The following is a 144,179-nucleotide window of genomic DNA, read 5'->3' as shown; positions in this document are numbered from 1 at the left end:
TACTTGAGAGGACCAAGAGTAAGGCCAAAGAAATCATATTTCATTGTTCAGAAGACTGCTTATTGGTGCTTCTTTTCCTTTAAAAAAAAAGTTGCTAGAATCATGTTTTCAGCTCTGACTGCACCAGAATTCTACATTAGCAAGTGCAAGTGATGATTATTCCTGTAATAAGTAATTTAGCAAAAATTTTTGCTTCAGCTAAAATAGATATGTGCTTGCTTGCTATGGCTTCTGCTAAAATAGGAATGTGTTTGTTATGCGGTTGGGAAATGGATAGTGTTAGATAAGATATCAGATGGAAGCAACAGTGGGAAGTACCGAACCATTGCAAAACAAGGGGTGGTGTGGTTAGCGAAGATAACCGCAGAGGTGTCAATCATGTAAAGAATGGAGAAGCCACAAGAAGTACATGGTGATGAAGACTTCGAGCCTTCCTCTGACGACCACCAGGAAGACCCCTGAGGAAACATCTGCGCCGTTTGGTGGGGGGAGGCATGTTCGGGGGTGGGTTGTGTTCCAAGAACTCATTGATCGTGTAAATCATTTTACAAGAAAAACCATGAATATGTATGAGTAATGAGAAATAAAAACAAGCATTTGTAAGAAGAGAACGAGCCACGGGTGGAGAAATCCCCTGTGTAGCTCCCAGCGCTGTAATAAATATTCTTTGCTCCACAGACTTTGTCCCTGACTAAAATTTGATACAGTGAGCACATTTCTCACATTCCTGATTCAGCAGAGCACTCAGGCACAGCTTAACTTCAGTTCTTAAAGCAGTTGAATTTAATAACACCTAACTAAATTCAGTAAGTAAATAATTTTTTTGAAATGTGTCTTTGTATGATGTACAAAGTGCATCCCAAATTATGTTTTTGTGGACTTAAGAAGTATAAATTTAGATGTTTAGAATTTAGATATTTAGACTTTAGAATATCCACAAAATATCATTCAGCTGTTTACAGTAAGTGACCTAAATGCTAGTCATTGCTTGCTCTTGCAATTACTTGTAGCTAGGGCTTTGTTATTCTAAAAACTAAAAGCTAAAATGAAATTGCTTTTAAGGTAAACAAACTCCTGATGCCCTGGTTAGAATATTCAGATCCAACTTTTTATAGGAACTGTTAGTTTTCTTTATTTTTTTGTAAATTAAGATGTGATAAACTAGTAGGAAAATGTCTGACAATTAAACAAATGTGATCTTGCATCGTGGTTTTGCCCCAGCTGGCAACAAAGAACCACGTGGCTGCTCTCTCACTCTCCCCCGCCTGCCCGCCCACCCCCACTCCTCCTGGCGGGGTGGGGCAGAGAACCTGAAGCAAAAGGCAAAACTCTTGGGTTGGGATAAAGACAGTTTAACAGAACAGCAAAGGAAGAGCAAAACAACAACAATAATTCTGATAAAGGAATATACAAAACCAATTAATATGCAACTTTAACCGCTCACTGACTGGAACCCGAAATACCTAGCCCTCTCTCGAGCTGTGATTTCTCAGCAGTGCTGAGATCCCTAATTCCATTTTGCTGGGCAATGTGTACCTAAAAAAAAATGCAGTCCTGACAGGAGATATAATAAAGACACTCTGTGTCTTTTGCTGTGCAGTTCAAGGTCGTTACTCTGATCTTTTTATTTTTTAAACCTTGAAAGCATAACATTTTGAACTGAATGATGATTATATGGGCAAAGTGTCACAACATGCATATGTTATATTTGCAAGGTGCCTCATCTAGGAATAATCCTCTACATTTTTCCTCCAGTGCCAGGACACCATACCGCACAAGCAATGTACTATATCTTTTGCTGGGCTCCCTTCATTCTTTTGTTTAACAAAAACTGGTTTCCATCATTTGCAAGGTAAACTATAAACTCTCTACTAATGCTTTCTGACACAATACTGAAAAGCGAGCTGCAATATTTCAACAGAGGGCTCTTGCTTTGTACATTTGTATCAGAGAATCCCAAAGCACTAATGGTATCTTTACAAGGAGGAAAAAAAGTAGTAGCTGACAACTCAAAGACATACCCTATCTGAATAGTGTTATTGTGAAGAGAATAGACTTGTGAACAAAAGATGGAAATTACAGACACAGGAATCAGATATCACAGAAAAAGAATGGCAAATAGAATATGGGGCAAAAAACTCAAAGCCTGAGTGACAGCTGGGACAAGATGGGATTTCCATACATTTTCTAAACATTGCGTCTGTGTTTCCTTCAAAAAAATGTTAAAGAACAGTGAGTGTTCTATAGATAGGAAATGTGTGTGTGTAAGTAGGAAGGGGATGGATTGTATTTACCCTTTTCTCACTGTGATTGGTTCTATTTAAAAGTATGTGAATATTTGGGGATGTAAATGTATATTAGCATGAAACTGAATAGTTTCAAGTTAAGCATAGCAGATTTTTTGGGGGGAAGGAGGGAGCAAGAGGAAGTAAAAGCAAATGTGTGTGTAAATAGGTTGAGGTCTTGCAAACTGATGACATAACAACTGTTGTCTGATACTATAGTCCAATATAGGTGCTTTGAATCATGTTTTCATCTGTTGCTGTTCTCAGGGTTTAGTTGCTTGAAATGATACTCTCTTGGAGCAGAGACAGAAATGTTTTGGGGAGGCTGACACTGAGTTGCTATTCATTTGACAATGCCTTCTAGGTCGGTCATCTCTGAAAGAGCAGTATGTTTTGCACAGGATATTTTGATTTTTAAATCTCTCAGTTGCTCTTAATTATTATTAATTTGGACTATTTATTCAGATTTATACTATATCACAGTCAAGTGATGACTGGCAGGTTATGAAAGTTGAGGAAACAGGGAGATGAACAAGAACTATATGAGCAGAATATACAGGATGTGTACCCAATTAACTGGTATGTAATGATAATGGGGAAAAAAAGCAGAATAGGGAGAGTGATGAAAGGAAAAAGTTGAGGAAGGCTGTCTCATTTCATTATATCGTTCCTCTATTTTCAGAGCTGCTCTGAAAATATTTTCCCTATTTATTTTTTTTATTTCTCTCTCTTCTTAGCTATTTGCAAAATTTGCAGTTTTATTTATCTTGTAATACATCTGGAGCGATATTATACATGGAACATGTTATATAAAAAAAGATATGCTTTTTTAGTATATATATTTAGATATACTTTTTAGAGCTACTGAACAACTTTTTGAGATACTGAACAACTTTTTTGCCTCAGTCTTCACTGGCAAGGGCTCTAACCACACTGCCCAAGTCGTGGAAGGCAAAAACAGGGGCTCTGTGAATGAAGAACTGCCCATAGTAGGAGAAGATCAGGTTTGAGACCACCTAAGGAAACTGAAGGTGCATAAGTCCATGGGACCTGACGAAATCCATCCACGGGTCCTGAGGGAGCTGGCGGATGAAGTTGCTAAGCCGCTTTCCATCATATTTGGGAAATCGTGGCAATCTGGCGAAGTTCCCGCTGACTGGAAAAAGGGGAACATAACCCCGATATTCAAAAAAGGAAAAAAGGAAGACCCAGGGAACTATAGGCCAGTCAGCCTCACCTCTGTGCTCGGCAAGATCATGGAGCAGATCCTCCTGGAATCTCTGCTAAGGCACATGGAAAATAAGGAGGTGATTTGAGACAGCCAGCATGGCTTCACCAAGGGCAAATCATGCCGGGCAAATCATGCCTGACAAATTTGGTGGCCTTTTACCAAAAGCTCTGCCACAGACTTGGTGGACAAGGGCAGAGCAACAGACGTCATCTACCTGGACTTATGCAAAGCATTTGACACTGTCCCGCACGACATCCTGGTCTCAAAATTGAAAAGTCATGGATTTGATGGATGGACGACTCGGTGGATAAGGAACTGGCTGGATGACCGCACTCAAAGGGTTGATGCCAATGGCTCAATGTCCAAGTGGCGGCCAGTGATGAGTGGTGTTCCTCAGGGGTCGGTACTGGGACCAGTGCTATTTAACATCTTTGTCGGAGACATGGACAGTGGGATAGAGTGCACCCTCAGCAAGTTTGCCGACAACACCAAGCTCGGTGGCATGGTCGACACGCTGGAGGGAAGGGATGCCATCCAGAGGGACCTAGACAGGCTTGAGAAGTGGGCTCGTGCAAACCTCATGAAGTTCAACCAGGCGAAGTGCAGGGTCCTGCACCTGGGACATGGCAATTCCAGGCACAAATACAGGTTGGGTGGAGAATGGCTGGAGGGCAGCCCTAAGGAGAAGGACTTGGGGGTGTTGGTGGATGAGAAGCTCAATATGAGCCGGCAATGTGCACTGCCAGCCCAGAAAGCCAACTGCATCCTGGGCTGCATCAAGAGAAGTGTGGCCAGCAGGTCACGGGAGGTGATTCTCCCCCTCTACTCTGCTCTTGTGAGACCCTACCTGGAATACTGTGTCCAGCTCTGGAGTCCTCAACACAGGAAGGACATGGACCTGTTGGAAGGGGTCCAGCGGAGGGCCAAGAAGATGATCAGAGGTCTGGAGCACCTCCCCTATGAAGACAGGCTGAGAGAGTTGGGGTTGTTCAGCCTGGAGAAGAGAAGGCTCCAGGGAGACCTCATAGCAGCCTTCCAATAGCTGAAGGGAGCCTACAGGAGAGCCAGAGAGGGGCTCTTTGTCAGGAGATGTAGTGACAGGACAAGGGGTAATGGTTTTAAATTGGAAGACGGGAGATTTAGATTAGATATTAGGAGGAAATTCTTTACTGTGAGGGTGGTGAAGCACTGGAACAGGTTGCCCAGGGAGGTTGTGGATGCCCCATCCCTGGAAGTGTTTAAGGCCAGGCTGGATGGGGCTTTGAGCCACCTGGTCTAGTGGGAGGTGTCCCTGCCCATGGCAGGGGGTTGGAACTCGATGATCTTTAAGGTCCCTTTCAACTCTAACCATTCTATGATTCTATGATTTGCACTTCTTAAACAGAGCTATGCCCAAGTCTGCAGTTTCAAGAAAAATCTTCACAATTATGTTAATCACCAAATGGACCATAGGTGGGTCTAAGAGCATTGTAGAATTTTTATACTAGCTAGGGGCAGCTAACTACTATGAAGTACCATAAGCAAAAATTTACAACCAGTTGTTACTCTTCTCTCCTAAGGAAACTGAGCTTTTGCCAGTTAAATTAAAAGTATTTAGTTGTTTTCTTAGTAATTGCAACTGCAACATGATGGACAGCAAGAGGTCATTTGTCCGACAAGGGTGGATGAATCCCTGAAAAGGTCATACTTACTAAAGCTCTGAACATACTCTTCTGAGGGACAGATATGGAAAACATTAGCTCTGCCAGTCACTGTGTGTTGTGGAAGACAGCAGCCATATTTTTTGTTGATTTTGTTTTGCTGATGTAAGATCAGCTGCCCAAATCCTTAGCTCTCATGAGTACCTCACCCATAAGAAAAACATGCTTAGAAGGGAGCTTGAAAATGAGTTGGTGGATCACAATAAGAGGTCCAACACATACAGTTTAGGGAATCTTGACCAAAAAGAGAAAAGTGTCTATGGAATTGAAGCAGCAGCCAAATGAAGGTTGTCAGATTACAAGTTTAGATGTAGGCACCTATCATATGCCACAGAATCTTTATTTTAGGCATTTTTATTTATATCTGGCTCTGCATGGATTGTCAAGGTCATATATAGCCATATATAGATTTGAGGTCAGAATTCCAATCAAGTGCCTTACCCACAAGATTATCTTTATGCTTAGACACTAGAGACATCTTTTGAAAAGTTTGATCTGTAGTTAAGATTGCAAACAGATTTCCTGTCTTCTACAGTAAACATTTCGAAGAGAGACAGCTTTTGGTTTGAGGTTACACGAGAATCTAGCACTCAACAGCTGCCCTTCAGAAGTGGAGCATAAGGCTGTAATAATACATTTAATATGGGTTTTCTCCTGTTCTCCCCATCTTAGGCTGGAAAGAGAATTTAATTCCATCAGAGACAGATAAAATAGAGGTTTCATATTATTTAACCTGCTTTCCTCATTTGAGGTTCCTTAGCACTTCAGTGCTCATATGACTCTAAGAACACGCTGAAAACCAGTTGAAAAACATACTTGTTTGAGGCCCTCAGTTCAGCATTAAACAATTGCAAAACTAACTAGTCATTTTGTAATTAAAGACACATTTAAATCACATCAGGACACCAGCCTTGGCATCTTAGCTTCAGCATCAAGCAGGTTTCAGTAAGACATTGTTTATATTCAGAAACCTGCTTTTAGCATGCACCATAATATCAGAGCGTCTCTGCATTTCTAGTCTCAAAGCTAAGCTAATCTTCATACTGCTCCTTTATCACTCAAACACAATCCAATGTGTTTTAAAGATCTATCTCGCTTCCATTCTCTCTGGCTCCCCTGTATCATGAGTATCTTAACCTTTTGCTTTACTGGAATAGTGGCAGAGAAAACATCCCAAACAATATGTAATGGAAATGTCAGCAGATATATTTACAATGTTTTCTAAAAACACATCTTGCAAAATTGGATGCTGCTTTCTTTTTATCTATAAATTTTATAAAAAGTTAAAGAGCTTGAAGCTGATGACTTGTTGCTTTTATTCAGTAGGCTAACTGAATCTCCCAAGTATCTTTTTGGAGTAAAAAAGAATAGTCGATCACTAAACAACAGAAAATGAAAAAAAACATTTTTGTCAGAAATAGAATTTCTTTTATTTGTTTCTGTGAATAAAGTGAACAGATAATGATACTCTGAATCTGCATATAGAGGATTGACACTGCAGGGGTGCAGGTGTAGAAGTGTATGGGGTCTGAGCTTAAAGAAAAGAAAACTGAGTAATACATTACTTATAAGACTTACTTGGTGACTTACATAGCAACCAGTTCTGGAAAAAAGGTAAACAAGGCTATTTCTTGGCACTTGGCCTTGCAAGTAGAGTTCAAAACCTGAATAAAGGATGTGAGTTCTCTAAAAATTAAGGGGAAAAAATTGGGGTGCAGTGGGATTCTTGATGGCCTGCACATCAGTCTGGTGAAGCCCAAGCTGACTCAAGGAAGAGGTGTCCCAGATCCCATTGGTCCCCTGGACATAGATATATATCCTCTGCTTTCAATGTGTGTATGAGAGTAGGGTTCACAGGGCAGAACCAGTGCCTTATAGATAGAGTCAGAGTTTGGCTAAGTGCTTTATACCCCAAATGCCATTGACTTTGCGTCTACTTTTTCTTTTAAAACCCAGCCAGGGAAGAAAATAGCCCCACCTTTCATATAATAATCTGAGGGCATTTACCATCCTCTAGCTCCTAAGAAAGTGCCTTAACCATCAGTTTAGAAGGTATGTAGGAAGTGGTAATTGTCCCACCTCTCACCATGAGGATTCCTACTGTAAAGCCAAAGGACAAAATTAGTGTGGCTAGAGACAAAGAAAGCAAGTGGAAACTGGTATCCATTTCAAGGATGAGGATGTGTTCAGGGACAGAAAGAGTCCTAGGTTCTGCTCCTTGGTTCCAGGACATTCTTTGCATTAAAAAGCAGCTTGATGTAGGCATAAATAGCAGCTATAAATTGGCCCAAGTTGGACATATCTTCATAGGGAGAATGACAGAATGAAATTCAAACTTCTTGCCAACTTTCAAACCCCTTCTTCAAAGCATAGCAGCGCTAGAGTTGCTCAAAGTAAGCTGTTGTAACGTCTTTTTAAGACAGCATAATTTTACTGAGGAATGTTGTCTGAAAAAATTTCTTTTTCACTAATGACAGTTTGACTTCTTCTTTACTAAATCTAATGAAAGGTAATTTGCATTTTGATTTAAAAAATTAGGAGAAAAAGATGTTCTCAAACAAAACTTTTGGATGGCATACAGGGATGAAAACTCTTTTCATTTCTCTTCTCTGTTGAGTTCAAGATAAATATCCTGAAATTTGACGTTAATTTTTCTATAAAAAGCTTCCAGAAGAACCTACAATTATACTGGCAAGTAGGACTAGAAGATACAAGGAAAATATAATAAGAGTGGAGGAGAACAACATGGATACTGAAGAGGGAAAGTTTTGCCTTTATGACAAAACTATGAATAATGAGATTTAATTGATGCACAGTACCTGTGTGATATGATGTACCTGTGTTTCCAAAAAGAAGGACTTTTTTGGTCTGACCATGTATGGCTGTATCTTTGCTCTTGTGTTATTTTATTCCGTCTTGACATTTCTGTTTCTTTGATGAAATCAATATGGAATCATTGCTGGAGTTTTGAGTCCTGTGACTTGTGTTTTCTTACTAAACATAAGAACAACCATGGGCACTGTCCCGGTTTGAAGTAAAACCGAACCAATTTTCTGTTCTGTAACTTTACATCCTAGCTAGGCCTCCTCTAACTCTCTGAAATTAACGGCATATTGTGGATAAAACTGCTCGTTCTCAGAGTGATAAGCCCAATGTTTGTGCTCCATGCTAAGGAATGGTATGCAGGGAGGCCCTTGCTTATACTTATTGATGGCTTGGGCCGGGGCCGGGGCTGGTTCTGTTTGTGTCTGCACTGAGACTCTCGCTGGGGCAGCAACGGTCTGCGTCCCTGCTGTGACTGTCGCCGGGGCTGGGGAAGTAACTGTTTGCGTCCCTGCTGTGACTCTCGCTGGGGCTGGAGGGACAACTGTTTGTGTCCCTGCTGTGGCTGTCGCTGGGGCTGGAGGGGCAACGGTTTGCGTCCCTGCTGTGACTGTCACCGGGGCTGGGGAAGTAACTGTTTGTGTCTCTGTTGTTTGAGTAGCGAGGTTGCCTGTCACACAATGCTCATTCTGATACTCCTCAAGTCTAATAAGATCTAACGCCTGCAGCACATTCAGTGTCATAAGTATCAAAATCAGGCCCACATGACAGAGACAATCATAACAATCATTCTCTGTCCAGCCCGTAGGTTTTCCACCCCTTAGTTCAATTGGTAACATTTTAAAATAATCATGAACAGGCAAAGTAAACTTTCCCCAGGCAAAATCAAAAGTATAATTAGCGGCAGAATCTATTATACGATGCCCGAAACATGAAGATACCCTACCAAATGCAAATCTCAGATTATACACCTGAGCACCAGCCCACACCAACATAGCACGCCTATACCACCGCATCCAAACACAGAACAAATATAAACCTACCTCAATACAACAAGTCAATATGTCCAACCAGTTAAGCACGGCTAAATCAATCAACTTCATAAAAAAGTCCCTAAAAATATCATATACCATATCCTGTAGGTACAACATGGTGACTGTCACCGGGGCTGGGGAAGGGCCATCTGCCGGTCCGGTTTTGGTAAATTCAGCCGAAACCACGACAGGCACACTCACGAGCTGTACAGGGTGCATTTCACAGATGTACTGCATCCTGAGCACTCCTGTCCTAAGGCAGAGAGGCAAAAACCTAAGGGGCTTTTTAGTACTGACCTCAAGTAATTAGCTGCTCATAACTATGATAGATGTTTCTGGTTTTTCTGTATTATATAATATTGGCTGTAATCTTCAGAAAATGGCCTGTTACTACAGACAGGCTTACTAGTTATTTCCAGATATTTAAAAAATGATACCTGGGATCTGTAGGATTGCTTTAGATTATTATAGATGCAGTTAGCTCTCTGTTAAACACTCAGGCTTGGTGAAAGTTAAAATAAAGTAAACATGTCACATGTTAGAGTAAACTAACTAGACGCTTGCCTATAGGGGTTTATATGAAAACCCAGCCAATTTAGCTTGACTCTTACTATCTGGATCTCAAGAAGCAAACCTATTAACTAAACTGTTAGAGCAAGAATAGGAGTGGGTAGATAGGAGTCTGTAGAGAGTAAGGTTGGAGGGCAGAGAGAGGAGAATCTTAGTTTATATGAATTTTTGCTCTGGATAGTGTCGTGGTTTAGGCCAAATTGGCCTATTACAGGAGACAGATGCTCTCCCCCCACCTCTCACTCCCAGGAGAAGAGATAAAGAGATTTACAAGTTTAGAAGGAACTAAACTACTTTAATGAAATATTAATAAAATAATGAAAATAAAATAATGAAATATATACAATATACACAAAACCATGTCAAGCTCCCAGGATGACATCACCAACAGGCACTGGGGAAGTCCCAGACTGGACTCAGCGATGGATGGGAACTGGATTCAGGAGCACACAGATCAGGATCAAAGGCAGATGAACAGACAGAGTCCTCTCTGGACATCGGCCATCGCAGGAAGAGAGCTGACCCTTTGATCCCTCAGCTTTTATAGTGAGCATGGGGCAGATGGGATGGAATACCCCAGTTGGTCAGGTTTGGGTCACCTGTCCTGTCTGCTCCTCCCCACAGGTGGGACCCCTCTACGTTTTTCCATTTCTGACCCTCTAAGGGGGCAAATAACGAAATTAGTTGACCTTGGTTGTTATAGCAATAAGTATAAGCAAGAGCCTCTCTGCATACCATTCCTTGGCACGAAGTACAAGCAAAAACTTGAACAGTTTTCTCCACAATATGCTGTTAATTTCAGAGAGTTAGAAGAGGCCTAGCTAAGAAGTACAATTACAGAACAGAAAGTTGGTTCTATTTTACCTCAAACTGGGACAGATAGGGATTATCAGTCTGGGTTAATATTTATCTGCAGTGGTTGGATGCGTTCCATGCTTGAGCAAACTAGGGACATATGGTCTCACTGAAACTAGTATAAAGTGAGGTCATATAGCTGGTCAAAACCCATCTTACCTATCATTCACTGACTACATGAATGCATATAGGGAATGGGAAAGGACTGGTTTGGGCAAATGCAGGAAACAAGATGGGGACACAGATGCAAGTGAATATTCATTTATAAAAGAGGCAAATGTCATTCCAAAAAGTTATTAAAAGCATATCACTTGTTAGAATGAAGATGTGTTTATTTCATGCTATCTGGTATTGGTGAGCACTTCTAGGGGAGGGGACACGTTTTCTGAAAGACACAGAAATTGCAGATAACTTATCATAAATAATATGGACGATAAGCAGTTTAGAAAACATGACCTCCAAAGCAAGCATGAAAGAATGTAGATTGTTTCATTTGGAAAAGAGAAGAATGAAGAAGGGATATGATAACAGGCTTCAAATGCATGAAAGGTTATTACAAAGAAGATGGTGATCAAGTGTTTTCATCCCTGCAGAAGATAGAACCCAAATTAGTTAGATTAATTTGTAGCAAGGCCAATTTATATTAGATATTAGGAAAAACTTTCACATCAAAAGGACAGTTCAACACCCAAGCAGGCAACTTGAGGATGCAGCAGAATTTTCATTAATAGTACAGACACAGGTATACCATGTGATGCCATACCCAGGTTAATGCCAGGGGAGCTGGCTGGGGGAGGGAGCAGGAAGTCCCTGCTTGGGAGCAGGCTGGGGGTTTCCCTGGTCCCACTGGTGAGTGGTGGTACATTAATTGTGTTTTGTACATCCCTCTATCAGTATTATTGTTGTTGTTTTCCTCTTCCCTTTCCTGTCCTGTTAAACTGCCTTTGTCTGTAACCATGAGTTTTGCTGAGTGGTTCTTTGTTGCTGGCTGTGGCTAAACTACGAAAGTGGTTTTACTGGATAAGCTGCCAAATTTTGTGACTCATTAATGATTCATAAACAACAAAACCAACATGGATTTTCTTATTTGTTATGTTTCTACAGCAAGCCATTGTCTTAATGATTAGACGAATAATTTTCAGCCAATTTGCAAATTCAATGGAAACGGAGATGTGAATAGAAAATTAGGCATATTGATGATAAATTTGTTTTTCTTAATCCTTTGGATTCTTTGTGAACTATCTACACAGAGTACATTCAAAATTATTGAAGTAAATCAGAGTCCTTATATGTAGCATACAAAATTGTAATTATCAAAAAGGTATGTGGGATAACTTAGGGGTATATAAGCCAGCCAGCAGGTTTTGTGAACCAGAGAATGAAAGCATAGTAATAGCTAATAGGCCTCAAAGGAAATTTAGACCTTATGAAGTAAATTAGATTTGCTTTAATAGGATGAGTTTGATAGATAAAAGTAATTGTATAGATATACTACTTTTTATAAACTTTCCATTTAGCATCATATCATATTGCAGTTACAAAAGTCAACATTATGAATTAGCAGTAAAACACGTTAAATGATATACCAATTGACAAAAACTAGCAATCAGAGAAACTGAATAGAGGGTTTACACAGGAGTTTCAGAAGTGAGCATGTTAGGCCTGATACTATTCAGGATTTTAATTAATGACCTGGAAATAAACATACACTTCCTACATAGCCGTACAAACTAAGTTCGTAAAAAAGCATTCTGTGGCAGAAGATGGACTAGTCTCATCCTCAGACTTATAAATAGAGGCGATAAAACTAGAAAGTTTTGTTTTGCTTCTGCATAGTAGGATACTGTAGACAGTATAGATGCTGCCACACAAAAAAGTGCCTTAAATATTATCAGAGGAAGAGTGATGTGCCTTACACTCAGTAACTGAAAGAATTCTGTCTATTCAGAAATGTTGAGAGTGACTTGATTCTTGTCCTTCACAGAGAGTAAAACACTGGCTATTACTGCCTTTTAGCTCCAGTGGAAAAAAGGTAGAATTGAAACAAAGATTCTCATTAAAGCCAGACAAACACAAATTTTAAATAAAGTACGTAACTGGGACAAAACTGGACTCTCTCTTCAGGTACTCCTGTCAAGACAAGATCATTTTTAAGAGGATATGCTTTAGTGAAACACAAATTGCACTGTAGTCAGGTACAAAATGCTCGAGCTAAATATAACTATGACTAAGAAATTTGTGAAGATGAAGTGATATTCCCTTCTTAGGGAGAAGATGGGTAAACGTGGTGCTTAGGAAAATGGTTTAGTGATGTTTTTTGTCAGTGTTAGGTTGATGGTTGGACTTGATCTGAAAAGTCCCTTCCAACCTAGACAATCCTATGATTCTATGATTCTAGTTTCATGCTCTTTGGGTACATGGGAGAAAGATGAACAAGATAATTGTCTTGTTTGCAAGAGCAATTACTGAAAAATTATATATCTGAATATGTGTGTAAAACTATTGGTCAAATAATTACTCATGATCGAAGGCACAACAGTCATGGGAATGTGGAAGCTGTGGCTCATTAAACAGTGTCAAGTGTTTGCAGTGAATGATTAGATCATTTCCTGTACTGATGGAGTTCTCTTGGTCACTGTAGACAGTATGCTAATGTACAGATAATTGCACCAACACAAGTCTGCCAGCCCACTGTGCAGCCAGCTTCCTGCATTTTTTACTTCATGTTTTTTCCTCTTGTGTCTTGATCTCATTTGTTTTTTCTGATCTTTTATCTCCTCTTGCTTATATTGGTCTTTGTAGGAAGCAATATTTAGAGCAGAGTGGAGTCCTTATATGAACATCACACATGACTACATCAGCTCTATTTGCCCTTTTTCCACTGTGCAAACTACTTCCATTCTTGCTTTATGTTGCCATTCTTCCAAAGAGTGAAGTATGATGTTGTGTTAGCTTGATGATCTTTAAGGGTCCTTCTAACCCAAACCATTCTATGATTCTATAACAGCTGCCAAAGTGAAAAACTTCTTCCCTAATGGATTTTTTTAAAGCATGTTCAATGATAGAGATCTGGTTTACCATGCATGCTCAACCGTCTTGATGTTCTCATGTAGAAGTGCCTGGGTTGCAGATTGCTGCATTGTCCCACAGTCAATGCTGTGGCTCCATACAGTATCGGCTATATGCATTTGCAGGGAAGAATAAGAGAGAAAGTGTATCTTGTTCAGTTCTTCCTAGGTGGCAAGAAATCTGTTGTGGATTTCATGCTCAATAAAAAAAAAGACAGGAAACAGCACAAGATTTCTATGTATTGCAATAGTACTGCCAGCTGTCCTGTTTAATTAGGGCCATCCTTGTTACATCAAGTTAAGAAAATCCTCCATATTTACATAAAACACAATAATGTTACCAGTAAAGTGTTTACAACACAGACTGAAACAAGCAAAAATCACATTTAATTTAATAATTAGAACCAAATAGCAACTTGCTTCTAGGACTGGATTTGAAGAAAGTTTTAATTTCTCCCTCAGGCTAAGGCACTGCTCTAAACTTAACTTGAATCTGTTCTGTGATGTTCTGCAAAGTTAATTTAACTCATTCTTCCCAATACTCCATATTTCCACTTCTGTATTTCCTGGTTTAGACACATTTAAATTCTTCTGTTGCTTTTGTGATATGATGCCTATACTTGCCTAGGAGCTTCTTACAGTGATCCTCTATGCAGAAAACTCCTTATAACACCTTACTTTCTAAGTAAAGAATAAGGCTCTAATTTTGCTCTACAATACTGTTATCATCCCTTTTATTCTCATTGTGGGAAAGTAATGGAAGATTGGCAAGGAGGATTTTAAATATGCTCAAGTGACTCGCACCTGGGGTGCTGGAAAACACATATATCACACTAATTGTTGTTTAGTCTCATAAGCTTGTGAGCAGAACATCCACACTTAGATAATGTAAGTCTGTGATGGACTCAGGGACACCTTATCTTGCTGCTTGAGATTCCTGCCCTGTTGTGGAAGAAGATCAAAGCACAAGGGGAAGAACTATGCCTGCTGGAACCCTTGAAATACCAGCTGAAGGAGGGAGTTGGCCCCCCTTCGCTTCTGCACACTCTGGCTAACAGGAACTCTCGCTGACTCCGCGGTACCTGCATCCCCTGCTTGCGTGCTTCCACCCGGATGTCACTTCGGAGACTCTCCAATTTGTGAGGTATCAAGATTAAACTCATTCTGTTCCTTTATCTGTGGTTTCTTGGTTGTTCCTGCGTCCTGCCTGCATCAGCTCACACACTTATGTAATATAGCTCTGAGCTAGCTATTTGTTTAAAGAAGAAGTAACTAGAGGTAAAACATTTTCAATAAAAGTTTCATGTGTGGCTCTAGATCCATCCACCCTCTCATTCCTGCAGCTCTTAGTCAACACAGTTGATCATGACACTTGTGAACAACACTGAGCATTTATGTTGGTCATTACAGTACATTGGCAAGGTTCATTTTATGCTCCTCTAAAATATATGTAGTATTTTCTTCCAAAACACAACTGTATTTGCATGATTACTGTGTTTTTCTCAGTAACTTTGTTTTCTAAGTTAAAATAACGAAGTCCTGTTTAAAGACTGTATTTCAAACAGGTAAATATAAATTTATTTCTAATTCCTTCCTGATCTTATTGAGAAAGATGTGCCTTGTTCTGAGATCACATACTTTATGTCCTATTGCTGTTTGGCTCGGATGCCAACTGTGCTGAATCCCTTCATTATAAATATTAAGGACACAGCTACTAAAATCATTCTTCTATCACAAGGCTTAACATCCTTTTATTTTCTTTCTATCTTTGACCACCCTTAAAGAAGAGGTCTCTGTTGAAGCTTTCTCTGATATGCCTTATATGATTTAGTGGTCTCATGATACTAGCTGTGTTTGTTGCCTCTGCCTTCAGTATGTCTGGAAGGTTTTTATTTGTTCCTTCCATTGGACTGAGGAAAAAAATCCTCCACATGAAAATCTGTATATTTTTTACTTAATTTTCTTATAAATCGTTCCTTGAAGTCCACCTTTTCAGTAAGGACAACAACCCTATCCTTCCTGAAATGGATTAGAGATATGCATAATGATACTTTCATGATAAAACTCTCATCTATTTATTGTTCTCTGTCATATTCCACCATTTCAGACAAGAGAGGTGTAATCATACTAGAGTAGCAACATGTCTTCTCTCTTACCTTTTATTGTTTGGTACCTAAAACAATGGAGCTTTGATAACAGCAGTAGCTGTAGCTAGCAATTGTACTTTTGCTATGAAAAGTAAACCGATAGCTGCCAAATGTATAGAGAAATGGGAACACCTGCCTTAATGACTTGGAAGTACAAGGTTTTGTCATCTAGATTTGTAAGAGCTGTGAACTTTAGAGATGGACATTATCTTTGAAGGATGCTGATTAAGCTAACTTCCTACCTAAGTTATAGAAAGTAAGAACAGGGGATAACATCAGTGTTCCCATGGGGTGAAAAAAAAATGAAAACAACATAGCGAGTTTGGTGGGAAACTGCCAGTGGTATAAGTCTGTGTGCATGTGTGTGGTATTTAAGACTACAGGGTATAAATACTGTTACATGTTATATACATTACTGTAGAATTAATTTAAGAAAATGGAGTTTGGGATGAATAACATACTATATATTTTATGATATATACATATCTTGTTAGAGCTACAATTAACTGGAAGAATAATTTTACCCTCTTCTCCATGTATTTTAATTATGCTGAATCCTTGCCACACTTTCAGAGTCTAAGCAGTAACAGAATAGTAATGAACATTGTATATTTTCCCTCCTCCGTAGAACAGTCCTCCTTTTCAGAGGACTTTGCATAAAATGGCAACACAAAGTGTGAGAAGAAGAAAGTGTGAGTGGCTGAGCTGTTCCCAGTATAAATAGAGGGCTCTATATAACGCAGGGTCAGTCTGTCATTTGATCAACTGCCACACTTATTTTAAAAATGAACAAAAAAAAACCCAAACATGAAATGAGCATTATAAATTATTAAGGTGCCAACAGATCAAAGACTTGTATTAAATAGGACAAATTTATTTGCTGGTTAATTTATAGTGCTGTTAGTGATAGCTGAAATAAGTAAAGGTTCTTGGACAGTATCCACAAGTCAACTGATATTGGAACATAGCACATTTTGAGGAGGAGTGGGTTAATGGAGAGGTTTATTCACTGTGGCATTATTCTTTCAAGGACCACTGAAAAATATAGCAATTATCTATGAAATTTATCTGTTGCTTTAACAACAAGCTACTAAACGTCAAAAGGAGGTAGATATTGATCTTTGCATATCTTAACTGTCTGGGTCAGTCTCATTTCCTGCAATCAGTGTGCAATGGAAGCTTGAGTCAGACCCAGATTGCATCTCTCTTCAATGGTTAGCAAAAAGGGACCAAATATAATCTTGCTGACATTTCCTGGACAAGTTTGTGCTCTGCTGAAAAAACTTGCACTTGAGCTGCTTTTAGTCAGTCTAATTTCTTTTAGTTAGAAAGATTTTAGCTACTTATGTTTCCTTCCTGTTCAGTACTGCAACGCGCTTACATAAAGTAACTGGGGGGGAATGGATGGCACTGGATCCTTCTTGGGTTTTTTTATGGGGTATTTACATGTTACTGGCTTGAGCCTGTTGGTAATAATTGAAAGTTATGACTGCAGCTGATTGTCTGGTGTTTTCTATAGATTCAGTTGATGATTCATAGAATCATAGAAAATATTGCTATAAAGGACCTTGGAATCTCTTCCAAGGCTAGTCCATTCTCCTGTCTGTGGCAGAATCAACAACCTGATTCAGCCATTCCTGATGGCTATTACAATCAACAGCCATTCCTGATGGCTATTACATGCCACTGAAACTCTGAAAGTAAGTTGTACAATCTTCCTAAACAATTTAATTCAGAGCCCTTAGTATTTAGGTTTTTCCAGATATTTAAACTTAGGTTTCCCTTACTTCAGTTTGATAATTTTGTTCTTTAACTATGTGGTGAAAATAGGAAGCCTTTCCTATTTGCAGAATCCTTTTACATACATATATATTTCAGGATAGTTACTGTGGCTTCTCTCAAGCATTGAGCATTCCTCAACATAACCAAATAGCCCAACTGGACAGGTATCAAAATCAACACTAAAAGTTTTGGCTGATCTCAACATATTCAAAGAACTAATCTGATGGTTCTGTAAATAGAACAGCTTACTCAGTAGCAGGTGTTCTACCTCAAAGTCAGATGAGGCCAGATTTACAGGGTGGTATGGGAATGCTGTCATATGATGGTCACAAGCATTGTGGCATTTGAGAAGAGCTCAGGCTCTAGGATTATCAATCCAGGATTATTTTGCAGAATTTGTTACTGGTTACCTCTTTCATTGCAGTTTGATTTAGTAGTTTAATATAAACATTTTGGGCAGAAATGTTCAAGTATTTCTAACATAGCACCATAGTATCTTGATTTTCTTGGACATAGATATTACATGCAGAGTGGAAGCTGAGGGTCTGGCTTTCTGGGGTATGTTGTATGTACCATGTCTATGTTTCACAAGTGACTTACGTATATGCTTTCAGTCTGAACGGAGCTGGGCGTGCCCAGCTACTGCAGTATTGCTTATGTGTTGATCTGCATAAGAACGGTGGCTGGGTGGGCATTTTTTTGGAAGTCTGCAAGCAAAAATGGAATTACTGACATGCTAAATAAAGTATGAGAAGAGGAATATTGTGCCAGACTAAAAACTATCCTCTAAAATAATGGTCCCAAAAAATGAACCGACGGGGAAGAAGACCAGCCTGGCTAAATAGAGAGCTTTGGCTGGACCTCAGGAATAAAAGGAAAGTTTACAACCTCTGGAAAAGGGGGTTGGTAACTTATGAGCAATACCAAGATGTAGTGAAGCTATGCAGGGGGAAAATTAGAAGGGCCAAAGCTCAAGCAGAACTGAACTTGGCCACCACGGTTAAAGATAACAAGAAGAGGTTCTTTCAATATATCAATAGAAAAAGGAAGACTAGGGAAAATGAAGGTCCACTGATGAATGAGGTGGGTGCCTTAGTGGTGGAAGACAAAGAGAAGGCGGAGTTACTGAATGCCTTCTTTGCTTCGGTATTCACTGCTAAAACTGTCCCTCATGAATCCCAGACCCTGGAGACAAGGGGGAAGGTCTGGAGAGAGGAAGATTTTCCCTCTTGTCCTGGTCTGAAGTAAAACCGAACCAATTTTCTGTTCTGTAATTTTACATGTTAGCTAGGCCTCTTCTAACTGTCTGAAATTAACGGTATATTGTGGAGAAAACTGCTTGTTCTCAGAATGATAAGACCAATGTTTGTGCTCCATGCCAAGGAATGGTATGCAGAGAGGCCCTTGCTTATACTTATTGCTATAACAACCAAGGTCAGCCAATTTTGTTATTTGCCCCCTTAGAGGGTCGGAAACGGAAAAACGTAGAGGGGTCACATCTGTGGGGAGGAGTGAACAAGACAGGTGATCCAAACCTGACCAACTGGGGTATTCCATCCCATCTGCCCCATGCTCACTATAAAAGCTGAGGGATCAAAGGGTCATCTTTTTTTTCTTCGATGGCCGACGTCCAGAGAGGACTCTGTCTGTTCATCTGCCTTTGATCCCGATCCGTGTGTTCCTGACTCCAGAGCTGGAATCCAGTTCCCATCCATCACTGAGTCCAGTCTGGGACTTCCCCAGTGCCTGCCGGTGACGTGGCTGTCATCCTGGGAGCTTGACACGGTTTTGTATATATTATATCTATTTCATTATTTTCTTCTTTTTTTTTTTTAATTTTAATATTAGTTCTTCATTAAAGTAGTTTAGTTCATTCTAAACTTCTAAATCTCCTTATCTCTTTCTCTCCTCTCTTTTGGAGGGGGGAGAGGGGGGGAGAAGAGCCATCTGTCAGTCTGCTTTTGGTAACTTTGGCCGAAACCACTACACCTCTGTAGAGGAGGACTGGGTTAGAGACCACTTGGCCAAACTAGACATCCATAAATCCATGGACCCTGACGGGATGCACCCACGAGTGCTGAGAGAACTGGCAGATGTTATTGCTGGGCCATTCTCCATCATCTCTGAAAGGTCATAGAGAACAGGGAGAGGTGCCTGAGGACTGGAGAAAGGCCAATATCACTCCAGTCTACAAAAAGGGCAAGAAGGAGGACCCAGGGAACTACAGGCTGGTTAGTCTCACCTCCGTCCCTGGGAAGGTAATGGAGTGACTTGTTCTAGATGTCATCTCCAAACACGTTGAAGAACAGGAAGTTATTGGAAGTGGGCAACATGGGTTTACCAAGGGTAAATCATGTTTGACCAATCTGATAGCCTTCTATGATGTTATAACTGGATGGCTGGATGAGGGGAGAGCAGCAGATGTCATCTACCTTGACTTCAGCAAGGCTTTTGACACAGTCTCCCATAACATCCTCATTAGGAAATTAAGGAAGTGTGGGCTAGATGAGGGGGCAGTGAGGTGGATTGAGAGCTGGCTGTGTGACAGAACTCAGAGGGTAATGATTAATGGAGCAGAGTCTAGCTGGAGGCCTGTAACCAGTGGTGTCCCCCAGGGGTCAATACTTGGTCCAGTCCTGTTCAAGATATTCATCAGTGACCTGGACGAGGGGACAGAGTGTATCCTCAGCAAGTTTGCTGATGATACCAAACTGGGAGGGCTGGCTGACACGCCAGAGGGCTGTGCTGCCGTCCAGCGTGACCTGGACAGGCTGGAGAGCTGGGCAGAGAAGAACCTAATGAGGTTCAACAAGGGCAAGTGTAGGGTCCTGCACCTGGGGAAGAAGAATGTTAGGCACCAATATAGGTTAGGGGTGGACCTGCTGGAAAGCACTTCTGAGGAGAAGGATCTGGGGGTCCTGGTGGATAGTAAACTATCCATGAGCCAGCAATGTGCCCTTGTCGCCAAGAGGGCCAATGGAATCCTGGGCTGCATAGGGAAGAGTGTGGCCAGTAGGTCGAGGGAGGTCATTCTCCCCCCTTTACTCTGCACTGGTGAGGCCACAACTGGAATACTGCGTCTAGTTCTGGGCTCCCTAGTTCAAGAGTGACAGGGAACTACTGGAGAGAGTAGGGCAACAAAGATGATTGAGGGATTAGAGCATCTCCCTTATGAAGAAAGGCTGAGAGAGCTGGGACTCTTTGGCCTGGAGAAGAAAAGGCTGAGGGGAGACCTTATCAATGCTTATAAGTTTCTAAAGGGTGGGTTGAAGGAGAATGGAGCCAGACTCTTTTCAGTGGTTGCCAGTGAGAGGACGAGGGGCAACGGGCACAAGTTGGAACATAGGAAGTTCCATTCAAATATGCGGAAAAGCTTCTTTACGGTGAGGGTGACAGAGCCCTGGAACAGGCTGCCCAGGGAGGTTGTGGAGTCCCCTTCTCTGGAGATTTTCAAGACCCGCCTGGATGCAGTCCTGAGTAATGTGCTCTAGGCAATCCTGCTTCAGCAGGGGAGTTGGACTAGATTATCTCTAGAGGTCCCTTCCAGCTCTGACAATTCCATGATTCTGTGATTCTGTGAAAATGTTTTGTTTCCAACAATGAACATAAAAGTGTGGCAAAAGAGAAGAATGGAGTAATTTTATAGTATGCCCTTAAAGTACACTTTGAAAGTCCAGCACTGGGAAGCTAAAGTACTTCCTGGGCCAAAACCTGGTGTCTTGTATTAATGATTCTCAGTGGACAAGCTGAGACAACTGTCCGAAGCTCGCTGAAGTCTTTTTTGGCAAAATAGATGGCAAGTATGGGGAAAATCTGATATATGTAAGGCTTAACCCTGAGCAGAATACCTGTTGCCTAAGTGCTGAGGTGTAGTCTGCTCTTACATCTGGTCCTACATGTCACAGACAGTTTTCAGCAATGGTTGTGCTTGCAGTGTTCCACCTGATATTTTTCACTTGATTTCTCCCCCAAAGTGAATTTTAATCTTACGTACTTGGTATACATAGGACTTGATGTTAGAACCTCATGCTGTATTGCATTTCAAGTGCAATGAGGAAAAACTTTATGTGTGTCAGGACTCAGACAAGAAGTCCAGGGAAAATGTTACAAGAGTGAAAGGGAAGAAACACATTAATGCCACAGGTGACTTGAACTTTGTTGTTGTTACTTTCTGACTCTGAATAGAATTTGCCTCCCATTCTACATCTGTGCATGTAATCGGAGTCAAGTTTGTTGTGACTTTGATGTGGAGAATGATTAAGATATTAGAGCAGTCAGAGGATCAAAGGGGATAGTTGACTTCCTCAGTCTGGAGGCCCAGGCATTCATTTATAACTTGATGGCGGCTTTCAGTATGAATATAGGCTGAACCTTGCTGCAGGATATTGTATGGAAGAACTTTAACTGTCCTGACACTGCACCTTCCCATTGCACTTCCCAATTACCATAGAAATGTAATAATTACAGCTATCAGCAAGACTTTTCTCTCACACTATATCATTCACCTCAGAGCATTTAATAAGCAATTGGTTAAAAAAATGAATGTATTAAATCTTATCCATCTCTGTCAGATAAAGGATAAAGTACTCATTTAATAGGATAAGCAGAGCCTTATCTCTTCTAAAGCTCGAATCTTTTAACTTACTCTATATTTAAGTGACCATAAACTGTATACTATATCAATAGCACTCGGTAAGTCAAATTGGCTGACTGTAAGGAAGAGAGAGGCTGACCCTTCTTTTACAAGATTGCTGATATCTCTGTTCTATTGCATCACTGAAATAAGATCCAGTCAAAGACCAGCATAGGTCATATATTGGCTACTGATTAAGAACAGCACTGAAAACTGTAAATAGCAATAATGATATCATATCCTTTCCTTCCATTCCCCTTTCCTTGAGTGAATCATGGAAAGAAAAAGAAGGAGCAAAATAAATTTTCATTTGCAATGTATCTTGAGCATGGTGGTTGTTACAAAAGCCAAGCTATCCTCTCAATGCATATTTAACTTTTGAACCTAATTTTCATGTTTACTATTGAGTATATGGGTAGTTTTTGGGGAGCCAAGGGTTATCAAAACACTACAGCAACATTGGATCTTTGTGTCATGTGCTGCATAGAACCAGAAATGAGAGCCTTATGTTTGTGGCCTTAATGACAGCATACTGCAGACATCAGTCATGCAAACTCCTTCAGTGAAGCTTTTATGAATCTTTTTGTTTGGGGGCATCACTATATGTAAAAGAAGGAAGGAATTACCATAACTGGACAAGAAATATGCTGCACATGCTAGTGATTCTGTGATTCTGTGATAAGAGTAAACTGAAAACTATATTTTTTTCAAAAAGATTAAATGAATAGTGTGTTTTTTGAGCTGGGGAAAAAAGCAACCACATTTTCACATTTTTAGTGCAAAATTTAAAATGCCTCACGTGAATACTTATGCTGTGATTTTTATTTACACCCAATACTCTCATTTCTTGTTGTGATTTGTTAGAAATATTACCTGAAAGGTCCCAGCCTATTGGCCCTAACATCTAGAAAGTGCTTAGGAGAATAAATTCTGCCCCACAATCTAATTTAGGAGAGTAAATAATGATACCTGGTACTTCAAAAGAGGAGCTGTCTTCCTGCATTAGTTTCAAGATCGCTCCTTGAAGCAGTTATGGCTGATTGTGTGAACAGAGACAATCAGTTTCAGCAGGGACACGAATAACAAATTAGTGCTCATACACTGGTATTATTGTATTACTAAGGTTTACTAACCTTTAGTGGACTTTATAACCTGAAATGTCTTGAATGAAGTCTTATATAAAATTTAACTATTTTTCTAAAGTTATCTAAATTTACTTTAAAAATGTAAATACATGTTCTTTTTCGTAACCCCCTTCATTCTTTAATCAAATGTGCTTGCTTTAAATTCATTGCTTTTTTCACTGCATAAACTAGGTGGATCTGGATACTTACAGGGAGAATCTAAAGCATTTGGTTGTTATTAGCATGGAGATAGCTGACTCACACATACAAAAAATTAAAGAAACCTACAAATTTTTAAGTGATGCTTTGTTTGTTTATTTATTTGCTTTTGTTTTGTTTTGGGGCTATACAGCACCAAACCACATCCATAGTACAACAGATCTTTCCCTTTTTATTTTTGTGCAGTACCATTTCAGGTTAATAAAACAAACAAGGGGCAATATTCTTAATCTATATTCCCCACATTTTATTATTTTTATTTCAATATAACATACTATACATTGTTGCTCAGTGATTTTTTGTTTCCCTTTTCTTTTTTAAATCCCTCCCCCTGTTTCCTTTTGCTCGGGAGTCTGTTATGCTGAAGGTGACAGAAAACAGAGTTTATGGTTGAGGATCTGTGATACGCTAGATAGTGTCTGCAGTTTGTTCCCATCACAGTGGGTATTACAATATCCCAGTCATGCAGGAATCATTGATTCCTTCAAGGATTTTTATTTTTTTTAATTTCACTGCTATTCATGTCACAAATGGCTTCTGACTCACTTTGGAAAAGTGATATTTCCTGGGTTTGGCCTCTGAGCAGCATGGTGTTTTGAGTACTATGGTAATGTTTATGCATTTTTTCCCCTGATCAACTCATATAAGTAATGTTGCCAAAAGAGATCTTCATTTGTACCCTAAATGTTCTTTAAGTGGTCATCCAATACTGCATTTGTCCAATCTGACTGTGGTGGTCCATTATGTCGTCAGTTTTAATTATTGATTACAAATTTTAAACAACAGAAACTCACTTTTATCGTGGCAGTTAAGTTTTGCTGTGACCTCCACTAACATTTAAAATCTGAAATTCTTATTTCCCTTTCTAGAAAAATCTCATTTGTGAAGAAGCAAGCTGGAGATAAAGTACTATGAAATATAATGTTAGCCATCAGTTTTAAAACAGTTGAGTTTATTTAAGGACAGGAAATACAATCTGACCATTTTGTATTTTATGGGAAAGCTGTTATTTTTTGCTTTTTTTAAAAAACAGCTAATATATAAATAACAGACTAAGATTGAAGTGCTGATTATACATTGACTTAAATAAGTTATGGAAGATTCCAACACCACCTGCCTTTATAGAGGTTAAGCATTCTCAAAAAGACACATTAGGCAAGGCTCTCCTTTGTACCAAAATACAGTTTCCAAACAATAAAAATAAAACCTTTTTCACTACAAGAAATATTGAAGATAAAACTGCAGCATCAATATAATCTCACACTTAAAGTATCTGGAACAAAATAATATTATACTACTTTTCTTTCTTACTACAGACACTACAAAGGCTTATTTATTTATTTAGTGAAATACAATGTGAAGACAGTGGTACAAATTGTTTGATGTACTGTTTTCTATTTATCTGCTCTAACAAAATGAATTTCAATATGGTTACATTGGTGAGCTATCCAGAGCTCTCTAATTTTAAAGCAAAGCATAAAACAAACTTTATGTACCTTTAATTGAACAGACTTCATATTACGCTTAACTTTGTTACACTGCAGTTGCTCAAGTTAAGCCATGGGACTAGTAACACTTCATAAAAATGTGCTGGATATTATGTATTTTGAGCCTTCAGTTACTATGATGGATATGAAAGGCATGCTAAAGCTGGATACCAGCACGGCTTTTTGGTTAGCTCTCATATATAATATACATGTGAGTAATAATCTCTGATAAATGCCCAAACATGATTTTGGATTTCCTATCCCTCTGTCCTTAGGTATTGCTCCCACTATATGCCTATGATTCTACAAGCTGGTAACAAGGGTAAATATGCTGAATGGGCATATTAACTGAATAAGTGCAGAACTGTGTTGCCTTCTTATTTACCTTTTAGAGGTCAAATTTTACAGTGGGGAATTACACACTGTTTAATTTTAATGTTTGCAGTCTCAGTGGCTGTCCACACCTAGGTTCCAGCCCAAAGCTTGCTGCAGAATATCACACTGATTGCAATACATTAGATCTCAGTTCCAAACTGAAGTCAAAGTCAGATGAATATACACACAAATGTATTAACACCCAAGTACAGATGTGGCCCCTTCTCTCAATTTCAAAATAGCAGAAAGACCCCTGCAACAAAGTATTTCTTGAAGTTTTTTCTTGAGTGCTGATAAGTAAAAAAAACCTCTCCTACATAGACACCAGACACCCAATACCATAAATCTGAGCACTGCTTGTTTGGTCTTTTTGCTTAAGTGCAAGATAGTTTAGGAAAAAAATGGATTATACACATTAAATTCTGCCTTTAAAGCCTTGTCTAATACCTATTCTCAGAGTACTTCTGAGGTTTTGACATTTTAACCTAGCAACCTCTGTGTGAAGTACTGAGAAAAAGGGAAAATAACAAAGTAGTAAATAAGGAAAGCATTTCAAATCAAAAAGATATTTAACAACCTATTAAATAAATAACTTAGAAATAAAAAGGAATTAAGTTAGAACATACAAGTAAACCATAGTATTCATTTTGTTAGAACAGTTTTACACTACTTTGCTTATATCCCTTAATCCTATCCATTCTTTCACAAAGCTTCTCCAGAAATGTCATTATTTGTGTATGTGATCCAAGTGCTTCCAGTAAATGCTAGTGTGTCTAACTGTTCATTGGATCATTAGGCTTGAATGAGCAATTAAGATCTTTGATATGACTTAGTATTCTATAAATAACTTTCCCTATGAAGGTCATTCAACAGATTGCCTCAAGTCCCTTAAATTCTGCCACAGAGATTAAAAAAAATTGTTCACACTGGCAATAACTTCCATCCCATTTGATCCAGCTTTTATCTTGATTATAAGATATGATCCCAAACTAAATAAAAGTATTTCACGTGCCAGCAATGAGTACAAAACCTTCAAAGACTCCCCCTGCTCTCTTTACAAACAAGCAGATGTCTGCACTGTTTCCTTGCATTTACTTTTCAAGAAGATTACCAAATATTCTTGACGTAAGAGCCTTTGATTCATCTGCATTGATAAAATAGTTCCTTCATCTATGGCATTACTACCATTGGAAGAAAGTGAGCTGAAGTGCTTTTCCTTCTTGTTTTCTGTCCTCTCTTTGTGGCTCCCCTTCCATTCAGGGCCACAAACATTTGCCTTGCATTGTGCTTCCAATTTAAGGATGCATATGTGTTATATCCATTTTCTTCTATTCTTTCCTTCAATTTGCAATCACTGTTAAACTCCTTCTGTTAAAAGAAGAAAATAAATGCACAAATTCAGAATAAACATAATCTTTCAGAGATGCAGCATACTGAAGGTAAATAATTTCTAAAAATGTTCTGGAAGATTTGAGTGTTCTGTATGTGATGCCCTTTTAGGATCCTACAGTGTGTTTTAAAGAAAAGTTTAACTGTGTCCATATCATTTAAAGCAACATCAGTTAGATTGCAAAAAATGAAAACAACAAAAGACATAATCAGCTATTCAGTGCATAATTATTGCAGTAAAATGATATAATTCACTCAGAGCCAAAATGAAACTTCCCTGTGTTGGAATATGGCAACAATATTAAATCAAATTCTCAGTCATTAACTCAAAGTATGAGGTAGCAATCTTGGAATCATTCATCATATTTCAGTTCTAACAAATATAACCCTTAAATATTTTGAACCAGGTTATTGATATCATATGTTAAACAAATATGCATGGCATAGGCCTACTTCTTATCTAAAGTAAGATCCTTTACACCAGATTGGCCATGAAAAAGGGCGTTTTTTGGATGTGTGCAAATCACTGTTATACTGCTGTTACAATGGATGAGGCCTGTTTACTTTGCTGACCTGAAGAGGGGCTTAGCCTAAAAAAGAATAAGTAAACTAAGTAAACTTGAAAGTAATATTGTGTAGGGTACCAGAGATGAAGGTTTTATATTTTAAAAGGAGAAATTGTTGTCAATTTTTTTAGAAAGTATAAAAAAATACAATAATGTGGAAGCATGTGGGGGAAGACTATTTTTTCTATAATGTTAAATGCACTTTTATGCAGATCTTCTTCTCTATAATGAAGCCAAGAATGCTTTGTTTTCACAAATAAGTAATTCCTACATATAAAAAATCACACAAGTTACTTATATTCCATTTAGAAAGCTTTTGAAAGTAGGACATTTACAACATACTTAAATAACAGCCAAAAATTAGCATTTTGTTTTCTGCTTTTCTGAAAACAAGGTGCTATTACGCATCTCAGAGTATGATATACTAACTACATGTGGTATTTTTAATGTGTCTGTGAACAAGATGAGAAATATGTCTGAATAATAAAAGAATTTTCATGGTACAGATAAGAGTTTCAGGGATGTTTTATCTTTTATGATGATCAAAATCCTTAGAAATTCGGCTAATAAAGATATAAAGTACTAATAAAATGAAAAATAAGAATATTTTAAGGAATATATTTTCCATTCCTATTAATTTAAATTAGAATTTTTAAACTAGTTAATGCTCAGTACTTCAATACAGTAAGAATTTTCAGGTGTCTAATCAATGTTTTACTTAGTTGCTGCTAAGACTATAGAACACATGCTTATGTTTTCCTAACAGAATTGCACATATTCAAACTCAATTTGGCTCCCAAAATGCACTTCAAATTTGGGATTAGTAGTCAGTTGAATAATGATTGTTCGGGAAGACACTGTCAAGCAAAGACTCTGCAAAATGACCCTTGATACTGCCTGTATTCACAAAGCTACATACAGATCATTTAAATTTACTTGCTGTAATATGCCACCTCCTGCTTCAAGGTATTTAGAAGGCAGGTTAGCATCAATCACAGTTCTAAATTGCAGTAATTTCTCCTATCTGCCAGCACCTTATTTTCTTAAAGTAACCAAATAGTGAGTCTTCCTTTGTTCTCTTGTTCAAACCAAAGTCAGTCAAATGGCAAACCATTTGATAAACATAGAAACACTCTGTCTTGACTTGCTTTCCCAAATGCAGAATTGTACTCAGATACAAACTTTTATCTGTATTCTTAGATAATACAGAGAGAAGAGATGATGTGATGGGGTTAAGAAGTCTTATTGGCAGGAGTCTGAGTGTTAGCCCAGGACTGCTTTGCTCATTTCAAACAAATATCAGTATAACCCTGAACTGATGTCTATTGTGCACATGCTTAAGAGTGTTTTTACAATTTTTTTTTGGTTCTGTTTTTCATTTCTGCCACAAGCTGCCACACTGTAGCAATATGAATCTCACTGCAAGTCTTGGGAAGATGGGGAAAATAACAACAGAAGCATTCCTGAAATCTCTGATGCATTATGGAATAGGTTTTGATAAGTAATTATGTTGTGATTTTATGATGTGAATATTGAAAAATTATCTCAGCTTGAATTAAAAAAAAAAAAGGCTTTCCTCATTCATATCATCCTGTCAACACTATTTCTAATAACACTGTGAATTACTGAATCTTATGGCAGCATTTACCACTTAGAGTACATGAAAGCTGCTTTGCCGCCTTCTGTGTGTGTATAGAGTTGGAATGAACTCTCATCACACCAGCCGTGGCTAACAACTTTGGTAGGAAAACTTATCTCAGGCTTTGGGATGGATCATCACAAACAACTAAGTTAAACACCGTTCACTGAGTCATGTGAATTACCTATGGTGATTTATATTAACAACTTCACATATGTTCAGAAGCATATTCATGATCAATGAATGGAGCTTAACTGACAAATAGTAACTGTCAGCAACTCAGTATACCCTTATACCTCTCAATGGTGCAGGACTGAGCACTGATCATCCTGTATTTCTGACCAGTGTAATTTTAGAAATTAAAATTCACATTTATAGGAGCTTAAGAAAAATTTCTCTGTTGTGATCTTTTCTTAATGTGATTCTTTGATACTGCCCAGGAGTTTAGAAGGTCAGAAGTGGAAGAGGGAAAGGCTGTGGATGTTGTTTACCTGGACCTGGACTTTAGTAAGGCCTTGATACAGTGTCCCACAGTATCCTCCTGCAGAACCTGGCTGCCCATGGCTTGGATGGGAGTACTCTCCGCTGGGTTAAAAACTGGCTGGAGGGCCAGGCCCAGAGAGTGGTGGTGAATGGAGTTAAATCCAGTTGGCGGCCAGTCATGAGTGGTGTCCCCCAGTGCTCGGTATTGGGGCCAGTTCTCTTTGACATCTTTATCAATGATCTGGACAAGGGGATTGAGTGCACCCTCAGTAAGTTTGCAGATGACACCAAGTTGGGTGGGAGTGTCGACCTGCTGGAGGGTAGAAAGGTTTTGCAGAGAGATCTGGACAGGCTGGATCGATGGGCCAAGGCCAATGGGATGATGTTCAACAAGGCCAAGTGCCAGGTCCTGCACTTGGGTCACAACAACCCCATGCAGCGCTACAGGCTTGGGGAAGAGTGGTTGGAAAGCTGCCCAGCAGAAAAGGACCTGGGGGTGTTGGTCGACTGTTGGCTGAACATGAGCCAGCAGTGTGCCCAGGTGGCCAAGAAGGCCAACAGCATCTTGGCCTGTATCAGGAACAGTGTGGTGAGTAGGACTCGCGAGGTGATCGTCCCCCTGTACTCAGCACTGGTGAGGCCCCACCTTGAGTACTGTGTCCAGTTTTGGGCCCCTTACCACAAAAAAGACATTGAGGTGCTGGAGCGGGTCCAGAGAAGGGCAACGAAGCTGGTGAGGGGTCTGGAGAGTAAGTCTTATGAGGAAAGACTGAGGGAGCTGGGATTGTTTAGCCGAGAGAAAAGGAGGCTGAGGGGAGACCTTATTGCTCTCTACAACTATCTGAAAGGAGGTTGTAGAGAAGCGGGGATTGGTCTCTTCTCCCAAGTCACAGGTGATAGGACAAGAGGAAATGGCCTCACGCTGCACCAGAGGAGGTTCAGATTGGATATTAGGAAAAATTTTTACACTGAAAGGGTTATTAAGCATTGGAACAGGCTGCCCAGGGAAGTGGTTGAGGCACCATCCGTGGAGGTATTTAAAAGATGGGTTGACATAGTGCTTAGAGACATGGTTTAGTGATGGTTTTTATCAGTCAGGTTGATAGTTGGACTAGATGATCTTAAAGGTCCCTTCCAACCTAGACAATTCTATGATTCTATGATTCTAAGTAACCTTATGAACCAGGAGTGACTAGCCACAGTGCAGATGAGAGAGGACGGTTTATATAGTTTGTATGAATGGGTGTCCTGGTTTGAGGTAAAACAACCAATTTTCTGTTCAGTAATTTTACTTTGCAGTTAAGTCTCTTCTAACTAACTGAACCCTCTGAAAATCTCTGAAATTAAAAGCATATTGTGCAGAAACTGTTTGCTCTCAGAGTGATAAGACCTATGTTTGTAGTTTATGCCAAGGAATGGTATGCAGAGAGGCCCTTGCTTATACTTATTGCTATAACAACCAAGGTCAGCCAATTTCGTTATTTGCCCCATTGGAGGGTCGGAAATGGAAATGCGTAGAGGGATCCCACCTTCAGGGAGGAGTGGACAGGACAGGTGACCCAAACCTGACCAACAGGGGTATTCCATCCCATCTGCCCCATGCTCAGTATAAAAGCTGAGGGATCAAAGGGTCAGCCCTCTTTTCTTCAATGGCTGGCATCTGAGGAGGACCCTGTCTGTTCATCTGCCTTTGATCCCGATCCATGTGTTCCTGACTCCAGAGCTGGAATCCAGTTCCCATCTGTCGCTGAGTCTAGTCTGGGACCTTCCCAGTGCCTGCTGGTGACGTGATCATCATCCTGGGAGCTTGATACGGTTTTGTATATATTGTATATATTTCATTATTTTATTTTCATTATTTTATTAATATTTCATTAAAATACTTTAGTTTCTTCTGAACTCATAAATCTCTTTATCTCTCCTCCTCTTCTCCTGGGAGCGAGAGGTGCGGGGAGAGCATCTGTTGTTCGTCTCAGTGACCAGTCCAGCCCAAACCTCGACAATGGGGTTTAAGGAAGCATTTCTACAGGATTCACATCCTTCCCTAAAAAAAGAGGGCTAAATTACTTCAGCCCCCTTGAATCTCAGTTCATTCTGCTGGTGGTCTCAGACTGGCATTACTTCATCATTTTCAGCAGGGGTAGGCTTAGCTACATTGCATTGAGGATAAACCCAGCCCCAGTACCTATCTGTGAAGTGCTCTCCTTAAAGCCTATGGATGTTCTAAATACTGAGCAATCTGAAGATTGGTTCATAACCTTTACAGATGACTTGAATAAGTTTACATTTATGTGGGCTCAAACTCACGGGAACTGGCAAAAAGCTGCAAACCAAACTAGATGCAATACCAGAACAATATTTGGATAGTTACTGGGTTTTGTTCAGTTTTTTGTTTCATTTTGTGTTTTTTTTTTTACTGAAAGTATCAGTAACCCCAAACTTACACAAATACAAATAGAGTATATATGGACAGTTTTCAAATTATATTCAAATTTTGCTCAGTCAAATCTTATCTTCCTGCTGATATATGTCTGTCTCTCTGTACTGCCCATAATCTTATGTATTAATTAATACAATCAACTTAAAGCTGACTACTCTAGAAATCTTCTTGGCAGTTGTAGTTTGATAATTTGGTGTGTCTCTTCTATCAGCTGATTTTAGATACACTTTATTCCCCCAGAATTACTGATAAATGTGGCTGTACTGCAGAAAAAAAAAGGAAAAAAATAACCTTAAAGATTGCAGTAAGCATGATAAATCCCCCAACAGATGTTTTGGTATGATATGAGCCTAAAAACACCAGGGAGCTTGTGGAGAGAGGGGCTGCTGGTTTACCACAGGATGAAATTTTGATGAACAGCTCATTTCAGCTCTAATTAGTAGTAATACAGAGTCAAGTGGGGTTTTCAGTAGGTAAGAGGGAACTATGCTGACTACTGCAATCCATTTGGTAGGTAAAAAAATACTTACAGAGCCGTAGACTTTTCCTTTCTTGTTCATGGCTAAATAATAGTTGCTCTTAATGGACTTAACTGCCACAACTCCGATTTCTACAGAAGTTATCTCCAATATACCTAAAAAATAAAAATTGAGCTATTTAATCACTTCATTAGAGCATTTTCTCACTATAGAAAAGACCAATAAATCTGAAAAATACTAACTTTCTAATATTCAAAACCAACTGACCAACAAACTTTAGCAACGTTCTTCAAATCACTGCAAGAATATACACATTGTTTCAATTAACATGTTTCCTTCTCTAACTCTGCATTTTAAATCCCATAAATACTGAAACAGCTCCATTATCCTTAGCATAGATTTTATTAAAATTTATCAGAAGATACATCTGAACCACAGCATTAAATTAAATCTATAGCATATGTCAATAGAATGTTAGATTTACCCCAATCTTCAAAAACAGTGGTAAACTATTTATTCCTTGTAGGACAGTTAGATAAACTAAATCCCTTGGCTGCACTGAGCTGATAAAATTCATTTTTGGCAAGTGTGTTGACATTTTGGGATATAGTAAGACTAACCCTAACAGCCACATTATCTTTGTCTTTCAGATATTGGAAACATTTTACTGTGTTTGTAATAAATATGATTAAGTTTTTCTCTTTAAAACAAACTCTTTCTGGGATATTGGATGGCTCGAGGGGCCAGTAATAGGAGACAGAGCTTTTTATCTCTATATTTTCTGCCCAAGAGCATACTGATTTGGGAGTAATAGAAGTTACTACAACTTACATAATGACTTTAGAGATCCCTTTTCAGCTATTACTAGAGTAACTGGATGGCTATGTTGTTTGGGCATCGTGTCTTAATATAGGAGAAATAAAGCTCCAACCAAATGTCTTCTAAATGATTTATCCAGGTAGTATGCCTGGCTCAAACCTTTCTTCTGATTTTTAAAGTAGTAGTAGTCAGAACAATAGTCCATCTAACTCAGTGGTCACAACAGGTCTACCACTGAGGAAATTACAGGAAGGGCAAAATTGTTGAGAAATTTTAAAGAAAAACAGCCTAGACCAAGCCAACAAATAATGTGACAAATAGATCAGCTGGAAAAACATTGATAAGTTGCCAATTGCTTATAAAAAAAAAGGAATCTGCAATAATTTCCTCTTAAATCTGTTCTATGCTTTTTGTCTGAGCAGAGAAGTACTGGAAAATCCATATGTTTTTTCATTTACATACAAATTCCTTATGGTAACCACACACCAACTGAAGCCAACAGTGTAAATTGGTATTCAGTGCTTTTTCTGGAAATGCTGATTTTCTGTCCCTGAAAACTGAATGCAGTCTGTTCAGACTGTGGAACCATGTGGACTTTAGTGTGCAGTGAGGTGAGGAGGAAGTTTTTTCACTGATTTTTTTTTTTTCTAATGGCTGCTTTATATACAATGCAAAAACCATTCCGTATGGCCGTTGTACTGGTCTATGCAACTCAGGATTAACAGAGGAGTTGAGGGTGTTACTTCTTCTGTGATTAAAAGTAGAGGCTTTGATGGTAACTGGGCAGTGGCTGTGAATCAAGGATGACAAAGTAATAACTGATTTTTATTGAGAAGCAAACTGATGACATAGTTTATGTGCATGAAAAAGAGAACATCAAACTAAGCAATTTAACATGAAAGACCTCCTTTTATTGTCAAGAAAGAAGTGGCTTTTCTGGATGCATTTTTAAATATATAAATATAGATTTTTTTAATATATAAAAATTACATACATTTTGATATGAAGATATATAAATTCTAGTGCAATTACCAGAGGCTTTGTATTTACTTATCAAGAAGCATTAGGTTGGCCACAGCTACAAGGTCTAGAGTCTTTGCATATGAGAAAGACTTCAGTGAGAACTGCAATATAAACAATAGGTCTAGGATCTAGTAAAGCCCTTCAGAAAATGGGCCATATTAAACCAGAGATAATAATAATAATAATAGTTTCTTGTCCAAACCTATAATGAGCTGAAAGAGGAGGATTATTTTAATTTCTTTGTGAGTGTTTCACAATACAAATGCAAATATAAATATTGATAGGCACAAATGATCATGTATCATTAAAAAAACCCCCACAATTATAAAGCCTTCTGCTGTAAGGTTTTTATGGTAAGATTCTTAATTGTAGCATGAAAAATCAGCATTGCTAAGGATGGAGTTGCACATATAAACTAAAAATACTTCACATGTGCTGTGACAGATCTGAATATCCACTGAGTTTCTTACAGCTGTGTGAGAACAATTCTGTGCTAATTGCCACTCAGGCTTGAAACCCAATGGACTTGAACAGAGTGAAGACATAGTTACATATGACACTGCAAGTCTGCTACCTGTGAGGGGGTAAGAACAACAGTTCCCAAAATCAGCTCACTCCATCATCAGTGGTATCCAACTTAGTAGCGGCAAAGGCCCCTCTGATATCTGGAGCTACCTAACTACTGCCAAGCAGAAAAAGATATGGCCAGTTAGATGAATAAAAACTCCAAACATAACTTCCAGTAGTTACTTATGTGTAATGTTAGCTTGAGAATTAGCACAAGGTGCTTAAGTGGAAATAAGAGGAGCTATAACTTAGGGGACCTCTGTAATCTAGGAAGACCCAGAAAATGCGAGGGAAGAGTCAGTTAAGACCTACGACCTACTTTTAAGGCTGTCTGCTGTTGCAAAGGAGCCATATATCATTTTCCATATGTAAAATGAAGAGAATTACATTCTCTAATCTCAAGAAAAGTTGTGAGGGCTCCTTAATTAGGTCTTGATAGCCAGCTCATATATACCAGTGTCATGCCATTGATACAAGCAGATCAGTGAGTCCATACCAGTCAAGGCTTATTACTCTTAAAATGTTGCTCATTTTCACAGCAAAGAAAAGCCAAAGTTGCTTTCTTGATTTTCTGCAAGAGCATTAATATAGAGCAGTGGTCTTTAATATTTCTCTCCCATGGGTCATCCCCTAAAGTATTTGTGCTCAAAATCAAACACAGTTGAGTGTCTTAAGTTATATAGATGACAAGCTATTAGAGGGTAAGAATGTGGTGTGAACACTGCTAAAATGCCCACTTCTTTTTACACAAGTGACATGGTTTTTTTGTATTTTCCATGCCAAAGAAGTCAATTGCTGTAACCAAACTGTGAAACCAGTAAAACTAGGCTGGGTCCATTTCTAACAACAGCAGTAACAAAAAAAAAGAAGAAAAAGATACTGCATAACTTGTGCCATTATTAATTTTTTTTTATGTTGTAATGGATTGAACCGAGTTATATTTTGTCATATTATCCTTGTAACAATAACACCATGTTAGACCATTTCAATTGAAGTCTGAAATAAAAAAGGCATTTCAAATACTACTTTATATGTTTCTTGTATCTGATTTTATACCATTGCTTGGGCTCAGGCATTTCTATGGCTTAAAACTTTTCACTCCAAGAAAATGTGTAAAGTAAATAATTTCCATGGTATAATTTCACTTCTAATTAGGCTTGATAATAAGCACTACAAAAACTTAATATTCTTGGGGGGAAAATTCTCATTAGTAGTTAATTGCTTCTGGTTCCATGCTCTTTAGGAATGGGGAAATGAAAATATAACAATAAAAAAAAAAAAGAAAGAAAAGGAAAGTCTGTTGCCTCCATTATGGTTTTAAAACAGATAGCACACTATTATTTTACAGCCATAACTCTGTAAACTTCAACAATTGCAACTAATCCACTTTGACCACATCCACTTTAAAAGCATGGTTTTCAATACCCAAATCATTTCCAACTCATTATAATTAGAAACATTTTAAATATCAACTTGATATGTGCCCTGTAGCTATGCATGTGCTCTCTTTACAGGTCCCAAAGGCTAGAAACATATTTCCAATAGAACCCAAATATATTTAACTTAGACTGTATTTTTATAGTTTATAAAAGTGATCATTATATAAATGATAAAGCAACAGAAAGCTGACTGCCTGACTTGCTCCACACAGAGGGACTGTAAAAAATAAAAGTAAAAAATTGCTCTTACATGATTCTGTACACTATTTCCAAATGTCCTATGTTCTTATAAAAATGTTGGTAATATGAAGCAAAAAAAATTACAAAATATTCTAGAACTTGTGTGAAATTATGTCAAACAGTTTGTTAGGAAACAGACAACTTGACAGAGCATCATATATATTATCAAGGCAGTACTGCAATGGATCCAAACATACCCTGCAATGAGAACCAATGGATTCTGGGACCAAATTCAACTTCTTTGCAGTATGAGGCAGTGACCTTTTTTTGTGTAGCTGTGTCATTTGTGTAATAAGTTCTTAAAATGCACTCTAAACATTTGCAACCCTAGTTGCAGTCCTCTTAATGTAGAGGAACAGGGCCACCTTGCATCTTCCTCCCCCATTCTGAGCCTTCCCCTTTCAGAGATGATCCCGTATACGTGGCAATCCACAGGGAGACCCTCCCTCGCTTCCTTTTTCTTCTGTCTGTAGAAACACCACAGATGAAGAGTGAGTTCAGCTGGATGGAATGTGATGATGACTGAAAGCTTCCGAAACTTTTGAGTTTTCCAAATCGTGACAAGAAGCTGCTGGGCCTGTAACCAGAGAGGGGGGAACTTGGTAATGTTCCTCTAACCTGAGTTTTCAGAACTTGGTTTACTCACCCTCTAGGGAGCTTCTCTGAAGGGGTTCCTTTGACTGGCATTGGCTTGGGTCAAACAAAGTTGGTGATAAGACATAACATTAAAAAGTTGCTAGTTCAAAAAGCTGCTCTTAATAGGTGGCTTGAGGCAGTGAAAAGATTAGTTGGATGTAGTTTTGAAAAAGAAGAGCGAAGTGCCACTGACTATTTCCATTCTGTTTCACCATTTATACCTGTGAAAAGCAAGTTGAAAACATCCCCAAATCAGAAGTTATACTGTTATTCCTATCTTTTATCTGTTTTGCATAAGAATTACTGACAACAGAAAGAAGATGGGGTAGAAGATGAAAGAAACCTAGGAAAGTGAAGATGGGCTAAGCAAGACTTGCCTTTGGAAGCATTTTCAATGAAGCAAAGTAGTTCAACTAAAATGTAATCTTATGGACTTTGCAATTGTCTTTGGAAGGCAGCTTAAGATACAAATCTCACAACCCACAATGGCACAGTTACAGGCAGAAATCTCAAATAAGAACCAACCTGAACCATAACCTGAGCTTTGACTTAAAACTAGAAGTTTGAAGTTAAAATCAGTTCAGTGTTTTTTATTATTATTTAATATTTGCTAAGATCTCCACCCTTCCTCCTCTGTCAGAAGTGAAAGTACTGAAAGACCACAAAGCAAGCTGCTAATGTGTCATATTTAGATCAACTATAGCCAAAATGTGAATGTTCCATGAGCTTTCCAGTCCAATTCCCACATCTGATGTATTTGAATAAGCCTCAGATAAGTATTCAAACTTGTGGAAGGCTGTGGAAACAGGATCTTAGCACAATATCAGCAAAAGATGTGAAATCTCCATGGTGCATAAAGACCATATAAAAGACTAATTATTAGAGCCCTTTCTCAGACCCACAAAAGGATTAAAGGAAAATAAGCTGCTTCTCCTTTCCTTATCTACTGCTTTTTATGACTTTAATTTCAGAGCAGAGCAAGGACCGCTCAGCCAACACTCCTCTGTAGACTAAGTAAATGGAAGGGTGGCAGCAATAGGGTACATGGGAAGAGAGAATCTCATTAGTCATGTAATAGTGAGAGCAAAGGAGGAGTACAAGTTTAAAGTCCTCCAAAGAAGGAGTTTAAGTTTAGCTACAAGAATGGCAGGAATCAATTTATGCTAGTATACATCTTGACATGTAACAGAAACAATTAATTCAGGATCACAGTTAGTCTGCATTTTCCCCTCGTCAGTGAAGAGAGATAGGCAACTCCAAAGAACAGTTCTGAACACCACCACTCCCTCCGTTAAATGTCCAAAGTTAGATGGGTTAAACTTAAGCAAAGGAAATGCAAGAAGTGACTTTGCGGACACATCTATACTGTCAGTTACGATGAGTTCAGATCTGCCCTCACCTTGTCCATCATTTTCATCACTTACATGCAAGCATGTAATCAGATTTAGCCAAAGTGCTGGAACTATCTTCTGGGAGGAAAGATAAACACATTTGCTTCCTTCACATGGATTTAATTCATGCTGTGATGGCTATAGGTAGAGCCAATTGTTAATGTTAATGAGAGCTCAGATTTCTTAAGCTCCATGCTTTGAGCCAAGACAGGAAGAGGTTACAGCCTCTTAGGTGAATGTTGGGTCTGAAGATCTCAGTGTGCTTGACTCCAACATTGCAAGATTTGATAATTTGTAGATTAGACACAGACAGTGTTAGAATTCATTATCTGAACTGTTTCTGGGATAGAGGAGTTATAACTCATGACTCAAACTGACCAAGGAATGGTAGCAATTCACATGCCAAGAGAAAAAAAGGAAAACAAAATACCCCCACCCTCACCTAGTATATATGGTTAAATGCAGGGATGCAGATCTGATTTGTTAGCTCTCTTGACAAAGATGGCTTAAGGAATATTAGCCTTCCATTCCCCTAGATACTTTTTCCTTCCTCTGTGCTGAAGTTCACCAATCCTTCAAATACAACTGCTTGTGGAGCAGCACTATAAACAAAATCATTGGAATGATCTGGCTTGGAAATAACTCTCAACAGAAAACAAATCAACCTAAAACCCTAAGGCTAAACAATCCAAGTTTTTGCAATCATTCCTATTAGTATGCATTTTCTAGACCTATTGCTCTCTTTCCAGTCTCTTTGCAATTGGCTAAGTTTTTTGAAGTAAAGTGCCCAAGAATGGACCTATGGTCTTCTAAAGTCTGATGGTTACTGACTTGAGCAGAAAGATTACTTCATGTGTTTATAAGGAAACCTGGATTCTAATCTAAATCCTAATTGAAACCTGGCAGTCCATATGTTTCCATTTAGTAGACAGGACCAGGCACTCAGGATTTCTGCCAAATCTTAAATTTCTAGGTCGTCACAGAAATACATAGGACAGTTGAAAGCTTATAAGACTAGTATAGCTCAGTAAATTTTCTCAGGGGTGTACAGAGCTGCCTATTTCAACCCATATGGAATCCCGAGTTATCTTTTGCATTCATAATAACTATGTTCACTGCCAGCATTTTACCATTTTTTATAAGTTTCAATGTGAGTAAGAGAAAAATGGAAGAAACTGGATGGAGATCATAGAATCATAGAATGGTTTAGGTTGGGAGGGACCTTAAAAACCATTGAGTTCCAAACCCCCTGCCATGAGCAGGGATACCTACCACTAGACCAGGCTGCTCAAAGCCCCATCCAGCCTGGTCTTGAACACTTCCAGGGATGGAGCACCCACAACTTCCCTGGGCAACCTGTTCCAGTGCCTCACCACCCTCACAGTAAAGAATTTCTTCCTAATATCTCATCTAAATCTACCCTCTTCCAGTTTGAAGCCTGTGGGAGACTGGCTAGCTGAGAAGGGTCGCATAGACATGATCCAGCTGGCCGAGCAAGAACTTGAGAAACATCGGATTCAGCCCCCGTAACTGCTGAGCTGGCAAGGACACCCTGTCCTTGACTGTAATTGTTGTATGATAACAGGGAGATTGCAACTGCTCAGGCATGGGAAAAGAGGATGAAAGTAACTGTAAAGAAGGAACTAAGGGCGGGGTTGAAGTTTGGAGGACAGGCCAATCAGAAAGATGTATTGCAGAATATGTATTAGCTAATTATAACGAAGCATAAAAGACGGCTGTACTATTCAATAAACGAAGCTTGCTGATCACTCATATTGAGTGTCCCTGTCTTCCCTCCATCGCGACAAATGGCGCCCGAACAGGGACCCTAGAGAGGGCTGAACCTGCGATCCACGAGTCGACGGAGCCTGGGTACCGGTCCTGAAAGCAGCGCAGGAGGCGAAAGGGATTAAGGGATTGATCCCCGCGCCCGGGAGCACCTATAGAGGGTCCCGCCGGCCACGCGCTGCCGAGGTCTGCAAAGGCTGCAACAGCGCTGATGAAGGTATGAATAGACAAGCGGCGTACGATTTGCTCAAATGCTTTTTAGAAAAGCGGAGCGTTCAGGGTATAGATTGTAAAAGGGAGTTGCCTGGGTTATTAGTGTATGGAGTAGCGAGAGGTTGCTTTGATAATCCAGATACGGTTTTTGAACACGAGGAATGGAGTAAATATGGGGATAAATTGCTTGATGAAGTTATATGCGATAATAAATCAGCCAAAAAGTTGATAAAGCCGTGGCGGGCAGTCGCTAACGCCCCGTTGCAACACCGAGCTGAGAAAAAAAAAAAAAAAAAAAAAAAAAAAAAGCCATTCACTCAAAAAAAAAAAAAAAAGAGAAAAAAAAAAAAAGGGAATCCCTTCATATATGGGTATTAAGCAAGGAAGAGAGGAGCCATTTGGTTTGTTTATCGATCGAGTAGCAAACGCCATACAGGCAGCCAGGGTGCCCGATTATCTCAAAGGCACTATACTAAAGCAGTGTGCTATACAAAATAGTAATCCGGCCACGCGTAACATCTTGGCTACATTGCCAGGGACATGGACCATCGAGGAAGGACTAGAAAGAATGGCACAGGTACCGGTGGGGCCACAGGCAATGTTAGTTGAGGCAGTAAAGGAGCTAGGGAATAGTTTAAAGGAACACGCGCAGGCTACGCAGAGTCAGGTTTTAGCAGCCCTTGCTCCTTTGCAAACCTCTGCTGGGCGGTCAAATGCCCGCGGCCCACCTCGTTTGCGGTGCTTCCGTTGCAGCGTCGCCGGACACATGAGGCGGGACTGCAATGCCAACTCCGTGTGGTGCAAGAACTGTCGATCAGACACTCACAACAAAGCTGCCTGTCGTCGAGCTGGATCGGGAAACGGACGACCCAGCGGGAAAAGCCGCCCCGCGCCGACACAAAAAGCGGCTGCCTACCCAGCAGCGCACAACCCCTTCCTCTCCGGCCAGCCACAAGCGGAAGCCTTGGAACGGATCCTGCAATGCCAGTGCAGCTTACTGAGCAACAAAGACAAAAGCTGCAACAAATAGCTTCTATGGTAACTACGCGTTCCACGCATCGGCGTGTTGAAGGTCTGCCCATTGACTTGACTGTTTTATGTGGTGAGCAGTATCTTATGTCAGCCTTAACTCAGCAAAAAATAAAAACGGGGGAGAAGCAGGGGTCCACCACTATCGTATTGGAATGGATAGCCCCTCCGCTACAACCACGGCGGACAATACAGGAAAAAATTGCCACGCTAGCAGATCTGATCAGGAAGGGTCGCTGCCGAATCCTACAGGTGGATGGCACCCCGCCAAGCACAATATGGGTGCCAATAAAGCAAATTGACCTGGAATGGTACTTGCAGAATTCCAAGGAGCACGATTGTATGAAAGCGAGGAGCAAAAGACCATAGCAAGGGTGCGCTGGAAGATCACCAGGGAGGTTAACAGAATCCTTGGGCAACAACAATCACAAATCTTGACCAGAGTGTGCGGGGATGGCATTAAGGTCCCCCGCCTGTGGATGGTCAGTCCCCTGGATTGGGGGGAGTTGTGTCATCATTTTGCTACTATGCCTCCTCGCCAACGGACCCCACGGCAACGCAGGCGGCGTCGCTGCCGTCAGCCTCCACGAAGTTCAACCAACTAAAAACATGTGGGTCACGTGGGCCAACCAAACAGGGCAGACCTCCTTTTGTCTGTCCCTCGCCTCGGCTACTGATCCCTTTCGAACCTGTTTGTTTGGCGCGCCTATAGGAGACCCTGAGCATCTAGCCACTGTAATGAAAGGGTTCTTTACAGGCAACTGTACTAACCAAGACAAGGTGTCTGAAACTGCATCATGCAGAATTAATAGCCTTAATGTTACACTAGGCCCCTGCTATCTGGGCCAACTAACACTGTTTGCTCCAGATATACATACCCTCAGATATCATACTAGAAGTAGATGATCTCTTTCTACCCTAGGTTCTGATTGTAATGACAATGTGGAGTTGTGGGGGACAGCAACTAACGTAGTCGCCTCTATCATCCCCGCTGTTGGGACCGCACATGCTTTAGCTAACATAAAGAAGCTTGCTTGTTGGGCAGTTAAGCAATCTAATGTAACCACGCAAATAATTATGGAATTAAGGAAGGTCTTTGTTGGGTTGGTATCATTATACTGATTTTGATAGCAGTACGTGCAATACTGGGATGTGTAGTTAAGAAAGTTGAACAAGTCACCGAAAAGGTATTACTTGCCCAAAATAAAAACGGGGGAATTGTGGGAGACTGGCTAGCTGAGAAGGGTCGCGTAGACATGATCCAGCTGGCCGAGCAAGAACTTGAGAAACATCGGATTCAGCCCCCGTAACTGCTGAGCTGGCAAGGACACCCTGTCCTTGACTGTAATTGTTGTATGATAACAGGGAGATTGCAACTGCTCAGGCATGGGAAAAGAGGATGAAAGTAACTGTAAAGAAGGAACTAAGGGCGGGGTTGAAGTTTGGAGGACAGGCCAATCAGAAAGATGTATTGCAGAATATGTATTAGCTAATTATAACGAAGCATAAAAGACGGCTGTACTATTCAATAAACGAAGCTTGCTGATCACTCATATTGAGTGACTCTGTCTTCCCTCCGTCGCGACAGAAGCTATTACCCCTCGTCCTATCAGTACATGCCCTTGTAAAAAGTCCCTCTCCAGCTTTCTTGTAGGTGCCCTTCACATACTGGAAAGCTGCTATAATGTCTCCCTGGAGCCTTCTCTTCTCCAGGCTGAACAGCACCAACTCTCTCAGCCTGTCTTCATAGGAGAGGAGTACCATCCCTATGATCATTTTTGTGGCCCTCCGCTGGACCCGTTCCAACAGGTCCATGTCCTTCTTATGTTGGGGGCTCCAAAGCTGGACACAGTATTCCAGGTGGGGTCTCATGAGAGCAGAGTAGAGGGGGAGAATCACCTCCCATGACCTGCTGGCCACATGCCTTTTGATGCAGCCCAGGATATGGTTGGCTTTCTGGGCTGTGAGTGCACATTGCTGGCTCATGTTGAGCTTCTCATCCACCAACACCCCCAAGTCCTTCTCCTCAGGGCTGCTCTCAATCCATTCTCCGCCCAGTCTGTATTTGTGCTTGGGATTGCCCCGACCAATGTGCAAGATCTTGCACAGGCCCACCTCTCAAGCCTGTCCAGGTCCCCTCTGGATAGCATCCCTTCCCTCCAGCATGTCGACTACTCTATACAGCTTGGTGTCATTCACAAACTTGCTGAGGGTGCACTTGATCCTAACATCCATGTCGCCAGCAAAGATGTTAAATAGTATCGGTTCCAGTACCGATTCCTGAGGAACACTACTCATCACTGCTTGCCACTTGGACATCCAGCCGCTGACCGCAATTCTTTAAGTGTGGCCATCCAGCCGGTTCTTTATCCACCGAGTGGTCCATCGGTCAAATCCATGTCTCTCCAATTTAGAGACAAGGATGTCGTGTGGGACAGTGTCAAATGCTTTGCATAAGTCCAGGTAGATGACGTCTGTTGCTCTTCCCTTATTCACCAGCGCTGTAACGGTGACATAGAAGGCTACCAAATCTGTCAAGAATTATTTACCCTTAGTGAAGCCATGTTGGCTGTCTCCCATCGCCTCCTTATTTTCCATGTGCCTTAGCAGAGATTCCAGGAGGATCTGTACCATGATCTTGCCGAGCACAGAGGTGAGACTGACCGGCCTATGGTTCCCTGAATCTTCCTTTTTTCCCTTTTAAATAATGGGTGTTACATTACCCCTTTCCCAGTCACTGGGACCTCGATTTCTCAAAGTTAAGGCTGTTCCATTTATTGCCCATCCTAACACACAAGGAATAATATATAGGCAGTGGCACTGCAGAAGAAACAAACACATGGTGACTGCCAAGAGAAGTAGCTGTCAATCACCTGCAATCTTGAGAAAGGCAGGTCTTCATGTCTCGGGCAGTCAGCTGCTGCTCAGTCAGAAGCTCCTAGCAGATACAGTACATATATTCACAAATGGGGCACAAATTATAATTAAATGGAGTCAATCACTACTTAGGCACTGACAGGTATGATCAGAAAGAACCGAGTCTGGGTGCTAAAGCAGTCAGAGTATGTACAAACAGGTGAAAAAAGGTATACCTATGAGACATTGTAAGACTTATATTGGGTTTGTGTGGCAAGGTGTCCTGGTTTGAGGTAAAACAGGACCAACTTACTGTTCTGTAATTTTACTTCTTAGCTAAGCTTCTTCTAGCTCTGAAAATAACAGCATATTGGGCAGAAAACTTTGTTCCCAGAGTGATAAGACCTGTGTTTATAGTCAATGCCAAGGAATGGTATGCAGAGAGGCCCTTGCTTATACTTATTGCTATAACAACCAAGGTCAACTAATTTCATTATTTGCCCCATTGGAGGGTCAGAAATGAAAAACTGTAGACGGGTCCCACTTGCAGGGAGGAGCGGACAGGACAGGTGACCCAAAACTGGCCAACAGGGGTATTCCATCCCATCTGCCCCATGCTCAGTATAAAAGCTGAGGGATCAAAGGTTAGCTCTCTTTTCTTCGGTGGCCAACGTCTGAAGAGGACCCTTGCGGCAATGATTGATCAGGACGCAATTGTATGCAATATGCAGAAGCAGAAGCAGCAGCAGAAGCACAAGCACCACACTTTATTCACATACACAAAGCTATATATATAGAGCTAGTTTCTGAGCTGTTTTGCCAAACAGGGTGAGCACTCTCATTCTCATGGAATGCGACTGTTTTCAGTCACATCTCTCTACACACACTCCTCCAAGTGGTTTTCCAGCCTGACCTTCACAGACACACACAATGTTTTTTTTTTCCCTGTCCAGCCAGCTCGAAACAATCTTATTCTTAAAGCAATATAGTCTTATTTCTGATCAAGCTTTGCTTGATCTGCGACATGCTCAGAAGGGCTCCAAAATCACTTAATTGATCTTCCAGATGTTCTGCATGGCCCCAACAATGCATGGGGTCCCATGGGCACCAGTGGGTCCCTGCCCAGGTGGGGACAGGCTGGGCTGGCTCTGAGGCTGGTTTCTCACTCTCCTCCTCCTGGCCAGGTCGTGTGGCCCCAACAGACCCTGTCTGTTCATCTGCCTTTGATCCCGATCCGTGTGTTCCTGACTCCAGAGCTGGAATCCAGTTCTCATCCGTTGCTGAGTCCAGTCTGGGACTTCCCCAGTGCCTGCCAGTGACGTCATCCTGGGAGCTTGATACAGTTTTGTATATATGGTATCTATTTCATTATTTTCTTTTTATTTTATTATTAATATTTCATTAAAGTAGTTTAGTTTCTTCTAAACTTGTAAATTGCTTCATCTCTCCTCCTTTTCTCCTGGGGGTGAGAGGTGGGGGGAGAGCATCTGTCGTCCTACAATTGTCTAATCTTGCCTAAACCATGACACAAGGTTTTGGTAGTGGAGCAGCTACAGGGGTGGCTCCTGTGAAAAGTTTCCCCTATGTCCGATAGAGCCAATGCCAGCCAGCTCCAAGACAGACTTGGCCCTGGCCAAAGCTGAGCCAATCAGTGATGGTGGTAGCGCCTCTGTGATAAGAAGGGGGGGAAAAAAAGTGCTGTGCAACAGCAGCTGAAGGAGAGGAGTGAGAATGTGTGAGAGAAACAGCTATGCAGACACCAAGGTCAGTGAAGAAGGAGCAAGTGGAGGTGCTCCAGGCACTGGAGCAGATTCCCCTGCAGCCCATGGTGACAACCATGGTGAGGCAGGCTGTCCCCCTGCAGCCCGTGGAGGTTAATGGTGGAGCAGATATCCACGTGCATTCCATGGAGGACCCCACACTGGAGCAGGTGGATGTGCCCGAAGGAGGCTGTGACCCTGTGGAAAGCCCGTGCTGGAGCAGGTTTGCTGACAGGACTTGTGACCCAGTGGGGGACCTATGGTGGAGCATTCTGTTCCTGAAGGACTGCATCTTGTGGAAATGACACGTGTAAAGGACTCACGCTGGAGCAGTTCGTGAAGAACTGCAGCCCATAGGAAGGACCCATGTTGGAGAAGTTCATGGAGGACTGTCTCCCATGTGTAGAACCCCACACTGGAACAGGGAAAGAGTGAGAGGAAGAAGGAGCAGCAGAGACAACGTGTGATGAACTGACCACAACCCCCATTCCCTGTCCCCCTGCACTGCTCAGGGGGAGGAGGTAGAGAAATTGTGAGTAAAGTTGAGCCCGGGAAGAAGGGAAGGGGGGGGGGGGGAAGGTGTTTTAAGATTTGGTTTTATTTCTCATTACCCTACTCTGATTTTGATTGGCAATAAATTAAATTAATTTCCCCAAGTCGAGGCTGTTTTGCCTGGTACAGTAATTGCTGAGTAATCTCCCTATCCTTATCTTGACCCATGAGCCTTTCATCATATTTTTCTCCCCCTGTCCAGTCGAGGAAAGGGAGTGATAGAGCAGCTTGGTGGGCACCTGATGTCCAGACAAGGTCAACCCATCACACTCAGTGTGCTGCAGACAGCCTCTGCTACTTGTCTCTCAACAATCTTTATCCAAATGACAGTTTTGTTGCCTCCTACTGAGACTGTCTGACACATACTGTAGCTGTTGTTCTAGCTAAGGCTGCTCAGCTGCACATCAAAAGGACACAACAGTTTCACTCAATAGTTATGTTTAATTTTGGGCCTCATTTGTTCTTATGATGGATCTCAACTGGACTCCCTATTATGTAAGACAACAGGACTGGAAAAAATGTGGTCTCTCATTTGCTAGTCTCAAATACTTATCTTCTTGTGGAAGGTAGGAGTCAGAGGGAAACTCACTGCATAACAGTATCACAAAACTTGGGAATGTGCATTGAAATGCCTGTGGCAGGTTTGAAGAACCCACAACAATTTATTGATGTTTAGACAATTATTCTATCACCTGATGACCCCTCCCCCTCCTCACCCGGGAAGGGGAATCGGGGTAAAGCAAGGAAACGCGAGGGTTGGAATATAAACAGATTTAATAGAATAAGACTAGATAATTAACATTCATAACACTAAAGAACCAATATTGATCCTGATACCAATATAAAATATGCAAGGATTATACTCAGACAATTATATCAGTAGGAAGCTGTGCACTCCCAGCAGTGGACAGCAAATGTCAGACACTGTGAGCGCTACGGCTTCGTGAAGAAGGGAAGTCCTCAGGGGTCCGGCACCAGGACAAGAAGTTCTTGGGATCACAGCCATCATAGAAGAGAGAGACTCCTCAGCAAACTTTCTCATTTATATTGAATGTGACATTCATGGTATAAAATAATCCTGTTGGCCAGCTTGGGTCAAGTGCCCATGTCTCGCTCCTCCTCATACCCGCACCTGGCTAGCTCAAAAACAGAGACCTTGAAACCCGCATACCATAGCTGGCTATAAAGTAAATATTTTCACAAATTCAGACGCTAGAGCCTTCTAAAAATGCAGTTTTCTGAAGCATTAGAAGAGACCTTACTGAAAAGTAAAATTACTGAAAGAAATTAATCCTGTGTCGCTCAAACCAGGACAGGCAGGTAGGATCCTCTCCTAAATCCGTATGGGCACAATGACCTAGTTTTGGGGTAAAACAGAAAAATCACAAAGTTCTGCAGGCTCCTCTTTAAGGGACCATAGCTAGGTACAGTTCCTAGCAGTATCATGGTACTGCTATGTTTCTCTGGGAAAAAAAGGATGTTTTAGTGTTTTCCCTGCAAATCAGAAACTTGCCAAATACACTAATTCACCACTTCAATTAGTTGTTGGTTCTAATGGTTTATGTCTGTCTGCCTCACACAGGAAAAAGGAATCCATAGTTTTTTAAAATATGGGTTCCACATGTTTATAATGCAAGCTACCCCTGGATAGCTCTTTTTCACATAATTTTCTTAGGTGGCAGTTACTCATCAACCCTTTCAGCAGTTTTTTTTTTTTCTACAATGCCACAAATATTCCTAATACTGCTTGATCACAATAATCACTTTTTTTAAGGAAACTTCATAATGACTGTGGGGACAGAATTAATATATGAGAAGTGTAGATTAGGGCAGCTGCATGGTATGGGTGGTCAGTATTGAGAAAATGACTGCAAACAGTATTTCAGTATATCTTAAAATTCCTAACAGTTCTTTGTCCCTTGTAGCTTTTTTTCTCCCCAAATTCTTTTCTTGAATGACCTGGATGTGGTCAAATAAAAGGCAGGTCTCTGATTCTAATGTTCTCATTTACATAGTTTGGGTCAATGTTGTGTATGATTTAAGATGACCAGTCATGGGTTATGAGTAGCTCATAACCCTGGAGGGTGCTTTGCAAACAAACTACTGTCTAAACTTTTTCAGACTAACATTTATTGAAAGAGACAATTAATATTGGCACTTGTTATTAGACAATCTTGGAGTAAATAAAGAGACAAAGTGAATGGACTAAGAAATTAATTGCAAGTTGTTACTGTATAAGACATTAAAGCCAATAGTTTAGCAGCTGAAAAGAACTAGATGACCTCTTATCACCAGTTCATTTCTTTGCCCATTCATTTTTTGTTTTTCTTGACATAAATAATTTTGTGTACTTAATTAATCCTAAATTACAACTAATCAGACACCATTCAATAACTGCATGTATTATTCTTGTTATAAAGCAATGTGATCAGCTTCTCATTTTTAATGTTAGATTTGTACTTTGTCTTACATATTCTGTACGCTTCCTTCAACATCAAAGGTATGGTGAAACATTAAAGCAAGTAACAAGGTCTGTACTCTAGCACAGATGTAAACTATTGCCCACTATAGTGCAAGCACGTGATATATATCTTTCACAGTGTTTTCATCTTTAATACTTGACTGTCTCCTAACCTGGCTGGACCTGGTATCTTCAGTCTCCTAGTACAAACAGTTTTTTTTAATATCTGATGAGCAGTGATAAGTGCTATCATCTTAAACATTCATTCAAGACCTCATCAAAAAGCAGGATGACAAAATCATCAATCTTGCACAGAAACTTAAAAGGCTGATCTGCAGAGCACAATCACTTCACATCCTTCTGCTTTCATTATCTTCAAGTCTCCTTCTATATTGTTTCCCATCTTTCCTGCTGACATCCTCAGACAGCAGCTAACAAGCGTGTTTTGCACTCAGGATTATGTGATCTAATTGCACGTGCTTGCACCTCATATCTTGTCCTTTTATACAAACTCTGTTTCCCTAACCTGAGTTGCTGAAGTCTTTTTGGTTTTCCTTTCCTTGAAATATGTAAGTCTTTTGAACAAATACTCACAAAACTATGCTTGGGACAGTTATTGGACAGTATGATACAGAAGGTTTGATACATTCTTTCCACCTTTTCTATTCAATTTTCTGTATTTAAATTGGGGTTTCTGCTTACTGGAGTCGAACAGCATAAAATCCCAATCAACTTCAGTCAATCACTCAACTGACAGTGACTGATTTCTACTGTGATCCCAGCAGAATCCTTGTCAGGGGACATGTAGAGGGCAGTCAAAGAACCTCCCATCTTCTCTACGTACTTTTATGTCGGGCTCACAGATACCTTTGCTTACACTACTGTCTAACATTGCAAAGACTACCTGGCCCCTAGGCTAGTTGGTGAAAACTGGCTAACAATTACATTCACACCTTCTAGAGTTGTCTGGTGCATCTGTGAGAGTGCTTGGTTCAATTTTCCTGATTGTTACCTCTAGAGAATTTACCTGTAGCCCTCAGATATATCTGTGGTTTTTCTGTTCTGAGTGTCTGACATTGTGAAGATGGTGTGGCAGCCCACCAGTGTGCTGTTTGTAGTCTCATGCCAAGGTCATGTAGACATCCTCTTGCAGGGCCTAGCATGAGAGTGTATAAATCCAAAGGAAAAAAGCCTGGCTCTGTCTTGTCCATATTCCCCCTCAGGAGTGGTCCCTGCAGTGAACTATGCTGAAGAAATAGTTCATGCCAAAAAAAAGCTAAGAGTGAACTAGCATATGTGCAGTGCAAAGGGTCAAGAGTGCTGGATCCAAAAGCCACCTGGGGAGCTAAGTTTTTTGACAGTGTAGACCTAGCCTTAGACGGCTATGGAGACAAGCAGTTGAAGAACAGAGCTGCCATATTTTTGTCTGGGATTTTGCGTGTGGAGACAGACACTTCTGAGAAATGTCAGAGCTATGGTGCATGTGCTGCTTGTACAGCCTGTGCACAGACAATAAATATAAAATTTGCTATGTACAGTGTCTTATTGCCTGTGCATGAACCAACTCCACAATTATATTTCAGGAAGCATCAACTTTTCTATACACATGCTGTGTAGCTGATGCATAGATAATAATAAATAAATTAGTAAGGGGTTAAAAATACGGAATAAAAGAAATCAGGTTTCCCAGGAAAGTAATCAGCAAAGTCCTGACGTTGTCTGTGCTCAATTAATGATCTGCAGTAATGGGTAAATACTGCCATGACAAACCCTGCTGATTATACTAAACTATTAAGAATGGTAAATCTGAAAGGGAACTAGGAGTAACTGCAGAAGAATCTCAGAATCCAAGCTGACAAGGTGTGATTTGGGCAATAAAATACCAGATTTAATTCAATGTAGATGAATGTTGCAAAGTGATGCATACAGGGAAGAGTAATGTTAGGTTTATAAACGTGGAATGTGTTACAGAATGGCTTATGGCCCAGCTATCACTTCTCAGTCTTATAATAAATAACAAAAGAAAAATTAGCAATGTACAGGAAAGGAGTAGGGAATGTTTAGGAAATAGAAAATATAGCAATAAAGTTTAAATCCATCTGTGCTTGCATATGTTCTTCTCCTCTTCAGGCTACTGCTACTGTCAGAAACAGGAAACCAGACTGACCTTTAGTCTGAAGAGGTGGGGTTGCCCTTGAATTTCTTACATATACATCCCCTCATATAGGGAAATGGAATAAAGCAGATAAACAGCCAACAAAGATTTATGAAGAGCAAATTCTGTCAAATCTAATTTCGTTTTATGACAACGTAACAGGTCATATAATGAAAAGAGCTATGCAGTTAGGATTTGACACCGTCACATTACATTATCATAAATACACTGGGTTCATATAAAACTGTATTTTAAGCAGGATGAAAAACAGTCTAGAAAACCATATTTAGAGACTCATTCTCAATGATTCACTGACAAAATGAAATGAAGTATTGAGGAAAAGCAAATACAGGCTGGAAAAGAATGAGATATCCATTTTGCAGAAAAGCCTCTGGGTCCACAACCTGGGCTTGAGTGAATGACATGAAAAGCAAACATCTTCCTAACATGTCTAAACATGAATATAGTGTATGAAACACAAAAGAAAATCTTTCCACTTCAACCAGCGCTTGGAAGGCCTCATCTAGGCTCTATGCTCGTTTTAAGATATGTCTAAAGAAGAGCAACTAGCATGGCCATAGGTCTAGAAAATATGGTTTGCAATAGAAAATTAAATAAATTAATCCTGTTTATCTTAATAAGAGGATATTTGGGAAGAGAAAGCATATCAGTAACTTTCAAATACTTAAAAAATATCTGGAAAGAGGAGGAGAATATTCCATGCAAGAGGCAACAGAAATGGACTCAACAGCACGGAAGAGTAAGAGAGGATATAAAGAAAAAAATTTAATAAGGGTGGTAAAAACTCTCTGTATTCATTGAAGATGCTTTGGAGTGTGTGCAGTCTTCAAGAGCAGGTGATAAAAGTGTCTGGCAAAGTTGATAATAGGTATCATCCATATGTACATTGTGGGACAAGGGGATGCACCACATGATCTCTTGAGATTTCTTCCAGCCCTATAAAGCTGTGTTTCCACATACAAGAAGTCAGTCAAATGTTTTTGAAAATGTTGGAGTTCCTGTGCCAGATTTTTCGTTACCCAGTCAGAACTACTGTCTGATATTTCTGATCAATGCACTGGAATTCCAAAAGAAATGCAAAGAATTGTAGAGGAATGGCTGAGTGAAAAGGTACACGACTTGATTGCAATGAGCAACCCAGTCTTTGATAGGGATGAAAGCCCGGAGGAGGCTGTGAACTCTCCTTGAGAAACAGAAGTATGAAGAAGTAGCTACATGATAAACAAAAGATAAGCGGTACTGCCTCTGGGAGACAGAGAAACATCTGCTGCGCGTGGACAAGAGGTCTGCACTAATTGTGTGAGCGCTCTAGGCGCGTGAACAGAGACTGTAAGCCAATCGTATAGCTGTCGCTAGCGCGTGCTCTGCTTGTCTGTCTTTATATACTCTGTGTGAACTTGAATAAAGGGAGAACGATCATACTCATATTGAGACTCATCGTTACTCCGGGTCCGTCTCCCACTCTGACGACATCTGGTAGCAGAGGATGCACAGAGATCCATAGCTCAGCGGGACTGAGCTCTCCGAGTCTGCAGTAAGCAGCTAGAGGAGGGGAGTGGGAAACCATGGCTGGGAGAAGTGCTGCTCGGGCGCAAAGGCGGGAGCAGACAAGGGTGCGAGGTGGCCTCTCGCCTCCCAGGCGCAGTGATGCAAGTAGAAGCTGCGGCCATGCTACTCGCTGGAATCCTCTCTAAGAGAGGGAATGAAGTACCAGCGAAACTGTTGATAAAGTTAATTAAATTAGGACAGCGATGGCGTCATTTTTCTGACACACCTATGCTGTTTTCTGTCTCGGAATGGCGAGATTTTGGAGGGACAATGTGGCAAAAAACAATCGAGGGGGATGAAAAAGAGGAGAAAGAGATAAAGACCGTCCGTGAGTTGTGGCATACTGTGCTAGAGACTTTAAAAGTGATGAAAGCGGAGCGGGAAGTAGCCTGTGCAGCTGCTCAAATGTTAGGTCCAGGAGCGGCCACCTTAAAACCTGAAAGTAAGCCTGGACCTATTGCGCGGTTCTTTGGGCTGCCCGCGGTAAAGGGAATGACCGGGACTGTGTGTAAAACTGTTGCTGAAATTCGAGCTAATGAGGACTCTGACCCTCCTGAGAAAAGTAAAGACTTGCCACTGAACCCCTTGCAAAACTCGGGAAAAGCAGAAGTGACTGATGCAAAACCAAAACAGAAAAGTAATGCACATGCGGAAGTGCCTCCTCAGAAAACTCCAGCAGGGGAGGGGCCTGAAATGTCTACTGATCTCATCAATTTGGGAGGAGCAGCGTGTCGGCCTCCGCCCACAGCACCGCCTCCAGCAACTCCGCCTCCCTTGTATCCACCGTTACCCTCCTCCAGTGATTCATCTGGTCCGCCAACTCCACCTGCCGACAAGAGTCGTAAACTGTCCACAGACAAAATGTTACAGACAGTTTTAAGGCGCCTTGACGAGTTAGATTTACATGTGGCGAGGAAGGATGATAACATGCCTCCATGGCTAGTGAATCCCTCAACACCTCCGAGAACTGCACGCTGGAATGGCATTATTAGAGACGCTATATTAGAAGGACAGTGGGGAACAGCCGCTAGTCTGGGCGGAACTCCACCTCTCGCGTGTCCCGTTGTACATGTAAACAATACTGGCAAATGGGAGCCACATGATTGGAAAATTTTACAACAAGCTCGCACCACCATCTCAACTTATGGAGTAAAATATGAGGCTACCCAACAAATTGTCAGCTGGATTTTTTCTGCTGATCTGATGTGTCCATATGATTGTCGTAACCTAATGAGACTGTTGCTTACTCCAACACAATATTTGTTGTGGGAATCCTCCTGGCAACAACGAGCCATGAATGAAGCAGCTCGAATACAAGGGGAGGGAGACCCCCTCCGTGGAGTCACGGCAGAGATGTTCGCAGGGCACGGAAAATTTAGTGACTTGCAAGTACAGTTGATGTTTCCAGCAAACCTCTTACAGCGATCGTTGCAACTTGCCCTAGACGCGTTTCTTGGCCTCCCAGGATCTACTATTCCATCATTTGGTACCATGATGCAAGGAACTACAGAAAAATATAGTAACTTTGTTGACCGACTGTGGGAAGCAATCATGAATCACCCTGATTTAGATGACAGCGGCAAACAACAGATGTTCAAAGTATTGGCTTTTGACAATGCCAATAAGACCACCAAGCAAATTCTATCCAGTCTACCAAAAGGAGCAGGTGTTGAAGAAATGTTATTGAGAGTAGAAAGGGCTGAAGCTCAAAAACAAAGCACCACGGTCCATCATAGACTCCAAGATTCGACCACAAAAAACCGAGCTCGCAACTTAATTGCGCACACTGACTGATGTCCAAACCCTGCTTGGAGACATTCAATGGGTGCGGAACTGTGTTGGTATCTCCAATACTGACATTGCACCCTTAACAGAATTATTGAGAAGCAATCATCCAGCCAACGGTGTTACTCTGACGGCGATGCAGCAAGCAGCACTACAACAAATTGCACAAAAACTGCAATCGACGTGGTCATCTCGACGCATTTTAATGTTGCCAGTGTCTCTGATAATATGTAATGGGAAAGATTCACCATATGCAGTCATTTGTCAATGGCAAAACAAAAAGGGGGAACTTGCTACTCTCTTTTCCTTCTTTGGTGATGCCACTGACAAATGCGAAGGGAAGGTAACAAAAGAGAATGTGTTCAATGTCTTAGAATGGGTGTTCTTAAGTGTACAACCAAAAACGAGCATTCAAACGCGAACTGAAGCAGTAGGTGAATTGATACGAAAAGGAAGATCACGAATCATAGAAATCAGTGGTAAAGAACCAGAGGATATTAGCATACCTGTTAACTCTGTAGATTTAGAATGGTGGCTGCGCAATGACGCTGCCATGCAAGAAGCCTTGTTAGGCTACAGTGGGAGAGTGCATTCACAACAGCCACAAGGGAAATTGTGGCAAGTTCTAAAAAGAAATCAGTGGCTAGAAAGACCCAAGGTACAGAAAGACCCATTGTCAGATGGTATCACTGTATACACAGATGCGGGCAAACGCTTGCGGCATGCAGCCTGTGTTTGGCAGGAAAAAAGTGTTTGGCAGGAAAAAGGTCAATGGTGTCAGCATATCATAGAGGGACAACCTCGAGATTCCCTTCAAACATTGGAACTAACCGCAGTAGTATGGGCCTTGAACAATTGGCTAAGCACTCCCTTGAATGTAGTAACAGACTCATTATATGTGGCTGGAATAGTGCCACGCCTGGAAGACGCTCTACTTAGAGAGACAGCTAATCCTAGGCTGGGGAGTTTATTTATTCGGTTGCGATCTGTACTTGACCAAAGAACAGCTGCCTGTTGTGTTATCCATATTCGTAGTCATCAGCTAGACCTTGGATTAGGCCAGGGCAATCAACTTGCTGACAGCCTGGTTAGTCCAGTGTGTCATGTGCCTCCTATGGATAAATTTCAACAAAGCAGGCAGAGCTTTGAAGGAGATAGGACGGTTAGCTTGTTGGGCTGAAAAACAAGCTAAAGTCACCACTGAGATAATAGAAACTCTGTTAGGAGATCAAAATAGCTTACGCCACGCAATTTTGCAGAATAGAGCGGCAATTGACTTTTTGCTATTAGCTCAAGGTCATGGTTGCGAGGATTTTGAAGGCATGTGCTGTATGAATTTGTCCGATCACAGCGAATCAATTCATAAACAGTTGCAGTGGTTAAAAGAGCATGCAAACAAAATTCATCAAAACCATGGGTTTTTAGATGGGTGGCTGACTAACTTGTTTGGGAATATGCCACAAAGGTTAGTAGGCTTGCTTGTTGAAGGCTTGCGCATTATAATAACCCTTATGATCATAGGTCTGTGCTTATGTTTAGTGCTTAGTTGTATTAAGAGAGCTATGTTAAAAGTAGTAAACCAAGCCTGGATTGCTCAAAAACAAAAAGGGGGAATTGTGGAAGAATGGCTGAGTGAAAAGGGGCACGACTTGATTGCAATGAGCAACTCAGTCTTTGATAGGGATGAAAGTCCGGAGGAGGCTGTGAACTGTCCTTGAAAAACAGAAGTATGAAGAAGTAGCTACATGATAAACAAAAGATAAGCGGTACTGCCTCTGGGAGACAGAGAAACATCTGCTGCGCGTGGACAAGAGGTCTGCACTAATTGTGTGAGCGCTCTAGGCGCGTGAACAGAGACTGTAAGCCAATCGTATAGCTGTCGCTAGCGCGTGCTCTGCTTGTCTGTCTTTATATACTCTGTGTGAACTTGAATAAAGGGAGAACGATCATACTCATATTGAGACTCATCGTTACTCCGGGTCCGTCTCCCACTCCGACAAAGAATCATTAAAAGTCCCACACAGCCAAAGAGATCAGTTCAGATATGTGGGAGCTCTAGGCAAGAGTAAGAGTGTGATCATTTAGCTTTGTCTCACAAAAACTTCAAGACTCACTGTCCCGGTTTGAGGTAAAACAGAACCAACTTTCTGTTCTGTAATTTTACATGTTAGCTAGGCCACTTCTAACTTGTCGGAGTGGGAGACGGACCCCACTTGCTAAAGTCTTCTACCTTAAAACCAGGTACTCCTATCAAGCATGTCCGAAAAGGCTCTGTAGCAGAGGCAAGCGATAGACAAAAGGCTTGTTGTCCTGTCTTATTCGCCCAGGTGACCCACATGTTTTCCCTAGGTTCAATCTTGTGGAGGGTCATTACTGCCGGAATAAATATCCCCAGGGTCAGGATCTTGAACATCTTGATTGTCAGGCGGATCATGTCGAGTCAGAGCAGGTTTTACAGCTCGACTGGGCACCCACACTGGACCGTAATCTGTGGAGACACACATATAACCTCGACCATTAAATATAACAGGAACAGGCCCCAACCAAATTCCAGAGACTGGATCTTTATACATCACTTTGAGTTGCGGGAGTATTGTTGTACTATTGAACTTAAGGTTTTGATGGTGAATCATCACTGGCGGTTCCTCTCGATCACCCATGAGACAGAGAAAGTTCAACGTAAAGAGCGCACGATGTAGCCTTTGCTGAGCATCTGTCTCTACTCCCTTTTGTTTACCCAGATAGTCCTTCAATACTTGATGAGTGCGTTCCACTAATCCTTGTGCCGTAGGCGAATGTGGGATCCCTGTCGTGTGATCAACCCCCCATCTTAGCAAGAACTTTCTAACCTTTTGACTAACATAAGCAGGCCCATTATCAGTTTTAATGCATTCAGGCACTCCTAATACAGCAAAGCAAGCAAGCGTTTACATACGTGATGTGCCTTTTCTCCAGGCAATGCGGTTGCCCAGATCATTTTTGAAAATGTATCAATGGTCACATGTACATACTTCAAGCGACCAAACTCTGGGATATGTGTGACATCCATCTGCCACAACTCTAACGCTTTTAATCCTTTTGGGTTCACTCCTAACCCTATTCCTGGGCCATGGCTCCCACATTTCGGGCAGGCTTGGATAATGCCTCGAGCCTCATTTTCTGTTAAATTAAATTGTCTTTTTAGCCCTTTTGCATTTTGGTGAAAATTCTCATGACTCTGCCTAGCTTGTTGAAATTTATCCATAGGAGGCACATGACACACTGGACTAACCAGGCTGTCAGCAAGTTGATTGCCCTGGCCTAATCCAAGGTCTAGCTGATGACTACGAATATGGATAACACAACAGGCAGCTGTTCTTTGGTCAAGTACAGATCGCAACCGAATAAATAAACTCCCCAGCCTAGGATTAGCTGTCTCTCTAAGTAGAGCGTCTTCCAGGCGTGGCACTATGTTACTACATTCAAGGGAGTGCTTAGCCAATTGTTCAAGGCCCATACTACTGCAGTTAGTTCCAATGTTTGAAGGGAATCTCGAGGTTGTCCCTCTATGATATGCTGACACCATTGACCCTTTTCCTGCCAAACACAGGCTGCACGCCGCAAGCATTTGCCTGCATCTGTATACACAGTGATACCATCTGACAATGGGTCTTTCCGTACCTTGGGTCTTTCTAGCCACTGATTTCTTTTTAGAACTTGCCATAATTTCCCTTGTGGCTGTTGTGAATGCACTCTCCCACTGTAGCCTAACAAGGCTTCTTGCATGGCAGCGTCATTACGCAGCCACCATTCTAAATCTACAGAGTTAACAGGTATGCTAATATCCTCTGGTTCTTTACCACTGATTTCTATGATTCGTGATCTTCCTTTTCGTATCAATTCACCTACTGCTTCAGTTCGCGTTTGAATGCTCGTTTTTGGTTGTACACTTAAGAACACCCATTCTAAGACATTGAACACATTCTCTTTTGTTACCTTCCCTTCGCATTTGTCAGTGGCATCACCAAAGGAGAAGAAGGGAGTAGCAAGTTCCCCCTTTTTGTTTTGCCATTGACAAATGACTGCATATGGTGAATCTTTCCCATTACATATTATCAAAGACACTGGCAACATTAAAATGCATCGAGATGACCACGTCGATTGCAGTTTTTGTGCAATTTGTTGTAGTGCTGCTTGCTGCATCACCGTCAGAGTAACACCGTTGGCTGGATGATTGCTTCTCAATAATTCTTTTAAGGGTGCAATGTCAGTATTGGAGATACCAACACAGTTCCACACCCATTGAATGTCTCCAAGTAGGGTTTGGACATCAGTCAGTGTGCGCAATTGAGTTGCGAGCTTGGTTTTTTGTGGTCGAATCTTGGAGTCTATGATGGACCGTGGTGCTTTGTTTTTGAGCTTCAGCCCTTTCTACTCTCAATAACATTTCTTCAACGCCTGCTCCTTTTGGTAGACTGGATAGAATTTGCTTGGTGGTCTTATTGGCATTGTCAAAAGCCAATACTTTGAACATCTGTTGTTTGCCGCTGTCATCTAAATCAGGGAGATTCATGATTGCTTCCCACAGTCGGTCAACAAAGTTACTATATTTTTCTGTAGTTCCTTGCATCATGGTACCAAATGACGGAATAGTAGATCCTGGGAGGCCGAGAAACGCCTCTAGGGCAAGTTGCGCCGATCGCTGTAATAGGTTTGCTGGAAACGTCAATTGTACTTCCAAGTCACTAAATTTTCCGTGCCCTGTGAACATCTCTGCCGTGACTCCACGGAGGGGGTCTCCCTCCCCTTGTCTTCGAGATGCTTCATTCATGGCTCATTGTTGCCAGGAGGATTCCCACAACAAATATTGTGTTGGAGTAAGCAACAGTCTCATTAGGTTACGACAATCATATGGACACATCAGATCAGCAGAAAAAATCCAGCTGACAATTTGTCGGGTAGCCTCAGATTTTACTCCATAAGTTGAGATGGTGGTGCGAGCTTGTTGTAAAATTTTCCAATCATGTGGTTCCCATTTGCCAGTATTGTTTACATGTACAACGGGACACGCGAGAGGTGGAGTTCCGCCCAAACTAGCGGCTGTTCCCCACTGTCCTTCTAGTATAGCGTCTCTAATAATGCCATTCCAGCGTGCAGTTCTCGGAGGTGTTGAGGGATTCACTAGCCATGGAGGCATGTTATCATCCTTCCTCGCCACATGTAAATCTAACTCGTCGAGCCGCCTTAACACTGTCTGTAACACTTTGTCTGTGGACAGTTTACGACTCTTGTCCGGGGGTGGAGTTGGCGGACCAGACGAGTCACTGGAGGAGGGTAACGGTGGATACAAGGGAGGCGGAGTTGCTGGAGGCGGTGCTGTGGGCAGAGAGCGACACGCTGCTCCTCCCAAATCGATGAGATCAGTAGACGTTTCAGGCCGCTCCCCTATCGGAGTTTTCTGAGGAGACGCTTCCGCATTTGCATTACTTTTCTGTTCTGGTTTCGCATCGGTCACTTCCGCTTTTCCCGAGTTTTGCAAGGGGTTCAGCGGCAAGTCTTTACTTTTCTCAGGAGGGTCAGAGTCCTCATTAGCTCGAATTTCAGCAACAGTTTTACACACAGTCCCGGTCATTCCCTTTACCGCGGGCAGCCCAAAGAACCGCGCAATAGGTCCAGGCTTACTTTCAGGTTTTAAGGCGGCCGCTCCTGGACCTAACATTTGAGCAGCTGCACAGGCTACTTCCCGCTCCGCTTTCATCGCTTTTAAAGTCTCTAGCACAGTATGCCACAACCCACGGACGGCTTTTATCTCTTTCTCCTCTTTTTCATCCCCCTCGATTGTTTTTTGCCACATCGTCCCTCCAAAATCTCGCCATTCCGAGACAGAAAACAGCATAGGTGTGTCAGAAAAATGACCCCATCGCTGTCCTAATTTAATTAACTTTATCAACAGTTTCGCCGGTACTTCATTATCTCTCTTAGAGTGGATTCCAACAAGTAGCATGGAACTTATCAACAGTTTCGCCGGTATTTCACTCCCTCTCTTAGAGAGGATTCCAGCGAGTAGCGTGGCCGCAGCTTCTACTTGCATCACTGCGCCTGGGAGGCGAGAGGCCACCTCGCACCGTTGTCTGCTCTCGTCTTTGCACCCGAGCAGCACTTCTCCCAGCCGTGGTTTCCCACTCCCCTCCTCTAGCTGCTTACCGCAGACTCGGAGAACTCAGTCCCGCTGAGCTATGGATCTCTGTGCATCCTCTGCTACCAGAGGTCGGAGTGGGAGACGGACCCGGAGTAACGATGAGTCTCAATATGAGTATGGTCGTTCTCCCTTTATTCAAGTTCACACAGAGTATATAAAGACAGACAAGCAGAGCACGCGCTAGCAACAATTATATGATTGGCTTACAGTCTCTGTTCACGCGCCTAGAGCGCTCACACAATTAGTGCAGACCTCTTGTCCACGCGCAGCAGATGTTTCTCTATCTCCCGGAGGCAGTACCGCTTATCACTTACTTATCATGTAGCTACTTCTTCATACTTCTGTTTCTCAAGGACAGTTCACAGCCTCCTCCGGGCTCTCATCCCTATCAAAGACTGGGTTGCTCATTGTAATCAAGTCATGCCCTTTTTCACTCAGCCATTCCTCCACACTAACTCTCTGAAATTAACAGCGTATTGTGGAGGAAACTGCTCATTCTCAGAGTGATAAGACCTATGTTTGTACTTCATGCCAAGGAATGGTATGCAGAGGGGCTCTTGCTTATACTTATTGCTATAACAACCAAGGTCAGCCAATTTCGTTATTTGCCCCATTGGAGGGTCGGAAATGGAAAAAGCGTAGAAGGGTCCCACCTGTGGGGAGGAGCAGACAGGACAGGTGACCCAAACCTGACCAACTGGGGTATTCTATCCCATCTGTCCCATGCTCAGTATAAAAGCTGAGGGATCAAAGGGTTAGCTCTCTTTTCTTCGGTGGCCGACGTCTGAAGAGGACCCTGTCTATTCATCTGCCTTTGATCCCAATCCATGTGTTCCTGACTCCAGATCTGGAATCCAGTTCCCATCCATCGCTGAGTCCAGTCTGGGACTTCCCCAGTGCCTGCTGGTGACATCATCCTTGGAGCTTGATACGGTTTTGTATATATTTTATCTATTTCATTATTTTCTGTTTGATTTTAATATTAATACTTCATTAGTTTAGTTCATTCTAAACTTGTAAATCTCCTTATCTCTTCCTCTCTCTTTGGAGAGAGAGAGGGGGAGGGGTCATCTCTCATTCTGATTCGCCAATTCGGCCAAAACCACAACACTCACAAAAACTTCAAATCTTTGCACAGTGCATAGTCTTTACAGATGATGTATAAACTTTGGAGATCTTGCCTCTAAATTGTGAACTTTATGCCCCTCATCCTCATGTTCTTCATTTGCAGGTTTGTGCTTATTAATTGATCCTAATTAATCCTGATCTGATTAAATGCAATACTTACCATAATTCTTTTCTGTTTTATTAGAAACCACCCAAACAATTTAGTGGTGTTTTGAAGTCAGACACTATTTATTTCTGTAGTGAAAAGCATAATTATGACAACAGTACTAGGCCTGTTATACTGAAATTTGAAGGGATCTCTACTTAAAAAAACCAAACACTGAGCTTGTATACTGGTAAATCCTACAGAACTTGGGATTCAGTATCTGAAAGCTGGACTCTCAACTTCTCAAATGAAGATCACAGAAGCACATATGAAAATTTGATTCTCAATGCCCATCTTCCTCTGCCCACCTCTGGTGAAATATTTTTTTTCTTTTCATAATTTTAGTGGTGCTTCTTTTTCCCCTCAAGCTCACACTGTAATCTCCTCTCTCCTTGTTGTAGCCACTAACAAAACAGCTTGATAGAAAAAGAGTAAGTTGAAACATATGACTAAGAATCACAGTGGCTGCCTTTAAACTCTCAGTCTATTATTTACTTTATTTATTTTCCTGTTATGAAATCCGTGTGTGCCAAGACCATGCTCTGGGAGCTCCTTGCTGTGTATAAACTAACACAATAATCAAAAGTTACAAGACACTGCTAAATCTATTGTCATGCATCTGCACAATCATAATTCACTTCCATGCCACTACAAAGAAATTGGACTGCCTGACTCCACTCAGTCCCACAAGTTGCATTGTCATCTGTCTATGAATAAATGAAAGCCCTTGGAGAAAGCAGAAGATAACAAAACCAGTCTCTGGTAGAAAAGATGAAATGAATTTTTTTTATCAGGATAGAAATTATATTGCAAGTATTTCCTTCTTTATGACAATAGAGTAACATCAATATATTACTGACACTATTTCCAAGTGATTTGTAATTTCCATGTCCCATATGTTTCATGTACATACTAAGCAACAGCTAGCACTCTGTAAAATCTTTAATAAGACTGAGATGAAGAAATCCCAGTTGGCAAACCACCTTCTCAATTCTCTAGTATCAAATTGGAACAGTTCCAGTGCAAGGAGTTTTAGTAAGGGTTTCAAAGCTGTCAGTGCCACTGCTGACAAGACTCAGTGCCCACTGACCTCAACAATCATGTAGACCTTTCTAACTGATCTTAACTATTTGAATATCAGTCTCTGATTTCCAACGTAACAATTCCAGTGGTGTGGGACACATAAAAGGGAGATCCATGGCCACATTCTCAAATCTAGGCAGACTACCTACAGTCAGGAAGACTGGAAGTTTCCACAGGCTGACCTAAGTTTATGCCAGATATATCATTCCTCCTTAAATCTCATTTCAACAGGAGATGTCAGACGAATTGATAAGTGACTGGCACAGTTCTCTGCTGGTTCGCCATTATTTCTTTGAAAATATCTTAAGTCCAGTGCTCAGAAATTGAAAAATTTTAATGAGCAGTATGCTCAAATTTATGAAGCCATATCTCTTCTTCTTAGTTAATGTATGATTTGAAGAGCCAGTGATCAGTACTGACCTAAAATATACTGTAATCATCAGCTGGTACATATAGGAGTTCGAGGGGGAGAGCAGCTGGGGCTATCCACATGTGGGAACAGGGAGATCCAAACTCCCTTTCCCTTTCTGTTCCCAACTCAAATTTCAGAACTCAAGTCTAAAGTTGGGCATATGTTAGGAAAGATTTGGGGCCTATGATAGGAAAGATTTGCTGTTACAGTTATACTTGCAACCTTTCCTCACTCCTAAGATTATTTCCATGTTGAGGTTTCTGCTCATTTTTTTAAAAAAACACGACTGCCTAATGCAAAATACTCAGAGACTGAGCAGAGATGGGTTTGTAGAAGCTGAAGCCAGGAAAATTCATTAAGAAACAAAGCATAACATTTTAATTAAAAATTTTGATCAGCCTTTGATACCAGCTATAAAAGAAAAATTAAGATTTTCCATATATTGATGTGTCTAAACCAAGACTAATGCCCTTCTGGGATATATGATTAGCCAAAGACTAGTTATGCTCAAAGTGCAAGTTACTATTCTCTTTGTGGAAAATGCAATAGGCTGGGATATATAAGTAGTCAGACTAGATGCTATGGATCTTTCCATACAATTAAGAACTCTAAAAATTGCTGTAATTAGCATTTTTAATCTATTTAGTTAATTCTTCTTTTTCTTCAAAGTTGTATTTTCAGGTTAGAATTGGTGTAAAAAAAAAAAAAAAAAAAAAAAGAGATTTCCCTCCAGAAACAAGTGTTTCCTACTGTATCAAATTTTCACATCAATAAGCAGCAAAATAGTAAGTGTCTCAAATCATGAAGCTGTATATGCTGCTAAAGATGGCGAAATGAGATACAGCACAAAAGCATGTCTCGCATGTTTAGTTTCTTAAGCCTTTGATGTGTTTCAAATATCAGTAGAGCCTTTTCCTCATCTTCCCTACTGCAGTTCAAGTTAAACATTATATAAAGGCTGAATTGTAACAAAAGCTTCCTAGCAGTTTTGAATGCCACATACAGATTTAGCATAACTTTATTTGTAAGAAATGCTGTAATATCTGAGCTAAGATCACTAAACATTTTTTATAGTTGTTGACCATTTATCTATCACAGGAAAAATAAATGAGACTGGTGGAAATGAAGCATAGATGCTTGGGGACAGCAGGATTATACAGGCTGTATACTGGCTATAAGATTTATCGCAAAAAATTCAGTTCTGTAAATCAAATGTAACAAGCAAGATTAGCCAGAAGAAAGCAGAAAACCCTAAGAATGCAAAAATTTGCTTCAAGATAAAAATATTTATTTTAACTACAACTGGTTTTGAATATCATTGCTCCTCACAAAAGTGATATACGTAACTCATGTATGAAGGAAATACTAAATGTAGGTAACACTCTAGGAAAGATAGAAATAGATGCAAAAATTTGAAGCCACTGTCGAATATCACCCCACAAAAGGAAGTGGAGATGGAAGAGAGTACATAACTTGCAAAATCCAAGAGGCAAGGCATTTTCACAGTCTCCTTCCCCAAGTGTACATATTTTAAGTTAATCAATAGCTTATTAGATTTATCTAGTCAGTATATGCTTTAATTTTAATATCAAAATTTAGTATGTTTGCTCCTTTGAGATAAATAGAAAGTGAGCCTAATTCTGCCATCTTTACCCTTTAAGATTCTCCTCCATTCTCCCTGTGTTTCTTTGCCTGAAACCACAGGATGAATCAGTATTGTAAACAAAGCAGTGCATTTACAATTACTTCTAGGTACCCAAGGCTGAAATAGTGAATAATACATAATAAGTAATACATACATATGATGTGCAGAAACAACATATAAAATCACATGTGTAGGTGCTGGAGGTAGAAGTTTGCATGCTACAGAGGAAGGAAAATACTAAAGTGTAAAATGAAAACTGAAATCCTTGGAATTTACTAGTGTTTGTGACTAGGAAACTTGGGTAACATCACTTACCAGAACAATTAAAACAACACTACAGAGGTTTTGCAACAGTTGAGGCAGTACAGAGTTTTTAAAAAGGAAATGTGATTTGTCAACTTGTTGGACAGCTCAGCATCTGAGAAAGCAGCCCTGTCTATGTGACAAACGCCCACGCAGGCTAGGAGCCTGCGTTGATTTATCTAAATCATTTGATTTGAATGTAACACCCTTGATTGCAGTGGGTTGTACAAAAATCTGAATACAATATTGGTTTTTGTACTAGTTTTGGTTGGGGTAGAGTTAAATTTCTTCATAGTCGCTTGTATGGTGCTGTGTTTTGGATTTGTGCTGAAAACAGTGTTGATAACATGGATGTTTTCATTATTGCTGAGCAGTGCTTACACAGAGTCAAGGTCTTTTCTGCTCCTCACACTGCCCTGCCAGCAAGTACGCTGGGTGTGCACAAGAAGTTGGGAGGGGACACGGCTGGGACAACTGACCCCAACCGACCAAAGGGATATTCCATACCATATGACGTTATGCTCAGCAATAAAACTGATGGGGGGAGAGAGGTTGGCCAGGGCTGCTGTTGCTTGGGGACTGTCTGGGCATCAGTCGGTTGGTGATGAGCAATTGGTTTTGGGGTTTTTTTGCATCACTTGTTTTTCTTGGTTTTGTTTCTTTTCCTCTTTATTGCTTTTTTGTTTTGCTTTGTTTTTTTAATTATTAAACTGTCTTTATCTCAGCCCATGAGTTTTGTCACTTTTACCCTCTCCAATTCTGAGTAAGCAGCTGTGTGGTGGTTAGCTGCCTACCAGGGTTAAACCATGACAATTTTGAATCACTTAAGTTGCTTAAGCAATTATTATAAGCAACGTTACAGCACTCCCCATTATTAAACTGACTACCATGTCTCTCTTTTGTATAATTGGAAAAATGCAAATCTGTAGCACTAGATTTGTTTTAATTAAAATAGAATCAATAGTAACATGTTATTTACTTTTAACATGATATTTACTTATCTAGCTTATTTTTCATTTAATAAATATTATTTAATGAGAATGTTCAGCTGTATGACAACATATTAAGGCTATCACTAAAATCATGATATTAAATGAAGTAGTACATTTGCTAATGAAGTTAGGTGTCAAACACTTGAGTAGTAAAGGAAATGGATGAAACACCTTGCATCAAAATTTTAGCAGAGAAAAGAACTTCTTCATTACGATTTGTTCAACTTATTCATGTCAGTAAGTCATCCATTCAAAGTTAAGAAGTGGTTGGAATTTTGAAAGAAAGTAAAATTTGTATCAGGAAATAAATAAATGATTAAAAATAAGGTGTCAGAAGATGAGTTCTACTACTTTTAAAAACCCAAAGGAAACAGTAACCAGAAACAGCCAGTTTAGTACACTAACTGCATACACTTCTTTTGCTTAATAAGTTAGTTCATACTAAATGCAAAACATGTTTATGTTTTGACAAATTACTCTTTATGTTTCCAACATAATGTCATTTAATGTAATTTAACTAACAAAACAATGTTAAATTGTCGGGGTTTATTTTTTTTAGTTACACACTAATTTCTTTCCAAATATGGCTTGAAAAAAGCCATATGTAAATAATTATCTTGTAAATAACTAACTTATCCTCCACCATTTTCTAGCAAAACCAAAAAGGAAAAACTAAGAACCTGAATAATTGTTCATTAAGCCATATAACTATGTATATACAAATCTGCAGATACTTTGTGGTTAGCAAGAACTGTTAAACAGTACCAAGCAGTGAGAACCAACAAAATGACTAAAACAAACACATGAAAAATGATTGTTTTTAAATTAAATATTCCTATTGGATGCTTTAAATCACGATAATATAGAGTGGGGTAGTAAAACTGAGTTAAGTTACTTCATATGTGAAGCAACCGCATCATATATTCAGTTCATAAACTGATAAACCTTAATTTCTGCTTAGATTTTTGCTGAAAGTGTAGCTCAAAAATCTCCTATATTGTATAGTTAAAAAATATAAATTCCAGCAAAAATTTTAAAGGATCAGTTTTAACCTATTTTCTTCTGTATCATTAGTCTCTTTTATTGTAAGCAGTCATCTTGTCTCTTTCCATATCTGTAGTGTTACTCCTCTTTATCTTTCTGCTTAGATATATTAACATATTATATCTTTTACTTGGTTAAACAAGTCAGTTTTTTTCAGACTCCCTGGTAAAACTGTGCCTCTCCATTGCAGAGCTATCCACAGATTCTTGTCTGTCTCAGCTCCCATTTCCATTTTTTCTTGACTAGAATCATGCATTTTATTTCAGATGAGCTCTTAACAGTGCTTTGTAGAATGGACCCACAATTACTCCACCTCTACAGGAAATTAGTGCAGAACACTAGAGTTTTGTCTTTATATTTTCCATGGCTGCATCACATTAGAAATTCTTATTCATTCTGTGATGAAGCTGTATGCTGAAATCCTGCTTCCAGATTAATCAATAGTTGCCTATAATATATATTCTTGTTACTAGCCCATAACAGTGTCTTGCTCTTTATACTATTAAATTTCCTCCCACCTCTCCACTCACCAATCTCACCAAATATTTCCCATATACTACTATTGCTTTATATTTTCAAGATTTCCCAATATCACAGTGCTGAGAGTATGCTTTTTTAAGTGCTCATACAGCACCTTGCAAAATGGACCTTGTGGTCCCAGAATCCAACTCTTCATACAAAGAAAATAAAAAAACACCACCAAAAAACTAGAAACAATGGAAGAAAAGCCTCACTTCTTTTAGATGTACTTTCAAAAAAATTCAGTACTTCTTTTTATGATAAGACTAAATCAGGATAACGTTACTATAGAGGAGAACCCATCTAATGTCTCTAGCTTGCAAACAACATAAACAATTTAGGACAATCTTTCTTTTGACTGGGGCAGTAGCAGATCAAATTCTTTTACTGGCTGTTTTATTAGGGAAAAGGAAGTTGCATTCACTAGGTGCTTGCTTATGCACACACTTGCACCTAGTTTTAATTCATAGTTTTGGTTTTTTAATGGTTGTGAATGTAGGGATAACTTATTGATGTGAACCAAAATAAAATGAATTATGAATTACAACTGATTGATTTGCTTTGGTGCACTTTAGTAACTGGTCCTATTTATTTATTTTTTTTGCTTAAACAGTATCCATCAGAGAAAGCTGAATGGCAGTATCTGAATGGCAGTGTTTAGCACTTCCATACAGAGTTTAGACTCAACCAATATTTCCTTCTGTTTTGTTTGTACTTTCATTATGCTAGGCAGTAGCATTTATGCAATAACAAAACATGGTGAGATGCAAATTCAAGTCCAACTAAAAGTTGCATGATCATGCAATTTTAAGCAGGTAAAGGAGGAAAATACTTTGACGGCAATACTAAAATTAAAAAACAAAAATCCAGACTTGAGCCAGATGATATATTGCCGAGGAGATCAGCTGCAGTGGAGGTAAGTGGCACTGAGGGAAGGGATCGCGATAAAAAAACCTTAAAAGGACCGGCAAGGAGCTCTTTTTGAGGGCTTCTGAAGCCGGTAAAAGCGACTGGTCCCTGCCAGAACCCGCCAGCTTGTGGGCAGGCTGCAGAGGCGCTGTGGGCGGAACCACTCCCCGCTCGGCTAAAAGAGGCCTCTCAGGAGCACAGCGACCGGTTGCTGCGCACCAGGAAAGCATGCAAGGGGCGTGGCATGGCGTGGCGTGGCATGGCAAAGGGCACGCAGGGAGGAACCCAGAGCTCTGTCGGCTAGACAGGTGAGTCCTCCTGGTGATCATCGTCCCCCTCGGTAGGAGTTTAGCCATGGTCTCCACCCAGAGGAAGGTCACGTGCTCGACCCTAAACAGAATGGATGTGGGAACCCAGACAGAGCTCCCACAGAAACATGCCGCTGTCCAGGTCACAGGCTGCAGGGAGTGCCAGGACCTTTTACTGGTACCAGATGATAGCTGTGAGACCTGCTGTATAAGATGTGAACAGATCAATGATCTGCTTAGCATGGTGGCAGAACTGAAAGAAGAAGTTGAAAGGTTGAGGGATAACAGGGAGAAAGGCAGCAAGGGTCCAGGAGCCCCTGCAGGCACCCTTGGTCAGGCTGAAGGCAAAAGTGTAAATGAAAAGAGCAAGTGGAAGCAGGTTCGTGGTCAGGGCACCAGACAACCTCCCACCTTACCTACCTCATCCTGTGAAGTACCTCTGAGGAACAGATACGAGGTTCTGCTTGAGAATGGCCAGTCGAGTGAGGAAGTAGGTAAGGAGCACCCTATAACACAGATGACTCCTAAGCCAAAAAAGCATATACCCTGCATCACCACCACACCCTCTAAGAAAAAACAAAGGGTTATAGTTGTTGGGGACTCCTTCCTGAGGGGGACAGAGGGCCCAATATGCCAGGTGGACCCTCCTCAGAGGGAAGTCTGCTCTCTTCCTGGAGCCCGGGTGAAGGACGTCACCAGGAAACTTCCTGGCTTAGGACGGTCCTCAGATTATTATCCACTACTGATATTCCATGTAGGTGCAGAGGAGACAGCGACTCGAAGCTCAAGAGCTATAAAGAGAGACTTCAGGGAGTTGGGAGGCTTAGTAAAGGAATCTGGGGTGCAGGTGATTTTTTTTGTCACTCCCTCCAGTGGCAGGCAATGATGCTGGGAGGAGCAGGCGGATCAAATCAGTCAATACATGGCTCCGTGGCTGGTGTCGCCACCGTAACTTTGGGTACTTTGATAGTGGGTTGGCCTATATGGCACCGGGCTCGTTGACAGGAAATGGAAGATGCCTCTCCCAAAGGGGGAAGAATATTCTGTCCCAAGAGATTGCGGGGTTGATTGACAGGTCTTTAAACTAGATGTGAAGGGGGAGGGGGGTGATAACATCAGGCCTGTCCTCGAGGCTCCTGAGGCAAAAGGAATCCGGGAATCACAGATAAAGCACCACAAAGGAAGGCTACCCGAAGAGCAACACAAAGGAAATGGAGCCATTCCAGCTAATAAGTTAGCCCCATTGGGCGCCCAGCTGAAGTGCCTTTACACAAGCACACGCAGCATAGGGAACAAGCAAGAGGAGTTAGAGACGTACACACGCCTCCAGGGCTACGATCTTATTGACATTACTGAGACATGGTGGGATGGCTCTTATGACTGGAGTGTTGGAATGGAGGGTTACAGACTCTTCAGGAAGGACAGGCTGGGCAGAAGGGGTGGGGGTGTTGCCCTCTATGTCAACGACCAGCTGGAGTGTGTGGAGCTCCACCTGGGGATGGATGAAGACCTGACAGAGAGCTTATGGGTCAGGATTAAAGGGAGAACAGGGACAGGTGATGTTACAGTAGGGGTCTGCTACAGACCACCAGATCAGAGTGACAGGGAGGATGAGGCCCTCTATAGACAGATAGGAGCAGCATCGTGCTCGCACACCCTAGTCCTCATGGGGGACTTCAACCACTCCGATATTTGTTGGAAGGACAACACAGCAGGGCACGTGAAATCCAGGAAGTTGTTGGAATGCATTGATGATAACTTTCTTCTTCAGATGATCGAGGAGCCAAAAAGGAAAGGAGCCATGCTGGACCTTGTCCTTACCAACAAGGAGGGACTGGTGGGGAATGTCAAGTTCAAGGGTAGCCTTGGCTGCAGCGATCATGAAATGGTAGAATTCAAGATTCATAAGGCGGCGAGGAGCGTGTGCAGCAAGTTCGCTACCCTGGACTTCAGAAGAGCAGACTTTGGTCTCCTGAGAGATCTGATTGGCAGGGTAGCGTGGGAAAAAGAACTGCAGGGGAGAGGGGCCCAAGAAAGCTGGTTGGCATTCAAGGATCACCTCCTCCAAGCTCAGGAGAGGTGCATCCCAAAAAAGAAGTCAGGCAAAATAGCCAGCAGGCCTGCGTGGATGAACAAGGAACTGCTGGACAAGCTCAAGACCAAAAAGGAGGCCTATAGAGGGTGGAAGCAGGGACGGGTAGAATGGGCAGAATATAAAGAAACTGTCCGAGTGGCCAGGAACCAGATCAGGCAAGCGAAAGCCCAGGCAGAACTAAATCTAGCCAGGGACATCAAAAACAATAAGAAAAACTTCTATAGATATGTCAGGGACAAAGGCAAGACTAGGGAAGTTGTGGGCCCTCTCCGGAAGGAAACGGGAGACCTGGCCTCCCAGGATATGGATAAGGCTGAGCTACTGAACAACTTTTTTGCCTCAGTCTTCGCCGGCAAGGGCTCTAAGCACACTGCCTAAGTCACAAAAGGCAAAACCAGGGGCTCTGTGAATGAAGAACTGCCCACAGTAGGAGAAGATCAGGTTCAAGACCTATTAAGGAACCTGAAGGTGCATAAGTCCATGGGACCTGACGAAATCCACCCACGGGTCCTGAGGGAACTGGCGGACGAAGTTGCTAAGCCGCTTTCCATCATATTTGAGAAATCGTGGCAATCTGGCGAAGTTCCCGCTGACTGGAAAAAGGGGAACATAACCCCGATATTCAAAAAAGGAAAAAAGGAAGACCCAGGGAACTATAGGCCAGTCAGCCTCACCTCTGTGCCTGGCAAGATCATGGAGCAGATCCTCCTGGAATCTCTGCTAAGGCACATGGAAAATAAGGAGGTGACTGGTGACAGCCAGCATAGCTTCACCAAGGGCAAATCGTGCCTGACAAATTTGGTGGCCTTTTACAATACTGCCCCAGGCTTGGTGGACAAGGGCAGAGCAACAGACGTCATCTACCTGGACTTATGCAAAGCGTTTGACACTGTCCCGCATGACATCCTGGTCTCAAAATTGGAAAGTCATGGATTCGATGGATGGACTACTTGGTGGATAAGGAACTGGCTGGATGGCCGCACTCAAAGGGTTGTGGTCAATTGTTCAATGTCCAATTGGCAGCCAGTGACGAGTGGAGTTCCTCAGGGGTCGGTACTGGGACCAGTGCTATTTAACGTCTTTGTCGAAGACATGGACAGTGGGATAGAGTGCACCCTCAGCAAGTTTGCCAACAACACCAAGCTCGGTGGCATGGTCAACACGCCGGAGGGAAGGGATGCCATCCGGAGGGAAGGGATGCCATCCAGAGGGACCTGGACAGGCTTGAGAAGTGGGCTTGTGCAAACCGCATGAAATTCAACCAGGCGAAGTGCAGGGTCCTGCACCTGGGACGTGGCAGTCCCAGGCACAAATACAGGTTGGGCGGAGAATGGCTGGAGGGCAGCCCTGAGGAGAAGGACTTGGGGGTGTTGGTGGATGAGAAGCTCAACATGAGCTGGCAATGTGCACTGCCAGCCCAGAAAGCCAACTGCATCCTGGGCTGCATCAAGAGAAGTGTGGCCAGCAGGTCAAGGGAGGTGATTCTGCCCTTCTACTCTGCTCTTGTGAGACCCCACCTCGAGTACTGTGTCCAGCTCTGGAGTCCTCAACACAGGAAGGACATGGACCTGTTGGAACGGGTCCAGCGGAGGGCCACAAAAATGGTCAGAGGGATGGAGCACCTCCCCTATGAAGACAGGCTGAGAGAGCTGTGGTTGTTCAGCCTGGAGAGGAGAAGGCTCCGGGGAGACCTCATAGCAGCCTTCCAATATCTGAAGGGAGCCTACAGGAAAGCCGGAGAGGGGCTCTTTGTCAGGAGATGTAGTGACAAGACAAGGGGTAATGGTTTTAAATTGGAAGAGGGGAGATTTAGATTAGCTATTAGGAGGAAATTCTTTACTGTGAGGGTGGTGAGACACTGGAAGAGGTTGCCCAGGGAAGTTGTGGGTGCCCCATCCCTGGAAGTGTTTAAGGCCGGGCTGGATGGGGCTTTGAGCAATGTGGTCTAGTGGAGGTGTCCCTGCCCATGGCAGGGGGGTTGGAACTCGATGATCTTTAAGGTCCCTTCCAACTCTAACAGTTCTACGGTGGTGGTGGTGGTTCTGCGGACACCCACACCTCTAACAGCTTTTACATTTCATATGAAATGATCGTATAATATTGTTAAAAACTGCTGTTTTAAAAAGAATTTTGGTCTGTGGGGATGAAGCCTCCAATGACCACCATGAAATGAAGAAAAACTCAGAGTACCACTCCATGCACCTTACAAAAGAAGGAGAGGTGAGTGCCTGCTATCTCCAACCACAACATTTGCTTTTGGACCAGTTTCCTGGGCCTGGCGGGGATAGGGTTAATTCTCCCCAGGATCTAGCAGGGACACAGGTATTCCATCCCATGTGAGCCATGCCCAGCAGGTAGCTGCTGGGGAAGGGGAGGGAGAGGAAGTCACCACAGGGGAGCAGAGCGGGCTGGGGCGTCCCAGGTCCGGTTGGCAAGTGGTGGTATCGTAATCGTGGTTGTGTATTCCTCTTTCAGTGTTATTGCTGTTGTTTTCTTGTTCCCTTTGCTGTTCTGTTAAATTGCCTTTGTCTCAACCCACGAGTTTTGCCTTTATCTTCCAATTCTCCCCTCATGGCCGTGGTGGCGGTGGGGGTTCCGGTCTGAGAGAGGGGCTGCCACCTGGTCCTTTGTTGCTGTCTGAGGCCAAACCACGACAGTCCTTTTTGGTACCCAATGTGGCTGTGGTGGTGTGCTCTCCCTGTTCCCCACCCCCCCCTCCACCTCCTCCTGTTCCTGCTCCTGCTCCTGCTCAGGCCTTGGCCATCACAACATCAGTTGTGATAACTTGCGCCTGGACTTTGTGGGATGGCTGGCAACATAGTCAAAATACTGTCTGGAGTGGGGACCTAGAAATTTTGTTCCCATAAGAATATGACTATAGGTCAATTATCTTACTCTATAAATAGTGGACAGCCTAAGAGCTCTTTGAGCTCTCCTGTATGGCAGCGGGCTGCACGCCAGGATCTCCCCTTTTGTGAGGACGCTCGCCTAAGGTTCTACTCCTCGAGGTTGAGAGATTCCTTGCCGCAACAGATTCTCGGTAAGTGACTAAGAGCATGCTAAACTTTGAAATCTTAGCTAAGTAATATAAAGGGTTGATTGTGCATATATAATCCTTTAGACATAAACTGTTGACCAAGTCTGGGACTAGGATTGGATCCAGCCGCACCCAGACTCCTCTCTGAGAAGGAGTTTAGAAAGCAAGGGGGTCCTTTCTGAACCTCGTGACTCAACGGGAGGGTCTCCCTGACAGCTTGTCTGACCCTGTCCTCTATGCAGTAAATAATAGAGTGTACCTTGACATCGAATCTCGTAAAACACTATCGCATTTACTACTGGTTTTATTGCACTTATTACTGATTTTGTTAAACGACTGTTTCGCCTTAATAAATATTTCACTACTTCACTCCAACTAGTGAAATTGATCACTCCGCCCGTGACAGTGGAGCACTCAGAGGGTTGAGATAACGACAGATCTGACCAGAGCGTGTTAAAATGAATTTGTTATATGTATTTATTGTATTAGTTGCTGGGCACAATGTTGCTTCGTTTGTTTTCATGGCTGTGTTATGTAAACTCTTACATGCTCTATGTACTCCCCGTGATGATGTTTATCACTTCTGGGAGAGGGATCAGGATTAAAATTTTGCTGTCCTGTGTGATATCAGCTTATGATATGATAGCATCACTGTTCAGATGGTTATGTTGGGGCGTTTATTTGGCACTGCTTTGCTGCCCATACCTCAGGGAGTTTATTAATAATCACACTCAGTCTATGGGGGAAGCAGGGGAGGATACTTTCCCCAGCTCTTTCACCTCCCTTTTCTTTCGTACCGGGTATGCCAGTTTTTGAGAATTTTGAATACTCTTGGGACACGCAAACCAGCTTGGTCCTATTGCTAGGTCTCCTGAATGTGTTTCAGTTTTTGTTTAGGGTTAAGCAACTATTTAAGACTACCACCCAGAGATCTGCCCCTAGGCTGGAGAGTCATGGGTGGCATGGCATGTGGGAGAACATGGGCAGCTATCTAGAGAGCTTTTCACCTCCAATGGTCTGGGATTTCACCCCCGAACAATTACAGGACCCTGATAAAGTGATAGAATATTTGAAAGGAAAATGCTGTGGCTATTCCAGAGAGGCACAACTCACGGCATTGTGCTGGGCCCTGGCCAGTATCTACCAAGCACTGCTCAATATTGTGCAGCATCCTCAGGAGGAAGAGATGGAAACCAGGCTGGCAGGCGCTGCGGTTACCGCAGCCCCTGTGGCAGGCGCTGCGACTGAACCAGAAAACCAACCCATGCCCGTATCAGTTTCCCCTATTCAGAAGAAGAAATACACCAAGAAATCGGTTCACTTAGTCCTGAGCGAGCTGCGGGACATGCGAAAAGATTTCAGCCCACTTCCAGGCGAGCACATTGTCACCTGGCTGCTCTGGTGCTAGGATAACGGAGCCAGTAGCTTGGAATTGGAGGGTAGGGAAGCCAGGCAGCTGGGATCTCTGTCTAGAGAAGGGGGCATTGACAAGATGATGGGGAAAAAGACACAAGCCCTCAGCCTCTGGAGGCGACTCCTGTCAGACGTGAGGGAAAGGTACCCCTTCAATAAAGATGTTGTATGTCATCCGAGCAAGTGGACCACCATGGAAAGAGGTATCCAGTACCTGAGAGAATTAGCCGTGCTGGAGATGATTTATCATGACCTGGACAATGCACAGTTACCCACAGATCCTGGTGAGATCCAATGCACAAGGTCTATGTGGCAGAAGTTTGTACGGAGCGCCCCATCACTCATTGGCAGTGATGGAACGGAAAGGCGAAGAGGGACCAACGGTGGATGAGGTGGCTGCCCGACTCTGGCAATATGAAGAAAATCTGTCTTCTCCCCTCGTCTCAGCTGTGGAGAAACTGTCCCGGAAGGACCAGCAACTTGAAGAGAATATGTCCTTCTCCCCACCTGTACGAGCCAGTATCTCAGCTCTTAGGAGCAGACGTTTCTCCACTCAAGAGAGAGAATACAGGGGGTACACACCAGGAAGCACCCTGTGGTTCTGCCTGCGTGACCACGGAGAGGACTTGAGGAAGTGGGATGGACAACCTACTTCGATCCTACGGGCATGGGTACAAGAGTTGCAAGGAAGAACAACCACAAAAGGGGATCTCTCCAGGAAAAGCGCCGCCCCAGTTATCAGTGGGAAGTTCCCCAGACAGAGGAGAAGGCCTGATCTTATTTCTGATCCCCTTGAAGGAACTTCTAAGTCTTTTCTGCAAGAAGTGAGTAATGGATACTATGACCAGGATTAGAGGGGCCCTGCCTCCAGCCAGGTGGGGGAAAGGGACAACCGGGTTTATTGGACAGTGTGGATTCAGTGGCCTGGCACATCAGACCCACAGGAGTATAAAGCTCTAGTGGACACAGGCGCACAGTGTACCCTTAATACCATCAAGCTATAGAGGGGCAGAACCCATTTGTATTTCTGGAGTGACAGGGGGATCCCAAGAGCTGACTGTACTGGAAGTTGAAGTGACCCTAACTGGGAAGGAGTGGCAAAAGCATCCCATTGCATGGAGCCTCTGGGCCAGTCACATCCTTGGTATAGATTATCTCAGGAGAGGGTATTTTAAGGACCCAAAAGGGTACTGGTGGCCTTTTGGAATAGCTGCCTTGGAGGCGGAAGAAGTTAAACAGTTGTCTACCTTGCCTGGTCTCTCGGAGGACCCTTCTGTTGTGGGGTTGTTGAGGGTCGAAGAACAACAGGTGCCAATCGCTACCACAATGGTTCATCGGCGGCAGTATCGAACTAACCGAGACTCTCTGATCCCCATCCATAAGCTGATTCGTCAACTAGAGATTCAAGGAGTGATCAGCAAGACTCGCTCACCCTTTAACAGTCCCATATGGCCAGTGCAGAAATCTAACGGAGAGTGGAGGCTAACTGTGGACTATCGTGGCCTTAATGAAGTCACGCCACCACTGAGTGCTGCTGTGCCGGACATGTTAGAACTTCAATACGAACTGGAGTCCAAGGCAGCCAAATGGTATGCCACAATGGATATCGCTAATGCATTCTTCTCAATCCCTCTGGCAGCAGAGTGCAGGCCACAGTTTGCTTTAATTTGGAGGGGCGTCCAGTACACCTGGAATTGACTGCCCCAGGGGTGGAAACACAGCCCCACCATTTGCCATGGACTAATCCAGACTGCACTGGAACAGGGTGAAGCTCCGGAACATCTGCAGTACACTGACAACATCATCGTATGGGGCAACACAGCAAAAGTTTTTGAGAAGGGGAATAAAATAATTCGAATCCTTCGGAAAGCTGGTTTTGCCATAAGACAAAGTAAGGTCAAGGGACCTGCACAGGAGATCCAGTTTTTAGGAGTAAAATGGCAAGATGGACGCCGTCAGATCCCAATGGACGTGATCAATAAAATAGCAGCTATGTCTCCATCAACTAGTAAAAAGGAAGCACAAGCTTTCCTAGGCAATGTGGGTTTTTGGAGGATGCATATCCCAGATTACAGTCTGATTGTGAGCCCTCTGTATCAAGTAACCCGGAAGAAGAATTATTTTAAATGGGGTCCTGAGCAGCGACAAGCTTTTGAACAAATTAAACAGGAAAGAGTCCATGCAGTAGCTCTGGGGCCAGTCCGGGCAGGACAAGATGTTCAAAACATGCTCTACACTGCAGCTGGGGAGAACGGCCCTACCTGGAGCCTCTGGCAGAAAGCGCCAGGGGAGACACGCGGTCGACCCCTAGGGTTTTGGAGTATGGGATACAGAGGATCCGAAGCCTGCTATACTCCAACAGAAAAGGAGATGCTGGCAGCATATGAAGGGGTTCGAGCTGCTTTGGAAGTGGTTGGTACAGAAGCACAGCTCCTCTTAGCACCTCAACTGCAACGGATGCCGCATGGAGTAAGTGGATTGCACTGATCACGCAGTGAACTCAGATGGGAAACCCCAGTCGCCCAGGAATTCTAGAGGTGATTATGGACTGGCCAGCAGGAAAGGATTTTGGAATGTCACCGGAGGAGGAGGTGATGCGTGTGGAAGAGGCCCCACCATATAATAAACTACCAGAAAATGAGAAGAAACATGCCCTGTTCACTGATGGGTCCTGCCGGATTGTGGGAAAGCATAGAAAGTGAAAGGCTGCTGTGTGGAGTCCTACAAGACAAGTTGCAGAAGCCACTGAAAGACAAGGTGAATCAAGCCAGTTTGCAGAGGTGAAAGTCATTCAGCTGGCTTTGGACATGGCCGAGCGGGAAAAATGGCCAGTACTTTCTTTCTACACTGATTCATGGATGGTGGCAAATGCCTTGTGGGGGTGGTTACGGCAGTGAAAGCAGAGCAACTGGCAGCACAGAGGCAAACCTATCTGGGCTGCTGAATTGTGGCAAGATATCGCTGCCCGGGTAGAGAATCTGGTTGTGAAAGTACGTCACGTAGATGCCCATGTACCCAAGAGCCGGGCCGCTGAGGAACATCAGAACAACCAGCAGGTGGATCAGGCTGCTAAGATTGAAGTGGTTGAGGTGGATCTGGACTGGCAACATAAGGGTGAATTATTCATAGCTCAATGGGCCCATGACACCTCAGGCCATCAAGGAAGAGACGCTACATATAGATGGGCTCATGACCGAGGGGTGGATTTGACCATGGACACTGTTGCACAGGTCATCCACAAATGTGAGACATGTGCTGCAATCAAGCAAGCCAAGCGATTAAAGCCTCTTTGGTATGGAGGACGATGGCTGAAATATCAACATGGGGAGGTCTGGCAGATCGATTATATCACACTCCCACAAACCCATCAAGGCAATCACCATGTGCTCACAATGGCGGAAGCAACCACTGGATGGCTGGAAACATACCCTGTGCCCCATGCCACCACCCGGAACACCATCCTGGGCCTTGAAAAGCAAGTCCTGTGGTGACATGGCACCCCAGAGAGAATTGAGTCGGACAACGGGACTCATTTCCGAAACAGCCTCATTGACACCTGGGCCAAAGAGCATGGTATTGAATGGGTCTATCACATTCCTTATCACGCACCAGCCTCTGGGAAGATAGAACAGTACAATGGACTGTTAAAAACTGCACTGAGAGCAATGGGTGGTGGGACTTTAAAACATTGGGATACACATTTGGCAAAGGCTACCTGGCTAGTTAACACCAGGGGATCTACGAACCGAGATCTACCAACCCAGCATGCTGGGTCCAGTTGGCAAGTGGTGGTATCGTAATCGTGGTTGTATATTCCTCTCTGTTATTGTTGTTGGTTTTTTGTTTGTTTTGCTGTTCTGTTAAATTGCCTTTGTCTCAACCCACGAGTTTTTTTTCCAAAAAAGGAAGGATTTCTTCCTTTTTCTTCCAATTCTCCTCTCACGGTCATGGTGGCGGTGGGGGTTCCGTTCTGAGAGAGCGGCTGCCATGTGGTTCTTTGTTGCTGTCTGAGGCCAAACCATGACAACCAGGCTGCAGTGGAAGGCCACAGTGTGCATTAAATGCCTCTCACACCCTAGCTATCAAGTGAGGACAGGATATACAAACCATGCCTTATTCTTTCCCTTTCCCCCCACAATGTAAGAACAATATTGCCTCAAAGTAAGAAAATAAGCGGTATTTGCCAGAGAGGCATCTTCTAACTGAGCTAAGATGTGTATCTACTGGACTGGACTTCTCAGCCCCTTGGAGCATATTAATAAAAGGTAGGTGCACATCTCAAATTCCTGGATTCAGCTCACAAGTTAACAGGGCAAGTTATGTGACACCCAGTCTGGTTCTGGCCAATCTTTATATAATGGAAAATATTTTCAAACTGGTATTTATCAATTTCAGGGTGACCCTGTTGCTCTCATACTTTTGTGCCATGAATTTGAGGAGTGCTTACTTCAGAGCTGACAAAGATGCCAAAAGTTGACTGCTGTCTACCCCCTGCTATGTATACAGAGCACTGCAGCACTCTCATCTACAGGAGTCAGCCAGAGGACTCTGCTTTTGTTGGTTCTTCTCTGCTTTCTGCATGGCTGAGGTTTTCAACCCTCAGAGACTCACCAATTTGCCTCCAGGCCGGAGTTTGTAATGAAAGTCTTGGTGCCAGGATTTTGTACATTCTGTTCTGCCTCTAGTCAGGATGAGGAAACTTTCAAAATAATTATCGAGTTTTAAAGACAAAAAGTAACAAATGTGTATCCAAGGGGCTGTAAGGTTTGACATAGGCTATTTCCTCATACAGTTAACACAAGTGCCAGGCCTAAGTTTAGCAGCATTTAAGACTGAAAATTCTGCAGAGCAAAAGAAATAAATCTGTATTGGGGAAAACTGCTGTGGTGGATAAGCTGCCCTCTACACATTACCACCCACAAAGCCATATGGGGATTCCATGGATAAATATGTGACTGCTAACAAGAACTGAGTGGGAAACGGTCTCTCTAGCCCAGGAAACATTTCAAGATTTCAAAAGTGTTCCCACTCTGCATCAAGGAGGCTGACCAAGCCACTGCTACCACTGGAATCAGATGGGTGAGTATTTGTGTCCAAAGTAAAATATGTTACAAAGGAAAACAGACAGTGACAAGATATGTTTCAAAATCCATAGAGCTGGGGAAAAGAAATCACGCTTTCTTACTACTAGAGTCTGAGAGCAAAATGAGAACAGGAAAAACCTAATCAGAGTCCCAGTAGCCTGGCAAAAATAATGTACAGGAGGCCAGAAGAGCTACAGCACACTTACCCTTTCTCTTTTCAAATGTAAATTCTTTAGTGTGATAGCATCTGGTCATTGGATAGCTTAAGACTGGGGTGAGGAAATCCTGAATACCATAGGGCACATCCAGACCACCATAATCTGAATTTTCACTGAATTTCACTGAATTTTTTAGAGTTGGAAGGGACCATAAAGATCATCTAGTCCAACTCCCCTGCCGAAGCAGGATTGCCCAGAGCATGTTAGAGCATGTTACTCAGGACTGCATCCAGGCGGGTCTTGAAAATCTCCAAAGAAGGGGACACCACAACCTCCCTGGGCAGTCTGTTCCAGGGCTCTGGCACCCTCACCGTGAAGAAGTTTCTTCTCATATTTGAGTGGAACCTCCTATGTTCCAGCTTGTGCCCGTTGTCCCTCGTCCTCTCACTGGCAACCACTGAAAAGAGTCTGGCTCCCTCCTCCTTCAACCCACCCTTTAGATACTTATAAGCATTGATAAGGTCTCCCCTCAGCCTTCTCTTCTCCAGGCTAAAGAGTCCCAGCTCTCTCAGCCTTTCCTCATAAGGGAGATGCTCCAATCCTTGAATCATCCTCGTTGCCCTTCGCTGGACTCTTTCCAGTAGTTCCCTGTCCCTCTTGAATTGGGGAGCCCAGAACTGGATGCAGTATTCCAGTTGTGGCCTCACCAGTGCAGAGTAGAGGGGGAGAATGACTTCCCTCGACCTACTAGCCACACTCTTCCCTATGCAGCCCAGGATTCCGTTGGCCTTCCTGGCCACAAGAGCACACTGCTTGCTCATTGTCATTTTGCTGTCTACCAGGACCCCCAGATCTTTCTCTTCGGAACTTGTCTCTAGCAGGTCCACACCTAACCTGCATTGGTGCCTGACATTCTTCTTCCCCAGGTGTAGGACCCTACACTTTTGCCTGTTGAACCTCATGAGGTTCCTCGTCCAGGTCACTGATGAATATGTTGAACAGGACTGGACCAAGTATTAACCCCTGGGGGACACCGCTGGTTACAGGCCTCCAGCTTGAACCTGCTCCATTAATCATTACCCTTTGGGTCCTGTCACACAGCCAGTTCTCAATCCACCTCACTGTCCCCTCATCCAGCCCACACTTCCTTAGTTTCCCAATGAGGATGTTATGGGAGACTGTGTCAAAAGCCTTGCTGAAGTCAAGGTAGATGACATCTGCTGCCCTCCCCTCATCCAACCAACCAGTTATAGCATCGTAGAAAGCTATCAGATTGGTCAAACATGATTTACCCTTGGTAAACCCATGTTGCCCACTTCCAATAACCCCCCCGCTCTTCAACTTGTTTGGAGATGACATCTAGAATGAGTCTCTCCATTACCTTCCCAGGGACGGAGGTGAGACTAACCGGTCTGTACTTCCCAGGGTCCTCCTTCTTGCCCTTTTTGAAGACTGGTGTGATGTTGGCCTTCCTCCAGTCTTCAGGCACCTCTCCTGTTCTCCATGACCTTTCAGAGATGATAGAGAGTGGCCCAGCGATAACATCTGCCAGCTCTCTCAGCACTCGCGGGTGCATCCCATCAGGGCCCATGGACTTATGGACGTCTAGTTTGGCCAAGTGGTCCCGAACCTGGTCCTCCTCTACTGGAGGAAAAACTTCCTCTCTCCATACCCTCCCCCTTGCCTCCAAGGCCAGAGATTCATGAGGGACAGCCTTAGCAGTGAAGACTGAAGAGAAGGCGGCATTCAGCAACTCTGCTTTCTCCGTGCCTTCCACCACTAGGGTGCCCATCTCATTCCTCAGTGGGCCCACATTATCCCTAATCTTCCTTTTACTGTTTACATACCGAAAAAAACCCTTTTTGTTATTCTTAACTGTAGTGGCCAAGATGAGCTCGGCTTGAGCCTTGGCCCTTCTAATTTTCCCCCTACATATCTTCACTGCTTCCTGGTATTTCTCCTTGCCTGCCAGGCCCCTTTTCCAAAGATCATAAACCTTCTTTTTGTTCCTGAGCTCCAGCCAAAGCTCTCTATTTAGCCAGGCTGGTCTTTTTCCCTTCCTGCTTGTTTTTTGGGATTTGGATATGGCTCTTTCCTGGGCTTTTAAGAGTGCCTCCTTGAAGTACGACCAGCCTTCCTGGGCACCTTTGCCCTTCAGGACTGTCTCCCAAGGGACACTTTCAACCATGCTCCTGAAGAGGCCAAAGTCTGCCCTTCGGAAGTCCAAGGTGGCAGTTTTGCTGGCCCCCCTCCTTGCTTCAGCAAGAATTGAAAATTGTATCATTTCGTGATCGTTCTGTCCAAGACGACCTCCAACATTTACATCCCCCACAAGACCTTCTGAGTTAACTATCAGCAGGTCTAGTAGGGCACTTTCCCTAGTCGGTTCCCTCACCAGCTGCGTTAGGAAGTTGTCTTCCATGCACTCCAAGAATCTCCAGGACTGTTGCCTCTCTGCTGTGTTATATTTCCAGCAGATATCTGGGAAGTTGAAGTCCCCCATGAGTACAAGGGGGAGTGATCGTGAGGCCTCTGCCAGCTGCTTATAGAATATTTCATCTGGCTTTATATCCTGGTTTGGGGGTCTATAACAAATTCCCACCACGATGTCTGCCTTATTGGTCTTGCCCTTAATTCTTATCCATAGACACTCAACGCTGTCATCGTGCGTATTGCTAAGTTCGAGGCATACAATACTGCTCTTAACATAAAGGGCCACCCCACCACCTCTCTTTCCTTGCCTGTCCCTTCTGAAAAGTTGGTAGCCATCAATCACAGCACTCCAGTTATGCGAGTCCTCCCACCACGTTTCTGTGATGGCAACCAGATCATAGTTTTCTTGCTGTACGATGGCCTCCAGCTCCTCCTGTTTGTTGCCCATGCTGCGTGCATTCATGTAGATACACTTCAGCTGGGCTAATCGTCCCACTATTTTTCTGGGAGGGCAAGCACTAATTCCCACCTGTTCATGTGCAGACATTTCTGCAGTTACCATCTTATCACTACTCATGTCTTCACTGCCACATGTGTCCTTCTCTCCCTCATCAACTGCCACAACAGGCTGCAAGGCCTTGCTGGCACCTTTACCTACTAGCACTGGCACGCTATTCCCGGGCACCACTTTAGTAACCCTGGTTCCAACCCCATCCCCCTTCAAAACTAGTTTAAAGCTCTCTCAATGAGCCCTGCTAATTCTTGTCCCAATATCCTTTTTCCCCTTTGGGTTAGGCTTCCCCCACCTGCTGCCAGTATGCCTGGTGAGCTGTAGATCAGCCCGTGATCAAAGAATCCAATGTCCTGCCATTTACACCAGTCTTTCAGCCATGAGTTGATCTGTTGATTCTTCCTATTTATCCCTTCATCCATCCCTCTGACTGGTGGGATAGAAGAGAACACCACTTGTGCTCCTGATCCCTTGACCAGTCGTCCCAGCACTCTGAAGTCCCTTTTCATTGCCTTTAGGCTTCTGGTGGCTACCTCATCATTGCCCACTTGAAATATCAGTAGTGGGTAATAATCTGAGGGCTGAACCAGGGAGTGAATTTTCCTCTGTATATCCTTAATCCTGGCCCCAGGGAGGCAGGTGACTTCCCTGTGGGACGGGTCTGGTCTACAGATTGGGCCCTCTGTTCCACTCAGAAGGGAGTCACCTATTACAATCACCTTTCTTTTTTTCTTAGTTGATGAGGTCCTGAGGCATGGGGGTGGGTGACTAGTCCTGGGTGCCTCACTGGGTAGATCGTCCTCTCCATTCTCATTTACCTCGTCCCCAAAATCCAGAACTCCGAACCTATTATGCAAATGCAACTGGGAAGGTGAGGGAGGCTGTTGGGGGTTCCGCTTGCCTCTCCGAGGAAGGACCAGCCTCCATTCCCCCCTTTCTATTAAGTCCCCTCTCTCTGCCTGGTGACAGGGTGGGAGGAGATCATCTACTTTTATTAGAGCCTCTCCTTGCTGCCTTTGCCTCAGGGTACGGCTCCACCAGTCTATTTCACTTTCGCATTCTCTAATGCTTCTTAACCTTTCCACCTCTTCTCTCAGTTCCACCACCTGCCTGAGCAGGTCGTTTATCTGCTCACATTGCACACAATGGGTGTCTCTGGGTCCCTGTGGCACCACAGCCAGGCTCAGGCATTCGGTGCAGCCAGGGCCCTGCACGGCCGCGTCTTTGCGTGGGAGCTCGGTCTGAGTTCCCACATTCTTCTTCACAGGAGCTTTGGGGCGTTTCGTTGCCATTTCCTCTCTTGAGCCTGGACGGACCATTCGCCCTCAGACTCTCCCTCTTTGTCCTGTGCACGAGCCCCACACGCTCTGCGCACATGCGCCTGCGCGCTAATGTACCCGCCCTTGCGGTCACGCGCACCCGGCACGCGCTCTGAACCTGCTGCGGCCGTAGCCGCTTTTAAATTTGCCGCGGCTCGCCCGGCCCGCCCCCAGGCACGTCAGCCTCTCGGCTCCCTCGCGAGATTCCCGACTCGTTTCGGGTCTCTCCGCTCTCCCTCGGCTTCTCCGTCTTCGGGAAGCCCCCTCTCCGTCTCGATCTAGATCAAATTTAAATCCGCAGCACTCACCGCTGCCGCTGTCGCTCTCCGCGTGGTCAATCAAGCTGGTGGCCTGCACCCTGCTGCCTTCTTTCTCAATGGCCCTGTGACAGGAGCCACAACAAAACGTGACTGTTCCTAACATATGCTCTTGGCCAAATCATGAATGCAATTCCATTCCCAGGTCAAAGGGATGGTGATGTGAGGTCCTTCAGTGACTCTCTACTTTTCACTCGCTCTAACCAAACGTTTTCATCATGGATTGACAACTACGTTAACAGACTATCCATGAAGTATTTGATACCTACAAATACCCTTGATAGACAAATTCCATTTCATACAAATTAAAAAAAATTAAAATATTTCCCTAACAACATTCAGAAGGCAACATTGAGACTGATATGAGAGAAAAAAGTTTTCCATAAGAGCTTCACAAAGCTACAGGTCTGAGAGGCAAATTCCCTTGACGTCTCTCATAATCCAATGTTTTTTCATCGATAGCGGATAGCCCGAGGAAGTTTGGGGGCAGAATAGGACATAAACCAAGAACGATGCAAATAGCAATGATGATAACAGGTGAATTTTCTGCATTTAAAAAAGATATTGATGGCAAAAGCATCAAATTTGGAAGACTTCATGGAGAAAAATGATGGCTTCACTTACTACACTATTACTCCAGCTAATATTCAAGACTATTTCTCATGCAGACATATAAGTTGATTATGTTATCCTGCTACATCACATTCAAAGCACTACAGGACTTTTATTGCTTCCTTTACTTCCAGAACATTAATTAACTTGTTGCTATAGCTTTGAAAACTTGAAGTACAGACACTAAATATTATTCTGTTCAACATGTTGATTAGTATTACACTTAATTTCACAACTTTGATACTTCAGATAATATACATGTAAAATTCAGGATGAAGAGATTTTTTTTGGCTGATGAAGTGTGCTTGCTCTGTATTTCTTTGACACATTTTGTACAGAAAACAAAACAATACTTTCTCCAAAACCTCCCTGCCTATAAAAAGGAAGAACAGACTGAAGTACAGTCTTCTCTAAGGATAAAAGACACCTTGGAATGCTGTGTTTAAAGGCAACACTGCAACATCATCTCAACTAAATGTTCCTCCTGTATATATAGGAAAGAAACCATGAAAGCACACTGATGAACTTGAGTGTCTGATGTGTACAATGCAAATATTCAGGGCAGGTAAGACTGCGCTGGGGAAGGGATCTGCAGCAAAAAGGGCTGATGAGAAGCTCTTTTTGGGGCTTTTTGAAGCTGGGACAAGCCCTCTGCTTTTACTGGGGCTGACAGCTGGTGGGCAGTGCTGCTGAGTGAGCCTGGGCAGAGCCTCCACCACCATCCCTGGCTGATCAAGCCACTGGATCATAAGAAGCCTCAGGGAGGACAAGGACTAGTCCCTGCCCACAGAGCACAGAGTGAGCACCCAGTGCTTGTGTGTGTGCCCTGGTGGGTGCCTCAGCCGGCCGTAGTCTGTACGGCAGGGTGGTGAGCCTCTACCAGTGTAGAAGGTAAGTTCAATCCCTCTAAGTGGCCAGAGGACTAGGGGGCTCATCCCAACTGACCCTCGAGTCACAAGGTGTCAGTTGCTTGTAGAGATCCAGCCATGGTTGCTACCCGGTCGAAGGCTGTTGTTAGAAAAGCTGTGGGCACCCAGACAGAGGCCCCATGCAAACATGTGGGTGTCCAGGCCTCTGGCTGCAGAGAGTGCTGGAGCCTGGCACTTGCAATGGAGGGTAGGGGAGACAACACCTGTATCAGATGTGAACAGGTGAATGATCTGCTCAGCCTGGTGGCTGAGCTGAAGGATGAAGTGGAGAGGCTGAGGATTATCAGGGAGTGTGAGAGAGAGATTGACTGGTGGGCCTGCTCCCTGAGAGTAAGGGAACAGGTTGAGGCCCCACATAAATCAGAGAACCCCCTCCCCTCTTGTCACCAAGCAATAGGAGGAGATCTCAGAGAAGAGGGGGAATGGAAACAGGTCCCTGGCTTGGGGAAGCAGGCGAGTCCCCTCCTGGCCCCTCCCACCTCCCCAGTTACCCTTGCAGAACAGGTATGGAGTCCTGCAGGAGGAACTGGCTGTTGGAGAGGAGGATGGTACACCCAGGCTGGAGAAGTCAGAAAGAACAAGTCACCATAGACCCGGCATCACTACTAGCTCCAAAAGGAAAATCAGACGGGCCATTGTTGTGGGTGACTCTCTACTGAAGGGGGCAGAGGGACCAATATGCTGCCCTGACCCACTTCACAGGGAAGTCTGCTGCCTCCCTGGGGCACGGGTTAGGGACATGTTGGACAAACTTCCTGCCCTGGTAAACCCCTCTGATTATTACCCCCTGTTAGTATTTCAGGTGGGTAGTGATGAAGTGGGTAGAAGGAGGCCAAAATCAATTAAAAGAGATTTTAGAGCCTTGGGACGGCTGCTTAAGGGATCAGGAACGCAAGTTGTGTTCTCCTCTATCCCTTCTGTGGCAACCATGAATGAGGAAATTAATAGGAAGAGGCAACAGGCCAACTTGTGGCTCTGGGACTGGTGTTATCAGCAGGGCTTTGGGGTTTTTGAGCATAGGCAGCTATACGAGACACCTGGCCTGCTGGTGGCAGGTGGGATGCACCTGTCCCAGAGGGGGAAAAGAATTTTGGGGCAGGAGTTAGCAGGGCTCATTGGTAGGGCTTTAAACTAGATATGAGGGGGGAAGGGGAGCTAACTGGGCCTGTCAGGATTAAACCCAAGTGAAGCATGCGAGGGCTTGAAGGATGCTGGATTAGTGAGGACTCTCGCTCTGTCATTTCATGTGAGAAAAGGGATAGATGTTCAGAAATTTCTGCTTGCGAACAATGGGAAAATCCTATCCTGAAAGGGGAAAAGGGTACTAGGCCAGGAGTTAACAAAGCTCATGGACAGAGCTTTAAACTAGAAGTGAAGGGGGAAGGGGATAAAACCAGGCCCACTGGTAATGAGCCTGGGGGTAAAGAGCCAAGGATGGGGGTGAAATCGGGAGCCCAGCTCAAGTGCATCTACACTAATGCACATAGCATGGGCAACAAACAGGATGAGCTGGAAGCCATTGTGCAGCAGGACAGCTATGATGTAGCTGCCATCACGGAAACGTGGTGGGATGACGGTCATGACTGGAATACTGCGATGAGTGGCTGTAAGCTCTTCAGAAGGAATAGGCAAGGAAGGAGTGGCGGGGGTGTGGCTCTGTACATTAGGGAGTGTTTTGACTGTATAGAGCTAGATTCCAGTGATGATGAAGTTGAGTGTTTACGGATAAGGATGAAGGGGAAGGCTAACAAGGGAGATTTTGTGCTGGGAGTCTGCTATAGACCACCCAACCAGGATGAGCAGGCAGATGAGGTATTCTGTAAGAGGCTGGCTGAAGTCTCACAATCGCCAGCCCTCGTTCTGGTTGGGGACTTCAACCTACCAGACATCTGCTGGAAATACAACACAGCAGAGAGCAGGCAGGCTAGGAGGTTCCTTGAGTGTATGGAAGATAACTTCCTGACACAACTGGTAGGAGAGCCTACCAGGGGAGGCGCCTCGCTAGACCTACTTTTCACAAACAAAGAAGGACTAGTGGGAGATGTGGAGGTCGGAAGCCGTCTTGGTCTTAGCGATCATGAAATGGTCAAGTTTTCAATTCTTAGTGAGGTAAGGAAGGGGGTTAGCAAAACCTCCACTTTGGACTTCCGGAGGGTGGACTTTAGTCTGTTCAGAACCCTGTTTGGGAGAGCCCCTTGGGAGATAGTCCTGAAGGGCAAAGGGGTCCAGGAAGGCTGGACGCTCTTCAAGAAGGAAATCCTAAAGGCCCAGGAGCAGGCTGTCCCCATGAGGCGCAAAATTAAAGGGCAGAGAAAATGGCCGGCCTGGTTGAACAAAGAGCTTTTGATGGGACTTAGGGGAAAAAAAGGAGGGTTTACCACCTTTGGATGAAGGGACAGGGAATTCGGGAGGAGTACAGAGATCTTGTTAGGTTATACAGAGAAAAAATTAGGAAAGCAAAAGCCCAGCTGGAACTCAACCTGGCCATTAATATAAGGGACAACAAAAAAAGTTTTTATAAATACGTCAACAAAAAGAGAGTCAGGGAGAATCTCCATCCCTTACTGGATGCAGGGGGGAACATTGCGACCAAGGACGAGGAGAAGGCTGAGATACTTAATGCCTTCTTTGCCTCCATCTTCAATAGTCGGACCAGCTACCCCCAGGGTGTACAGCCTCCTGGGCTGGAAGATAAGGATGGAGAGCAGAACAACCCCCCCCGTAACCCAGGAGGAAGTAGTTAATGATCTGCTTACGCACCTGGACATGCATAAGTCTATGGGGCTGGATGGGATTCACCCAAGAGTACTCAGGGAGCTGGTGGGAGAGCTCCCCAAGCCTCTCTCCATCATCTGTCAACAATCCTGGTCAACAGGAGAGGTACCAGATGACTGGAGGGTGGCCAATGTGATGCCCATCTACAAGAAGGGCCAGAAGGAGGATCCGGGAAACTATAGGCCTGTCAGTCTGACCTCGGTACTGGGAAAGATCATGGAGAGGATCATCTTGAGTGAGCTCTCACAGCAAGTGCAGGGCAGCCGAGGGATCAGGGCCAGCCAGCATGGGTTTATGAAAGGGAGGTCCTGCTTAACCAACTTGATCTCTTTCTATGACCATTTGACCCATCTTCTGGATGGGGGGAAGGCTGTGGACATTGTCTACCTGGACTTTGGTAAGGCCTTTGACACCGTCCCCCACAGCATTCTCCTGGAGAAGCTGGCGAATCATGGCATAGACAAGTGTACTCTTCACTGGGTAAAAAACTGGCTGGATGGCCGTGCCCAGAGAGCTGTAATTAATGGGGTGAAATCCAGTTGGTGGCTGGTCACCAGTGGTGTCCCTCAGGGCTCAGTTTTGGGGCCAGTCTTGTTTAATATCTTTATTGATGATCTGGATAAGGGGATTGAGTGCACCCTCAGTAAGTTTGCAGATGACACCAAGCTAGGTGGGAGTGTTGATCTGCTTGAGGGTCGGCAGGCTCTACAGAGGGACCTGGACAGGTTGGATTGATGGGCCAAGCCCCATTGGATGAGGTTTAATAAGGCCAAGTGCCGGGTCCTGCATTTCGGTCACAACACCCCCAGGCAACGCTACAGGCTTGGGGAAGAGTGGCTGGAAAGCTGCCCAGCAGAAAAGGACCTGGGGGCTGTTGGTGGACAGCCGGCTTAACATGAGCCAGCAGTGTGCCCAGGTGGCCAAGAAGGCCAAGGGCATCCTGGCCTGTATCAGGAATAGTGTGGCCAGCAGGAGTAGGGAAGTGATTGTGCCTCTGTACTCGGCACTGGTGAGGCCTCACCTTGAAGTATTGTGTTCAGTTCTGGGCCCCTCACTACAGGAAGGACATTGAAGTGCTGGAGCGTGTCCAGAGGAGAGCCACCAAGCTGGTGAGGGGTCTAGAGAACAAGTCTTATGAGGAGAGGCTGAGGGAACTAGGCATGTTTAGTTTGGAGAAGAGGAGGCTGAGGGGAGACCTCATTGCCCTCTACAACTACCTGAAAGGAGGTTGTAGAGAGGTGGGTGTTGGCCTCTTCTCCCAAGTGAATAATGACAGGACCAGAGGAAATGGTCTAAAGTTGTGGCAGGGGAGGTTTAGATTAGGTATTAGGAAGAATTACTTTACTGAGAGAGCGGTCAGGCACTGGAACAGCCTGCCCGGGGAGGTGGTGGAGTTGCCATCCCTGGAGGTATTTAAGAAACATGTAGACATGGCACTTCAGGGCATGCTTCTAGGGCACTTCTAGTGCCCGAGATTGTTGGTTTGTGTCTGTTTGTGGGTGGGTGTGGTGTGTGGTGTTTTGTGGTTTTGTTTGTGGTGGGGTTTTTTTTGTGGTTGGACTCTCAAAGGTCCCTTCCAACCATGAAGATTCTGTGATTCTGTTTTAGTAGCAGTGAAACGTTGTCCAGCTGTCTCTTCTAAGCTTTCAGTCCAGTTTGACGGGAAGAAAAATGGTCCTAGGCTGTTACATAAATTTGGTGACATCTGAAAGAAGTGGTGTGCTCAGTTGGACAAACAGGTTTTGCATGTCAGTATGTCATATTAGGAAAGTTATAAAGCAGCTAGAGTTTTAATACAGAATCTGTGATGGATAAAATCCAGGGCTACTGGCTGTGCTACTACCTGCCCTTATTCACACCATTTCTACTCAACCAACACATGCAACACATTAAACAGTGAAATAATTAGTACACATTCCTGTCTGCTACTTAAAACATCACTCCCAGATTCTGCTTTAGTCTAATCTCAATTTTATTACCTTTGATGATTCCCTGCACTTCTTTATACCAGACTCCGTTGCTATTCATTAGACTCAACAGTGGTTAGGCAGACACTAGCTGAAGTGAGGTTTCTAACAGGAATGCCCTCGCTTTCATTTCATGTGGCTAAATTCTGTAAATTACTCCAAATCCTTCCTCCAAGTCCCCTATAATGCATGTTCATGCATGTGTGTATTTAGGCAAAACAACTACAGCCATGACGACAAAACCATGCAGCTAAATAACAAGTCAAATGATTATTTAATAAAAAAAGAAGTTATTTTGCAGTAAACCACCTTGAGTAAGATAAGATCTGTTATTTAATCTATTATTTGTAAACACACACACACACACACGTAGACACCTACTCTTTTTAATTCTTGTGGTTTAACTACACTTGTAGCACTACAAGACACCTAGTACCTAGACTGCCCTACAGCTGGGCAGTCAGACGTGGTCATCTTATATAAATATTTCTGCTAAGAAAATACTCATGAGATGCATGTCAACAATGATTTTACTTTTTTTAATAATTAACATAACCAGATCTCTCATCTCTTATTTTATTGTTCTGGGCCTTGTCTCACCTTTCTTATCTACTCCTAGCTATTTTGTTGCAATATATGTGAGCAGAGTGAAATTATTTGGCGTATCTTTCTGGACAGCATCTATAAATGCTTGAATGTGCAAAAAACTATACACATTTGGATACTATCAGTGGATACCCAAAGGTTTAACTGCCATCAAATCTTTTAAAGTTCTTTTAATTTAAAAAAACATATGAAGGAAAAGATTTCATACAAATACAAGTTGTCAAGGTTTGGCTTGAATTGATCCAAACAAAATAATACTTTAAAACATCTTTACCTGCCTCTTTGCTTATTGCTACAGCAAAATATGGTAAATAAAAGTGGAAAAAAACCCCATTACCTAGTTTGCAATAACTGGAAATATTCACAGTAAAAGCAGAAATTGTGAAGCTTAGTAGACGTTGACTTTAATGAACATTTTAGGATTGAGTAGTTGCAAGTGTTTATACAAATCATTCAAAAGGGAACAGGCCTGGTATTTTTGTCTATGTAGAAATCTTTCTAAAACTTGAATTTTCTTTTAACATTTTTATTCAGTGAAACCCAGACTAGAAGACTAATGCTTGGAAGAATGGATAGTATTTGTCTAGGCTGACAGCACAACAGTTGCTTAAGCCCTTTACAACTGCAGCTGTTGATTTTCAGACAACTTTATTTTAAACTGGCTTAAATACATTGTATTTTCAAAATTTTTCCTACTTTCTTTTTTCCTAGAAAAGAGTTTAATTTCACCTTCAAACTTCAGATATATCCCTAGCTACAATTTCAATCTGCTCCTCTCTTTTTCTGATATGTAATTTAGAAGAGTGTTGTCTCTCACTGCACAACCAACATGAATTTAAGAATGGTGCAGTAGTTTAACTTCTGTTACCCATAATGAGCAATTTTACAACATGGACATTTCACATCATGTTCTGTTTCAAGATACATCTTATACTGCTCTACTTACTGATGGGATGGAATAAACAAACAAAACCAACAAGCTAATCAAATTTCTCAGATTGGATAATGACCAATTAAGTGTTAGCATCCAGGAAGGCTGTCAAACCAAACAAGGGATGAATGGAGCTTGTTTGCCACACTCTTAATCAAAAAACTATTTATGAAACATATGACTGGTCATCTCGATAATGGAAAAATAAAAAACAAACATAACTCATAAAAGCTAGGGTGTGCAGATTTTGTCCAACGGAAAGTGCCTGGGCAACTTGCAAGGAGACCAAAGCTGATCCTGGAAATTCCTCCATCCAAGTGATATTTATCCACAAGAAAATTATCCAAGTGACTACAATAGAGTTTTGATATAAATAATAAGATCTTTTAAATTGTACACATACATGTGGGATTGAGTGCACCCTCAGCAAATTTGCAGATGACACCAAGCTGAGTGGTGCAGATGACATGCCATCCAGAGGGACCTGGACGCCATCCAGAGGGACATGGACAAGCTCAAGAAGTGGGCCCATGTGAAACTCATGAAGTTCAACAAGGCCAAGTGCAAGGTCCTGCACGTGGGTTGGGGCAACCTCCAGTATCAATACAGGCTGGGGGGATGAAGTGATTGAGAATAGCCCTGTCAAGAAGGACTTGGGGGTACTGATGGATGAAAAGCTGGACATGAGCTGACAATGTGCGCTTGCAGCCCAGAAAGCCAACCGTATCCTGGGCTGCATCAAAAGAAGTGAGGCCAGCAAGTCAAGAGAAGCAATTCTGCCCCTCTACTCCGCTCTGGTGAGACCCCACCTGGGGTACTGTGTCCAGCTCTGGAGCCCTCAGCACAGGAAAGACATGGACCTGTTGGAGCAGGTCCAGAGGAGGGCCACAAAAATGATCAGAGGGCTGGAGCACCTCTCCTATGAGGAAAGGCTGAGAGAGTTGGGGTTGTTTAGCCTGGAGAAGAGAAGGCTCCAGGGAGATCTTATTGCAGTCTTTTAGTACTTAAAGGGGGCTTATAAGAAAGGTGGGGACAGAATTTTTAGTAGGGCCTGTAGTGATAGAACAAGGGGTAATGGCTTTAAACCAAAAGAGGGTAGATTCGGACTAGATATAAGGAAGAAATTTTTTACAATGAGGGTGGTGAAACACTGGAACAGGTTGCCCAGAGGTGGTAGATGCCCCATCACTGGAAACATTCAAGGTCAGGTTGGACAGGGCTCTGAGCAACCTGATCTAGTGCTGGGGATTGGACTAGATGACCTTTGAAGGTCCCTTCCAACCAAACCATTCTATGATTCTAATTTACAAAAAAATGGATAAGGCCACACTTGTTTTGAGAACCAAGATCTCATTTGAAAGAAGATAATAAGGTGTGCTAATTCCCATGGGCCAACTTCTACCACAGAATATTTAACTCTCATTTTTTGAGTTGCACTATGAGCTAAAAGGCCCTTTTCTCAGTGCATGGTTTTCCTGCGATCAGCAACATCTCATCTGTCCAAAAGGGAAGTTGGCTCCACAGACTCTTGCTTACAGGGAATAAAAGCTCCCCTTTAGACTGTTCTGCTCTAAAGCAAACTGTTTCCAAGTTGTCTTCTTAGAAAAACCAACCATTGCATAGCAGTTAATTTCTATTTACAGGCATTACTATATCAACAACAGCTTAGTCTGTTTCAATGAATATGAAGTAGAATTCAACTCTCCTTCCACCCACTCTCCCCCAAAACAATATTAAATATAAACTCAATTTAACACCACTCTGCCAAAATTTAATAGTTTCATTAACTGGACTACCTAACACACTTTTATTACACAACATACTAGATGAACATATAGAATGAACTAGATGAACATGTTATATAAACATAATTTTTGGCATATGTGTATTTTAATTCAAAACCCAAGTTGGACAGTATAATGCAACATTTGGCAAATGACAATCTTATCTTGACTTTTGTAGTCATAACGTCTAAACAGAAGTAGACATTTACTGGCAACAACAAACAGCAGAACTTACGTCTTTTCTTTTTCACAATTCACAGTATTATACTGGCATTTGTTATACTTGTCTAAGCACATTTCAGAATCAGAATCAGAATCAGAATCGTAGTGGTTGGAAGGGACCTCAGAGATCATCGAGTCCAACCAACAGTTAAAAAAAAAAAAAAAAAAAAAACAACAAAAAACAAACAAACAAAAAAAACACACACCACAAGCAAAACCACCACCCACCACCTGAACACACAACAACAACAACCAAACCAAAACCCATCACCCACCCACACAGCACCCCACCACAAACCAGTAATCTTGGACACTAGAGCATGCCCTGAAGAACCATGTCTACACGTTTCTTAAATACCTCCAGGGATGGTGACTCCACCACCTCCCTGGGCAGCCCATTCCAATGCCTGATAACCCTTTCAGTAAAGAAATGTTTCCTAATATCCAACCTGAACTTCCCCTGGCGCAACTTGAAGCCATTACCCCTTGTCCTATCATCTGTGACTTGGGAGAAGAGACCGACCCCCGTCTCTCTACAGCCTCCTTTCAGGTACTTGTACAGAACAATAAGGTCTCCCCTCAGTCTCCTCTTCCCCAGACTGAACAACCCCAGCTCCCTCAGCCTCTCCTCGTAAGACTTGTGCTCCAGACCCCTCACCAGCTTCGTTGCCCTTCTCTGGACCCGCTCCAGCACCTCAATGTCCCTCTTGTGGTAGGGGGCCCAAAACTGGACACAGTACTCGAGGTGGGGTCTCACCAGTGCCGAGTACAGGGGGACGATCACCTCTCGGTCCCTACTTGCCACACTGTTCTTGATACAGGCCAGGATGCTGTTGGCCTTCTTAGCCACCTGGGCACACTGCCGGCTCATGTTCAGCCGACAGTCGACCAACACCCCCAGGTCCTTTTCTGCCAGGCAGCTCTCCAGCCACTCTGCCCCCAGCCTATAGCGCTGCCTGGGGTTGTTGTGACCAAAGTGCAGGACCTGGCACTTGGCCTTGTTAAACCTCATCCCGTTGGTCTCGGCCCATCGATCCAGCCTGTCGAGATCTCTCTGCAGAGCCTCTCTACCCTCCAGCAGATCAACACTGCCACCCAGCTTGGTGTCGTCTGCGAACTTACTGAGGGTGCACTCGATCCCCTCGTCCAGATCATTGATAAAGATGTTGAAGAGAATTGGCCCCAGTACCGAGCCCTGCGGGACACCACTCGTGACTGGACGCCAGCTGGATTTAACTCCATTCACCACCACTCTCTGGGTCCGGCCCTCCAGCCAGTTTTTAACCCAGCAGAGGGTATTCCCATCCAAGCCATGGGCAGCCAGTTTCTCCAGGAGGATACTGTGGGAGACTGTATCAAAGGCTTTGCTGAAGTCCAGATAAACAACGTCCACTGCCTTTCCTTCATCCAGCAAGCGGGTCACTTTGTCATAGAAGGAGATCAGGTTTGTCAAGCAGGACCTGCCCCTCGTGAACCCGTGCTGGCTGGGCCAGATCGCATGGGTGTCCCTCATGCGTTGCATGATGGCACCCAGGATGATCTGCTCCATGATCTTCCCAGGCACCGAGGTCAGACTGACAGGCCTGTAGTTCTCTGGATCATCCTTCCGGCCCTTCTTGTGGATGGGCATCACATTTGCCAGACGCCAGTCGGCCGGGACCTCCCCAGTTTGCCAGGACTGCTGGTAAATGATGGAGAGTGGCTCCGCAAGCACTTCTGCCAGTTCCCTCAGTACCCTCGGGTGGATCTCATCTGGTCCCATAGACTTGTTTGCATCTAGGTGTTGGAGCAGGTCCCTCACCACCTCCCTTTGAATTGCAGGGGCTTCACTCTGCTCCCCGCCCCTGCCTGCTAGTTCAGGGGTCTAAATTTTGACAGCTAAAAACGTCCCGCATGATATCTCAATGCAATGGCTGTTTTACATTATATTTTGTACTTAATCCACTTAAAAAAAAAAAAAAAAAGATGATCCAATTATTTTTAGTACAAAAGAATTCCTTAGAAATTCTGTCAATTAAATCTAGCAACCTGGAAAATTCCTTTAGTGTCCTATGATTTTCTTTTGCTGTTATCTCATATAGGCAAATTCAAGACAGCTTCTATGCAAGTGGTGTCCAGGTTGCTTCAAGCATATGAGCCATATCAAACAGATTTAAAAGATTATTGTGCTGCTGCTCTGAAGAAGCAAAAATGAGGTGAGACAGAAGTGAATTGCCACTCTAAGCTCAATGGCTGACCTTCCAACCCTTCCTCAACTTGTTCTTGCACACTTCAAAGCATAAAGCTGCATCTTCTCTTCAAAAAGAGTAAAGAAAATGGTGTTGGAATGTAAGAAAACATCGTAACAAGAGATGGAGGGGAGCAGGTACTCGCACATTCACTCCTCTGTTGTGCATAGGAGATAACCAATTTCACTGGAGTTTGAGTTGAAATAAAAATCTTAAATGACACCTGATTGTCTGATTTTTGTTTGAAAAGCTTATGCTTTCTGATTTTAACCTAACAACTACAAGGATTCTATTAAAAATACAGCCATGATTTATAAGTATGTTTACACTGCATTCTTGAAAACACTTCTCTTTAATTGGTTTTACTATTTTCCCAATGAAAGTCAGCTTCCGGGTCAATATGAAATTTTCAGAGGACAACAGAGAAAAACTAGTTTTTAAACTAGCAAAATGTGATCACAGAACCTCAAAAGCTCTTGACAAGTACAATATATGCAGGCATTCTACTAAAATTACTTCAAGCTATTATTAAAAAAGAAAGATTAGGTACTTTAAATAAAAAGAAAGCTTTTAGAAAGGTCAATTTGGGTGTTCAATTTTTTGAGGCTAAGCAGGAATCTTTTTCCTTGTATATATGAAAGAAATACCACACACAAGATGTGTAGGTGACCAACAAACTTATTTGAATGCATAAATGACTCATCCAAAATACACAGCTGTGTGTGAAGGCTTCGAAACGCAAGCAGATAGTGCAGGGGCTGGGCAAGCGCAGCTCTCCTGCTTTGCTACTGATAGCTTCTCCCAGATTGTTTATGTAGTGTGTTGAGATTGTCAACTGATGTGGATAGTACTGGAAACTTTCAGGCATAATTAACCTCTTGTAGCCTCTTAATGCAATTTCCCCTATAATTCACAGGTCCATATCAGAGAAGAGCAAAGAGCTTTTTCAGGCCCAATTGCAACATTTTGCAGAGAAGTCACTAATTAAAGCCAGGCATACAGACAGTAAAAGAAAAGGAAAACAGAAAAAAAAAATTGTCATGTGGTGAGTATTCTCTCCATATATCAACTGCAACGGTCCACACTTCTATGATATCTTGATACATCAAGGGAGCGCTAAGAATAGCTTTGGTTGATATATCTATCTTAAAATGGCAGGAACAAGTGAAATTATACCTAAAGGCATCAAGAAATATTATAGTGAAAAGATCTGTCACAATATGGAAAAAAAAATTGTCAACACATTCTTTTCGCCCCTCCTCAACGCAGAAGCAAGAGACCAGTGTGGATTATATTAAATGCAAATACACAGCCACATAAAATACGCTGCTCCTTAAATTGCTTTTCTAAATACAAATGTGTGTTTAGCATAAGAAGAGATACAACTTCATGAATAAAAGTCCTGGTTCCTCAGCTTGCACTGTATCTGGAACAAATGGCAGTTGTCTTGCTACTCCTGAAAAAAAGGGGAAGCAATGCTTTGCCTGGGGAGGAAAAAACAAGCATGCTTACCCTAAAACCTTTAATAATAGTGGGGAATGAAGCCAAGGAAGTAAACGTAGAGCACTGCCTGTTCCCTTCTACGTGTGGGACAGAGAGATAATGACCCATGGATAGGTTTCTGCATGGAAAGCAACAATTCTGTGCACAGTGTTAAGCCATTATGGGTACACCCCCTAATCCTCTGGTATTTCTAATTCAATAATTCAATAATTCTTAGGCACTGAAGCTACCTAAGGACTGGCTGGAACTGTCTTCCTTCAGGTGTATAGACATCAGTGCCTTGAGCCTCAAGTATTAACAGACATTTTACAGATGGTCGAACTGCTTGCCTGGACCAAGGACTTGGACATTGGCCTGTGCAAAACAAAACATAGTTGTTCCCTGTGTTTAGCATCATGTCAGTGAAGAGCCTGATTATTTTGGCAAAGAATATTACAACTGTCTTCTGAGCATTTATTTGCTCACTCTCCAATTCCTTTCTTATTTTGAAATTAGTAAGCTATATATAGAACTATTAAGACCAAACATTATTTAAATTGAAAATATCACTAAATTTCATTTTCCTATAGAAATAATGAGTTTCAACCAATTTTTCAATTTAACTTTCTAAAAATTATAATAAAATTTATTTTTTATACCTTTAAAAGAAAAAGAGAAACATCTTGACAGTTATTATATATTATTATTTTATATATATTATTATATATTTCTAACTAACTATCACAAAATGCCCTGCTTAATCTAAACTGACATTCTTTTGGACTTTGATTTTGTAGGAAAGTCTGTTTCAGTATTTCATATTCACTCTGGAAAATGCTTTGACATTTCAACGTCTTTCAGAAAGTGAGAAAAATTAGTTCCTTCCCCAAAATGCCCATAAACCAATATTCTCCTTTCAAATTTAAAGAGAAGCCTCATATACAAATCCATGAGAGTAAAACATTATGTGATAAATTGTTTCAATTCACCTTTGTCTACATCAGCTATACTCTGACCATCACTCTTAAGAGAGTACTTAAACCTTTCCAACACTCTGCCCTGTCAAACACACTGTAAACCAGGCCCATTTCTATAGTCCACATTTATTTTACTTACTGGGCAGAGGGCGGCCTTTGCCAAGTGGCACGTGTAAGACTTTGGGGGGGGATTTGTTAGTTTTGGCAATCTTAAAATTCTTCTTATTAGGCCTGGGACATGGTATGCAATTCTGGTTTAAGACCAGGCACCTAGAAGCAGTTCTAGAAAGGCAGGAGAATGAAAGCATTATCTTACAAGAAAAGGGCATATCTACACAGAATCAACCAGAAAACCCACAAAAAATACTTCAAATAAACTGCCCCCCCCCCCCCCCCCCCAAAGATATTAAACTTGAGTTTGGAAAGCAAGATAGCTATATTTCCAGGGTGTCACACAGGAATTAATATGCTCCAACAAGATGCATAGCTTATTAGCCTATGTGGATATAGCTACGTCGTTTCATGTCCAGAACCAGCAGGAAGATGGTGGGCTACATCTCCCCACACTGTTCTCTGTTTAGCAATGAACTCAGCATATTAAGTTTAGCAGAAGAAAAAAAAAAAGGAAGAGACTATAACTGTTCCCCACACGTATGTTGTGGTGGTGAACTCTAAAGAAGAAAAGCTGTGGGGCAGTGAAGGACACTACTGGCAAAAGAGCAGGAAGAGTAGCACTGACTATGAATGCATTTTGACTGAAAATAAGAATTATTTGTAGCCCTTAGAGGAGTGAGACTGTGGAATAGCCTTTAGCCCTACCTGGTTTTAATTGAACTTGATAAACTTATGAACAAATTTATATGACAAGCACTGGTGATAACAGGGGCTATATTAGGATTCCCAGAAGGTTTTCTTTGGTCCTGCTTTCCTGTGCCTTGACACATTTTTAATTAACAGACACACACCAACCAAGTGTAACAAATGCCCATGGTGAGGCGGTGCACGCAGCAGAGCTCCCCAGTCGTGAGCCACACAGCAATGCTGGCTGCTTCCTGATCCTGGAGCACATGGCCTGCTCAACCACTTTGAAGTGATCCACAAAAGGTGATAAAAGAAGAAGCCAGAGAAAGATGAGTAGAGACTTTTTTTTGGTACCATAAGTTCACTGGTTACATATGACATGGCTTTGTAGGACTTCCCTATTGTAGGCCAAGAACCACAGACCACTCCCTGCCTACCTATAGCTCTCAAACTGCCATAGATTGGATGTCTGTAGGTGAGAGAGGCTGTCCAGAAGTGACCATCTTTTGGAAGAGGGAGCAGTCTGGAAGTATAGTAAAGATGCCACTGATACCATGCATAGACTGCTGTTCCACAGAAACTGTCTGCTGAAGCTATCCAGTAGGAATGGTTCCAATACTAGTGTTTTAGCTTTGAACTTTATGCAGATAAAGAGAATACAGAGTTTATAAGGTAGTTGCAGGGCAAAAAGATGAGGAGCTTATTGTGTGAATTCAGAGTGCTCCTGCCTCCCCACTGCAGCTTGCAGTACAAAGAATTCTTTTTTAATTTTATTTTCCTCTTTATCCCATAACTGACTTTTTCCTTTGGTTATTTCAGCCTTCAGTAAAGCTGACATCTCCAATTTTTTCAAGGATTGGCACAACCCATAAAATCAACTGGTATTTTCTCCTGGACTAGGTTCTAAGGTGGTATTATTACTTTTATAAGATGCTGAAATGATACTCTTGATAGAAACTGAAATCACAGTGTGAATAAATTGGCTACCTTACATTGTCAATTTGAGAGAAATACAAGGAATATATAACTGAGATCCTGAACTGCTGCACTTAGGTATGCATCCTCTCTGTTCAAAGTCTAAATGTTTTTGGTGATTTTATATCGAATGTCACTCCTTTTAAAACTCACTTTACTTTTTTCCTTCTAAAACATCCTTGATCTGTTATGAATCATGACTAAAGGGGAAAAAATAAAAATCTATACCAGCCAGTCTTTATGTGATTTCATGTCCTACCTCTCTCAATGGCAGTACCAGATATTTCAAAGGACTGAAAAATTCTGCTGTAAAATTCTTCCTGGCTACACCTTGAAGAAGTCTGATCTCAGCATCCCTAGAAACTTTTAGATCTCAACTGCTGAGAAATCCAGATAATAAAATATCCCTGATTTCAGTAGGAATGAAGACATTCTTTCCTGTACTGGCAGAAAAGCTTCCTTTCACTCATCACTGTCCCCAGATGGAGCTTAGCTGCTCTCCAAACACTACAGTGTACACTTGCTTTAGATAATATCAACCAGGTTGGATGAAATCTTGTATTTAAGCTAGTAAAGCTAACGTGTGATTTTGCATGGAATGCTCACATGAGCTGATGAAATTTAGTAACCTTCAGCGGAGGTACATGGAGTTACTACTCCAAGTATAGATGTATCACTACAGTAAAAGTCTGTTGGCCTAACACAGGACTCTCTAATACTGTCTTTTTATAAAGAGCTCTTATCCAGTTGAAAAGTTCACCTTACCATATTGGTTATTTTTGTTTAGAGGTACTTTAAATTTTTGTTCCTAATGAAAGCCAATTAGAAAAATGAGGGCAAGAGGTTAGATGCACTTCTGGTCTCACTATTTAACACAGAGGTTTATCTTTTGCATGTTGTTGATGAGAATTTAGAAGGGGGCCACAAAGGAGAAGAAAAACTTCCATGCCCTAACACTTTCTTCTGTTATGAAAATGGCAGCCTCCATTTCTCATTTGACATATATGAAATAGCTCTGCCATAAAAACCTGTATTTTTCAGCTTTGTGTTTAATTGTTGGAGCCAAGAAAAGGAGGAAGAAATAAGACAGATCTTACTTGAACTGACACTGTTTAAAAAGTAGGCAATGCCAGGCATGGCTCTCATTATATTTAAGTGAATTAGTCTGTTTCCTTTAAAAAAGGAGGGGGAAAAAAAAGGGAGAGATTAACAAGCCACCAAGGGCCTGCTGTAAGATTTTGACCCTTTTAGTGGCTTGTGACATATGACTTCTGGACATCAGCTCTCCTTCAAAATCATAATACAAATTTACCATTTGGATGAGGAATGCAAAAAAAAAAAAAAAGTAACAACAAAAAATTCTACTACAAGGTCATGTTAACTAGAATTCATTAGCAAGGTATTTATTGGAATGAGATAAGTTCTTTAACTGAGTAAACTCTGAGATTATTATTAGATATCTAGAAGTCTCTAACATTTGTCATCCTTTGCTGGGTAAAACATATGCTATGGTCCTCCTGAAGGCATTAATCTAATGTGTCCAAATACTGCAATAATGATATAGATTTCTAATTATTCTCAAGATGTTTCACATCGTGAGAGGTTTTACATCATACACTTGATAGAGAGAGCTCTCAGAGATGCTTACAGCAATAGCTACACAAGGATTACACCTGAAAATACATGTGCTCTTTAGTTGTTAGGGCCCTTACAGATGCTTTGGAAACATCATCTCATGTGGTACATCAGTTGCATCGTCATGCAATCTACTCTTGCATTATCAGTACATCTGTAAGTGTGTAACAGGAGTTTTGCACTTCGAACTTCCATAGCTTGGCACACAAAACACATCTATAAATGAAGAGGTTATATATATTTATGACTGACTACTGTGAAAAGCAGAAAGCGTGATCTGGTTGGTGGTCTTCCAATGAAATATTTTTGAAAATTATTAGATCTCATGCCCTGGGAGAAAGATTCTGAAACTATCATTACAAAATATTTAGTTGAAAAGCCAACATTATGAATATTAGAAAATGCCAGACTGCAGTTTACTCAAACATCAAAAAAAGTGTTCCCATCCCCATTATGGACTTATTGAGAAGTGTCTGGTAAGCTCAGCTATAACTTCTTTTATTACGCACAAGGTTGTCGCGACGGAGGGAAGACAGGGACACTCAATATGAGTGATCAGCAAGCTTCGTTTATTGAATAGTACAGCCGTCTTTTATGCTTCATTATAATTAGCTAATACATATTCTGCAATACATCTTTCTGATTGGCCTGTCCTCCAAACTTCAACCCCGCCCTTAGTTCCTTCTTTACAGTTACTTTCATCCTCTTTTCCCATGCCTGAGCAGCTGCAATCTCCCTGTTATCATACAACAATTACAGTCAAGGACAGGGTGTCCTTGCCAGCTCAGCAGTTACGGGGGCTGAATCCGATGTTTCTCAAGTTCTTGCTCGGCCAGCTGGATCATGTCTACGCGACCCTTCTCAGCTAGCCAGTCTCCCACAATTCCCCCGTTTTTATTTTGGGCAAGTAATACCTTTTCGGTGACTTGTTCAACTTTCTTAACTACACATCCCAGTATTGCACGTACTGCTATCAAAATCAGTATAATGATACCAACCCAACAAAGACCTTCCTTAATTCCATAATTATTTGCGTGGTTACATTAGATTGCTTAACTGCCCAACAAGCAAGCTTCTTTATGTTAGCTAAAGCATGTGCGGTCCCAACAGCGGGGATGATAGAGGCGACTACGTTAGTTGCTGTCCCCCACAACTCCACATTGTCATTACAATCAGAACCTAGGGTAGAAAGAGATCATCTACTTCTAGTATGATATCTGAGGGTATGTATATCTGGAGCAAACAGTGTTAGTTGGCCCAGATAGCAGGGGCCTAGCGTAACATTAAGGCTATTAATTCTGCATGATGCAGTTTCAGACACCTTGTCTTGGTTAGTACAGTTGCCTGTAAAGAACCCTTTCATTACAGTGGCTAGATGCTCAGGGTCTCCTATAGGCGCGCCAAACAAACAGGTTCGAAAGGGATCAGTAGCCGAGGCGAGGGACAGACAAAAGGAGGTCTGCCCTGTTTGGTTGGCCCACGTGACCCACATGTTTTTAGTTGGTTGAACTTCGTGGAGGCTGACGGCAGCGACGCCGCCTGCGTTGCCGTGGGGTCCGTTGGCGAGGAGGCATAGTAGCAAAACGACGACAGAACTCCCCCCAATCCAGGGGACTGACCATCCACAGGCGGGGGACCTTAATGCCATCCCCGCACACTCTGGTCAAGATTTGTGATTGTTGTTGCCCAAGGATTCTGTTAACCTCCCTGGTGATCTTCCAGCGCACCCTTGCTATGGTCTTTTGCTCCTCGCTTTCATACAATCGTGCTCCTTGGAATTCTGCAAGTACCATTCCAGGTCAATTTGCTTTATTGGCACCCATATTGTGCTTGGCGGGGTGCCATCCAGCTGTAGGATTCGGCACCGACCCTTCCTGATCAGATCTGCTAGCGTGGCAATTTTTTCCTGTATTGTCCGCCGTGGTTGTAGCGGAGGGGCTATCCATTCCAATACGATAGTGGTGGACCCCTGCTTCTCCCCCGTTTTTATTTTTTGCTGAGTTAAGGCTGACATAAGATACTGCTCACCACATAAAACAGTCAAGTCAATGGGCAGACCTTCAACACGCCGATGCGTGGAACGCGTAGTTACCATAGAAGCTATTTGTTGCAGCTTTTGTCTTTGTTGCTCAGTAAGCTGCACTGGCGTTGCAGGATCCGTTCCGAGGCTTCCGCTTGTGGCTGGCCGGAGAGGAAGGGGTTGTGCGCTGCTGGGTAGGCAGCCGCTTTTTGTGTCGGCGCGGGGCGGCTTTTCCCGCTGGGTCGTCCGTTTCCCGATCCAGCTCGACGACAGGCAGCTTCGTTGTGAGTGTCTGATCGACAGTTCTTGCACCACACGGAGTTGGCATTGCAGTCCTGCCTCATGTGTCCGGCGACGCCGCAACGGAAGCACCGCAAACGAGGTGTGCCGCGGGCATTTGACCGCCCAGCAGAGGTTTGCAAAGGAGCAAGGGCTGCTAAAATCTGACTCTGCGTAGCCTGCGCGTGTTCCTTTAAACTATTCCCTAGCTCCTTTACTGCCTCAACTAACATTGCCTGTGGCCCCACTGGTACCTGTGCCATTCTTTCTAGTCCTTCCTCGATGGTCCATGTCCCTGGCAATGTAGCCAAGATGTTACGCGTGGCCGGATTACTATTTTGTATAGCACACTGCTTTAGTATAGTGCCTTTGAGATAATCGGGCACCCCGGCTGCCTGTATGGCGTTTGCTACTCGATCGATAAACAAACCAAATGGCTCCTCTCTTCCTTGCTTAATACCCATATATGAAGGGATTCCCTTTTTTTTTTTTTCTCTTTTTTTTTTTTTTTTGAGTGAATGGCTTTTTTTTTTTTTTTTTTTTTCTCAGCTCGGTGTTGCAACGGGGCGTTAGCGACTGCCCGCCACGGCTTTATCAACTTTTTGGCTGATTTATTATCGCATATAACTTCATCAAGCAATTTATCCCCATATTTACTCCATTCCTCGTGTTCAAAAACCGTATCTGGATTATCAAAGCAACCTCTCGCTACTCCATACACTAATAACCCAGGCAACTCCCTTTTACAATCTATACCCTGAACGCTCCGCTTTTCTAAAAAGCATTTGAGCAAATCGTACGCCGCTTGTCTATTCATACCTTCGTCAGCGCTGTTGCAGCCTTTGCAGACCTCGGCAGCGCGTGGCCAGCGGGACCCTCTATAGGTGCTCCCAGGTGCGGGGATCAATCCCTTAATCCCTTTCGCCTCCTGCGCTGCTTTCAGGACCGGTACCCAGGCTCCGTCGACTCGTGGATCGCAGGTTCAGCCCTCTCTAGGGTCCCTGTTCGGGCGCCATTTGTCGCGATGGAGGGAAGACAGGGACACTCAATATGAGTGATCAGCAAGCTTCGTTTATTGAATAGTACAGCCGTCTTTTATGCTTCGTTATAATTAGCTAATACATATTCTGCAATACATCTTTCTGATTGGTCTGTCCTCCAAACTTCAACCCCGCCCTTAGTTCCTTCTTTACAGTTACTTTCATCCTCTTTTCCCATGCCTGAGCAGCTGCAATCTCCCTGTTATCATACAACAATTACAGTCAAGGACAGGGTGTCCTTGCCAGCTCAGCAGTTACGGGGGCTGAATCCGATGTTTCTCAAGTTCTTGCTCGGCCAGCTGGATCATGTCTACGTGACCCTTCTCAGCTAGCCAGTCTCCCACACAAGGTAACAGAAAGTAGTTAGATGTTTTTATGTACTGGTTTTTCCTGCTCATCCTTACAGATATTTCCCAAGTCTGCATTGGTGTGTGAGCACAGATACTTGTGCATCGCATCTGTGGCTCCCTTTTTAAGGATTTTAAACTGTGATTAAGGTTTGGAGGTCCCTGGATAAGAGTACTGACTAACACTTCCTCCATCTGCACAGTGGTAATTTTTTTGTAGCATTATTGAATTTAATAGTTCAGACGGCACTAAAGAACTTCCTGAATATAAGCACCATGGTTTGCTTTTTTTTATTTATTTCACTATGGACACAGGAGTTACTATAATTCAGTCTGTACTGAAAAGCTAGATCAGGCTTTGTTATGCCCCAAGTACAGCTGAAAACAAAAAGGTTACATCTTGCTGAGTTTTATGGTATACTGTGTACATTTACAAAATCAGCAAAACCAAAGAGGGAAGAGTTCCACAGGAAAATTATTATAGATATTTTACAATAGTGTTTGTCTCCAAATCCTCGTCTTTACAAAATGTTTCCTGTTTCATAAGCAGAATCAGCTGCAAGCAGAGTCCACAAATGCATGTGTGGCAGAACTGAAAGAATGAACCAAGCATGGTGAATTTTGAGCAAATCTGGATAATGCTTTGAGAAATTATTTGGTGTGTGGTCTGAGGCAAGAAGCCACAGAGAGGTGGAAGTTAATCTTATGTACTCCCCAGCTGCAGATATGTCTTTTTCAGAGCAGACTGCAGCAGGAGACATATAAATGACCAAGAGACCAGATTAATACCACGAGCCAAGTGTCAGCCTCATTATATGTGTTCTCACTAAAGTTGAAAAGACTTTAACTGAGATGGCTGTCATTTCAATGAGTATGTAAAAACATGTAAAAGTAACTGTAATAATTTAAACTGAAAGAATAATGTCTGTGACACTAAAGGGAAGTATCAATAATAAAAAAGATAGGAAAATAAATAAAACCCAAACAAATAATTCCAGTATCTTAACTCCAACACAGATAGCATTTCAGGAAAATTAAGGCAGTCCTAAAAATGTATAATAAGGCCAAATGCTATAAATATTAGGCGGGGATCATGCTCAAATTTTTGAGCCTGACAGTAAAGAGAAAAGAGTGAAATTGCAATTATATTTTAACTGTTTAATCATGGAAATTATATAGATCGTTGAGCTGAAACATCCTAATGTTCAGACCTTTAAAGCAAAGTCAATTTTGACATCTCTCAACTATAATGGTCAAGCAGCAAAACCAGATCTAGAGCTCAGCTTGACAGAATGATAGATCCAATTTGCTCCTACACCCATGCTGTTTGGTTAGGAGCTATTTTGCCATTAACTTTTGTATCATGCTATGCAACAAATTTGTTGAGTAATCTTGACAGAGTGCTTGCAAGAGAAGCTACAGAATACTTTTTGGGGTGGGGGTGGGGAGGGGGAATCTTAAGGTATTTGTCCTTTAACTAGAAAAAACTACCTCTGCTATATTTAAGTAACTTACTCTTTCCCATTCTATAAAGAGGACAAAATTACCTTTGCTATTCCTTATATCCAAACTTTTCTGTAAAAAGAGAATTATTATCCTCCTATAATTATAATAATAATTATTATTATTTGTGCACATCAAGCTGTGAGAGAAATGGTCCATTTCTCTACATAGTAAGCAGAGAGTTTTTTTAGTATTGTCCCCCTTCCCCTGTCCTGCAGCATCTCCCACAATATGTTGGCAATAGGAAACATCATCATTGCCGGGATGGATAGAATTGCCAGTCTGCATGATCTCCGCATCTCCCTCCATCCTTCTTGGCCTAGGACTGGGGTTGCCCACAAAGCAAAACTCAAGGGAAACAGCAAAACCCAAGGGAAACAGCAAAGCAAAACTGCTTGAATTGAGTCCACTTCTGGGGCTCAGAAAGGGCATCATTTGCACCTCCCACTGCTAACTTTAGTAAATTTTGTTTTGGCTGCTTAAGTGGTTTAAACTATGCATTACCCTAAGAAGTGAGTCATTGCTTGTGTGGGCTCACGGGTCTTTGGAAGCAGAGGTGATGCTGGTCTGTGAATAAAAGCTAACAGACATGACAGTAAATGTTACTGTTCGTAATAATCAGCATGCATGCACAACATGTGCCTTCATGCGCTATCTTCACCTGTAAGTAAAAAAGCTGAAACAATCACAATTTTCTTCCGTTTCTTACATGCTACTCACTTCCCAAGCTATTTCTGTCAGAATCAGGTAAACTGATAATTTAAAGAGCTTACAATGGTTTGGATGTCTGGTTATACCATCTGGTGAAACTCAGCTCATACTAACTTTCTGCTCCAGTTTACACATGGTGGTGCCTTAGCACAGCCCTTTGGACAAATTATCTACTGCTGATCCAGATACCTGGTAAGGGTAGCACCAAAACCACACATGTATCTCTTACAGGAGGATGTTATCTTTTCAGCATCTAAAGAGCTAGCTGAGCAACCAGGACTAGACCTTGAAGCAGACTAGAGAAAAGCAGCCACAGCTCAGCTCATGCGGTTAGCTCTAGACTCTTTCTACTGCTTCTTTTCATGTTACCATTTAATTTTGCAGTTACGGATCTTCAGCAAGCATGCAATTTCTAGCGTTTTGACAAAGGAAAGGTGTCCTGTCATCAGAACGTGGGCCATGTGCACTGCTCTGCTTCCCCTGATGCAGGGGTGAAGGACACAGTGAAGTCAGCTAAGGTTAAAGTTCAGGGGAAGGTTTTTGTTACCTTCCTTGACTCCAAGGAACAGGTGCCACAGGTACTAAGATACTTCATGTGGATGAGAGAGGTACTTCCAGATCAACACAGTTTACACTTTTAATGCTTACCCCCCAGGAAAACCATAGGGAAAAAATAAGTATCTGGGAACTAAACAGAGAACAAACTTTGTTCTGTTGAAGTCAAAAGACTGTTTCAGTGAACATCAAGAGCTTTAGCATCTCCTAAAATGTCATAAAAATGTATGAAAGGACAGCACTAAAGCTGCAGTCTTATAAAAAACACTTCATATTAAATAGTCATCCTGTATCTTATTCTAGAGCATATATTCCCTTGCTCACTGTAGTAACAGTTACTGAATACATGAGCTTTAACTATGTAACTAATTCAAATCTTAAAGATAAGCGTACAAAATATGACATACTTGATAATACTAAACATATCAGTCATAAAAATACCCTATTCCATCCCCAAAAGATTAAAACACTTAAAAGTCTAGGATATCTTGATGTCCTTCAGGTGTATGTTTCTCATAACAAACATAGTAGATAGTACTAGCATAGCGAAAAATTGATGAAAAAAATAAACAACCTTTTTTCTTCTTCAACACAGGTTTGCTTCTGGCTGCTTTAAATAGCTTATTCATAAAATCATAGAATCATAGAATGGCTAGAGTTGGAAAGGACCTTAAAGATCATCTAGTTCCAACCCCCCTGCCATGGGCAGGGACACCTCTCACTAGAGCAGGTTGCTCAAAGCCCCATCCAGCCTGGCCTTGAACACTTCCAGGGATGGGGCATCCACAACTTCCCTGGGCAACCTGTTCCAGTGCCTCACCACCCTCACTGTAAAGAATTTCTTCCTTATATCTAATCTAAATCCCTTCTCTTCCAATTTAAAACCATTGCCCCTTATCCTGTCACCACTCTTCCTGACAAAGAGTCCCTCTTCAGCTCTTCTGTAGGCTCCCTTCAGGTATTGATAGGCTGTTATAAGGTCTCCCCGGAGCCTTCTCTTCTCCAGGCTGAACAACCCCAGCTCTCTCAGTCTGTCTTCATAGGGGAGGTGCTCCATCCCTCTGATCATCCTCGTGGCCCTCCGCTGGATCCGTTCCAACAGGTCCATGTCCTTTCTGTGTTGAGGACTCCAAAGCTGGACACAGTACTCCAGGCAAGTTTGCCCACCTTTCTGCTTGCAAGTAGTCCATACTGACTTCGACATTAAGAATAAAGCAGGTTATTAATCCTCTTGAAGAGGATAATCTGAAGATGAGAATCCCAGAGCACCTACCAAATAATATCTCTAGAATAGGGTCAGAGAAGATACAATGAAGTTGGGCGTGGGAGTAGGAAGAATTTATATCCCAAAACCAATTACAGACTTTTGGACAAATTCAACAGGCTCCTTAATGGCTTTATAAGTTCAGGCTGTGAGTAAACTGATGATGCAGTGAGATGAGACAGGACAATTCAATATCACTGGCAGTTCACTGCTGCCCCCCTCCCCACTTCTCTCCTACTCATGACACATGCTGCCCCTATTTCTTTCTTAGCATCCTTTCTAGTGTTGCTCTGGCGCTTGTCACACTTCCCATCCCCTTCCTCTAACGCAGGCATGATATCATTGATTTACACCCAGCTTCCACTTAGCACCATGCCTTAATTCCAATTAAACAACATCCTGAATGCTTCCAAAATGCTTCAGTGTTCCCTCCCCAACTCCCACACATACTGACTACAGCTGCACAGATGTGCATCAGGAACCTGAAAGAAAACTTATTTCCTTTATTTCTAGGCAATGTTTTGAACCTCTAATATCAGTGGCAGAAGGAAGAGCAACTAGACTCCTCAGGCCCCCCATTTTCACCTCTGCTCCCTATGTAGGAGGAGGAGTCAGGAACTGCAAAAATCAACTAAGTTTATTGTCCTTCACATATGTTTTCCAACATGAAAGGAGTAGGCATCATATTGCTTTACTAAATCAAGGTTTATGAAAGATCTGGTCTTTGTTTTTATATAAAATTTATGAGCATTTATGTTTCTAGAATCCATAGCCTTTTCCTCTCTTGCACAACATTAGAAATTGTGAAAGGGGGAAAGGGGGGAGGGGGAAAAGGAATGAAACTTTTTGGTGTAGTTTCAACATTTCCTTTTTTCCTTTTTTTTTTTTTTTGAAAGTCAGCTTCGATGTGTGTGAAAATTCCTCTTTAACTGTAGAAGATATACACTACTGACAGATTATTTAGAAGTAAATCATTCTTTAGGCTAACTATAAAACAGGGGAATGCTTTACAGCTGACACTGAGTATATCAACCCAGTAATTGGATGCACGTGTTAGTAGCAGTAAAAAGGCACTGTCCAGTTGTCCACTTTACATGGGAACCTCCTTTGAATATATTCTTTGATTTACTGCTGCAATTAGAACTGAATGTTCAAAGAAAGAACACAGGTGACCTAATTTAAAAGCAAAGAGTGTCTTTAAAGCCATTATTTAGCGTATGACCTGGCTCGCTTGTAACCATTTCTTTCCTCTGCAACTTCCATTTGTTGCACTGTACTCACGAAGTAGCATAATCAGTTTTATTAATCTACTTGGCTAATGAATTCAATTTTAATATCCATTCAGTGATGAAAGCATAAACCACTTCCTCCTCACTCCTCCCCTTGAATATTTTCATTTTTTTCATAATCGCAGAGAGCTTTCATAGGCTGACTTTTCAAAACTTCATATAACAGTGTTTCCTGTCTCCTTTTTACTGTGTTGTAACTAACAGAGACATTTTACAACAAACTGTCGCAAGCAACAAAAGCAATTAATACTGCTAGGAAAAGATCTTTCAAGTTAATAGAACTAATGGTTGCAAATACAATTGACTACTTTTTTGTGTTTGAAGTATCTGAACAATGAAAGGCTGCAAGATATTTAAAAATGGCATCAAAATAAGTTGTTGAAGCAAAAGAAGGAAAAATTGTTTGATAAGTACATACGGTAAGACTATCGGTACTAGTATACCTACCAACCAAGAAACATACATGTGTTCATGTTGACGACTCCGTTTCTGATCTGATAATTTGGTTTTCATAGCCCAAAGCAAGCAAAGCTTACTTCATGCAATCTCATCAAGCTGATGTTGGTTGGTAATGCTGATAAGCATTCAAACTATTTGTGTTGTTCAAAACGTCAGAGGTAATTAGATGATAAACCCCAGATTATTAGGATAAGGTAGATGAGTGTCTTATGGTGACTGCAAGCAATGGTAGCAAGTGTTCAAAATGTGCAAACTGAGGTTTCAACTCAGTGCTGTTTTGGGGAAGAAGGGACTGTAAGCGCTTGATTCAGAAAGCTCTTCAGAAAACAGAAAACAAACAAAAACAGGCCACGAAAGGAGCATTATAACATATCACAAGTTAACCGAATCATTTCTCTGCTTTTCTGACACTATTTCTATCACCCCAAATATTAAGCTTAAGATTAAAAATACAATATTGTTTACAAAGATTTTTTTTTCCCTATTTAGAACCTTCCTTCTCCAATAATATTACTCGCTCAGAGGACAAGTCAGGAATCCTCCATGAGAGGAGATGTTCTCCTATGTTCATACACATACCTGATATTTTTAACTTAAGACACACAGGTTAACAAGATTTGCTCATAGAAGGGTTTTTCCTTTTCCAAAATAAAAGGCTCTGTGGAATAAAACTCCCCTATTGCAGGATCTGATCTGACTTCCATTTGAAGTAAAAAGGCATCACACACAGAGCTCAAAGACATCTGAAAGTCATCTTAAAATGCCTTATTTCAAAACAGAGGAACATATCCTATGACTGAATGCATCCAAGATTTTTCAAAAGTGTAAGCACATTCTATAGTGCTCACTCAGTTAATGCCATCTTCAAGGGAAGCTTTGACCAAGCCACTACCTGAGGACCCTCCCATTAAAACAGCAGCACAGCATCTATAAGCCTGTATGCCCCCTTGGTCTCGTTCTTCTGAGGTTTTAAGAACAAACTTCCGATTGCCCTTAACTTTCTTTTTCGCAAGTGGCTATAAGTTAGATTTATGAAGAGAAAAAGACTTCTTACAACTGTATATTTTGAACAGATTTATGACAGGGCTACAGTATCAGCATGGAGGGTCCACAAAGCAGGAATGCAGTAAGGGTAACAGGAGTGTGTCATGTAGACATTAAATAGTACAAGTCTTTCCACATTCATAAATCCTAAGTGCTTAAGGTTGTATACTGCTGGTTATAAAGTATGTAACTGAGTTCTGCAGGGGAAAAAAAATATAATAAAGACTTAAAGTGAGAAATCATCTCCATAAGAACATATAAATTTCATATTAAAGAACCTAAGATCAAATTACTTCACTAAGACAGTATTATTTCCTATTTTAATTCTTTTTTAATCACTAAAAAAATAAACCAGATCTCTATGGGGAGTAAAATAACAAAACACATAGGCTCACTAATCAGTCTTTAGAAAAATGGAGAAAAGTTCTCACATTAATTTTACTGTGAGGGTGGTGAAGCACTGGCACAGGTTGCCCAGGGAAGTTGTGGATGCCCCATCCCTGGAAGTGTTTAAGGCCAGGCTGGATGGGGCTTTGGGCAACCTGCTCTAGTGGAGGTGTCCCTGCCCATGGCAGGGGGGTTGGAACTCGATGATCTTTAAGGTCCCTTCCAACTCTAACCATTCTATGATTCTATGATTCTAATTTACAAACACCAGCTTCTGAAGAGTTGATAACACCAAAGAGCTAGCTTAAAAAAATGTTCAGTAGCAAAAGAACATATTTTACCAAGTATTCTCATCTGGTTTGAGCTGTACATCTGAGGTTAATGTACCTATCAAGCTATAAGAATTTATTACACCTGAGGTATAATCAAAAAACTGAGTATCAAACTGAGCATACTTAATCAAAACACTTTTAATGCTATTTTTATGTATATAACACAATATATAATATAAATCTGTATGTATAGGTCATGTATATAAACACACACTTAAAACCCTCAGTAGTAATGTTCAGCATTTCTAGCAATTAGAGTAGTTGTTTACAATCTTTTGGGCTACAAAATGAGGCTCAAAACTTTCTTGCTATTAGTCACTGTGTTGCTAATCTGATCCCATATTAACTAAAGCAAAACCAAAGACTATCAGACTTCAGCAGATCCTAAAGCTATGCATAAAAGGTAATTGCATACTCAGAGGAAAGGCCTGGAATAGGTTAGTTTGTGAGAAGTGGCTAATTATTTCATGCTAGCTCCCCCAGTAAACACTCTTATTCTGCAACTGCAGTGCCTTTGCACTGTTTGGATTAATCCACTGTGGATGCTCAGAAGGCAAATTAATAGCTTCCCAGCTGGTGTAAACCCTTTTAGCTTTGCTTGAGCTAAATTATCTCATACAGCTGAGGATCCTTCCCCTTCTTGTCCACCTACTTCGAGCAGGTGATACCAGACAGTGGCTGTGCCGCCATCTACCGTATGGTAGACGCCCGCAAGAATCCCTCCAGCAATTCACTGAATTTCACTGAATTTTTAGAGTTGGAAGGGACCATAGAGATCATCTAGTCCAACTCCCCTGCCGAAGCAGGATTGCCCAGAGCATGTCAGAGCATGTTACTCAGGACTGCATCCAGGCAGGTCTTGAAAATCTCCAAAGAAGGGGACTCCACAACCTCCCTGGGAAGCCTGTTCCAGGGCTCCGTCACCCTCACCGTGAAGAAGTTTTTTCTCATATTTGAGTGGAACCTCCTATGTTCCAACTTGTGCCCGTTGTCCCTCGTCCTCTCACTGGCAACCACTGAAAAGAGTCTGGCTCCCTCCTCCTTCAACCCACCCTTTAGATACTTATAAGCATTGATAAGGTCTCCCCTCAGCCTTCTCTTCTCCAGGCTAAAGAGTCCCAGCTCTCTCAGCCTTTCCTCATAAGGGAGATGCTCCAATCCTTGAATCATCCTCGTTGCCCTTCGCTGGACTCTTTCCAGTAGTTCCCTGTCCCTCTTGAATTGGGGAGCCCAGAACTGGATGCAGTATTCCAGTTGTGGCCTCACCAGTGCAGAGTAGAGGGGGAGAATGACTTCCCTCGACCTACTAGCCACACTCTTCCCTATGCAGCCCAGGATTCCGTTGGCCTTCCTGGCCACAAGAGCACACTGCTTGCTCATTGTCATTTTGCTGTCTACCAGGACCCCCAGATCTTTCTCTTCAGAACTTGACTCCAGCAGGTCCACACCTAACCTGCATTAGTGCCTGACATTCTTCTTCCCCAGGTGCAGGACCCTACACTTTTCCCTGTTGAACCTCATGAGGTTCTTCCTTGCCCAGCTCTCCAGCCTGTCCAGGTCTCGCTGGATGGCAGCACGGCCCTCCGGGGTGTCAGCCACCCCTCCCAGTTTGGTATCATCAGCAAACCTGCTGAGGATACACTCGGTCCCCTCATCCAGGTCACTGATGAATATGTTGAACAGGACTGGACCAAGTATTGACCCCTGGGGGACACCGCTGGTTACAGGCCTCCAGCTTGAACCTGCTCCATTAATCATTACCCTTTGGGTCCTGTCACACAGCCAGTTCTCAATCCACCTCACTGTCCCCTCATCCAGCCCACACTTCCTTAGTTTCCCAACGAGGATGCTGTGGGAGACTGTGTCAAAAGCCTTGCTGAAGTCAAGGTAGATGACATCTGCTGCCCTCCCCTCATCCAACCAACCAGTTATAGCATCGTAGAAAGCTATCAGATTGGTCAAACATGATTTACCCTTGGTAAACCCATGTTGCCCACTTCCAATAACCCCCCCGCTCTTCAACTTGTTTGGAGATGACATCTAGAATGAGTCTCTCCATTACCTTCCCAGGGATGGAGGTGAGACTAACCGGTCTGTAGTTCCCAGGGTCCTCCTTCTTGCCCTTTTTGAAGACTGGTGTGATGTTGGCCTTCCTCCAGTCTTCAGGCACCTCTCCTGTTCTCCATGACCTTTCAGAGATGATAGAGAGTGGCCCAGCGATAACATCTGCCAGCTCTCTCAGCACTCGCGGGTGCATCCCATCAGGGCCCATGGACTTATGGACGTCTAGTTTGGCCAAGTGGTCCCGAACCTGGTCCTCCTCTACTGGAGGAAAAACTTCCTCTCTCCATACCCTCCCCCTTGCCTCCAGTATCTTCCCACTAATATCCAGACTCAAGGACACAGACTCCACTCCCTAAATACATACCTAAATAATGGCCTGATCCTGCAATCCTTGCTCAGACAAAAGTCCCCCTACAGACTGCAGGTTAGCTGCTGCTAATTAAGCATCACATATTGTGTTACCATTCTTCAGCTACTAAGATCTTTCCTGTAAATTTGAAGTGTGTGCTTCATAGCTCTTAACAATTCCCTTAAAAGTCAATTAAAAATAGCATAACACTCGAAAACACGTTCAAGTTTTCCTGAACCAGTTTATCATATTGTCGTGGTTTTGGCCGGATTGGCCAATCAGAATGACATATGGCCCCTCCCTCCCCCCTCTTCAAAGAGAGGAGAGGAAGAGATAAAGAGATTCAGGAGTTTAGAGAAAGAACTAAACTACTTTAATGAAAATAATAATAAATGATAATAATAAGAAAAATAATTTTTAAAAGGGAGAAAAATAAAGGTATACAGTATATACAAAACCATATCAAGCTCCCAGGATGATGATCACGTCACCAGCAGGCACAGGGAAAACTCCCAGACTGGACTCAGTGACCAACGGGAGCTGGATTCCGGATCTGGAGTCAGGAATGCTCGGATCGGGATCAAAGGCAGATGAACAGACAGGGTTCTCCTTGGATGCCGGCCACTGAAGAAAGAGAGTTGACCCTTTGATCCCTCAGCTTTTATATTGAGTGTGATGCAGATGGGATGGAATACCCTGTTGGTCAGTTTTGGGTCACCTGTCCTGTCCACTCCTCCCTGCAGGTGGGACCCCTCTACGCGTTTCCACTTCTCACCCTCCAACAGGGCAAATTAGCTGACCTTGGTTGTTATAGCAATAAGTATAAGCAAGAGCCTCTCTGCATGCCATTCCTTGTTATAATCAGGTCTTATCACTGTGAGAGTGAACAGTTTCTGAACAATATGCTGTTAATTTCAGAGTTTAGTTAGTTAGAAGCGGCCCAGCTAAAAAGTAAAATTACTGAACAGAAAATTGGTTCTGTTTTACCTCAAACCAGGACACATATATCATGTAGCCCAATGCACGCTGTTCATCAAACTCAAAGAGTTTCACTATCTTCAAGAAAGCTTTCTGGGTGCAAGTCAAGTCAGAATCTGCACACATGCAGTTTTCTCTCAGTTTTTACATATGGCTTAAGCTCCTCTTGGTCAGCCCAGATCTCAAGTTAGAGCAAAAGCTTTTGTAACTATTCTTTGGAAGTTTTTTGGTTTTGTTTCTCCCCCCCTACAAGTACTTAAGTCACCAGAAAGCAGTACAGCTGCCCTTATTCATGCATGCAAATGGACCTATCAAGAACAGGGGCAAGGGACTTCACAGCTCTGGTACTGAGGGATGAGCTAGTACTGAGTAGTTACATTTTGAGGAGAAAAGTCCAGATGTAAGGAACAATAAAACAAAACCTAAAAAGTGTCCTACTTCTACCTAGCGACAGACATCCTCCATCTGTACCAAATGCTGCAAGCTCCCCCAGCCTCCTGACAGAGCAGTCGGAAGCCACCTCTGTTCCCATTACCCTATAGGTAGAGAGAAGGCTGATGGAATAGTTCCAAGCAATCAAGTTGGAAAACATCTGTCAAAGTAAACTTATTTAGTGCACTCAACACAATATTTATATAGCGAATCTATGAATGCCACTTGAGCCATTTTAAAGACCAGGGACTAAATTCTGTTTTCTGAATGTTTATTCTGACTTTCTCCAACTTACTTATCCAAACTTCTTACCTGACAGTGCTTAATTGGCAGCCAGCCATGAAAGCTATTGTCTAATTACACAACATATCATGATCTTAGAGCATTACAGATAAGGCGCTACTGCAGCATAAATGGATTTTAAACATCAGCATAAGGGAAAATTAGCCCCCAAATAAGAATATTTCAATCAAAGTTTTGTGTCAATAGTCACTATTATTTGTTTAGGAAAGCGTGGTTTTGAAAGAGGAACTTGGAGATTAAATAGCCTTTAATGTTAAACAGGCTACAGTTTAGTGGGCTGGCTGGCTAACCCTTTATGCATGGCAGAAATTTGTTTGCATGTAATTACATAATTTACACTATCTTAATGATATCACATATTTGCACAGAATCAGTCCAGCTGGGGATTATAGTGGCATTCTGATTGCGCAGCTACATGTGAGGTTATGAAAAGCATAGATTTTGAGAATCACTTGCAACGTTTTGCTACACAGACACCCTTGAAATCAAGGCACAGTAAATATTTACTTAAATGGTCTCAGCCTATGTGCTTTTACAGAAAACACAATTTCCCAGTGCAAATTATAATGACTATTAAAGAAGAACACACAGCTGTTTGACCTATCTTCTGCTAGCAAGATCCTAATTGTTTTGTATTTAAAGATGTTGTACGCTATGTCTGACTTTGTGATGTAAGTGTGGTTAGCAAGTTGCAAGTTTTAAGACAACGTGAATGTTTTCTTCATGGACATAAACCTGAGGGACAGGATACAGCTATGTGTAATAATGGCATTGGTTTGCATTTTTTTGAAAACATTACATTCTTCTCTCTCTCAGTAGATACTAGGCAGATGTGACAATAACCACGACATCACCAAGAATGTAAATTCTCTTTCTGATGCACTGCCTGGAAAACTAGGGGAAAATTTTTTAAAAAAATAATCACACCCTATAGTTACAGGGGTTTGTTCTTGCACATAGACTGAAAGAGTAGAAAGATGTATATGTGCATTTCAGTGTATTCTACCTCTTCTTGGCAAGATCTTGCAGAAGCTCATGCATGTGTGCAACTTTACTCACTGAACAGTTCTGCTGGCTAAGTGGGACTGCTCAGACGAGTAGTTACTTCTCTGAATACACTGTTGTCAGATTGGGCCCCTTATAGCCTTTTTGGCAGCAATATTCTATACAGAATGGCTTGGTGTTCCAAGATGCACACAAAGCTTTAAGAATCCCATTTTAGGGGAACGATGCTGTCCTCCTCCACAAATAAAAGTAATGTAAGAAATACAGTGCTAGGACCTAGTTCCACACAAATTTAAAGTGAAGCCTTCATCATATAGCTCTGTTTTTCAAGAATTTGGCTTTCTATGAAATATACAAAGGGAGGTGGCAAGATTCAGCTGCTTTGACATCTAAAGCTTTTACAAATATTAACTGCATGATAAAGTATGAAGTTGCAAGGTGGAACAAGTGAAGTAGTGACAGTACAATACAGCAGCCCTCTCTTCCCTGTTTGCAAGCCTATATTATGGGTATTTAAAAAAAATACAGTGGAATTAACAGCAATGTCTATCTTACAGCATGGCAACCTGCTGAAGTACTCCATACTTTACACATTAGCTAACACGGGATCTACTTAAGTTACTTTAAGTTCTTTTAATTTAACAGAATATTTATCCCCAGGTTTATCTGGATTTATGTAAGACAGTCCAAGAACCAAAATGCAGCTCTCCACCAGTGCAGCAAGTTAGAGAGTTTCCTCCAACACTTGCATAACAGAGCTTACTTTTTCAGCATGCTCCTATAGTGGGATGCAGCACTTAAATTACAATGCAATATATTGTGATTTACTACAGTTACTTCAATTTGAGATTGCACAGGCAGGAAAATCGAAAAAAGTTTACATTTCTAGCACTGATAGCCAAAAATACATTACCAGAAGCATGCTATTACTAAAAGCCTAATTAGTACTACAGAAAAGCTTGAAACTGCAGCAACGGAAACGGCCATATGACTTTTAATTTGAAATAATTTCTTTTAAAAAAGGCAAAACAAAAATACCCAAAACCCAAGAGACAATGAAATGCGCGTGAGGTCTGTGCAAATCCAGCCCCAGATGTTTACAACGGAGCGAGTAGTAAGTAGTATAGCGGCGCCGCAACCCGGGAGCGGCAGGGCGCACGCTAGGGACGCGGCAGGCAGGAGCATCGCCTTACCGCGGGCGGCTGCGCGGTCGCGCACTGGCTCCCAGAGCAAACCCAGGCAAAATCCCAGCCCGAAGGAAAAGCCCGTTTTCCGGGCTCGGGGAGGAGGGAGCGCGGAGTGTACAGCTCTTGTGCGGCTCGGGGAGAAGAGTGTGTGTATGGGAAATCGATGCATTGTTTCAATATAGCGTTCTCGTCAAGGCACTTTAATGACAGGGAATAATGATTTTCAGATTCCAGAGACAATGCACACACACACACATCCCCTCCCCGCCACATCCTTACAAATCTTTCTAATTTGCTCTTCTGCCAGGCGAAGAAACAAACTGTGCTCGGCGAAGCCATTTGCAAAGCAAACATAACCGGAGAGATTTGCAGACACGGGCTGGCAGGGAGCGGCATCCCGGAGGAGCCGAGCCCACCCCACCTCACTTCTGCCCCACACCCCTCCCCGCCGAGGCGTCACCTTCCCCTTCCCTCCCCAGCGAGGTTACTCGGGCGCTCCGGGCCTGAGGCTGCCGCGCCGCCTCGACCGGGTCGCTCGGGGTGGGGGGCAGCAGCCGCTGCTCGGCAGCGCGGCGGCAGAGCCGTACTTACTAAAGGGGCAGTTCTCCTTCTTGGTGCCGCTGACCCTGCCGTTCTTCTCGATCTTGAGAAAGTACTTGTTGCAAGAGTAGAGCTTCCTCTTGCGCACGTCTCCTTGGAGGTGATTGTAGCTCCGCACGTGTCTCCCCGCACTGGAAGGAGAGGAGAAGGACGAGGGGAAGGAGGATGATGAAGAAGAGCTGGTGGCCTCTGGGGACAGCATGTCCTGGCCGAGGTCATGGCAGGTGACAGGCACAGAAGATACCAAGAAGAGCAGCAGCAAGCAGCAACAAGGCAGGTGGGAAAAGGCTGAGGCACCATTTGTCAGTATCCATTTGCACATTGTACTGAAACTCTGGGCGCTGGAAAATGTCTTATCAAATGAAACATACTGGAAGGGTAAAACCTGGTAAAAGGCAAGTGGAGAGCCGGTGGTTGCTGCTTCTGGTTAGATCCCTCTGAGCTCTGATCTGGCCTGAAGTAAGCGCACCAACATCCATAACTCAGGGGACAAATCACCTCAGAAGTTGCTGCCTTTTAATCCTTTGAGTCCTCCCTCAGAAAAAAAGAGCTGTTGGGGTTTTTTTTTGGGGGGGGGGGTTGCTGTAGTTAATCCTATTTCCTTTTTCCCTTCCCACCCCCCCCCAACATACACACACACACTCCCCAACCTGGTTTGAGATTTTCCAGTAACTTTGTTCTCTTCCTCACTCCTTTCTTCACCATCTTAGATGCATAAAGGTCTGAAAAACAGATGACAGCAAAGTGAACAACAAAAATAAATAATAACCAACAGAAAAGGGTGCTGGAAGGGATTTTTCACACACACACCCTTTACCCACATGCACCCACACTTTGTGGTTTTGCACCTTCTTCTGATCCCCACCCCCTCACCTTTTTGAAGATCCCAAACCAGTTGCACAACTTGTCCTTTCTCACTGACAACCCTAGAGGAGACAGTTTCTTTGTTTTGCTTTGAATTCTCCAGAACAGTATTAAAAAAAATATTGAGATAAATAGAAATCCCAACTTGTTTCTCTCCCTTTGGTTGTAAACAAGTTGGAAGCTGTAGCCTAAATATCAGCGATTACAAATCAGAGGTGGGATGTGGCTCTGGTGGTCAACCCTTATTTGCAGGGGGTCAAGCAGGGGTGGGACATTTGAAATCCTTTTACAGTTGGAGCAAGCAGTGCCTGCTGCTGTTGCTGAGGAGGAGAGGGAGAGCAACTCCTAAGACTCCCTCTGCAGCAGCAGCAGCAGCAGCAGCTGCCGGATTGCTGTTAATTGCGCCTAAAGCATTCTTCTCTTCTGAGCGCTGGCCACCAGCATGGCTTGGAGACTCATGCTTTACTACTTTCCCTTTTTTCCAGGCTTAACCAATCCCCTCTCAGGAGGTTTCCCTCCCCCCATTCACCCACCGTCCCCGCAAAAGAAACTTGTTTTCTAGCAGAGGATTTTATTTTATTTTATTGGCAGTGAAGTGCTTGAGAAAGCAACCTGGAGCTTGTTGCCTGCTAGATCTCCCCCTCCTCCCCCCTCGCTGGAGGAGTGGTTGGGTGGAGAGGTTGGAAAGAAGTATATACTATAGGCAGACCCTGGAAAAGCAGATTATATGTTGGTCAGAGAGAGTAAAAAGGGAAGAGATGTAATTAGATAATTTTCCTTCTTTACCAACTTCCATGGAGGTCCTTCTCCCTCCTTTAATGAATCACTGATTTCTTGCTTCCGTTGCTGAAATAAAAAGTTCATACTTTAGCCTGCTCTTCCTTTTAAGCATCTCAAGATTTATTGTGTCTCTTTTCCCGCCGTCACCCTCCTTGTCGCAAAAGAAATCAGGGCCCTAAATGACCATTTTCTAATTGCTAACATGAGTCATTTACTGAATCACACGTCTGACTTCAAAGCAAAGGGGCTTTCTTGGGATGGCAAAGGTTTCCCCATAAAATCTGTCTGAATGTTTTGCTGGGGTTTTTTTTGTTTTGTTTTTTGTTTTTAACTAATGCAGTTTCCTTTGCCAGAAAGAAAGAATTTTTCCATTTTTAAGGCTATTTTAAAGCAATTTTTCAAGCTATTTTTCCTGGAGGTGTTTTTCCTTTGATTCCATCTCTCCTAATGGATTTGTCATTTCACATACTGAATGTTATGACAGATTCATATTTCTAGCCCATCACTGAACTGTCAACTTTCCCAGTAATTAACAGGCATGTTCCATATGATTTACTTACTATCTTTTAAAGCTAGGATAAGGAATCAGGGACTGACAGGATAAGGGCAGCATGTAAGACATGAAATTTTGGTTCAGCATCTAGTATTGTAAAATAACTTTTGGAATGCAAGTAGGTGGAACATTCACTAAGAGAATGGAGTAGCAGAGAAGTGAAGTGGTATAGAAACACAGTAAATTACTCAATACATAAAACCAGAACTTTTTTGAAGTAGAGGCAGTTTAATAACACAAATCAGTGGAAAGCAATGGAAAACCGCCTATGCAATTACATTTGGCATTTGGAGTCAATCTTAATCTAAACAACAGAGAATGCAGAAAAGAAAAAATAGTTCTAAAATTAGACTGATTCATTAGATTAGGGTGTTTTATAGGGTGTAAATGTATTTAAAATATTAAATATAAATAAGTTCACAACAGAAATTAGAAATTATTTTCTCCGATTATGGTGTTTGTTCTGGAGAGAGTCAGCTCCTAAATTTATGTGTTCAGCTTCTGGGGGGTGACATTCAAACAGCCTTAAATATGAAACCATTTAATGTTAGAATCAATATGTTTTATGATGTTGTTTATGGTGCTTCAGAGTATTTATTCTGCATGTATTTACACTGAGTGCAAAGTGTTTCAGAAAATTTTTGGTGAATCTGATTTAGGCTTTCCTTTTGTGGCAACTAATAATAGTAATAAAAAAAAAAAAAACAAAATGAAAAGCAAAAGTCTACTCTTCACTGAATGCCTGACAGCTCACATGTACATCTACAAAGCTGATGCCGGTGTTTGCTTGCTGTCTAGGTCAGGAAAGGTACAACATGTTATTTCTAAAATTGAACTTCTTTTGATCCCAACAGCTTAAATCATAAATAATTACCATAATGTCTTAAAACTATACATTTGAAGAAACCTATCATTTTTTCGCTTTTTTCCTGTCAAATTCTGGAAAATACAATGAATTGGCATTTTAGGATCTCTAGTGGCAGGAGAAAATAGCAGTTTGGGGGTCAAACATATTTAACCCCTAATCCTTTAAAAAAATAGGTACCGTCTTGAATTTACTCTTCCCAAGAAGAGTTCTGCTTAGACCTATTTCTAGCTTGTGATTGGCTGTATGTTGGTTGTAAGATCTTGTGGTTAAGAACAAAACCCACATATCCAGAATTTCATATTAAATCTGCTTCTGGCAGGTGCAATATTCAGTGCAGTACTTAAAACTACTACAACAACGCATAGAGTCCTTTTCAATCCCGTGTGATGACAGGGAGGGCATTTACAAAACAGAGTCCAAATGAAAAGCTGACATAGATTTTTAGATTATATCTTATTCTTTTTTTCTACTTTTTGTATAGCCTTTCTTTTATAGCACAGCTGAATCCCTAAATATCCCACTACTTTGTATTGTCAGGTCACCTCTTAGGTTAGCCTGAGAAAAGTACCATAGAAAAGATGCACTATTTAACGGAATTCAATCTGTCCCAATAGATTTGAATCACTAACATAAATGTATGAATGTAGATTATATCTCTGCAATGAGGCCTGAATCATTCTCAGTTACTTCAAAGTACTGAAATTCAACCTTCCTTTTTAGCAGCAACAATCAGACCTTAATGGGTTCCTTTATTAATTGTTCCATTGCAAAGTTTTGACCTTCAGTACAGGTCCTAGATTAGAAATGGTACCTGCTGCTTCTAAAACAGTGTTTCTGTTTTGCCTCTTACTGCTCTAAGAGTTTGTGAAAAGTTTCCTGCACTACAGTTTTATAAATGCTGAATTACATTGACTCATCCAGAATGAAATAAAGAAAACCCTTTCTAAAAAATGTACAAAAAGTAGAAAATATATTTTAAGGATTTTCTTTTTGGGCTGTTTTCTTTCCAAAGAATGTTCAGGGAAATGAATCACACAGGTGGATTTTAATAAAAAATAGTCTAAACAAAATATTTTTTTATACTTTTAATAATCGCTTATGTCATGTTTTTGTCTTTTGATCAGCAAGAAGGGATGTTTTCAAGTTGCTTTTTTTTTCCCCCTGTGGTAAGTAGATGACTTGAATCAGAGAAGGAATATTTTAAGGGAGTTAGAATAGATTTTGCCTTGTATAATTTCCCTTAGGCAAGGCATTGTCTTTTCTGGTGTTGTAAATAAGTTCTGTCTCTGCCTTTGAGTGTTAATATAATCAACTCACTCTCAGATGTCACCAGCCCCTCAGTTTGGATTGCTAGACAGCAATCATGACCATTTGCTGCTTACAGTATGATGAGAGATGCATATGCATCTTCTGGTTATGGGACCCAATTCTGTTCTTATTCAAGGTGTTGGGAAATTTGCCAGTGATTTCATTGAGAGAGATTTGGGCAAGGAATGTCACTGCCAGAGAGGCAGCTCTGCCAGAAATGAGGCAAGGAATGCCAAATGTCAGTGATGACTCAGATGCCCCTATCTATATGTCAGTTTTGAACTGCAGAACTTGGCAGTGTTGTAAAACACTAATCTCAGTCATAAAGAAAAGGCAGTGGCACATAATGTCCACAATCACCAATCAGCAATGAGACAAGCCATTTGATTCAAGATGCAGTGTTGCTGAAATCTTTACACTGTGGAGTTCATGCCCACCAACCACAGGGACTGAAGGCCATTGCATTTTATCTGAATTAAGTGCGTCTTAAAGCTTGAAAAAAAAAATCATTACAGTTGTTTTCTTCTGAGAAGTCTGCAAAATCACCATTCTTGTACTTGTCTTTATTTTTCACCTTTTCATGTACCTCCATGTCATTTAAAAAGTGTCCAAATACTAATATTATTCTAATTTTATGTATAGAATGAGGTATAAAACAAGCCCTTAAGTTGTCAAAGATCAAGACTGAAGGAGGTGTAACTCATCCATGTGCCATATGTAGCTGGAATAAGACATATAAAGCCAGAATACTATTTTAGTTGCCTGTAGTGGGATTTGGTAGTGTGTGGAACATAGTCGTCAGCTCCTCTGTGCACAATCCTCTCCAACTAAGCATCCAAAACTGGAAAAGAACTCAAGCGGAGTTTAGCAGAGATAGACAGCTATAAAATGCTTGTTTCAGCATTTATTTTTTATTTCAAAACCACTTGCGTTTCTAGGTCCGATATAACAACAGATGTGCAAAATGAATCCGAGAGCCAAAATTTAGTTCAGTCAGACCTGGTTCCACCCAGCTTACAGAATTGCTAGTGAGAATGGCCAAGTGCTAGTCTGAGGCTAGTCCTCAGGAAGAGTAAGATGGTCCTCACTCTCTGAGATCTGGTGGAAGAATTGGCTGGGCTTGCACTGCTGCTGGCAATAAGTAATGATTAGCTGGAATATACCATGTTTTATGTTTTTCTTTTAAGAAACAGAATCAAAATATGGCAGCTCTTAGGACCACACAGGTCATCTTGTGAACAGACATATAAATTGTGGGACCAGGCAGGATTTGGTCACTGGGATTTGCCCTGTTACTTAGATTAGTAGGATGTGTTTCTCTATCATGGATGTACTGGCAAAGCTGTCTGAATGCTGTGCTTCAAGCAGACAATTAAGAAAACTGTTTCTTATTCTTAAAATGCTAATTACAGCTATTATCTTAGAATATGTTTATGGTTATGCTATGCCTGCAAAGAAATTACAGAGAGATTTGTGAATAATATATGTATGACAAATTTGAAAATATCTGTGTGATTTTTGTTTGATACATACAGCTATTAAAAAAAGAAGAAATAAGTAAAAAAATGCATTCTACAGAGGTCGGCTAGAGGAGACTACAAACCCCCAGACATTGAGCTGCAGTGCCATAAGTAGCAGTGTGGGGGTTGGACGCCGACTGTGATTAGTAATGGTCTGCTGGCAGCATTTTGCATACTCTGCGGCACAAAAATAATTAGAGGCAATATTTTCAAGGAGTTACTTTAATATTAGAGGATTTGTTTTTATTTCTCATTTCATACAGAACTATCATGAATGCAGACCACTTAAATACTCCTATAAATATGAACACTTGAGAACAAAACTGTCAGAAACTGCCAGGAAGAGTCAAATATTAGTCAGGTCTATGCAAAATTCTTTCTTTTTTTCCCCACTCAGTCTCATCTAAGCCTACATTTTCCATGGGGAAACCTACCAAGACTGAGGAAATACTTTGTGTATTCTGATATATGTTCCCTCCACATAAACTAATACACCTGTGGGTTTTCCTTGTAATGGATAATGCTGATGATAATTAATTTTTATTTTTTTCCCCCCATACTGGTTATTCTAACTGTTTATATAACTTCTTTTATTCTGAAGATACACTATAAACATTTTCACTAATCATTCCCAGGATCCAAACCTTCAGCTGAAACAAGGTGTTGGCTTATTTGTGACATTGAAGTTCCCGTTCCCTGGAGGAAGCTTTCCAGAAATAGAGATAATTTGGTACTTAAATATGTAAGATCATCTTTGTATCTTTGAATTTTATCTATTAATTTACTGGAAAAGGTCTTTGTATGAGATGTAACTGATACAAAACAAAAAAAAGTTATACAAGCTTTTTTTATGAACAGGGGTGTGTACCCTGAAAAGTGCTAATTATCCAGTACCCTTTCTGGGTCCAACCAAGATCCCTTTTACAAAGGCAACAAAGCCAAACCAAAACTCTGCAGCTCTGCTAGGCTCCATCCTCTTTGAGTGCTACTGGAAGGGAGCAAAGTCACTTCTAGGCATTGCTTGTGGAGCTATTTGAAACTGAGCTGACAGCTAGGAACATCAGCCCGACAGCTGAACATGCTTGCCTCACCACAGGCAACCAGAGTAGCCAGCTGGGCTCCCTCTGAGCTAGTTAATAGCTCACACATTGCCCCTTCTTTGTCAGTTAATTTGTAGTTAATTTGGAATTACTTCTGCGAGTAAGCACCTCTCAGCATGAGGAAGGGTGATGGAAGTGAGTCCTTTGCTAGCTGAGAAATGTGGGGCAGGGATGGGAAGTAAGGGACAGTTCCCCATGCCTCCCGCTGAGCGGGCAGTGCTGGAGCTGCTGCAAGCCAGGCTGGGCACCTGTCAGCCTTCCTACATATGGCATAATTTGGGGAATATGTAGTGCAGTATCTCTGATAAGGTACATTCTGCCTGTGTTTCTACAGAAGTGCTGTGCAGGGTTGGATACCACCTTTTCTAAGACTTTAATCATACCTTTTGACATATATGTGACAAATATATCTCATTGAAGATACCATAAGACAAAAAAATAAACATGAATGGAGTCAGCTGAAATATGTGGGGATTTTTTCCTTAGCACTTCATAGCTTAGGACATACTAGTACCCTTAATGTTATTAGTAAGAACACCGTGACTCAGCTATAATTGCCCAGCCAGACACACTCTTATTATTTAGTCCTGAATTTCAGAAAGAACAGCGAGGCTCTACTGTTGTGCTAGGCTCTATATCAAAGAACAAGTCCCTCAAAGTCAGCTTGTTGCTAAATTGTGATCTTTTTAAAGATGATTTTCTTCTGTTAGAAGGTACTCTCCAGCTGCTTATTATGGTTTTGGAAATGCAGCTTAATTAGTTCTATATTTATTAGCAAATTGTTTAGCTTTTTATTAAGACCAAAACACAAAGGATAACAATATGGTCTCTTCTTTCTAGCATTATTTAAAATGTTTAGAGCATGTTAAAGATTTAAGCAGTTCTCTGAAGAACAGTCACCTGTTCTGCTATGTTTAAAGAGATTATTTTTCTTTACAGCATGTGGGTAACAACTGGTCACATAGATCCAAAGTACTGAAATTTTTAACCGTGTTGCCAGTTACTGATGATAATAATGATGGCTCCTAAATGCCAGATTCCCTAAACCTGACATCGTCTTTCATGTATCCTACATGTAGTTAAAAGCAAGGAACTTTGGAAATGACACACGTTTTTTGCATGCAAATAATTGGTAAAATACCTTCCTTGGCTATTTCTAAATATTAAAAAAAAAAACAACCTGCTGCAGTTTTTTTGGTGCAGCTCAGGAATATGTAGCCCCTAAACCAGGCTGGAATCTGCCAAACCAAGAGACGTTACTGATCATAACAAGCAGTAGAAGTCTGAATATATGATATAAGCTCATTCTGAGCAGTTTTCAAAAGCATACAAGAGCGTCTTGCACCTAAAGAATGGAGGGGGGAGGCAAAAAAAGGAGAGGCACGTCAATTTCTTTCTCTCCTACTCTGCTTGTAATGCTGCCTTGCCTCTGTTATTCCTTCCAGCCCTCAATCACCAAGTTATCCTATTTATGTGATTACTGGGAAAATAATATAATCTTGGAGCCTTTTTTTTGTGTATCTGAACAACAGAAATATAAACAGCAAAGAGCAAGTTACTTATGGCAAATGTCAACTGTCATCTGTGGAAAAGCACTACTTAATACAAAATGTCATCTAAGCAGATGAGAGCATATGGAAGGGCTGAATAGATAGGCCAACCTACAAGTTCCACAGATGATACAGGGAGAAAAATATTTGCTTAATTTCTGAGGCGTTCAACACTAGTGTTTTTAATGTTTTCTGAAGTTCTGGGAGTCTGTTGTACAAATGATTTAACAAAACAGTAGTGACCCTTGCTTCAGCCTGCCCCATGTCAGCTTGGCTTGTTGGTGCTTGTGTCAGGCATACACCAAAAGGCAGCAAAACTCTTCAATTAATTAACAATTTTATAATTTAGTTAGTTTGTTTTTAAAGTGTCAAGAAAATGCTTCCTACAAAAAGCTCTAGGCATGAGAGTCAGCTAGTTAGATTCATGGTAACTGAATGGCAATTACTCAGAAAAATTAAAAAAGCATTTACAAATAATATATTAACTCAGACCATACAATTTAATTACCAGTCTTTTTCATCCTGGTTCCCTATGGACATGCATTCAAATTTGTCAACAAATCACATCATCAGATAAGCCACCAGAAGTCAGCTCTCTTTACTCTCACTTCTGAAAAGAAAAACATTAGGCTCTGAGCTCTGTGTGTGTGAGGGGAATAAAGCTCTTTTTTTTTCTACAGTTTGCAGTAAAAGATGCTCATCCAGAAATCTAAAACTGGGAGCTTATGCACAGCTCCATTGGACAAGTTGCACCCTGGTGGCTTTCAGAAGTATCCTTCCATTCTCTTACTTAGTATCCTCAAATGAGCGCTAGGGAAAACCCATACCTTCTCCAAAATGGAAACTTGACCTTGAAGGTCTGTTCAGAAATGCACAGTTCTATGGACCCTGAAAACAGCCTATCCTATTCCCAAGATGGAGCATCCGGAGAGAAGTTGGCTGGGTTGTCCTCTCCTCAGTTTTTTGATTGATGGCTGACACGTGTTGATCTCATTTCTGAACATTGAACAGATTTGGGGGTAGGGAGTGGCCTTGCACCAAGAATTACTATGTCCAGCCTGGATTTCTGACAAAAGCAAATCAATGAATATCAGCTAATGTGTAAAAAATAATGTCCTCTGTAACAGGAGCAAATGTGCAAGTCATATCTATGAAGAGATAATTATTGAGGTTAATGTCAGGGAAATAAATGCAAGTCGACTCACCAAAACATGTGTTCTGCTAAGTAAAATGACATAGAAAACACTATTCATAAATAAGACCCTCTAATCTATTAGAAGTCTTCAAGAAAAAATGGGCTTGGCCCTGCAAAGCATTGAGCCCTTTGCCAGCCAACGAGACAATTTCTTATGCATGTGAATATTCCAATAAACTTGATTGATTAAATATGACCATACATATATTTAAAGCTACATGTGTGTTTAAGTACTCTTAGGGCAGGTTTATTCAGCTTTTCCTACTTAGACTTTCAGCTGGCTTATAAAAAGTTCATCAGGTGTGGAAATCCTCTTCTAGAAATCTGGGTATCAGGAGTGATAAAGATTTTTAAGGGATTAAAAACTATGCAAAATGATAGAAGAAAAACTATTTTTGCAGGGCACTTTTTCATGTCTGAAAGATACTAACATTTTAATAACTGGAAAGAATGGTACCAAAGTAGCTGTTATATATCCTCCCAAGAGAAGATCATTATTGCGGACACAATGTTTGGTGCTTTTGATGAGCATTACAAGGAACCGGTAGGTTGTATGATCTTTTTCATTGGAAGTTTCAAAAGCAAGTTTGAAAGACATAGTTGGGTTGTTCTAGATGGACCTGATGGGATGCAGGGATCAATTTGGATGATTACTGGATTATTTTTCTATAGTTTTTATTATTTTTAAGAAACCAAATAGATCTCGATTAAAAGCTTAACACAATGCTTGTATTATTGAGCGACATCTCCTGGAAACTACAGCATAAGCAAGAACAGAGCAAGCTGTCTTTTCTTACCTTTCTTGAAATCTTCTGCTGCTGTAATACCCCACACAATGATGTCATCAATGTATTGCAGGTGTTCTGGAGCTCCAGTGCAGTCTGGATCAATCCATGGGCAAATAGTAGGGCTGTGTTTCCACCCCTGGGGCAGTCGATTCCAGGTATACTGGACACCCCTCCAGGTGAAAGCAAACTGTGGCCTGCACTCTGTTGCTAAAGGAATAGAGAAAAAGGCATTAGCAATGTCAATTGTAGCATCCCACTTGGCTGCCTTTGACTCCAGTTCATATTGCAGTTCTAGCATATCTGGTACAGCAGCACTCAGTGGTGGTGTGACTTCATTCAGGCCATGATAGTCTACTGTTAGCTGCCAGTCTCCATAAGACTTTTGTGCTGGCCTTATAGGGCTGTCAAAGGGTGAGCGAATCTTGCTGATCGGGTCTCCAGCCGATGAATCAGGTTCTGAATGGGAATCAGGGAGTCTCAGTTGGTGCGATATTGTCATCGATGCACCATGGAAGTAGCAAGTGGCACCTGCTGTTCTTTAACTTTCAGCAGTCCCACCACAGAAGGGTCATCTGAAGGGCCAGGTAAGGTAGACAGCTGTGTAATGTCCTCAGTCTCTACAGCTGCTATACCAAAAGCCCACCGATACCCTTTTGGGTCTTTGAAATACCCTCTCTTGAGGTAGTCTATGCCAAGGATGCAAGGAGCATCTGGGCCAGTCACAATAGGATGCTTCTCCCATTTATTCCCATTCAGGCTCACTTCAGCCTTCAGTACAGTCAGTTCTTGAGACCCACCTGTCATTCCAGACATAGTCACGTATTCTGTCCCTTTATGATTTGATGGCATTAGGGTACACTGTGCACCAGTGTCCACCAGGGCTTTATACTTTTGTGGCTCTAATGTGCCAGGCCATCAAATCCACACAGTCCAATAAACTGTTGTCCCTCTCCTCTTCCTGGCTGGAGGCAGGGCCCCTCCAGTCTTGAGAGTAGTAGCTACAATTAGTAGATGAGTTCCTACCTGGACTGGAGAATCGCTCACCATAGACCAGAGCAGCCACCCTCCTGGAAGAATTCTTTCTTCCATCTGTTTTACCTTGCAACTCATGTACCCGTGCTTGTAGGGCTGAGGTAGATTGTCCATCCCACTTCCTCATGTCCTCTCCATAGTCGCAGAGGCAAAACCGCAGGATATCTCGTAGTGTGTTCTGTTTCTCTTGAGCCGGTCTCATAGGAGGGCATCTTCTCCTAACATCTGCGACATGGGTCCATGCAGGGGAAGAGTGGGATCTTTCCTCCATCCTGGATGATTTATGAAACAGTTTCTCATTTTTCTTAGCCATTTTCTCAATCATTTTCTCATTTTGCTCAGCCATTTTCTTGGTCATTTTCTTGGTTTTCTCAGCCAGTTTTTCCACGGCTGCCACAGTAAGGGGACAAGAGAGACTCTCTTTATATTGTTTGTTGTGGTTTCGGCCGAATTTACCAAAACCGGACCGACAGATGGCCCTTCCCCCCTCTTCTCCCCCCACAAAAAGAGGAGAGAGGAGGAGAAAGAGATAAAGGAGATTCAGAAGTTTAGAGTGAACTAAACTACTTTAATGAAGAATTAATATTAAAAATAAAAATAAAGAAGAAAATAATGAAATAGATACAATATATACAAAACCGTATCAAGCTCCCAGGATGACAGTCACATCACCGGCAGGCACTGGGGAAGTCCCAGACTGGACTCAGTGACAAATGGGAACTGGATTCCAGCTCTGGAGTCAGGAACACCTGGATCGGGATCAAAGGCAGATGAACAGACAGAGTCCTCTCTGGATGTCGGCCATCGCAGGAAGGGGGCTGACCCTTTGATCCCTCAGCCTTTATACTGAGCATGGGGCAGATGGGATGGAATACTCCAGTTGGTCAGGTTTGGGTCACCTGTCCTGTCCACTCCTCCCCACCGATGTGACCCCTCTACGTTTTTTTCTGTTTCCGACCCTCTAAGGGGGCAAATAACGAAATTGGCTGACCTTGGTTGTTATAGCAATAAGTATAAGCAAGGGCCTCCCTGCATACCATTCCTTGGCATGGAGCACAAACATTGGTCTTATCATTCTGAGAACAAGCAGTTTTCTCCACAATATGCCGTTAATTTCAGAGAGTTAGAGGAGGCCTAGCTAGGATGTAAAGTTACAGAACAGAAAATTGGTTCAGTTTTACTTCAAACCGGGACAATTGTTGTACCTTGTTAGCCACCTCATTTACAGTTGGCGTGTCGACATCAGATCCTCCCCAGACCATTGTTGACAATGTGTGGGAATACATTGATGGTGCACTCTGCACAAACTTCTGCAACATAGGTTGTTTGCATGGCATTTCATCAGGGTCTACATTCACTCGCCAGTCACCATAAATCACCTCTCATACAGCCAGTTCTCTCAGGTACTTAATACCTTTCTCCATCGTGGTCCATTTGCTTGGACAGTATTCAATATCATCCTTAAAGGGATACCTGTCCTTTACAGCTGACACCAGTTGCCTACAGAGACTGAGAGTGTTTGACTTTCTCCCAATAGCTTTATTGATACCTCCATCTCTGGCCAGGTTTCCCAACTGCTTAGCTTCTCTACCTTCTGAGTCTATGTTATTGGAGCATCGGAGCAACCAGGAGATAAGTGTCTTGCCTTCACAATAGCTAAAGTTCTTTCTCATGTTTCCCGAGTCCTTCATAGAGAAGGATTTAACAATTACCTCTGTGTCTGATTCCTTCTCCTGTGTTGATGCTGCCCAAGAAGAACCCTCTCCCTGATCTGCTTTAGAAGGACCCTTTCCTTTGTCTGGTTTAGAAGGACCTTTTCCCAGATCTTCATCAGAAGAATTCTCTCCCATGCTATCTGGCTTGAGCTGGTCTTTGTCGTAATGAGCTGACCTCCTTTTCTGCTTCCTGGTTACCAGGGCAACTTGTACCGGTACTGATGGAGTTGGAGTAGCAGTGGTACTTGTCAAAGCAGCTGGAGTAGTGACGGTGCTTGTTGTCAGGGCTGGAATAGTGGCAGTGGTCATTGTCAAAGCAGCTGGAATAGTGGCAGTGGTCACTGTCAGAGTTGAATCAGTGGTGGTGTTCATTGTCGAAGCTGGAGTAGCTCATGCCAGTACAGGTGATGGAGTGTCTTGTGTTGGTATGGGTGGCGGAGTGGCTTGTGCCAGTACAGGCTGTGAAGTGGCTCATGGGATTTGAGTAGCAGCAGCGTATGTCATATAATACCTACTCCTGCACCAATATTTAATGAGAAACCACTCCTGCAACACATGCAGGAAAATCGACGATAAAATCATGATTTTAAGAAAGTAACATTCATTTCCAAAATCCAAAAGGTTTCCATCCCCTAGCTCTAGTGGTGTCAATTTGGCATAAGCATTAAAGGGCAAAGTAAACTTTCCCAAGGTAAAATTGAAAGTGTAATTAGTAATAGAATCCATTATGCGATGCCCGAGATGCAGGTAAAACTGTTATCCAATTTATCATATTATAGATCTGCATCAAAAACCACAGCAGAATAGCACGTTTAAACCACCACATACCAACACAAAGAACAAATAAACTACACAACACATTTGGCAGGTTAAGCAGCGTTGCATCAATTACTTTAAACAATGCTCTCTAAAGGCATGATATAACATTTCACGAAAGCTGAACAGGCGTCACTAATTCTGCATTTCCCACTTTCCAAGAGCCTGCCTTTGAAAACTACATGCTTTCTTCATGAAAAAATAAATGGGTGTACTTCCCCTGCTTCCTTTTTTAGAGGAAAGGAATACAATACCTCTTCACCATGCCCCCCCACTGTCCAGAGCAGTCTCCTTCTCCCACCAGCAACAACACAACAGAGCCAAAAAAATCTTCAGTCTCCAAGACAGACCTAATGCTGGGATTAGCAAGATAACAGCACTAGCAGACTGCTGTCCTCCACCTGAATAGCACATTCAGGCTCTCATTACACCTCTAGCTCCCAGAGGGAGAGCTCTCCCAAGAGTCAGTGTCTTGGAGAAGGATGGGGGAAGGCACAGACTGTCTATGTAGACACCAGGCTGTGGCAAAGGCAGCATGACAGGCAGCAGAAGGGTGAATGAACAGCTCTGATATGCATTAGCAGAGCAGGGGACTGACCCAGCTGCCTGCTGCAAATGTGTTGGTGCAGTACCTGGCTCCCAGCTCTCGTTTGACATTGTCTCTTGTCATCCACCTCCATGAGCAAATACAGTGACTTGGACTTCTTAGTTTCATTGAGGAAGCCTCCTGTGTCCACCTTCCACGTGATGGTAGAGTTCCAGTGATTCTTGACAGCATTGTTGGTTTTGCAGAGAAAGCAGAAGGAAATAGAAATCATCATTTACAGCAGCTTTAAAGCACAGCTAACAGATCCCGCATGCTCTCCAGCCCCACCCAGGCTCCCGACACAGGCCACCCAGCTGTGAAGGAATCAGCAAGCAAAGAGGTCCTACTTCCCAGACAGCAGCTTGGAAATCTTAGCCCAACAATTCCCCAGGACCTTGTGGGCCTCTACCTGGACTTATGCAAAGCGTTTGACACTGTCCCGCACGACATCCTGGTCTCAAAATTGGAAAGTCATGGATTTGATGGATGGACCACTCGGTGGATCAGGAACTGGCTAGATGGCCTCATGCAAAGGGTTGCGGCCAATGGCTCAATGTCCAAGTGAAAGCCAGTGACGAGTGGTGTTCCTCACGGGTCAGTACTGGGACCAGTGCTATTTAACATCTTTGTCGGAGACATGGACAGTGGGATAGAGTGCACCCTCAGCAAGTTTGCTGATGACACCAAGATGTGTGGCGCAGTCGACACGCTGGAGGGAAGAGATGCCATCCAGAGGGACCTGGACAGGTTTGAGAAGAGGGCCCATGCAAACCGCATGAAGTTCAACCAGGCCAAGTGCAGGGTCCTGCACCTGGGACGTGGCAATCCCAGGCACAAATACAGGTTGGGCAGAGAATGGCTGGAGAGCAGCCCTGAGGAGAAGGACTTGGGAGTGCTCGTGGATGAGAAGCTCGACATGAGCTGGCAATGTGCGCTTGCAGCCCAGAAAGCCAACCGCATCCTGGGCTGCATCAAAAGAAGCATGGCCAGCAGGTCAAGGGAGGTGATTCTGCCCCTCTACTCTGCTCTCGTGAGACCCCACCTGGAGTACTGTGTCCAGCTTTGGAGTCCTCAACATAGGAAGGACATGGACCTGTTGGAACGGGTCCAGCGGAGGGCCAAGAAAATGATCAGAGGTCTGGAGCACCTCTCCTATGAAGACAGGCTGAGAGAGTTGGGGCTGTTCAGCCTGGAGAAGAGAAGGCTCCGGGGAGACCTTATAACGGCCTTCCGGTACCTGAAGGGGGCCTCCAGGAGAGATGGGGAGGGACTCTTTATCAGGGAGTGGAGCGATAGGACGAGGGGTAATGGTTTTAAATTGAAAGAGGGGAGATTTAGATTAGATACTAGAATGAAATTCTTTACTGTGAGGGTGGTGAGACACTGGAAGAGGTTGCCCAGGGAAGTTGTGGATGTTCAAGGCCAGGCTGAATGGGGCTTTGAGCCACCTGGTCTAGTGGGAGGTGTCCCTGCCCATGGCAGGGGGGTTGGAACTCGATGATCTTTAAGGTCCCTTCCAACTCTAACCATTCTATGATTCTATGAAAAATGATGTGATCCTCCTCCTCCCTCCATGAGGACTTCTTCACCTCAGGGTTCAAGTGATTCAAGTGGATGCGGGGAAGCCTGTGGACACTGTCTACCTGGACTTTGGTAAGGCCTTTGACACCGTCCCCCACAGCGTTCTCCTGGAGAAGCTGGCGAATCATGGCATAGACAAGTGTACTCTTCACTGGGTTAAAAACTGGCTGGATGGCCGTGCCCAGAGAGTTGTGATTAATGGGGTGAAATCTTGCTGGCGGCCAGTCACCAGTAGTGTCCCTCAGGGCTCAGTTTTGGGGCCAGTCTTGTTTAATATCTTTACTGATGATCTAGATAAGGGGATTGAGTGCACCCTCAGTAAGCTTGCAGATGACACCAAACTAGGTGGGAGTGTTGATCTGCTTGAGGGTAGGAAAGCTCTACAGAGGGACCTGGACAGGCTGGATCGATGGGCCACGGCCAATGGGATGAGGTTTAATAAGGCCAAGTGCCGGGTCCTGCATTTCGGTCACAAGAACCCCAGGCAACGCTACAGGCTCGGGGAAGAGTGGCTGGAAAGCCCAGCAGAAAAGGACCTGGGGGTGTTGGTGGACAGCCAGCTTAACATGAGCCAGCAGTGTGCCCAGGTGGCCAAGAAGGCCAACAGCATCCTGGCCTGTATCAGGATGCTGGCGTGACCAGCAGGACCAGGGAAGTGATCGTGCCTCTGTACTCGGCGTTGGTGAGGCCTCACCTTGAGTACTGTGTTCAGTTCTGGGCCCCTCACTACAGGAAGGACATTGAAGTGCTGGAGTGTGTCCAGAGGAGAGCCACCAAGCTGGTGAGGGGTCTAGAGAACAAGTCATACAAGGAGTTGCTGAGGGAACTGGGCATGTTTAGTTTGGAGAAGAGGAGGCTGAGGGGAGACCTCATTGCCCTCTACAACTACCTGAAAGGAGGTTGTAGAGAGGTGGGTGTTGGCCTCTTCTCCCAAGTGAATAATGACAGGACCAGAGGAAACGGTCTGAAGTTACGGCAGGGGAAGTTTAGATTAGGTATTAGGAAGAATTACTTTACTGAGAGGGTGATCAGGCACTAGAACAGCCTGCCCAGGGAGGTGGTGGAGTCGCCATCCCTGGAGGTATTTAAGAAGCGTGTAGACTTGGCACTTCAGGGCATGCTCTAGTGCCCGAGATTGTTGGGTTGGCTGTTTTGTTTTGTGTTTGGTGTTGTGTTGGTGTGTGGTTTTTTGTTTGTTTGTTTGTTTGTTTTTGTGTATGGTTGGACTCGATGATCTCAAAGGTCCCTTCCAACCACGAAGATTCTGTGATTCTGTGGTTATGCCAGTGTTCCCGGCACTGCTTCCCTAACCGCACTTTTAGATGCTTGGCTATCAGGGTCCATTGTTTGGTGCCATATTTTTTAACCAGTTTAATTACCTTTGAAGAGAGCAGGAGGGAAATAAGGAAATGGAATAAAGGAGGGGAAGGTCAATACAGTCATCTTCAGGCTTTGCTCGTCACCTCTCTTGGGACCAGGTAAGGGTAAACAGAGAAAGGCCCCTTAGGAGAAAAAGCTGGAGGGATCCAGCACTGACAATAAGGTGTACAAACACTTGTGAGAGCAACAGTTCAGCCAAATTTCTGAAAGAAGCTGTTTCCATGCAGACATTTTGCCACATGACACCTGTGAACACAGAGGACCACTCAGAGAAGATGGGGTAGAGACTGGCAGGTGCACCAGGGGCAGAGGGGCCCAGTTTTAGACACACATGCCTGTTTCTGAGCGAGGGCCAAGTCCCACATGCTCCAAGGCTTCTCTCCCCTCCCTCCTACTGAGGACCTGGCCACATGACAACAGTTCCCATAAGCACTAGTCTGCCTGCTGGGACAGAGTGGCACAGCCTCCCTTTAACAGAGGACATGCCAGGGCCTGCAACTCCATGCCCCGCTGGCATCAGGACACAGTGAAAACTCCAAAGTAAAAACTAACAATATTCACTTAAGAGCCATCCACTTTGACACTTCCCCTTCACCCAGGGCTTTGTCACTTCTGCCTGAGGCTCAATGCAAGTGCTTCTGGGCAGGGAATCTGTTTGAGCCCCTGCAATATGTCCATGGCAGTGTTAGGACAAAACAATCTACTGCCTGCAATGTTCAGCCCAGCAAAATCTTAGAGAGGAAGCTGAAGGGTTCTCAAAAAACATTTCTACCCTGGCCATCTGCGCTCAGCTGAAAGGTGCAGGTAGTCAGGTGATGCTCACTGTGTTCTTGGCCTATAACAAATGTCCCTACCGCAGACTCCTGACTATCAAGCTCAGACAAATGGACCAAAGACACAAAACTGAGGCACAGTCCAAGGAGCTGGAGTGCTTGCAGGGCAAAGCAATGTGCGGTGTCAGGAGGAGAAAGCTGGAGCCCAGCCTGGCCAGGATGGCAGTGGGCATCGTGACTGGGTAGGCTGGCAGAGTCAGGACATGCAAAGGGAAGGGGAAAGCAGACAGATATTGCTCTGCTGTAGGAAGGACATCATGACAAGCTTCCTTAGGACGTGCTTGACATAACACACAAATGGGAGGAAAAAGGGGCTGTAACAGGCTGTAATGGGACCAAAAAGAAAAGAAATGGGGGAGCAGAAGTGTTAGAGAGAATCTGAAAAACTAGAAAATTCTACAGCAGAAAACCTTGGTAAAAGTTGGAATTCATTCCAGCTTTTCTTGAGTACATCAAGATGAGTCTATCTGAGCTGGTCCCTCTCAGCTCACTCTGGAACCAGCAGAGAAACAGGCTCACAGAAGTCATGATTCACTGAGCTAACCACTTCAGGCACAGGCCACTACTGTGGCACAGGAAATGCCAGTTTTATTTTTCTCGTAGGTCAACATGACCAGGTCAGGTGGAGATCTGCCAGCAGGCAGATGAAATAATTCCCTTTTCTCTCTCTTCCTTGGCAGCCTACTGTAGCAGTACTGTGTGAAAGGGAAAAGGTGTTTAGCTAAAGAGGCCTAGACCTGCTTCTGCTCGTCATGACTATGGCTGCATTAGTCTGCTCAGAACAGATCAGAGTGCTGCTCTCGCAGGTATCCACCATTGGAAAGAATTACCCACAGTTTACAAGAAAAGACCCGAGGATCTGATACCTCCATCCTCTCTGCAGACAGTCACAGTCCAATGCTCAGATCCTTTCAGGTCTGACTTACCTTTTGGTCCTCCTTGTTGGTCCAAGGGCCCTTAACCAAGTCTGGATTCAACACTCTCTGCCACTGGTACTGACACTGCTGATCGCTGCGGTTCTAGGAAAGGAATGAGAGTAGCCATGCATTAGACCAGAAGCTCCAAAAGCCCCTATAGCAACAGCAGTCCTTGCACACACAAGCTGTCCCACAGAAAACCTGCAGAAGCACGTGGAAAATACAGACTAGGGCACTGGGCACAGAAAACAGGGACAGAAACCTCAACTCCTCATCCCAGCTCCAACAGACTTGCCCTTGAAAGTCCTCTATGCAAGAAGGATGTCTCCCTGCCCTTCAGGGAGCACTGTTTCACAGCCTGGAGCTGCGGTCACAGAACAGAGTGCTTCACAGACACAGAGAACCAGCGCACTGAGCACAAGAAGCAACATGCAAACACTACAATTCCCAACTGGGCAAGGGGTCACTTACAGGAAAGGGACTGGCCAGGAACTTCCAGTCATTCTGCCCGTAATGTCTTACTAACATCTTCAGCTGCTCATCCTGCAAAGAACAGACATCCACTTTCACGTGCACTGAGGCAACACATGCTACAGGCACTCCTGGCCTGATGGCATCAAGAGAACAAGCTAGGCATTTTGAACTATCAAGAAGGTTTTTTCGGCATTCTACATTCAGGGAAGGAAGGTAACTCACACTGTCCTTTAGCAGCACTCCAGTGCATGGAGCCCAACTGGAAAAGACCGTTTGGTTCTGGGCTCTCTACCAGGGCAAGTTCATACAGTGAGTACAAAACAAGAGCTCAGCTCTGTCCCAGTACAGTCTGGCTCAAACCCTGTGGGCAAGGCTACCTGCTTATCCAGCCCCAGTACACACCTGAGCAGACAGTTCTCTCAGCCACTGCTTTTGCCTGGCCAAGAAAGCTGACTGGTTTAAGTGTATCGCCACTAGCCCGGTGGTCTATCATCTTTCAGTGCTACTGGGCTCTACAGCATTTCTTTCATGAACCCTGCTATATCCCAGGTTTGCTGACTCTTACAGCTCACAAAAAGCCTGCTATAGGTGTCCTTGCCTGTGTGCTCTGGTTGGGCAAACAGAAGCATGAAATGATTCCCCACCAAACACAAGCCCGAGGCTTTGATGTCTGCACAAACACTTGGTGTTCAGACCCCAGGGAAGACAGGACATCTTGTAGTTTTCAAACAGAACAAAGATGATGGAGGAACTGGGAGGAGGGAAGAGAAAGGAGGTTGAAGCAAGGTGGGGGTTGGTCTCTTCTCCCAAGTAACAAGCGATAGGACAAGAGAAAACGGCCTCAAGTTGTACCAGGGGAGGTTTATGATGGATATTAGGAAAAACTTCACTGAAAGGGTTTTCAAGCATTGGAACAGGCTGCCCAGGGAAGTGGTTGACTCACCATCCCTGGAGGTATTTAAAAGACAGGTAGATGTAGTGCTGAGGGACATGGTTTAGTGATGGACTTGGCAGTGCTAGGTTAACAGTTGGACTTGATGATCTTAAAGGTCCCTTCCAACCATAACGATTCTATGAACATTTCGCTTAAGAATGACATGATGTGAGCTGTCTGTTTTAATTTCCAATCCCTTAAGATTCTTGTAGAAAAAAAATCCGATACTCTTTCAACTGAACAAGCCAGAATTCTAACTATTGAGGCAATCTATCAGAGCCCTGGTTGAGCCCCAGTCGTGCCCCACATTGGGCACCAGTAAATCTGTTGTAGTTTGAGCTGGGCTGGCCACTGAAATGAATGACAGGTACTCTCCCCCACCTCTCCCTTCGGGGCAAGGAGGAAGAGAAAGAAAGAAACTTATGAGTTGAAAAGAAACTAAACTAATTTAATGAAACATTAATAATAAAATAATAAAAAGAAAAGATAATAACATCAAAAAAGAAAATAATGAAATATATACAATATATACAAAACCAGTATCCCAGCTGCTTGGCTTCCCTACCCTCTAATTCCAAGATACTGGCTCCATTATCCCAGCAACAGAGCAGCCAGATTACGATGTGCTTCCCTGGATGACTGAAATCTTCTTGAATATCTCAGAGCTCACCCAGGGATAAGGATCTGGTGATTACCTCTGGTTCTTCCTCCTGTTCTCGTGATGACCTTGGTTCATCTTCATCCCTTACTAACTGAACTGATTTCTTCGTGTATTTCTTCTTCTGTATCAGGGCGACTGATACTGGCACAGGTTGGTTCTCTGGTTCAGTAGTCGCAGTGCCTGTTGCCAGTGTTGGAGCAGCCGCAGTGCTTGTTGTGGGGGTTGTAGTGTGCCCCCATATGCACCGATGTTTAACCCTAAGCAAGACCTGAAACATATTCAGAAGCAATGAAGCTCCTAGCGATAGAAGCATGCTGGTTTGAGCATCTCAAGGGTATTCAAAATTCTCAAACGCCATTGCAATTATCCTGGAGGAGAAGGGGGAGGTGAAAGAAAGTTTCTTCCCCACAGATTGGTTCTCCGAGGGTAAAAAGTAGAAAGTGTAATTGCTAAAAGTTTCTGCTAGGTTCCCGAAGCATGGAGATGAAACCGCCACTGCCATTTCCTCTTGTTCATTGCTCGTAATCATTAACGAGTACAGCCACAGCACACACAATTTCATCATATCATAAGCCTGCACTACAAAGCACAGCAAAATTATAATCTTAACCCATTTCCCAGGGATGATAAACAGCACATCAGGGAGCACATACAGCAGATAAGGTATTGCAAAACAACCCCTCGTCCTATTGCTCCACTCCCTGATAAAGAGTCCCTCCCCATCTCTCCTGGAGGCCCCCTTCAGGTACTGGAAGGCCGTTATAAGGTCTCCCCGGAGCCTTCTCTTCTCCAGGCTGAACAACCCCAGCTCTCTCAGCCTGTCTTCATAGGAGAGGTGCTCCAGACCTCTGATCATTTTCTTGGCCCTCCGCTGGACCCGTTCCAACAGGTCCATGTCCTTCCTATGTTGAGGACTCCAAAGCTGGACACAGTACTCCAGGTGGGGTCTCACGAGAGCAGAGTAGAGGGGCAGAATCGTGTCCTGGGGTGCATCGAGCACAGCTAGC

General features: G+C 42.7%; 1 protein-coding gene across 1 annotated transcript; it reads right to left on the bottom strand.

The window, feature by feature from the left end:
* Positions 1-24,403: 24,403 nt before the first annotated feature.
* On the bottom strand, positions 24,404-122,039 carry LOC141476644 (fibroblast growth factor 10-like). Its single transcript, XM_074165426.1, has 3 exons — positions 121,709-122,039; positions 32,381-32,484; positions 24,404-26,701 (listed from the first exon to the last, which is right to left on the bottom strand). The coding sequence occupies exons 1-3, from the start codon at positions 122,037-122,039 to the stop codon at positions 26,504-26,506; spliced, it is 633 nt and encodes a 210-aa protein (XP_074021527.1). The 3' UTR covers positions 24,404-26,503.
* Positions 122,040-144,179: the final 22,140 nt, after the last annotated feature.

Source organism: Numenius arquata, chromosome W (assembly GCF_964106895.1).
Source record: "Numenius arquata chromosome W, bNumArq3.hap1.1, whole genome shotgun sequence".
Classification (NCBI taxonomy): Eukaryota; Metazoa; Chordata; class Aves; order Charadriiformes; family Scolopacidae; genus Numenius; species Numenius arquata.
This window is presented reverse-complemented; position numbering and strand designations above follow the sequence as displayed.

Bases quoted from the DNA above. Each gene is read 5' to 3' on its own strand.
- LOC141476644 (XM_074165426.1), bottom strand. From the start codon at position 122,039: ATGTGCAAATGGATACTGACAAATGGTGCCTCAGCCTTTTCCCACCTG. The intron at 32,485-121,708 runs GTAAGTACGGCT...TTTATTTTTTAG, and splicing joins GAAGGAGAACTGCCCCTTTA to GTATATTGGAGATAACTTCT. The intron at 26,702-32,380 runs GTAAGTATTTTT...TTCTTTTAACAG, and splicing joins AAGGAAAAGTCTACGGCTCT to AAGGAGTTTAACAGTGATTG.